Consider the following 121896-nt stretch of genomic DNA (forward strand, 5'->3'; position numbering starts at 1 on the left):
CAGGCTTTTGTCATCGTAGTCTACCCTAACTAACTACCATTTTTAACAGTGTTGCGTGGCATTTAAAAAATAAACCAGGTAGACAAGATTGCCTGTTTCAGAAAACAAAGCAAAACAAACATAAAAACACATGCTACCCCCTCCTATCAGCCAGCCCCAAATATGCCAACATTGATATTGGTTGGCTTTGAGTGGTTTGAATCCTACTGCCCAAAATATATATCTTCCCCTTCCTTCTCCATGTGCTAGAATCTGCAGTGACTTAATTAAACAGCCGCACAGCAGAAAGAAATCAATTTGCATTCAATACAGCATGATTTGTGGGAATTATTTCTCCCACTGAATTCACCACGCCCGTTAATAAAAACACACTTGGGGCTCCGCTGGTGTTTGGGGCTGGAGCTCACACCCCAGTTGGCACGGGGAATGACACCCTCTCCCCAAGAGGAGCCCCCATCCCTGGTCCCACCTCACTCTCTCCCTTGATCCTTCGCTGCTTCCTGGGCTCATTCAGTGAAGTGTGTCCAAGTGGCAGGGAGAAGGACCCTTGCTGGAGTGGCCCCCAAGCAGAGGACTGGTCAGCTTTAATTACTTGTATTAACTTGGAGCAACAGAGATGGCTGCTGAACGACAGAGCACGTAAAAGGCTGAGCCCGTAATTAATCTTTGCAGAGAATCAGATTCTTGACAAGCATGACGAGCGGATGCTCGCCCTGTATGTCCGTCCACACGGCCCTCTCCAGTCCCTCCACGTGTCAAGTACATGTATGAGGACCCGAGGTGGGGAAAAGCAGCGTAGTGTCCATAGCTCAGAACTGAGATCCTAGGCATGAGGACAGGACGTCCCCGGGGTCCCCTGAACAGGTGCGGAAACAGCAGGAAGGATGCTAGCTGAACAGGAAACGGTTCTATCTTCTTAATTGTGTGGCAGAGTCCTTCCCGGCCTGAAAACAGCAGCTGCCTAGGAGACGGTAGTTTTGCTTTAGCAAAACAGACTCTTTTTGCTCCCTGTCGTTTGCTTCTTTGTGCATAGTCCTGTAGGAGAGATCGTCCAGGTCACTATAGTCTACACTGGCTTCCTGAACTCTGCGTTCCTCCAAAACCCTGGAGATCAGAGAGCTGACAGGAAACAGAACATTTTCAAATCTTCACAGATGGTTGCCAAACCCCCAGGGATACAGGTAAAGAGGCTGCCTTTTGTGGTAGAAAAGGAAAGATGCATTTCCCTTCGTGACTCAACTGGTAAAGAATCTGCCTGCAATGTGGGAGACCTGGGTTCAATCCCTGGGCTAGGAAGATCCCCTGGAGAAGGGAACGGAGACCCACTCCAGTATTCTGGCCTGGAGAATTCCATGGACTGTATAGTCCATGGGATCGCAAAGAGTCGGACACGACTGAGCGACTTTCACTTTTCACTTTTTCTGAAAGTGCGGCTGAGCCCACCTTCCTGCTACAGGGAATGCATTGGTTCCCACCTGCAGGACCGAAGGTGAACTGAACGGGATCGATGGGGAGTTCAAGTTCCCGAGTCTGATGCCTCACACCACGCAGGCTCGCAGATGCGTGTGCCTCACGTTAGCAGGCGCCCCACAGACAGATCAATGTGACTGCCCTTGTGTGTGAAGGTGCCCCAGGAAAGCCATCTCCAGACTGGCCTCCGCGGGTCCTTAAAGCCTTCCTCTGCCCGGTTCATCTGAGCTGCCCTCATCCACCCGCCCTGCCTGCTTCTCCATCCTTCTCCATGCCTAGCCATCTGGCCACAATGCCAGGAAGCAGGAGGGGAGAACAGGGGCCTTTTAGCAGAACCTGTCTCACTGTTTAGTAAGAATCTCTCTCCCTTTGCATGTGCACGTGTAAACACGTAATCTGAACAGAGTCAGGGGTGGAGTCGGTTTCCTGCTCCCTGGTCTAGCACGGGAGTCCATCCCAAGCTCCACCAGGGCCAGGTGAGGAATCCAGCCGTGGTTAAGTGTCTCTGATGACGGTCAAGGTCATCCAAGATGACTTCAGAAGATCCTGAGATTCTTGTTGAGTCAAAATTACTTCCCTGTACCTTTTACCAATTGATATGTTCTTTGGAACATATTGAACTGGTCAATCTTTCCTCCACTTGAGGACAGCTCCTCAAGTACTAAAGCTAAGTATGAGTAACCCTCTGGAGCCTGTCTCCTCTGAATGACAATGTACTAGTTGTGCTGACAGCTCTTCCTAAAACCATCCTCCTTTTGGGTCCAATTCTACTAGACTGTAGGCCCTAAAAGGCCAGAGCCATTTGTTACTAACCTTTGATTACTATACCCAGTTCTAAGATATACTTGGTACTCATTCATTTATTCAACTACCATTATAGACCAAGGACTTCCCAGGCGGCTCAGGTTTAAAGAATCCGCCTGCCAAGCAGGAGGTGTGGGTCCAATCCCGGGGTCAGGAAGATGCCCTCGAGAAGGAAATGGCAACCTACTCCAGTATTCTTGCCTGGGAGATCCCATGGATAGAGGAGTCTGACGGGCTATAGTCCATGGGGTTGCAAAGAGTCGGACACAACTTAGCAACTAAACACCAACAACAAATTTATAGACCAGCCACTAAGTGCCAGACATTCTTCTAGGCTCAAGGGTACAAACAAAGCAAATTAAGTCCTTGACTTCATAAAACTTACTTTGTAGTCAAGAAGACAGACAAAGGGCAAATAAATAAGAATATATCCATATAATGGATAAGTGTTAAGAAGAGAAACTAGACAAGGTAAGGAGATAAGGAATAGAGGATACATTTCATAAAAAATGTGTTAATTTGAAATCCAAATAGACCTCCATCTCGGTCTGCATGTGGAAAAGGCACCAGATGAGTATCTGTGAATGTATTCTTCTTCTATCCTCAGGGAAGACACTGTTGAAGAAAACAATTCATATTCCAGCCAGTAGAGGGCAGCAAGACATATTTCTGTGAGCCGAGCACAGAATAAAGCGTCCCACACCAACTTGGAGACCACAGCAACTGGGAAACAACCCCAGTCATTGTCAAGCGAGTGAACTATCCCATCATCCCCAACCAGGAAAAACTTTTCCATAATTTCTTATTATTAAATTGTCACCAGGCTATAAGAATATGTCTACTACGCTGAGAATTTTCTTTCCTTACATGTGCAGAACCAGTAGTCCGGCCTAATAAAACAGACCAGTTTTGGAAGAAAAAATTATTCTTCCCTCTAGGACTTTTCTCAGGTTGAGTTCACGAGCTACACACACAGAAATAAGACTCTGGTTACTTCTCACAGCCTAAAGAGATTTTGTCTGCAGTGTTTGCTCAACGACCCCCTCAATTAACCAAGATTTGCTTCATGTAGGAGTCAGTTGTTCGGGCACCATTAATGTAGATCCTGACATAGTGGTCATTGAAAGAAAGGGGACTAGGAAAAATGGCTGTATCTTTGGAGAAAAGAATAGGAGATAAATAATAAATTATGTTCCTTATTTCCCTCAACCTACAAAGTGAACCCATGGCTAAAATATCCTGAAATTCATAGTAGGTACCCAGTCCTACCTGACACAGTAAGCATTAACAAGATTTCAATAAAATCCAGGACCTGCAAAATCAGCCCCTGTGAAAGTGTGTCCTACCTTTATCTGCCCCTCCCCACCAATGATGTCCAGCACACACAGGAAACACTCAAAACGTATTTTTACTGCAAGGCAGGGGGTGGGCATCTGATAAACATTCTCTTAACTGACATGCTCTTTTCCTGGAGACTGAGTTAATGGCTCAGTGGTTTGGCCTCTACAATCACCTCCCAGAGTGTTGCCTGCTGGTCTTACCTGACTGCAGGTGCAAGACAGAAAAAAAACCGCATCTAAACATTGAAGCATAATAATAACTTTAATAATCACCATCATTTATTGAGTACTTCTATATACTATGATAATCGCTCAGTTGAGTCTGACTCTCTGCGACCCCATGGACTGTAACCCACCAGGCTCCTCTGTCAACGGAATTCTCCAGGCAAGAATACTGGAGTGGGTTGTCATTTCCTTCTCCAGGGGATCTTCCCAATCCAGAGATCGAACCCGCCTCGCCTGCATTGTGGGCAGATTCTTTACCATCTGAGCTACCAGGGCTTCGTCTATGCTCTCTTGTTCACACATTACACTATTTACCACCTCCTCTACTGTATAATGACATGGACATTTTACTCATTTTACTATGATGGGAGGTTCAGAAAGTTCTAGTAAGTGGGTGAAATCTCAGGCTATCCATACAAGGCTGTAAAACCTAGACTGAAATCACTACTTAATTCTTACTGAATGGAATTTGGGGGATGAAATTGTTTTGAGATGCAAAGCTTCAAGAAAATGCGTCTGGAGAAACTTGTGTGGTTTTGTGCCGTGGAAATGATGCAATGGACTGGCTTGGAAATCTGGAGAAGATGAGAAAGAATAAATAAACATTTGTTTTCTTTTTAAAGCTTTTTTTTCCCATCTACGTAGCCTTCCCATTAGTGAAATTCATAGTTCATAAAAGTAATTGGAGATCCACGTCATGGTGAGGGATTTAATTTCATTCTTTTCCTTTCTGAACATAAAACACCTGTTTTTGATCTGTGTTTGTTCACAAGACATTCTGTTTCTCCAAAATAGGAAAACGTCACAAAAGTCGGCAGAAGATGTACAGTTAGTGAGCTAGGAGGTATGTGTTTACATCACAGAGCGTTGAAAGAGTCAACGTATCCCATCTCACCTTCCCAATGTCCTGCATCCCTTTGTTGCTACGTGCACTTGAGAAGCCTATTTTGGGCAAGTCACAGTAGAGAGAAGCTTCTTCAACCCCAGGGATATCTCCAGTTCAACTGGAGTGGGTATCTAGGAGACACTGGGACAGTGGTGCCCTGCTTTGGAAGGTAGGAGAAGGACCAGCTGACAACCTTCAGTTCAGTTCAGTCGCTCAGTCCTGTCCGACTCTTTGCGACCCCATGGACTGCAACACGCTAGCACCAACTTCTGGAGTTTACTCAAACTCATGCCCATCGAGTCGGGGATGCCATCCAACCATCTCATCCTCTGTCGTTCTCTTCTCCTCCTGCCCTCAATCTTTCCCAGCATCAGGGTCTTTTCAAATAAGTCAGTTCTTTTGCACCAGGTGGCCAAAGTATTGGAGTTTCAGCTTCAGCATTATTCCTTCCAATGAATATTCAGGACTGATTTCCTTTAGGATGGACTTGTTGGATCTCCTTGCAGTCCAAGGGACTCTCAAGAGTCTTCTCCAACACCACAGTTCAAAAGCATCAATTCTTCATTGCTCAGCTTTCTTTATAGTCCAACTCTCACATTCATACATGACTACTGGAAAAACCATATCTTTGACTAGACAGATCTTTGCTGGCAATTAATGTCTCTGCTTTTTAATATGCTGTCTAGGTTGCTCATAACTTTTCTTCCAAGGAGCAAGCACCTTTTATTTTCATGGCTGCAGTCACCATCTGCAGTGATTCTGGAGCCCCCCAAAAATAAAGTCTCAAATTGTTTCCATTGTTTCCCCATCTATTTGCCATGAAGTGATGGGACTGGATGCCATGATCTTAGTTTTCTGACGGCCCTGGTTTCCTTTAAAGTGATCGTCAGTAAACAGGGCAGAAATTTCCCCAACAAACACTTTGCTGTGCTCCCGTTCAAAGCCTTGTTAACGACAAAGAACAAGTTTCCTCCTACAGGAACCATGTCCCTCCCCGCAGTCTTATGAAGCCCTGCACTTTGGCAAACACCATCACACCCATAATCATCTCATTTAATTTAAACAAATGGACCCATTGAGCAAAAGCAAAATCATTCTGTTCTCAAAATAACTGCTAAAGGAGCCAGCTTGCTCTCCGTTCATTAGCGCTTTGCACTGTGCATCACACCCGTGCAATTAGTGACACCTCTGTCACCAGCCTCTTGGGGTCCCCAGGCTTCCTCGGGGAGATGGTGAGCCTTAGAGCACACCACGTGGGGAACGGGCCCTAGCGTCCCCAGCGCCGCTGTGACTCGGGGTCCTGGTGGGTAGACTTGTGTATCTGGGTCACCCAGATTGGGTCGGGGGCTGCTGGGAGGGTCTGCCCCTCAACAAGTGCCAGTCGTGAGGAGGACAGAGAACTTGCCTTCATTCCCTAAAGGAAAAGCCTCACTCCACAGTATTCAGAGGGACATATACTTCAGAAAATTTGATAATGAGAGGGTTTGGGGGGACTACCCTGGTGGTCCAGTGGTTAAGACTTCGCATTCCAATGCAGGGGGTGCAGGTTCGAACCCTGATAGAGGAAATAAGATCCCACATTTCGAAAAACAAAACAGAAGCAATATTGTTACAAATTCAATAAAGGCTTTTAAGAAAGAGAGGGTTCTGATGTCTGCAGGTGGCAAAGCTCAGTGAAATCCCGAACGGCATCTCTCTGACCCACGTGCCCAGGGAACCACCAGCTGCCTCATCGCCCGCCACCCCTCCCCACGTGGGGTCTCCTGGCCCCTGGCCTCTCCCTCCAGCTCTCTTTACATCTCATCCTTTCTTTTCAGGGCTTTGCACTTCTCTCCTGCCGCTCCAAACTTCTCTCCTCACAGCCACTCGTTCATTCATTCGTTCCCATCTACTGAGTAGCTTCGATGCATCAGAATTCTAGGCGCTAGAGGGACAGCAGGAAACAAAACAAGCCCATACCTTTATGTTCTTTACGTTCTTCTCAGAAAGGCTTAGAGCAAAGAATCCACATATAGTAAATACACTGCTACATGGTGAACGGTGCTGTGGAGAGAAATAAAATGGAAATAGGATAAGCCAAGATGAGAAGGAGAGGTTCAAGACCCGGCATTGGCTCTGGGTTGGGGCGATTGAGCCTCCCCGTGGGACATGTCCCAATGTCTGGAAACACTTTTTACCGTTACAACGGTCAGAGCGCTACCGGCAGGTGGTGGATGGGGGCCAGGGATGCTGCCAAACACCCTACAATTCACAGGAAAGCCCCACACAGCCAAGGATGCTGCACCCTCACACGTCACTAGCGCTGAGCGTGAGAAACCTGCAATCAGGCATCGCCCAGCAAGGGGACAAAAGCCACACCGTATCCTGGGCAAGGAAAGGTAAAGATAAAGACTTATTTACATGGGATCGACAGGCGGTAGGCACTGGCTGGGGAGAGTTAAAGAGAATTCTAAAGGAAACAGAAGCAGTTGCTTTAGGGAGCATACACGCCCCCGAGGGCTGAGGTGGACCACCTGAGGATGAGCCCAGCCCCAGAGCTGAGAGCTGGACGTCCTTGGAGAGGTCAGCGCTGCAGTTCACGGGCTGGTAGGGGAGTCGCTGCTGGACGAGCTGGACATCTGCCCCCTGGGAGGCCGAGGGAGCCCTGCTGGAAAGGGCACCGGAGCAGGAGGCTCTAGGATGCGCAGGGCTGGAGGAGTCAAGAGATGTAGAAAGTGAGCTGGCAGGAGCCCCACCCGGGGACACGGCGCTGCTGGACGCGTCCAAGGACGCGTACTACACGCATCCAGCCCTGGAGAGAGTGTGCTCGGCAGGAGCCCAGAGCTGAGGAAGGCCCCCCAGGCGTGAGGTCAGCAGGTGGGCATGCAGAGGGAGGTCCGGAGACTGCAGGGCCATCGGGGAGCAGTGCACCGCCCGGAGTGGACATTGTCTGTGCGGGGGTGTGGGGCACAGGAAAGTGACCGCCGGGCCAGACCTAAAGCTACCAGCTCCCCAATGTCTGCGCGCCCTGCACATGCATCGCTGGACACACACCGTGCGTGCAGTAGGAGCAAGAGAAAACAAAACCTCAGCAGCGCTGGGACCCGGGAGAGAAGCCCCCCAGCGCCCGCTCCTGACAGAACTTAGCATCAGACCGCTGCAAGGAGAAACGCTTTCAGAGTCCAGGCTATCATCCCAGAGCAGGTACTCCAGGGCGAATTTGGAGCTGACAGGGAATACACTGGGAGCTGTCACAGAGGTCCACACTGAAGACAGTGCAGTCAGTCCCCTGTATCCACAGGTTTGGCATCTGCCGGTCCAACCGACTGCAGATCAAAAATATTTTTTTAAAAGTCCAGAAAGTTCCAAAAAGCAAAACTTGTATTTGCTGTAAGTCGGCAACTATCAGCATAGCATTTACACTGTACTAGGTATTGTAAGTAATCTAGAGATGATTTAAAGCATGCCGGAGGATGTACAGAGGATATATGCAAACAGCCATTTTTTATAAGGACTTGAGCATCCTTGGATTTTTGGTAACCATGGGTGGGGGAGTTGTCCTGGAACCAAACCCTCAAGATACTCAAAGATGACTATATTTCAATATTTGCACTGAGGTCTCGATGGAGGGAGGGAGGAGCTGTGAAGACACCGAGAGACAGAAGGAACAGGTTCAAACGCCCCCAGGTGAGGTGTAAACAGAGATGTTGATTGTCTATCACCATCTATAGCAATAAAAGCTTCTCCTGACAAGGCAGCAGCCAGGGATATAAATCACTGTGTATTCCTGATTCTTCCAAATCTTAGTTTAGATTGGCGTTTGACTTATGTACACTTTTTTGGCTAAGGATTTACACAAATACAATAGATTGTACCAAAGGACTGCCTCAGGTGTCTACACTTGGACTTGATTCCAGCTCTGCCACTTACTGGGGGCCTCCCAGGTGATTCAGTGGTCAAGAATATGCCTGCCAATGCAGGGAACACAGGAGACGTGGGTTTGATCCCTGGGTAGAGAAGATCCTCTGGAGTATGTGTGTGGTTAGTCCCTCAATCACGTCCAGCTCTTTTGACCCCATGGACTGTAGCCTGCCAGGCTCCTCTATCCATAGAATTATAAAGGCAAGAATACTGGAGTGGGTTATGGTTTCCTTCTCCTGGGGATCTTCCCAACCCAAGGACTGAACCCATATCTTCAACATTGCAGGTAGATTTTTTTTACTGCTGAGCCACAGGGGGACGCCCCATCCCCTTAGGAGATGGCAACCCACTCCAGTATTCTTGCCTGGAAAGTCCCATGGACAGAGGAGCCTGGTGGGCTACAATCTATGGGGTCACAAAGAGTCGGACACGACTGAGCAACTGAGCCCACGCACACTGCCACTTTTTTAAAATGAGGATGAGGGATATATGGTCTCCGACTTGAAAAGTCTTAAACCTATCTGCACTTGTAATGCATTTTTCTACACATAGGAAGAAGGAAAAAATTTTCACCTTTGTCCCTGTCCCAGCCACCTTAGCTTCTTAGCCTCAAAACTGTAGAAGTAGGAAAGACCTTCACATTGGGAGTATAACCATCCATTTTATAAATGAAGATGAGGCCCAAGTGTTAGCAGAATAAGGAGGATCTGATGGGCTGAGACCTGACTATTTCTGTTGGGCGTAAGAAAGGCAAGGAGCTCACAGCTGGAGGGCTCCCTTGGGTGGGAGCTTCTAGAAGGGGGAAAATTAGAGACATAGGAGGTTCAATCAGTTCACCTTCAAAGGCCCAGGGAGATTCCCTGTGGTAGACACCTGAGAATCTCTTACTTAGGTACTTGCCTATTTCTCCCCATGAAAATAGATGGTCTATGATCTCGGGCTCTTTGTATATCTGGTTGTCTCCATAGCCATCACCCCTAAACCTGTCTAGGGGTTCAGAAAATGCTGAAGGAGGACTTGCCACCTCCATGAGCCAAATGCTCCCTCTGAGTTCAGGGGTCATGATGAAAACCCCATCTCTGCCTCTTGGCCTTGGTGGCCCTTGTTTAGGTAAAACTCCAAGGAACAGCTAAACACAAATACAGCTAAACATTGCAGCCACTTAATATTGCCTCAGTCAGTAACAACAGTATTTTTGAAAGTGCACAGAAGTCAAGAGTAAACAAGTGCTTCCATATACATTATTGGATTGTTTCCAATGCAATAGCAACTCTTTTTTTAATCGTGAACTTTCTATCACTAGTAGCCTTATTTGTTGGGTCTTTTGTCTCTTTCCAAAGGGTTGGGCTGAATCTGGTGGAATTACTGGGGACAGAACTGGATTGGGAAGATCTTGGGCTCAAATATAACCAGAACGATGTATGCATGAGTGACCTGAAGGTACAGCCAGCATAGAACCAAGATTGTTACCAAGAGAAGCCAAGTTTGCCCCCAGAGACCACACAGTGCTTCACATCAAATCATAAAAAAAGAGAAAGAAGAAAGGATGGAAATCAGAGAATGAGCAGCAATGTCTTGATTAGGAGGGTCCAGATAAGGTGCTGTGATTGAGAACAGAAGCAGGGTTCAGCATGAATTTATAATGATGAAAAAGCGACCTCTTCATTTGGTGCCTGTACCCAATGCGGGCAGAATGGGGATTTAAAGGAGATTTCAGATGGCCGCCAGCAGGTCACCTCACAGGCTTTGAGGTCAATGGAACGTGAAAGAGATGCATTTTCATACGGGATTAAGTCTGATAGATGCAGACAGCCTTTTCCTCTGTGGGTTTGTCATCACTTGCTTTGAATCCTACAAAGAGCTTTAATGCAGGATGAGAAGCCATGTAAACATTCAATAACCAGGTGTACTTGCCACTTTTAAACAATTATTTCCCTTGGACAGCAAGGACATCAAACCAGTCAATCCTAAAGGAAATCAACCCTGACTATTCATTGAAAGGACTGATGCTGAAGTTGAAGCTCCAATACTCGGGCCACCTAATGCGAAGAGTCGACTCTTTGGAAAAGACCCTGATGCTGGGAAAGATTGAAGGCAAGAGGAGGGGGCGACAGAGGATGAGGTGGTTGGATGGCATCACTGATTTGGTGGTTATGAGTTTCAGCAAACTCTAGGAGATAGTGAAGGACAGGAAAGCCTGGCATGCTGTAGTTCATGGGGTCACAAAGAGTCAGACACAACTTAGCTACTGAACAACAACCACAACTAAAGCAAAGCCTTTTTATGAGAAAATGGAAACTTTATATAAAGTGTGCAGTTTAGACAATGTCCTAAATCATTCAGAAAGAAACAAATAACCAGCCAAGGAGAAGGAAGGGTTTACTAACCTAAAGTGGATTGTCTGGCTTTGCACATCATTCTTTCATTCAGCAAGAATTGATGTCTCTAAACACCCGTCTTCACGAAGTAAGTCTCTCACTCTTCTTCACGCTGCTTGGGCGGAGACAACTCTTTCTCTCTCTGTAAGCAGAGAACTGGCCACTGCAAAGTTCAACTCCAGAGGTCTTAGGTCAGCTGTGCCTTCAGGAAGTCCCTCCTCACTCACTGTCGCCAGTTAATCTGGTTGAGAGTCTCCACTGCCTTGAGCTTCCCAAGTGGTACAGCGGTAAAGAACTCGGGTTCGATCCCCGGGTTGGGAAGATCCCCTGGAGGAGGAAATGGCAACCAGCTCTAGTACTCTTGCCTGGGAAATCCTGTGGATGGAGGAGCTTGACCGGCTACAGTTCACGAGGTCACAAAAGAGAAATCCCGTGGACAGAGGAGCCTGGTTGGCTACAGTCCACCAGGTCACAAAATTACCGAATGAGACTTAGTGACTAAACAGCAACAACCCCATTGCCTCATCAGTGCAGCTCAGGAGGCAAGAGGAGGTGACGTCATCAGGCCCGGAGAAGAATCACCAGCCAGGACAGTGTCAGAGCATCTCTTGAGATGCTTCATAATGAACGCTTCCGTGGGCAGTCCCACCCCCATTCTGACATGGAGAAGGATGACGAAATCAAGGCCCCCCTGCCAGTGACAGAATTTCCGCCCGTGACCCCAGTTATACTCAAGCAATTGACTTCTACACAACCCGTTTAAAAGAGGACACATGACAAATCTCTCAAAGGTCAGTGGAAACAGCCACAATCTGTTCTAAAATCTCAGTCAAGGGAAAAAAAAAAAAACCCCACATGGAGTAAGAGAACATACAGGATTAATGATCTCCCCACTCGGCAGGGAGAAATTAACACCAGCTGGGGGATGGATCCGTCAGAGGCAATGAACAACACGGGCAGAAACTGCTGATAAGTTCATTCATTGCAGAATTTGAAATACGATTTACTGTTATGTGCAGAACATGGAGGAGTATCATTCTTCGCAAAGGATAAATACCCCCCAAATACTCATGGCCCAGAGACAGAATTCAACTCTTTGGGGCTTCTAATTTTTTCCTGACACTATGCCCTTGTTGCCATACAATTCAATGGGGTATGAAGTAGGACAATTACAAATGTTAGTTTTTTTAAGCAGTAGTCACAAAGGCACAATGTGTTCATAATATGCATTTTCATGGTAAAACCATCTCAAAAGTCAGCTTATTTACAATGACACTTGTTTATTCAAATATTTCAGAGGTATAACTATACCAAATGTATATTATTTCCATGTAATGTGTATTATGTTCTATATATTAAAACTGAAGCTGTTTTTTAAGGGATTCCAGTTTAAATTTCCCTGATATGTTGGAGGGCACATGTTTCCAGCTGCCCAGCTCATAAAGGCCAAAATTTCTATAATGACAGCATGATTACCTGTAAGGAGAAAATAAATTCAAACTCCATTCATATGGTTTAATTCCTATGATGTCCTATGATGTCCTATGATATCAAACCAATGTAACTGATTCTAAAATATTTTTACCAGGCATGAGACTGGATTAATTTGAGGATTTAAATTCACAAATAATCTAATAAAGATGAGGCTTGAACCCGTAAGTCATCTCAGTGTAGACAGCATGTCACTTCCTTCCACAAACCTTTTACACTCAGTGCAACGAGCTTCCCCCTCTCTTCGAGGGGAGCTGAGCTTTCCCCTCTCTTCGAGCATCCTGACGATGATATCTACATGGAAAGTGAAAGAAAGCAAGAGAGCAAAGATGACCTACAAACTGGGGCGTCCCAGCTGGGGGTCGGTCAGGGTCCTAGAATCTTGGCCTGGGAGCAGTAGATCATCACTTGGAGATCAGGTGCAGAGCAGCAGAATTGAGGGGGCCAAGCCAGCAAGGGGAGTGGGAGATGAGTGTGAAATGGAGGATGAGGCAATCGAGGGGAGCGGCCCTCCAGGCTCTTCTCCCTGCTCCAGGCTTCCAGGCGAAAAGCCTTAAACTGGAGACACAAAAGCTTTGCTATTAGACTCGACTTTTTAAAAAACTTCAAAGTGAGACTGCTCATTAAGATGTAAAACTGGCCAGAAAAGCTGTGGGGTCAGACAGAGAGGTCAGAAAGTCGGGGAAGAAAAGACAAGAATGGAGACCAAGCATCAAATTTCTCCCGCTGACGCTGTGCCAAGTCCAGTCCGCTCAGGACCAGCCTCACCAGGGCAATGCTCCCAGCCACGCGAACCTTGGACCTTTGGTGGATAAGGGAACTTTCTTACCTGGACACTCGCTTGGGCTTCAAATAAGTTTAAATTGGGGCCAGCTGCTCCATAACCTTCACTAACCTTTCTTTAAGTTCGGCTATCCTGAGCCAAGGGGGTCCCCCTGGTCTGGACCCTCCTGTGGCCACTAGGGTATTCGGGTTCTGCCTGGTGAATATTCACCTGTTAGCACCCAGCCTGAGACACGGCACTGTCTCCAGGGGAGGGAGGGCATGCTGCATCCTGGCCGGCGAAGGAATCCTGCGCTGACTTCTTGGGGAGTCGTCAGCCTGCCGGCTGAGGGTTGTTGCAGGCGCAGACCCAAGAACTAGAAAATGTCAGGCTCTGCTCAGCAAGTCCCTTCTGTGACTGAGAGGAACGGATGAGCTTGGAGGGAATAAAAATGGGACAACGGCTTAAAGCAACCGCATGAATCCACCAGCCTCTCCCTGGCCCTTTTAGATGGAGCGAGAGAAGAGAGAAATAGAGGAGAAATCCCTCCCAGTCATCTCTCCCTCACGTAATGGAGACATTACCTTTCTGTGGACATGAATTTTTTATGTTCTAAATTTCAAGAACTGGTGAAGAGCTAAACATCAGTATTTCTCCCTACTTACAATTCCCTCTCTGCATTTTTTTGGTGTATGTGTGTGTGTGTGTGTGTTTGTGTGTGTATTGATGTACTGGATTAGCCAAAAAATTCATTCAGATTTTTTCATAAGATATTATGAGAAAACCTGAAGAAAATTTTTGGCCAACCCAAATTAGTTTCTTAGAACTGCCATAACAAATGATCACAAATATGCTAGCTTCAAACAACAGAAATTTATTCTCTCACCATTTTGTCCTCAGCTTCCAAAAGACCATGTCTTATTACAACTTGGAGCTCAGCAGGTCTTTCCTGAGGCTTCTATAGAAGAAAAAAAAATGCTGTTTCTAAAGGAAAATCATCTGAGACTTACAATTCTGCCCTCCAGTGAAGACATTTTAATTATGCAAAACATTTAGATTCTTGTTGTCTTAAATGTCTCTATTGCAGAAGATGACGTGGGATTTATGCGTTTCATAACCAAAAAGTCCATTAAAGTGTTATTCTGCGATTAATGAAAAAGTCTGTCCTCTGTCTCCAGAGGAAAACAAACATTATAGGCAGCTTCAAAAAGAGCAGTTTCTTCCTATATTGGTGTTTATTAGAAAAAAAGAAAAAGACGTCCAGGCAGTTCCCCAGAGCACCCTGCTGTGTGTAAAGAGTGAAGGGATGGAAAGAAGGAAGGAGGGAGAAAGAAGGGAGGGGAGGCTGCTTGATCAGTTTCAGAACTTGGTCACATGACAGGTTAATTCTTTGTTTCCTCGTTTGTCTTTCTCACTACAGTAAGCAACTGAAGAGCAGAAGCTGTGACCTAATCAGCAGTATGAAAGTGAAAGTGTCAGTTGTGTCCGACTCTCTGTGACCCCTTGGACTGTAGCCCGCCAGGCTCCTCTGTCCATGGGATTCTCCAGGCAAGAATACTGGACTGGGTAGCCATTCCCCTCTCCAGGGGATCTTCCCAACCCAGGGACGGAACCTGGGTCTCCCACATTGTAGGCAGATTCTTTACTGTCTGAGCCACAAGGGAAGGCCACATAATAGGGTCTAACAGGTGGTCAGTGAAAGTTGAACCCACAGATGCACGTATCGATGGATGGATGGATGCATGGGTGAGTGCATCAAAAGAAAGAAGGAAGGAGGAAGAAATAGCATAGATAAAATAATGGTAAGATATGCAATCATCTTTGCCCTCCCTTTATACCATTTGAAGTGAGACACAATTCTATCAGCCTTTGTATGTGTGTGTGCTCACTCAGTTGTGTCCAACTCTGTGTGACCCCACGGACTGTAGCCCGTCAGTCTCCTCTGTCCAGGGGATTTCCCAGGCAAGAATACTGGAATGGCTGCCCTTTCCTTCTCCAAGGGATCTTCCTGATCCAGGGATTGAACCTGCATCTCTTGCATCTCCTATGTTGGCAGGTAGATTGTTTACCACTGTGCCACCTGGGAAGGCCGTTCTATCAGCCTTAATGCTCTCGTTGGTAATGCTCAAGGAAATGACGTGTGGTAAGAGTATAAAAATCTCCAGGTTGCCCTCGGGGCCTTGTGTAGTCCACAACCTACATGTTCTCTTCGCCCGACGAGAGCTGCGAGCCTGCAGATCCGGAGGAGAAACGACGAAGAATGTGTTTTTAACCTTGGATGTCTGGCATCTGCCTGCTCGTTCAGAGAGAGCAGCTCTCTTGTCCTGACCGCCTTCTCACTCCCGGCGAGGACCTGACACAGTGTGTCTCCATCCTGCACCTGAAGACTCTGAGGATGACCGAGGGATGCGGAGCTTCCAAGGTCCAGCAGCTGGATCCTGAACCTAGGTTTCCTGATTCTCAGACCAGCACTTATTCCACTCCACAGGTAGAACTACAGTGTTCGTTGGCATCTTCACGTCATAGAAACCAAAGCTCTCTGTTAATGTTTAAAGTCTCAGGAGTCTGCATTGCTGAAACAGACATCAGTTAGTGGTGTGATGTGTCAGGAGTGAGAGAACCAGCCGTCTCCTGCTCCCGGGGCAGTAATTCCACTTAAGCCGTAGTTATAACACCCAACAGAGAGCTGCAAAGTGATCAGTTCAACCAGAAGAAAAAAGCAAAGTGTACTCATTCTGCCAACATTGGAGAGGCCCTTTGAGGACGCCCCTCTGAGCATTGGGCTGGTGGAAGGAAAGATGCCCGCTGGGACCCCTGCCAGGGCACAGTGACAAGCTCATGTGTTCTCGGGCGGGTCACTTGGTTAAGTGTGCACCAATGGAAGAAAGAGCAAGATGAAGGGCAATCCCTGAAGGTGGTGGGGGAGGGTGCATGAGCCGGGCTGCCAGGCTACCGTGCGGTGAGATCTCAGGCACCAGGAGAGGAAGGGCACGCGTGGCTACGCTGTGCCGAAAGGCACACACCGTGTCCAGGCAGGGCTGGGCCTGAGTGTAACGTCACCAGGCATCGGCCTAGGCAGCGACTCCTGCATGTAGAGGCAGGAGGCTGGGGGATGAATGGGGCTTTCCTGGTGGCTCAGATGGTAAAGAATCTGCCTGGAATGCAGGAGACGTGGGTTCAATCCCTGGGTCAAGAAGACACCCTGGAGAAGGGAAAGGCAACCCACTCCAATATTCTTGCCTGGAGAATTCCATGGACAGAGGAGCCTGGCAGGCTACATACAGTCTGTGGGGTCACAAGAGTTGGACACAACTAAAAGTGAATCAGGTCCATATTCTCTACCACCAGGCCACCCCACCCCCTGAGTATTTGTGAAAAAGAAGCAGGAAGCAGTTGATGTGGCTAAAAGAGAACAGGTTTCTGAGTCACATGAGCCAAGTGAGATGCTGGCTCTGCAAACTCCTGAACGACAACTGAGTCCAGGCCTTGCAGCCCCTCAGAGCCTCGGGTCCCCCATCTGCTCGGGGAAAGACAGACGGCTCCACCCCCTGAGAAGGCCAAGGCTTTCTGAGGCCCTGGAGGTAACTGCATAAGGTTAAAAGTGTCAAGTACTCATCTAGCGACTCCTTAATTCCTCCAAGACACGGGGGGCTCACTACACCAGGACGTGGAGCACAGGCTCCACAGTTTTGACTCTTCCTCAGCACGAGTAATAAAGAAAAGTAAGAAATGGACCCAGAGACTGTCATACAGAGTGAAGTAAGCCAGAGAGAGAGAAACAAAGATCGCACATCAACACATCTAAGTGGAGTTGAGATAAATGGTAGAGATGATCTTACTTCCAAAACAGACACAGAGACACAGAGGCAGAGAACAAACATGTGGATGCCAAGAGGGGAAACTGGGGCGGGGGATGAATTGGGAGACTGGGATTGACGTATATACACTATTGATATTATGTATAAAATTGGTAACTAGTGAGAACCTACTGTCTGGCACAGGGAACCCTATTCAATGCCCTTGTGGTGACCTAAAGGGAGGGAAATTCAAACCAGAGGGGATACAAGTCTGCTTAGAGATCATTCACTTTACCATGTACAGCAAAGAGTAACACAACATTGTAAAGCAGCTACAATCCCGTAAAATTCATTTAAAACATTTTTAAACTAAAAATAAATAAAAAACAAAAATAAAGTAAGAAATTAAGGTGTGTAATGAGGCCATAAGTCTTCCCCGGTCGCTCAGGAGATGTGGGGTCAGTCCCGGGGTGGGGAAGATCCCCTGGAGGAGCAAATGGCAACCCACTCCAGTATTCTTGCCTGGGACATCCCATGGACAGAGGAACCTGGCAGGCTGCTGTCCATGGGGTCACAAAAGTCAGACATGACTTAGAGACCAAACAACAACAAAAAATGACCCACCAGTGATTCTCTTCTCTGAAGAATGGCATCCCTTAAAAATGGTGCTACAAATTAGAAATCCAATTTGTGGCAAGATTTTAAAAAGTTGAACTCCTACACTCAAAGCTAGCATTGCCTTGCACAGAACCATCCACTGTGGCTCAGTTTAATCTTGGTTCTTTGGCTTACACGCTTCCTTTCCTAGTTCCCCAAATGCCAGATCTATCTTTTCTTAGTAGTACTATCATTTTGAGGCTCTATAGAGCTATGTGTTTAATAGAGAAAGAAAAGAGGAAAGGGAGGGGGGAAGGGGAGAAGGAAGGAAGAAGGAAGGAAGGAAAAAGAAAAGAGAAGCCTCTTGGTTTAGCAGGATGGCATGTTACTTCTGCTTTCAAGTTCCACCAATTAGCCCCAGCACATGGTTTCTCTTGGCAGCCTTCTGCTTCCCATCACAGATGGTATGGAAAAGTCTGACTGCTGACTTTCTGGCTCTCCTTTCCTATTTCCTCTCCCCACAGCTAATTTAAGAAAGTCTACGTGATACCAGGACAACTGTCAGCCCTGCCTCGTTTGCCCTGCCCTGGCCATCTCCAGCCCCCCACGGCCATGGCTCGTCCCCTCCCGCCCCTGAGCCTGACCTGACAGCGACAGGGAAGAGTCAGCCTCCTTCGCCAGTGGCATGGGATTAAGTGACGCCCCTAGAGGGGGGGACCCGAGACCCTGAACTTCAGGGCTCCTCCAAGATCCAACGGCCTCAGGTCTGAGCATCCGCGCCCTCGCAGGTTGGGTCCAGTCCGTGAGCCGGCTATTCCCTAGTGTGGCGGTGCCTCCCTCACCCTGGGCAGGGAAGTCCCAAAGTCTCCACACAGTTCATAAGCCAAATCCTGGGTCTCCCCATCACACCCTGCCGAGGCCACTCATTTCCAGATGCTTATCAGCAAGTAGACAGGATTCAACAAGCTCTCCCCATGTAGCCCCACCTGTGACAGAGCCTGCCCAGGCCAGCATCTCCACCGGGGGGCTTACCTAGTCCACACCCCCACCTCCTTCACTTAGCTCCCAGGATGCCGGAGCCAGCTCCCGGGGCAGGCAGAGCAGAGCAGAGCCTTCAGCTAGACGGGAAGGAGCATGAGGGACAAGGCAAGACACACTCCCAGCAGTTCCTGAGGACAAAGTCCAATCTGAGTCCGTGGCAATTGAAAGAAAGGAACGGCTTTCCAAGCATTGCAGATAAAGGGACAAAAACTCCTTACTCTTGGCTACGTGACAGAACCCCACTGCTGCCAGGGAGGGGCAGAGAGAGAGAGAGATTTATTCCAAGGAATTGGCTCACTGATTGGGAAGGCTGGCGAGTTCAAGATCTGCAGAGTAGGCCAGCAGGCTGGAGACCCAGAGAAGAACTGATGTTGAAGCTCAAGTTCCAAAGGCGATCTGCCAGCAGGACTCTCTCTTTTCCGAGGAAGGTCATTCTCTTTTCTATTAACACCTTCAACTAATTAGATGGGGCTCACCATCTCCGGGAGATAGTGAAGGACAGGGAAGCCTGGCGAGCTGCAGTCCATGGGGCTGCAAAGGGTCAGACATGACTTAGCAACTGAACAAACACCACCACCACCCACATTATGGGGGGTAACCTGCTTTACTCAATGTCCACTGATGTATATATTAGTCTCATCTAAAACAAGCCTTCACAGAAACATCTAAATAATATTTGATCAAATATCTGGGGGCTTTGGCTCAGCAAGCTGACACCTAAAATTAATCATCACAAACATTGCATCCCAGCTTCTATTCCCATCATGCTTCTATATGGGCTCCTCTCCCGGCCACTCAGAGACTAGTGATGGTTCCCTGGACACACAGGGAACTTGCAAAGCTCTGGGCCCTTGTCCATCCCTGGGTAATCCCAGAGCCGTGTTCCTGTGTCTCAGTATATGTCGTCACAACTAGTGTTCATCTGCCCGTCTGCTCAGCGGACTCAGACATCCTCAAAGATACATTCCATCTCTTACAATTCATGTTGCCAGCATCTAACATAGTAGTTGAAACTTGAAGACTTTCAATGGATGTCTGTGAAGCAAAAATTGGTCCAGAAAGATGAAGACTCACACCAAAGTTGAGGGCTTCTGGGATAACTAGGGACTGAGATGGAAAAGGAGGTGGAAATTCAGAAAGTTACAGTGAAGCCCAGAATCACTTCTGGCTTTGGAAATCCCAGAAGCCTTCATGAAGAAAATAAATAGTATTTGAATTGTGCTCCGCAGAATGGTGGGATTTCAACATGTAAGGATGGAGGAAGGGCATTTCAGTGGAGGCAAAGCCCTCAATAAAAGCCCTGAGGTGGGACGATGCAGAGAATGTTCAGGGAGGAATGGAGAGAGTTACACACTGGCCGGGAAGGAGGCTGGAAAGGCGGCAGGGGCCAGATGCTCGCAGGCAGCAATGCCAAGCTCGGCACGCTGGATGTATTCAGATGCGGCGGTATTCAGATCGGAGGCTGAGGCTGTCTACACCGGGCAGGGGTTGGGGAGTGACATGATGGTTCAGGACGGGCTGTCATTTCTGTCTCTGCCTGGAAAGTTATTCGAGCGAGGTCGCTGAGGTGCCAGTCCTGGGAGGTGAGCTCACTGATGCCTGAGTGAATTGAATAACAGGGGTGGGCGAGGGACACCACCTTCACTGTCATTCATTTGCAAACCGTAGGCAGGGCCAGAGATCTGATTGCTTCCTTTACATTTAGTGGTGTCATTTAGACACTGTCAGAAAGCAGGAAAGGAACACATTCCAAACGCTGAATGACCAAAACAACGGCTGGGCTTCAGTCCTGACTGTAAATGCAAGCAAACAAAAGGATGTGTGGAATGATGTCATTGTTCGGTTCAGTTCAGTCGCTCAGTCGTGTCTGACTCTTTGCAACCCCCATGAACCGCAGAACGCCAGGCCTCCCTGTCCATCACTAACTCCTGGAGTCCACCTAAACCCATGTCCATTGAGTTGGTGATGCTATCCAACCATCTCATCCTCTGTCATCCCCTTCTCCTCCTGCCCTCAATCTTTCCAAACATCAGGGTCTTTTCAATGAGTCAGTTCTTCCCATCAAGTGGCCAAAGTATTAGAGTTTCAGCTTTAGTCCTTCCAAGGAACACCCAGGACTCATCTCCTTTAGGATGGACTGGTTGGATCTCCTTGCAGTCCAAGGGACTCTCAAGAGTCTTCTCCAACACCACAGTTCAAAAGCATCAATTCTTCAGTGCTCAGCTTTCTTTAGAGTCCAACTCTCACATCCATACGTGACTACTGGAAAAACCATAGCCTTGACTAGACAGACCTTTGTTGACAAAGTAATGTCTCTGCTTTTTAATATGCTGTCTAGGTTGGTCATAACTTTCCTTCCAAGGAGTAAGCATCTTTTAATTTCATGGCTGCAGTCACCAAATGCAGTGGTTTTGGAGCCCCCCAAAATAAAGTCTGTCACTGTTTCCACTGTGTCCCCATCTATTTCCCATGAAGTGATGGGACTGGATGCCATGATCTTAGTTTTCTGAATGTTGAGCTTTAAGCCAACTTTTTCACTCTCCTCTTTCACTTTCACCAAGAGACTCTTTAGTTCTTCTTCACTTTCTGCCATAAGGGTGGTGTCATCTGCATATCTGAGGTTATTGAAATTTCTCCCAGCAATTTTGATTCCAGCTTGTGCTTCCTCCAGCCCAGCATTTCTCATGATGTACCCTGCATATAAGTTAAATAAGCAGGGTGACAATATACAGCCTTGACGTACTCCTTTTCCTATTTAGAACAAGTCTGTTGTTCCATGTCCAGTTCTAACTGTTGCTTCCTGACCTGCATACAGGTTTCTCAAGAGGGAGGTCAGGTGGTCTGATATTCCCATCTGCTTCAGAATTTTCCACAGTTTATTGTGATCCATACAGTCAAAGGCTTTGGCATAGTCATTGAGAGCATCTCTAACGTGGGTGGAAAGGTGGGGGTCAGGAGCTGGGGGCTGGTGTCCACACTTCAGCAAGGCCTGGGCGGGCTGGGCTTCACGGCCACTCCTCTGTAGCCTCGGGTTGACCATGGTCTGTCTGATGGCCCTGGGCTGCTGTCCTCGATACAGGGAGAAGCAGAGCCCGGCTCACTCCCTGGAGACCCGCCCGGGGGGCCAGGCAGGTGCAGATGGGCAGGCCGGCTGCTTGGTAGTACCAGGTCCCCCACTTCCACCCCCTCTGTTGTTTCCCATTTAGTTCAGTCTTAAACATGATTGTGAAGGAAGACTTTGTCAGAACATACTTTCTAAACGATTTCCCTGGAGCCTCAGCATCCAGAAAAGAGCAAGTCCCCAGCAAGACCCTCAGATGCATCACAGCTGTTGGAATGCCTTGCCCGGGGCCCTGGTTATCACCTCCCCTGTGGGACTGAAAGAGGCTCATGCCTGTTCTCTTGGTTCCCTCCACACCTGACAAGCCTGGCCGGCAGGTGCACCCCCAGCACCCCAGGTACAGAGCTCCAGTCTCCTGGGCAGAGCTGGACATGCACACAAGTGTTTTGAGAGTTGTCAGAAAGATCCATGCATGAAACACTCAATGCCAGTGTTCTGGGGTGCGGGGCAGAGCCTGCCCCACTGTGTGCAACCCCAGGCAGTGAGAAGAGGTGCTCCCTGGGAAGGTTGGGTGCTCCACTCCAGCCCTCTTTTATTTCTAACTGGGTTTTGGCTGCAGTGCTTGGGGTGATTAAAGCAGAGCTTTAAGAAGGAGGCAGAGGACCCAACATCCTGGAATATTTCTTCTACTGGGATCTTTCAGTGAGGAAAAATATAGACAAAATGATTTTTCCACTAAAAAAAAAAAAAGTAAAGAAAAAAATCCTAGCAGGAGATTAAGAAAAATTAATGAAAGGCTTATTAAGCACAGAAGTATTTTGTTTACTCTCTGCAGGCTGCATTTCACAACTATTACCTTTCTTTAACAAAAAACCCAGTCAAACAATAGGATAAATTGTCAGCCCAGAGCCTCATAAAGCTTTCCTGAGCAATCCTTCTCCAGAAAGACCCAGTGGCAGTCTTCGGAGCTCTGATTCTTCCAGTCAGACAGCAGGTGGCAGGTAATTCCAAGGACGGTATCAGGGGGTCCCCTGATTTCCTAAGACAAAGCCTGTGGAACGTTTAAAAACTCCTCCTCCTGGAAAGAAAAAAAGTCCCATTCAACAACAACACTGGATTCTGACCCTTAAGAGCCATGGAGGGAAGGGCACCCTTCCCTCTGGCAAAAGCCTGTGTAGGCAGTAAGGTCCTTCCGGCTCAGCCACCCTGTACCCCATTGCCCTGGGGCTATGAACGGTGACAATAATGGGGAGGATCCTACACTGGGCCCTGAAACAAGAAAAGTAGGTGCTCCAGGTGGATTCATTTGCTGAGATGGACAAGACTGGAAGAAAAGTTTAATGTGAATGATAATGTGGCTCTTAGGAGCAGAAACATATCTAATCTAGTTTAAGTGCAGATTAAAGAAACAAAGGATTTGTAAGGCTGCTACCCACCAATCTACCCATAATAAAGTCTGATATTAAACACACCAAAAATAGAAAAAAGTAGACCGATCCACTGCTCTGACTTGGTCCTCACTCTGGCCCCACAGGTTAAGGGGGTACTATGATTATCTCCATTGTCCACATAGAAAACAGAAGTCCAGAGCAGTTAAGTAACCAGCCCAAGCTCACACAGCTGGTAGAATTCGAACTGAGGACTGTCTGAGCCCAGCGCCTAAGACTCCAACATTTTTTTAATTAGCTGCCTCATGGGCTGGCCTGAGTGTTGCCATCAGCTCCTTCCTATCCAAGCCCTGCCACTTAGGATCAGGAAACAGGGAGAGGAACATGGTTGAGCAGACAGCCAGAGTCTAAGGACAGGGGGAAGTAGCAGAGACACAGACATGGGCAAACCATACCCCAGTCATTCCTCCAGCAAAGATGCCACACCTTACCCACACCTAACCCACAGGGGTGGCTGCCTTCTGTGACTCCAACTAGCCATAGATAACTTTTTGCCCAGATATTCTGGGTCTTACAAACGTAAAATAGAAACATCAAGCCTCGTGAGATGTAGCATAAGATGACAAATTCAATATATGTGACCTCCTCCTTCCTCTCCCTTCAGTCTGTGCTGGGACATGCCAGGGAACAGGAAGGATATTTGCAAATGATGTTGCTTTTTTCACCCTCTTGGCTCGCCTCTGTCCAGTTATCTGGAAAGAGAAAGGGGAATTGCCAGGGACAAAACAAACAGGGGAGCATTGAAAATGTTTAATCATTTTTGATGATTCACTATGAAGGCCAGTGCATTGCCATACTCCAAGGTCACTGCATTCCTGGAAGCTAACAGTTGTTAAGCGGCTAAGTCGTGTCCAACTCTTTGCAACTCCATGGACTGTAGCCTGCCAGGCCCCTCTGTTCATGGGATTTCCCAGGCGAGAATACTAGAGTAGATTGCCTTTTCCCTCTCCCAGGGATCTTCCTAACTCAGGGATCAAACCCACATCTCCTGCATTGGTAGGCAGATTCCTGCTTTGGCAGGCGGATTCTTTACCGGATAAGCCACCTGGGAAGCCCAAACCCTCCCAGAGACCTGACAAATATTGATCTCAGCCTAGCAACGCACCGAGCTGCCCCAAGTCACAAGCATCGTCAGTGTTGATGGGTGCCCAACATGACAACACAGGATTTATGTAAGATCCAGCTTAAGTAACACAAGCTTAGCATCTCTGTGTAGCCTCCCCCACGTAGCATTTCTGCCTTCATGAGTTGAGAGAGTGAGGGGATTCAGGGTCTCCATTTGTGCAATGAAGCCTAGCAAGACTTCTTTTTAGTCCTGAATAACTCATTTTCAACCTTGTTACGATTACTTTCCAAAAGCTTTGCAGGAAGACTCCAAGGACGCCAAATTTTCAATCTGCTCTCTGGGGTGCTGGCTATGTGATAGCCGGCAACCTCCTCACTGGCAGGGCGGTGGGAAGACAAATGGTGGTTTCTCGTTACTGGGAGCAGTGGGGTGTCAGGATGGCTCAGGGGCCTAGCGGTACTTCAACCAAAGTCTCAAAAACCCCCTTGCCTCTGTATGCCATTAATCCCTAATGAGAAAACAGCATTTACTTATCTCACACAGTCTCAGGGGAACACAAGTACAGAAAATCTATCCCGATGCACAGGATCAAAAGACCTGCTTTGGAAGGTGCGTGTGCATGCTAAGCCGCTTCAGTCGTGTCTGACTCTTTGCAACCCTACGGGCTGTAGCCCACCAGGCTCCTCTGTCCATGGAGATTCTCCAGACGAGAATACTGGAGAGGGTTGCCATGCCCTCCTCCAGGGGATCCTCCCGACCCAGAGATCGAACCTTCGTCTCTTGTGTCTTCTGCATTGGTAGGTGGGTTTCTTTACCACTGAGCCACCTGGGAAGCCCCCTCTAATCCTGTAGTGCATTCAGCTGCACCCCATTCCTGGGGCCGCTCCAGCCCCGCACCCTACCTCTCTCTAATGGAAACATACTAGGATATAGCTGATGCTTTCTCTCTGCTCTAAATCAAAAAAAAAAAAAAAAAAAAAGTCACAAGAGCACTGAAGAAAGGAGAGCTCTAGAGAGAAAGTAAGCAGCTGTCAGAGCAATTTATACAAGAGACACACACTCAAATATTGGGCTATTCCCAAGATCTACAAAAGCCTATTTATAAATCAGCAGTTGAATTGCTTGGGAGCACCTTTGCACAAATAAACGCTGACCGGGAACATCAGTCCGCAGTAGAAAAAGATCCTAAGGGGACGAATGATGATCTGCAGGCAGGAAGGAACGATTCATGGCACTGCTTGCAACTAGACCTTCCCCTGCCCTGCTTTGAGCGAGCGGGGAAACAAGAGAATTTAAATATTCATTCGTGGCAGACGTTCTCCTTTTTGTTTCCGCCCTATGACTTCCTTTTGGGAAATGGTCTTCCTCACCCCCTGTGACTTCCCAGAGCCGCCAGTCCTTATCTGTCCGGCCTTGATGCCTTCCGTGAACAGGAATGAACATGACCTGTGCCTGTGTGTGAGGAGGGGCGGCTGCCAAGATGACCCACCCCGATGATCTTTCCTCCTTGTGCAGCGCCACGCCTTCGTGTAGCTCCACCATCAGGGAACCAGAGCTGGGCCATGTGACCGACAGAAATCAGTGGAAATGATGCGATGGCACTTCCAAGACTAGGTTGTAAGACTGAGGCTCCTCTATTGGGTTTGTTCTCTCCCCCTCTCCTCTCCTCTTTCCCTCCTGGACCGGTTGCTCTGGGGAGCCAGCTGCCACGTGGAAAGGATGCTCAGGTGAGCTAGGGAGAGGCCATCTGGGGAAGCCCACAAACAACCTCACGGACGAGTGAGCTTGGAAGCGGCTGGTCCAGCCCCAGGTGAACCTTGACAACCTGACTGCCCCCTTGTGAGAGACCCTCAGTTAGAGCCACCCAGCAAAGCTGTTGGCAGATTCCTGCCCCAGAGAAATTATTTGAGATAATGAAGGTTTTAAGCTGCTAAATATGGGAGCAATTTGTGATGCAGCAACAGATAGCAAATAAGCCAATCAGACTCTGCCAAACTCCTGAACACATCGAACACCATCCTTCTTGGTCCAGGGGTGGAAACACAATGTAAGCAGAGCCAGCAGGTTTCCTTATAAGGACTGACATGGAGGCCAAAAGAACCAAATTTCCCTGATGGCTCAGTAGCAAAGAATCTGCCTGCCAGTGCAGGAGACACAGGGTCTGTCCTTGGGTGGGGAAGATCCCGTGGAGTAGGAAATGGTAAGCCACTTCAGTATGCTTGCCTAGAAAATCCCATGGACCGAGAAGCCTGGCAGGCTACAGTCCATGTGGTCACAAGCGTTGGACACCACTTAGCGACCAAAAACAAAAAACAAACAAAACCAACAGAATTGTGGCTGCTTCCTCCTTCAACTTATCCATTCATTCCAATAATAATGATTGAGCCTTTGCTGTGTGCAAGTTACAGATTTAGATCCCAGGAAATCTCTAGCTAAAGGTGGCACATTTCAGAAGGAAATGTAATCACTAATTACAATGCAGAGTGATAATGAGGTATTTATACACACACACACACACACACACACACTTCTTTTTAATGCTGAGGAAACAAAACAGGGGAACATCAGCTCAGTACAGGAGGACGGAGTCTGGAAAGAACTCGGGCAGGTACAAAAGGAAATTGATAACTTCTGAAGGACTGTCTGGAAATGCCAGCGAGAGGGCAGAGGAGCCTTGCTTGATAAACAACAAGTGACTCATTGCACAGGCCAAAGCTTTTAATCTATCCTAGTTCTGGTTGTGGAGGCTGAGATCAGAGTGATTCGAGAATCACTTATAGGTCATTTGGGAAAACACAGAGTAATAAGACAAAGCGGCCCTGATCCGATAAACTGTCTCTTATAAAGGCATCCAGGTCATTCTCCTTCTCCATTTCTTCATGATTTCTAGTATTTCATCTTGAGAAATAAGCCTCTATTACTAAAGCCACTCTGTTTTTAAAAAGTGATTTAAAAAAAAAGAATAAGATATTCTTTCCTAACCAGACTCAGGTCAGAGTGAGCAAAATTATTTTCATCATTCCTGACATTTTTGCATCTCCTTTGCCTGGCGTGCAGAATTAATGGAGGAAGTTACATGTTATTAATTGGTGCACTGCAATAACCCTACTTCCTATGAAGGGAAGTTCGGAGTGCCGCATGTTAAGGAAGCTCTCAATTTCTTGTGAACACCCAGGCTGAGTCTTGGGTATAAATGATGAAAGAAGTAGCCACTGGATTTTTTTCTAGAGACTTCTAAACATTCCCCCAAGTAACACCCCAACCCAGAACTCTCCAGGCCATCCATCAATCACATCATATTATCTACTGGGGGGACTATGAGGGCAAAGCAAAGTTCCAGGTCCCAGAGGAAAGCACAGGGAAAGAGAGTCTGTCCTGGTTCTCAAAAAACTTACAGTCTTATTAGGGACACCATCAGGAAACAACAGGAGCTTACGTCTCAGAACTGGCTGAACCACGGTGAGAGAACAGTCAGGAGGCAGTCCATGGATGCCTGCCAGGGTCTTGAGTGAAACGGGTAGAATTTGACCAAGAAGAGAGAAGGACGGACACTTTCCTTAAGTCCAGAGGATCGGAGGCTAGAGCAGAATCAGAGGAGCATGGTGAACCAGATGGGGAGCGGCTGCAGGCCAGGGTCCAGCTCTACGCCTACTGCCCATTGGCCTCAAATCCACACTTCTTCACCTGCTCTGTGATAAGAAAGCTTTAAGCACTTCTCCTGTGCAGCAAATGCAATATTAACCTTTGTCAGCAAAAAGCTCTGCAAGAGGCATGCGAGGGGAAGGGGCTTCTTTTCCTGGCTCTGGGGTGATGCTGTCTTCTCCCGCCTTGGGTTGCGTGGCACCCAGCAGCTGGTCACTGGTGTGCCCCAGTCTCATCATCCCCATCATCTAGCCCCTTGTGCACTCACAGTGACCACCTGGAGAAGATGATCAAAGCAAACTTGCGTCGACTGGCTGTGGGACTGGAGAGTCCAATGAAGAATACACAGGATCTGGTGGTGGACTGGGTCTAAACAAGAGAGGATTCTGGGGAAGGAGTTGGGGAGGGAAGCAGTAATTATTTCCAGGAAACCCCCCTCAAGGAAGAGGACACAAGGGACTTCCCTGGTGGTCCAGTGGTTAAGACTCCATGCCTCCAACGAGGGGGATGTGTTTCAATCCCTGCTTGGATAACTAGGATCCCACATGACGTGTGGTGTAGACAAAACAAAAAATACAAGCCACTCACCAAGAGATATTCTGGTGTATGCTGTTTAATGATTGATATCAAGAATATATGGAAATTATATATATTGGAATTTATATATATATATATGAGAAGGAAATAGCAACCCACTCCAGTATTCTTGCCTGGAGAATCCCATGGACAGAGGAGCCTGATGGGCTATACAGTCCATGGGGTTGCAAAGAGTCAGACACGACTGAGCATATATATATATATATACACCACAACATTGCTAATCAACTGTATTCTGCTATTCTGTGCAGGCTCAGTCGTGTCTGACTCTCTGTGACCCCATGGACTGTAACCCACCAGGCCCCTCTGTCCGTGGGAGTCTCCAGGCAAGACTACTGGAGTGGGTTGCCATGCCCTTCTCCAGGGGATCTTTCTAACCCAGGGATCAAACCTGCATCTCTTATGTCTCCTGCATTAGCAGGCAGGTTCTTTACCACTAGTGCCACTGGGAAGCTTGATCAACTATAGTCCAATATAAAAAAAATTTAAATGCAGTTGGAAGAAAAAAGAAGACACGAGGGAAGGGAAGGATTGGCCTCTCTCCCCCCAGCTTCCTTACTTATAGGGTGGACACACTAACACCCACCGCAGAGTGTGGGCTTAAGGGCTCAACGCAACACGCTTAGATGGTATATGGAATTTGGAAATGCTCGTCATGTGGGAAAGCGGAGTGCAGGGATGGGCACCCGTGGGGAGGCTTGGGCCTCAGTGGGAGGAGAGAGATGGATGGGGCTGGTTGCAAGGACAGGGCTCCTGGCACCCAGAAAAAGGGAGCAGCAGGAAGCACAGGCCCTTGGCAGGGAGGAGGGCCCAGTAGTGATGAGTGGACGTCAGCAAGGAGGGCATGGTACCACCCTCCCACGACTTCACCTGGGACTGGTGGGCTTTTGAAATTTCAGACCAATCATAACAATACATTTATTGGTTGTCCCTTGTCCTTTTCGGCAGGACAGGGTCATTGTATTGGGTCACTCAGAGTGACCTTTTTTAATGGTAACCTACTACCTTATACTGCTGGGTCAAAGGTCATCCCTGCTCTGGGGTCACGCCCAGAAGTCAGGAGAAAATGCCTGTGTTACCTTTGTCAGGGGACTTCCTGCCTCTATTTTGTTGTTTTTTTTTTAATCTGTGATCTTAGAAAATTCCCTGCAGGTTAATTAAAACCTTTACATTGCAGCCTCTGGTGTGTTGTGCTAAATATATTTGTTGGTTGGGATGTCAACAGCAGCTGATATTAGTGCAGATCTTAGCAACATCAAAGGGTTGGGGAAAAGAAGAGGGAAGAAGCCACAAACACCACACACCACAGCTGAATCACTGCCTCGCCTTCAGCGCTTATTAAAATCATCTAATTGTACACAGGAAGCACTTTATTAAAAGGCTTCAGGTAAATAAACATATTCAAACAGGGCACACTTTTAAATAAAGCACTCCAATCTTCACGTGTGTTTATGCGAATATGATCGCACATCGACTGTGTCGAGTCATTGACAAATATAATGTGACAAAAGTGATCATATGTTAAATTCTTTGGTAACCCTCCTCAACACACACACACACACATTCCAGGCAAGAGACTGAGCAGACTCATTCATCACCTTCTATTATAAAATTAAAAGAAAGAACCAGGATATTAGTCAAGAGTTTCAATCTCTTGAGCCAGAATTCTAAACTTTATTGAAATTCTAAATCTGATGATGATCATTTTTAAAAAGGTTCCAAAACAAAAAACAGGATTTTTCAGAATGATGCATTTTAAAGTGTTTTTTCCCCCCTTTGAAGGACAGCCCCATTCAGACTTACCTTACCACTAACACACAATCTCTCATGAAAGAGGTTTATGTTAATTAGAGCCAACTCCTTTGGTTCCCTTATTGGTTCAATAAGTAGCTACCATTAAAAACAAATTTCATTAAGTCCCTCTCCAAAGTTCTGAACTCTCTGTTTCTGTTAATTACCTAACGATTGTGCAGTGTGTTAGGGACCCATTTGGAAACACCAGAAGGAATGTTAGAGTCACTTAGCACTTGCTTACTTGGCTTCTACATGAGTCAACATGCAGGGAAATAGACCTTGATCGGTTGTGCGAGGGAATCCGAGCCTGGCTGTCCCCTGCAGGTAATTCTTGGAGGCTGCCACAATCCCATTGCCCTGTCCCATCTTCGGTCTCTGTCAGATACCTCCCCTCATCACCACATCTCAGGACCATGTCCCCTCGCTGTCCCATGCCCTCAGCCTACCCCCCGACCTGGGTTCAACCACAGGAAGCTGAGCACATGCCCAAGAAGCCAGCTATTTAGCTGGGTGACTGGATAGGCTAAACTCAGATGAGCCACTTCCTGGTCTCTGAGTAAACTGTCAGCCCTATGGAAAAAAAATCAAAAAGTGGACAGTGGAAACTCTGTGGAAAACCAGAGAGAGAGAAAAACAAGGAAAATCAACTGTAAGTGGTGAGCAAGTCAGCAGCACTGCACCTTGTCGCTCATGATTTAGAATCCTAGACTCAGGATTGGATGGAAATTTAAAGCGTGATGTATTAGGTAAGGTGACTGCTAGCTGCTAAAACAGACAAACCCAGCAATCTCAATGGCTTAAAATAAGTTTAAAACAGCAAAGAAAGTTGGAGAGTGTAGTCTTCAGGGGGGAGAGAAGAGATGTTAGTGAGCAACCCGCCCAGCTCTACCATAATTCCCTAGGACAATCTTTCAAACCTCCTCTTAAGCACCTACCTTAAGTAGGGTGCACCTGTCTTTGAGCTCCTCCAAGAGTGAGCATCTCATCCCCAAGTGGAAAGCATGTTGCATACTCAGGGCTTGACCAAACGAGCCAGCTTGACCAAACGAATAGCTGATGGTTGGGTAGGTCCTGCCCCTACATCCTGTATCAGAAGAGAGAGATGCAACTATGGGCTTAACAACTCCACTGGGGGTTAATTCTGAACTGACCCCAGTATGGTAGTAAATCCAGGCTCTACAAACATAAGGCCACTGGAAACTTTGAAAGTCAGCCCAGTTTGCTTCTGGAAGGGCTGTTGGTCAGTCAACATAAATAAAGACATAGAGCATCTTTTCACATCTAAGGCTTATGAGTCGCAGCAGGTCATTGTTAAAAAATCAATGCATAATTGGCTCTAGTCCCTTGGTTTATAGGAATGTTGGGGTGCTTTGTAAACTGCAAAACTCTATGTTGTTGTTTAGTTGCTCCTGCCCAACTCTTTAGGACTCCATGGACTGTAGCCCGCCAGGCTCCTCTGTCCATGGGATTTCCCAGGCAAGAATACTGGAGTGAGTTGCCATTTCCTCCTCCAGGGGATCTTCCCGACCCAGGGATCAAACCCGCATCTCCTGCATTGGCATGTGGATTCTTTACTGCTGAGCCATCAGGAAAGCCTGTAAAGCTCTGCACTCAGGTAAAGAAAAAAAGTGTGACTGCTGATTTTCAAAAACAAGCACTTCCCTTGTGGCTCAGCTGGTGAGGAATCTGCCTGCAATGTGGGAGTCCTGGGTTCAATCCCTGGGTTGGGAAGATCCCTGTATCTGGCCTGGAGAATTCCATGGACGGTATAGTCCATGGGGTCGCAAAGAGTCATACACAACTGAGCGGCTTTCACTTTGTCAAAAACAAATACATATTAATTTCAAGTCCATTGTGTAATAGGTTTATTAGTAAATCCATTCTTCCTTGGGAAGACTGAAGAAAATAAACATAACACAGATGAATACCATCAGCACAGTCTGCCTATTTATTACCATCTCTGTGGACATTACTTCCACCCCTCTAAGAGTTTCACACTCAGAGCATCAGTCCTAAGAACATGATCTGGAATCTGCACACAGGTTACTGCTCTAGCCAAGTGTGATCGTACTGGGAAGCCTGTCACCTTGTTGAGAGTCAGACTGTTTCTGACAACAACTGTAGCTGTGAATGCCAACAGTAAAATGCCGTGAAAGAGCAGGTGGAGAGATTTTAATCGTCAGAAATGAATTGTATCAGGAAATAAAAAGGCCTCAGGATTAAAGGGGAAGAAGAGTACAGTGGACAGGACCCACTCCACAGGATATTTCTTCTGTCCTAAATTAGAGGGAGGCTTTATCCCTCATTTCTCTGAGGACATTCATAGACAGACAGACAGACGCCATTTGTCAGGGAGCAACAACAATGCTGATGCTTGAATAGGGGACTCCCTACATGTTTCAAACATATGCATGAGCTTAACAGAGACAGACATGGGGAGCTCTTTGAAGTAAAGCTGATGATGTCTGCGCTGTGGACGCAGCACTGGGCTGGGAGGGAGGGCTGGGGATGACAGCAAGGACAGCGGGCGTGCAGCCATCCTGGGGGGATGTGGTCCTTGGGGGGTGAGGAGGATGGCCATGCTGCTGGCCTGAGGCTGTGTCTTCCAGAGGCGGCCAGTAGGAAAGAAAATAACTCTGATAGCAGATGCCGAAAAAGATCTGAGGCTGTTAGACTCAAAATTACCCTATCTCCTGTATTACCTGAATTCAGGTGCATTTTAGAGAAAAGTAATGGTCTTCACAGCAACTCCATTGAAGGAACTTACTTGTAATGATATGGACATGTCCATTTCCAGCACACTACTGAGAGATCCGCCCCCCCCCCCAAAAAAAAAACACACATTTTTTTTTTAAGAAAAAGCTCTTCATCTCCAAATTTTTCTCTCTAGCATGAAATGTGGTAAATTCTACTCAATCAGGAGTGTATTTTGCTATTTGAGGCCGACAGCTTCTTCAAAGATCTTGATAATGCCAGTGTTTACAGGATTACTGTCAAATACACATGTTTAAGGGGATGCATTTGGTTTTCACCAAGCCCACAAAAGCTTGTACAACAGGAAACAGGGGGGTGGGGGGAAGTCTTCTTTTCTAATGAACTCAGAGCATTTTAACATATTCCCAGGTAAGAGCAGCTTTATGAGACAGATGAGGTGGAAAGCAGCGTGTCCGTTTCATAAATGGATGCAGAGGAACCCAGCAATTACTTTCCCAAAGCTTCATGGCACATTGCACAGTGAAATAGGGTCACAGGTCACCCAAGACCCACTGCAGATAAGCCCCCAAGAGACGTTTCCTGGTGATACTAGGACATTAAGGCCCCTGACCCAAGGACTAGAAACCTGTCGATGCCCTAACTTTCTTTCCTGACTCCCTAGACTTTATCTCAGAAAGATGCCTGAAAGTGCAAGAAGGGACTTGCTGTTCGGTAAATGCTGGGCACAGACAAACATCTACTTAGAAAGGGATCTGTGTGATTGTTTTACAGACGGAGAGACTGAGGCCGAGAAGGCAGATAAATGGCAGGGAGTAAGTGCAGGGCCGGGCAAGAACTCAGACTTCCAGATCCCTTCTCCCCACAGGTGGAGAGACTGGAGGCCAAACCCCTCTTTTAAGTCCCCCTTCAACAGCAAACAGCCAGGCCAGACTAATGACAGTTTTGGTAAAGCCTGTGTTATATCTGATCAAACTCTGCTGAGAGTTCATCTCACTGACATTTCGATTTCTAAAATGTCAAAACATGTAAAGGATCGTGAAGTTAAAATTAAATCTCAGGTGAGCTGGAGAAAATTGTCAGGCTTGAAAAAAGAAGACAAAGAGAAAGAGAAAGAACCCCACTTAGTCTCTCTCACAGACAGCAGGCATCACAGTCCACAGTGCCCTGGCTTCACTAATGAGATTAAGGCAGCCACCCTACAGAGGACTCCGCTTTCTTTCCTGCTCCCTCCAAAACGTTCAGTGGAGAAATTCAACCATGACAGGACTGGAAAGTGTTGGTAGAGGATGCTGAAACAGGGAGAGTCCTTGAGATGAAATCCATATATTGGGAAGAGTGAAATAAGCATGTAGGATAAAATAAGAATAATTGTGAAGTGAGTGAAAGCTTTAGTCACTCAGTCGTGTCCAACTCTTTGTGACCCCGTAGACTGTAGCCCGCCAGGCTCCTCTGTCCATGGGATCATCCCAGCAAGAATACTAGAGTGGGTTGCCATGCCCTCCTCCAGGGGATTTTCCCAACCCAGGGATTGAACATGGGTCTCCTGCATGGCAGGCAGTTTCTTCACCATCTGAGCCATCAGAGAAGCCCAAGAATAATTGTACTTAATAGAACTTCATCCCAAGGACTTCCCTGGAGGTCCAGTAGTTAAGACATCACCTTCCAACACAGGGGTTCTGATTCAATCCCTGGTCAGAGAGCTAAGATCCCATATGCCCTGGAGCCAAAACCCAAAACATAAAACAGAAGCAATATTGTAACAAATTCAATAAAAACGTTTGAAAAATGGCCCACATCTAAAAAAAGAAAAAGAGACTCATTCCCTTCACCCTAAGGGAGCCATGAATCTAAGAAGCATGTTTTCCTTGGGAAAAATAGAGTGTATTAGGGAGGGAGGGAAAGGAAGAAGGTATAGAAATCCTCATCACTTACATCCAGAAAAAGAAGAATAAAGAGGGAAGAGGAGGGAATGAACTCACCCTAAACTTTAAAGATACTCCTTCCACTCTGAGCTTCTAGAACATTCCAAGGTCCCTGCTTCCCCTATTTCGCCTGCCAGGCATGGGTTAAACACAGAGAAAATGTAAGAATCCCAAACAGCAAATCAAGAAATCTTTTCATATGATAAGAAAAACCATAGATGAGCAGTACAAAGTCTGACAAACTGTCATCAGGGAGTGAGTCTCAAGCGCTGTTTCTCCAGGGAGCATGACATTCTCGCTTTGTAAAAACCAGGAAAGGCAGATCTGGATGTGGAACTGCTGATGGCAAGCTGACAGCAGGACAAGTCTGGTAAGTGACAAATGGGGTGCACCAGCAAAGGAGCGGGCAGGCACGGGGTGGGGGGGGGGAGGTTTCTTCTAAAACAGCGCTGGTCGTGACTTCCACTCACCTTGAAATTCAGGTCAGTTTGAAGATAAAAAGAGATATTTTTCTTTCTGAAAAAGAAAATGCTTTTTTTTTTTTTTTTTTTGAGCAAAATCTAAAACCTAAGCGTAGAAAGTCAGGTACAAACAGTCTCAACTCCAAGATACACATTTCCTCCTCTGCTCTGGGCTGTCATTTGTCACCCGTGGAGTTGCAGTGGGATTCACCTCTTATTTGGGACAAAGAGGCCCTCCTGAGACACAGTGTTAAAGAAGCCTTGAAATGCCATGGTGAATCCTTCTTGGAGCAGTGGAAAAGAAGAACCCAGCTTTCTACTGGACATGCCTCCCTCAAATGAGGCGAAGTAGATGTTTGTGTTCCTGACTTTTATGCCGCGTAAAAGGAAGCATAGAGAAGGCAGAGAAGGGCACATAGCTGTGTGCACAACCAAGGGCACAACCATGAATGGAGATACCTGAGCCACAGTCTTAGCGCTGCCCTGAGAATTTACCACTAGCAGACTCTGAGCTGTTCACCTGTGCATATTTAAGTAGCCTGGAGTCCTCTGTTTAGGTCATAAAGTAAGAATTTAATAAAAGGATTTTCCTGGACTTCCCTGGCAATCCAGTGGTTAGGACTGTGTAGGTCCATTGCACGGGTATGGGTTGGATCTCTGCTAAGGGAACCAAACTCCCAAAGCTGTGTGTCATGACCAAAAAAAAAGAAAAGAAACTACAAACTCTGTAAAAAAAACAAAAAAACAAAAAACCAGGGGGTTTTCATTTTACGCATTCAGAAGGGTTTTCCATGGAGTTAGCCATGACGGGGCAAGAAGAGCAGATTATGCTGAGGTCATGGCAGCTTTCTTACAACTGTCAATGGCTCCTCATCATTCATATCTGGGAGGCCCATCTATTTCTATTGCTATGGAGATTTGCAGTGTGTTGAGGAAGTGCATGGACCTTCCCTTTCGCCCCACAGTTTGAACAAGAACATGTATGCCGATCTAAGCCTCAGCTCTCACACATCTCTATATCAGTGAAGAGATCTACTCAGGTAGACATATGAATCTTAAACCTCTTTCCATTCATGCTCCCCCAGCTCATCGATTTCCAGCAGCAAAATAACACACTTCTTTTATCAATATAAATTAAAGACAAAAGTCTGCAGAACAGGTCTCCATCACTTGCAGCTGATGGGATCATTTCTGACCGTCGATCTAAACTCTCATTTTCATCTACACTTGGTCTCCTGGGCATGACTTCACTATGTCTGTAGCATATGATATGCACTGGAAGTGTAATGGGAGAAGAAAAATTGAGAAGTGGCCACTCAGCACTATGTCTCATACAGAGCTCCACAACCCAAACCATCTTTCTCAACCAACACGGAGTGAACTTTTTCAGCCGGCCAAGAACTAAGTCCAGTAGGTTATATGACATCTGCAGAACACAGCCTTGGAGGTTCAGGGACTTAGATCCTTGTGTCTACAGAAAGCGGAACGTGGGATGAAGAAAAAGATAAAGGATAAAACAGGGACTGTTTTAAAGACATACGGAAAATACTGGCAACTATAAAGAAAAAAATTTTATCACCCGCACTCTATGAACTGCCAGTAATGACAATTAGCAGGTTGCCTCAATTCACTCCAGCTCTTTTTCTAAAGTTTTCCTCTCCCCATAGTTGAAATTGTACTGAAAATATAAATTTATTTCCTGATTATTTTTCTTTTGACGTTATAAGAAGACTATTCCCACATTACCAGAGAAACCCCGCGGACAAGATTTTTTCCTAATTAGCTGTTTTGCACTTGCCCTCCTGTGATACAATCATTCATCACATTTTAAATGCCTTTGCTTCAAGGTTTCATTAGGTTCTCATTAAGCAGGGATTGCAAAGTGATGTTCCAATGTGATCGAGTTTTGTGGGTGGGTGTTCTAAATCTTGAGTGTGATAAGGTGCTACTGGACTGTCTTTCCACACATACACACCCAAGTTCAAAGCACAAAGAGTTAGCATTGATGGGAACAGCCCACTCTTCAGATCACAAAAGTCAGTGCCAGGATTTCAGGCTGACAAATGCAGGGACAGAGAGCAGGGGGATTATTGGAAAAGTCAAATTAACCGCTGATCCAAAGCCCAGATTATGCATCTATTAAGTACAATCAGGTCCAAGAATCTCTTGTTAGAGGTTGGCAAAGGCAGTAGGCAGCTGGTCCTCCATGGAGCTAAAGAAACATGGAGAAGTAGTAAAAGAACTTCAGGGTTTAAATAAAGATGTGTTTTTAAGCCTTCTTTAAGCCCAGACATGGGCGACACCAGGATTAGATGAGCAATAACCAAAAAAGGTTTAGAAACAGCATCAGCTGGGACTCATCTGGTGGTTCAGTGGTTAAGACTCCATGCTTCCAGTGCAGGGTCCCAGGTTCGGTCCCTAGTCAGGGAACTAGATCCCTCACGCTGCAACTAAGAGCATGCATGCCGTGACTAAAGATGCTGCAGCAAAGATGCCAAGTGCCCAGTGCAGCCAATTTTTTTTAAAGTGTCAATCACTATTATTAATAGTTTTAATCAGATTTTTATATTTCTTGAATCAAAGCCAATCGAAGAGTTGCATTATGTCCCCCCTCAAATTCATATATTGATGTCCTATCCCCACTCTAGAATGGGACTCTATTTGGAAATAGTATTGCTATAGATGTAATTATTAGGTTGAGGTTATGTTGTTATTGTTCAGTCCCTAAGTCATGTCCAACTCTGTGACCCACTGAACTGCAGCACTCCAGGCCTCCCTGTCCTTCACTATCTCCCGGAGATTGCTCAGACTCATGTCCATTGAGTCAGTGACGCTGTCTAACCATCTCATCCTCTGCTGCTCCCTTCTCCTCCTGCCCTCAATCCTTCCCAGCATCAGGGTCTTTTCCTGATGATTCAGAAAAGTCGACTCTTTGCATCGGGTAGCCAAAGTATTGGAGCTTCAGCTTCAGCATCAGTCCTTCCAATGAATATTCAGGGCTGATTTCCTTTAGGATGGACTGGTTGGATCTCCTTGCAGCCCAAGGGACTCTCAAGAGGCTTCACCAGCACCACAATTTGAAAGCATCAATTCTTTGGCACTCAGCCTTCTTTATGGCCCCACTCTCACATCCGTACACGGCTACTGGAAAACCCATAGCTTTGATCATATGGACCTTTGTCAGCAAAGGGAGGTATACTGTTACATTAATACCTACCCTACCCAAAATGATCAGTGACCTTATGAAAAGGGGAAATTTGGACCCAGAGACTGAAATCTGGGGCGAACACCAAGGAACTACCATCAGCAACAGCTCCTCCCCTGCTGGCTTCCAAAGAAGGGTGGCCCTGCTGACACCTCGACCTTGGCCTTCCAGCTCCCAGGACTGCGAGACAACTTCCTGTTGTTTAAGCCAGCCCGTCTGCGGTACTTTGTTCCAGCAGCCCCAGAAAACGAATATAGAAGGAATCCTACAAGCAATTTCCTCCAACTTCCTATTTCACACAGATCTCCTTCTTGATGTGGATCAATATTTACTTCAGCCTCCATAGAACACTTCCAGGGATGGGACCACTGCCCATGGGACCATGCATCCAATTACTGAATAACTCCGATTATTTCATTGTATGGGTATCATACTTTTGCAATGTAATTGTTAGTAATGCTAGCTACTGTTAAGCCTTGCTATTTATTTTACATAAAGGTCTATTTGATGTTCAATAAAAGCGTGCTGCATAAAAAATATGTGGGTATTTACAGCTTAGCCCATAACCAAGGCACCAGAACTCATTCAGAGGCACTGAAATTATTTGGAAGGAAAGTATTTGGATGGAAATAAACAGCTTGGGAGTCAGACAGAGAAGGAACTATATCTTATGACATCCTTTATATGTGGAATCTAAAAAGAAAGGATACAAATAAACTTACTTGCAAAACAGAAAGAGACTCACAGACTTAGAAAATGAACTTACGTTGCAGCGGGGGAAGGGGTAGTTAGGGAGTCTGGGAAGGTCATATAAACCCCGCTGTCTTTAAAATGGATAACCAGTCAGGACCTACTCAATGTCATGTGGCAGCCGGGATGGGAAGGGGGAGAATGGGTACATGTATATGTGTGGCTGAGTCCCCTTTGCTGTTCATCTGAAACTATCACATCATTGTTAATCGGCTATACCCCAATACAAAATAAAAAGTTCAAAGTGCGGGCAAAAAAGAAAAAGAAATAAACAGCTTCAGGGTTCTGGCCCTGCCAATGCAAACTAAAAGGCAAGAACACACTCACACCCTCCTCTGGGACTTGTAGAGCTTCCCCCGCCACCCCTGACAAAGAGCAAATCGATGCTAACCGGTTGACCGACTGAGTCATAAGCAGCACAGTTCATGAGCCAGAACAAAGAGTTTTGCTTTCCTGCTACCAAAGGGCAGGGAAGGGAACAGAGTCGCACATCACAAGGACCACTGGCAAAGGGGAAAACCCCTCCAGAGTAGTCAAGGGCATGGGAGAAACATCTTTGACCTGTTCCATTGCATTCTTTTGTTTCCCAACCAGCCATACATCAGGACAGATTGAGGCCTCAATTGCTGCCATCTCCCTTCAGTCTGATTCAATAAGCATGTGTTGTAGGTACGCTGACCATTTGCCCCAGGGAGAAACGACCCAGTGATGGGAGCAGATTAATCCCTGTGAGTCAACTGCAAGGAGGCGCCTGGGGGCTGAGTGACTCATGATCAGAGATCAATGCCTTGGGAATAGATGGCAAACATTTCATTTCCAGAAAGCCTGGCTCTGGATGCTGATGAGAAATTCTGTCCCTACTCCGTAAGGTGGCCTTCCTCCAACATCCAGTGATGAGATCTAGCCGTCTCCTGTAGGAGCAGATTCTGTATTTTCACCCTCCAGGTCTATGAACGATGTTCTGATCCCTTTTCCCCTGGCGGCGCCAAGGGGACTCACACATTCACATTCAGCGTAAGGCACACACATAAACAGTCACTGGGGCGTGCTAGTTCTGGACCAGCCCATGCTCCGTGCTGCAAGACTCAATGCCTCGAAGGAGCCTGGGGAGAAAGCAAGCCAAACATACTCTCTTCACCTGCTGGCACCAGCGCCTAAGCTGACATTTCAATGTGTTTTTCACATGGGGATCGGAGAGACTGAAGTCCCTACTCTGGCACTAGGTATTTGCTTGCTGGGGAACACTAGGCAAAAAATTCTGGAGGAATTTCATAAAATCTGACAAACTGAGAAATGCATTTGTTGTTGTCGTTCAGTCGCTAAGCCGCGTAGGACTCTTTTCGACCTTATGAACTGCGGAAACCATTTTAAAGGCGATAGCTAAGGTTAGGGGTCCTTCACTGCAAGAAATGAGATCAAGAGGTGTTTGGAGCTGTTGTGATTAAAACAATGTGGTATCATGGAACAACGGGGTCCAAGAGAAAGCCAGAAATAAACACACCAATGTGCAAAAGCGATGTAGGACAGAGATTTGTTCTTACAAATTCTGTACTGACAAAATCAATCAAGAAAGAGATTTGTTCTTACAAATCAATCAAGAAAGCATGGGCTCTTCCCAAATGGTGTTGAGAGAATTGATTATTTCAATAAAATGTTAATTTCATTGGGACTTCCCTGGCAGTCCAGGGGTTAAGACTCTGCTTCTACGGCATGGGGCCCAGGTTTCATATCTGGTTGGGGAACTAAGATCCTACATGCCACATGGCATGACAAATAATAATAATAGTAATAATTTTATTGATCAAATGCTCTGATTCTGTCCTCCTTCTGGATCCAGGATTTGGCTGCACTTTCCATCCCTTCTGAAGTTAGACACATGGTCACGTGACTCTACGGCCACTGAAATGTGACTGGAAGACAAGCATTACCTTCAAGCACAGCCCTCGGCGGCCAGCGTGTGGCCTGCCACATCCCCTCCCTGCTTCCGGGGTTCTGGATGTCCCTGTCTAGACAAGCCTCCATCAGCCTGGGTTCCTGCACACTCAACGTGGACAACAGCGTCATGAGACATAAACTGGGGCTTAAACCTCTGAGATTTGGGGCGTTTGTTTCTTCAGTATAATCTAGCCTCCTCCCAACTAACACAAAAATAAGCCCCCAAATTAATGACCTAGATGTGAAAACTATACAATTTTTAGAAAAAGATACAGGCAAATATTTCTCCGACCTCAGACTACAGAAAGACTTCTTTTAAAGGTTTTTAAAAATTATAAACCATAAAGGAAAAGATCAATGTATTTGACTGAATCTAATTTAAACTCATCTGTTCGCCAATACACACCATAAACTGAAGAGATAACTACAAACTGTTAAAGATACTTGCAGTCTGTATAACCAGCAAAAGATCAGTTGTAGAACATACATAAAAATACTCCAGAGATCACCACAGAAAAGACAAACAAGCAAAAAGAAAAATAGGCAAAATATCTGAAAAGACAATAAACATATGTAGTAACTGGGAAAACGTCCATTAAAGTGACTTAAACCACATCACGCTGATACTTTTGGTAAAAATTTAAAATATGATAATATCTATGATTGCCAGGAGTATAAAGAAAAAACTGCACTGAGGAGCAACTGAGCCAAGTCTAGAGATGCTGAAAACATGCATACCTTTCAATCCAATAATAATGCTTCTTCTGACTCTATTTCCCAGGAACTCTTGCACATTTGCACAAGGAGACGTTTAATCAGAAACATTCAGGGAATTTCCTGGGGGTCCAGTGGTTAGGATTCCCTGCTCTCACTGTCGAGGGGCCAGGTTCAATCCCTGGTTGGGAAACTAAGATCCCACAGGCCACGTGGGGCAGGCTTGTGTTTAATGGCAAATAGCCAGAAACAATTCAAATATCCATCACCAGCAGAGTAGAGTAGTAATTTGCTATACATGCAAAGGAATACTACACATCCGCTTGTGTCAGTGTGGGTAAATCTCAAAAACACAACATTAAACAACAACGAAAACAATGACGTTGCACAAAGTCATGTGGTATGTGTGCCATTTATACACAGTTTGGGAGAAGGCAATGGCACCCCACTCCAGGACTCTCGCCTGGAAAATCCCATGGATGGAGGAGCCTGGTGGGCTGCAGTCCATGGGGTCTCGAAGACTCGGACACGACTGAGCGACTTCACTCTCACTTTTCACCTTCATGCATTGGAGAAGGAAATGGCAACCCACTCCAGTGTTCTTGCCTGGAGAATCCCAGGGATGGGGGAGCCCTGTGGGCTGCCATCTATGGGGTCACACAGAGTCGGTCACGACTGAAGTGACCTAGCAGCAGCAGCATACACAGTTTGAAAATACACTTTAATAATCAAATACATACATTGTATGTGGACAGTAAGAGCTCTAAAGGGGGCATGCAAATAAACCCAGTTAGAGAGGTACTGGGGTCAGGAACATAGGGGGATTCTAACGCATCTGTAGAATTTTAATTGTTAAGAAAAAATGAAACGAGTACAGCCCAACTTTAGACTGAGTTGAAATTGGACGGAGCTGGAGGTGGTTCACACATGTTCATTATGCTATTCTCTGTACTTTTCCACTAATGAAATTTTTTTCATTTATGACTTCCTAAGGCTTCATAACGAGCAAATGGTAGGATGAACTGCAGATCAGTGTTTTATTTACCTCCCCACACTTATGTTAACAAATGTTAAAATCAGTTATCCCGAATTCTAACATTTCCGTACCTCTCTCACTTACTGGCGTACTGGTTCTCAAATGTGGCCCCACATTGGCATCAGCGAGGCCCCTGGGTTCCAACCCCAGGAAGTCTGATTAAACCTGTCAAGGATGTGGCCTGGGCTGTAAGAGATTTTAAGGCTTGCAGGTGATTTTAATGTGCAGCCAAAGTGTAGAATAACTGCTTTCAGGGAAAAAAAAAAAAAAAAATGGAGAAGAAAACTCCAAGTTTAGAATCTGTGAGGGAGAACGGATATGTGTATATGTATAGCTGAGTCCCTTCACTGTTCCCCTGAAACTACGACAGCATTGTTTATCGGCTATAGCCCAATACAAAATAAAAAGTTTAAAAAAAAAATCTGTGGGGAAGAACCTCAGATCTATGACTGCTTTAGAGCCCTGGGCAACTGCACTATCCATTTCTCCATCGGTATGAAGGGGATAATATCATCTATTTTGGTGGGGGGTGGGGCGGTGTTGCTGGAAGGGCTTCCGAGGAGATACAAGTGGTAAAGAATCCACCTGCCAATGCAGGAAGCACAGGAAACGTGGGTCCATTCCTGGGTTGGAAAGATCCCCTGGAAGAGGAAATGGCAACCCACCCCAGTATTCTTGCCTGGAAAATTCCATGGACAGAGGAGTCTGGCGGGCTACAGTCCATGGGGTCGCAAAGAGTCAGACATGACTGAGCACACACACACGTATACACACACATTCACACACACACACACACACACACACACACACAAGAAGAACTAAATAAGAATGACATGTATAAATGACCCAATACAGTATCAGAGTAATAGCAGTAATAAGCGATTTTTCTCTGGAGGACTGAGAAATGAAATTCTAATCTATTTTATGGAGGTAGAAATTATTACCATCCCAGATGATCTTATAAGAAATGAACACCAAGCGGATCACTCAGATCCTGGGAGAAGACGGAGCATCGTAGCACCAGCCTCTGCCCCCAGCTCCAGTCTTCCCTCTTCTTCAAACCTGGGCCTATGCTATGAAAAAGCCTGATGTCCTGTTGCTTTCTCAGCTTTTCTCATTTAAATGAGTGCTTGGAATTTTGAAAAGCCACAATTGCATGTTTAGGCCCAAAATACAGCCCTTCAGCCAACTACTTGGTCTGTTGATGCCTCAACATTTCTTCTTAACTTGTATCAAATTGAGCACAGGGTATATCTACAGTTGTCTAAGTTTTTCTTTTAAAAAAAAAAAAAGGTTATTTAAGAAATAATTAATGCTACTCAGAAGCTTGGCATGAAACCTTTCTCAGAGTCTCCAACCCAAATCAAAAAAAAGCTGAGATCTCAGAGTGTAGGGAAAAAGGAAAAGCAGCCAGTCATGGGGAAATAAGCCTGGGTGTTAAAATATATTAAGGTATAAACATCATCAGTAGAAAGATTACAAATGGCATAACTAAAAAAACTGGAGAGAAGAGCAAGTAGGGGGTTGTTGTTGTCTAGTCCCTAAGCCGTGTCCAACTCTTTGCAACCGCATGGACTATAGCTCGCCAGGCTCCTCTGTCAATGGGATTTCTCAGGCAAGAATACTTAAGTGAGTTGCCATTTCCATCTCCAGGGGATCTTCTTGATCATCTTGGGATGATCTTCTTGGGATCATCTCCCAAGTCTCCTGGATTGCAGGTGGATTCTTTACCACTGAGCCAACTGGGAAGCTCAAGTAGCAGGTAAAGGTAATACAAGCTAAATAATTCCCCTCTTATGGGAATCAATAAGTACTGTGTAAAGGAGATTTTAAAAAAAATTTTTTTAATAGTTAAAACAGAATGCCTCTAGGAAGTGCAGGTGAATTTGGGAGAAGAAAGCTTTTATATTTTACGTGGTAGCATCCTGAATTTAACTGCTAAATAAAGATATTAAGATAATTGCTGTGGGGACTTTCCTGGGGGTCCAGTGGTTAAAAATTCACCTTTCGATGAAGGGACACGGGTTCAATCCCTGGTCTGGGAAGAGCCCACATGGTGTGGAACAGCTAAGCCCGAGTACCACAACTACTGAGCATGTGCTCTAGAGCCCAGGAGCTGCAACTGCGGAAGCCCCTGAACCCAGAGTTTGTGCTCAGCAACAAGAGAAGCCACCGCAGTGAGAAGCCCAGGCCCCGCAACTGGAGAGTAGCCGGAACCAGAGAAAATCCAAGCAGCAACAAAGATGCAGCAACAAAGATCCAGCACAGCCAAAAATAAATGTAATAAATTAATTTTAAAAACAAGTCACAAGAAAATAAAATTACACACTGTAATATAATATATATATATTATATGCACAATGCAACTTTCAAAGTGCAGGAAATTACTTAATTGCTCAACAGAAGATCTCACCTCTGCTTTAGTACTGCTTAGTATATAGCATGTTATCATTTTGCAACCCAATGTTAAGCAGTAATTGGCTGATGTACCAATGTGTCAAATGCTTTTATAGGCAACAGACTCCAGCCTCACATTTACCTGCATAATTGAAAACAAATGATGCCTGGCAAATGCTTAATTATTCCTGAATTTCATATGAGAACAATGTCAGCAGCTTGCAAAATAGAGTTTGATGAATAGCCTAGCTGCAGTAAACCTTTTAAAAGAAAAATACTGACTTTGATGGTCTGAGATTTTCAGTTTATGAGGTCATTAATCATGGGAAGTGTTATGTCTCATTTCTGCTAGAGAGTTATTTTCTACCCTTAGGGCGATAGAATGTTTATTAGACTTAAATAAGAAAATGGTTTCCGCTCATGGCTATTTAAATTCTATTAAAAATAATTTCTAAACCAGCAACCATTTTCCCTATCTCTCTGTTAGACATAGAAAAGAGCAAGCTTTTAAAAAAATCTACCAGGCTGCCCTGTATAATTTTTCACCCCCTAATGTAGTGAGATGATAATAACACCCATTGATTTGGAAAAAAAAAAAAAAAAAAACCTTCCCTTTGATGAGACGGCTACAAGGGTGGGTGTCTCTTGCAGTTCTGAACTCCAAGAGGACCCACCCATGTTTCAGGGGGAATCAGTACACGACAGGGCATGTGCTTTTTGAAAATGCTTTACTTTCATTGTGTGGTGTACCTACTTCAACCACATGATAAGAAAAAAGTTCTAAGATTTCCAGAACCCACGGAAGTTCATTTGGAATCACCACAGCTAATAAACACGGTGAGCAAACACTTTACTGGAAGCTTCCCCTAAGCCTGCAGTAGGAGCGAACAGCAGAGGCATTGAGGAGAAGGATGCCAAAGAAAAGAAGCGAGTTCACGCATGGAACAGAACCTTGGAAGAGCTCAGGAACAGAGGCACCGTCTCTGAGGATGGAGTCAGAGAGCTGTCGAGAGTTAGCCCAGTGGAAATTGGCCTCCTAGGTCCTCTTGTCTCCTCGTCCTGTTGGCTCCTCCCTGGTCTGCTGAAGACCGAAGACCGAGGCTTTCTTTCTAGAGGAGTTGCATCAGCATTAAGTCTGTCTCTAGAGGTGCCGGGAGTGCCTGAGGGTGGAGGTAAGGAATCCTACAGAGAACAGAAGTATTAAATGACAGGCTACATATTGAAAGGGGTGTCTGACACCCTCCTCCCCTCGCTCAGCTTCCCAAACACTGGCAGTCAGCATTTACTCTGGAGAAACTCATCAACTTAAAAGAAAGACCTAGATGGAGTGAGAACTGAGCGTCCGCCAATGAAATAGGAGGACCATCCCCCAGAGGCCCATCAGTTGACAAGCCCCAGCCATGCCTACCGTTTCCAACCTGCGTATTTAGCTTCTTGCTAAACTGAAAAGACAGCCGAGGATCAGACAGATGAGGGATGGTTCTCCACGCAAGTCTGAGACCAAAGGAAACAGACAAAATTAACTTGGAAGAAACAGACAATGGGGGGAACAAAAGAACACATAGAAACTCTAGGATGGAATATTCTCTCTAAGGGAAAAAGATGCTGTGTTCATGAAATGAGAAGAGAATGCCATTTAAACAGAGAAAAGAGACATTCAGAGACCAAGAAAGCATTCTAAGAAATTTTAAATGATGGCAAACAGAAATTAGAGAAAGGTTGATACACAAAACTGAGAAAATTCTAGGGAATTAGATCAAAGATGAAAGATGTGAAAAGTAGGAGAGACAAGATAAGCAAACCAGAAGATCGATCAGGGAGGTTCAAAAGCCGGCAAACATGAGTTATAGAAACTAGAAGGGGAAAAAAATAGAAGGAGAGAGATTTTGTAAAGACGAATACAAAAGCATTTCTAGAACTAGGAGAATAAACTTTCATACTGAAGAGGTCTACTGAATACCTAGCACAATATATGAGGGAGAAAAAGCATGTAGAACAGATTTCTCACTGTGAAACTTCAGAACAACACGAACACACACACACACAAGATGCTAACGGTTTCCACAATGGAAACAGAAAATATCACATACAAAGCCTCCAAGATTAGAATTCATGGAACTTCTCCATAGCAAACTGGGGTTGCAAGGCACACAAGCAGCCAGAGAGAATGATTTCAAAGCAAAGCATCAATTCAGACTATGAGGACTTTAAAAGTTATATCTTTTGCCTTTTTTGCCCCTGCAACCTGCTGGAGAAGGTGCTTCATCAAAAAATGAATAAACCTGTGATGACCTAAATGGGAAGGAAACCAAGAAAAAGGAGGGATTCACGTGTACGAATAGCCAACTCACTTCACTGTGCAGTAGAAACTAACGTGACATCATAAAGCAACAACACTCCAATAAAAATTAATGAAAAAGGAATAAACCAGGAGAAAGATCTCAGGCGATTCAAGAAAAGAGGGTTCCCAGGATGAAAGGAAGTCCTTGGATGACAGCTGTGGAGAAAGCAACTAATCTAGATGGGATCAAGATGCTAAAGGGCTTCAGGAGGGTCAGCAGGCAGATCATCTATCCTGTTTGACAGGAAGGAAGAGAAAGTGAAATCGCTCAGTCGTGTCCGACCCGTTGCGACCCCATGGACTGTAGCCTATCAGGCTCCTCCATCCATGGGATTTTCCAGGCAAGAGTACTGGAGTGGGTTGCCATTTCCTTCTCCAATCCTGTTAGACAGGAAAGAAAGATTTTTCAGTCTTCAGAGACTCTGGGGACGACTCAGAGAAAGTACAAGTACAGAGAAAACGATGTAAATTTTTTTAATGAGGCAGTTAATTCCAGGGAAAACTAAAAATTGAACAAGAGAGGAAATTGCTGGTGGTTGCCAGGGACTGAGGGGTTGGGGAAACAGGGACATATTGGTCTATGTCCAAGATGAATAAGAGCTAGAGACCTACCCTACCACGTGGCGCTTACAGTTAACAAGTTGGTATAATCAAGAGTAGAGCTCATGTTAAGTGTTTCTATCACACAGAAAAAGAGGTGGGACAAAAGGGAACTTTTGGAAGTGATGTTATTTAGTCGTTAAATGGTGTCCAATTCTTTTGCAACCCCATGGACAGTAGCCTGCCAGGCTACTCTGTCCATGCGATTTTCCAGGCAAGAATACTGGAGTGGGTTGCCATTTCCTTCTCTGAAGTGATGGACATGTTTATTACCTTGAATGTGGTAATGGTTTCACATAATATTTTTCTTTGCCAGTATGGAAAGAAGAGACGGACGTGAGGGTCTCCGTGCATGCATGCTGCGTGGTAAGTCGTCGCTTCAGTCGTGTCTGACTCTGTGCGACCCCCTGGACTGCAGTCCACCAGGCTCCTCTGTCATGGGATTTTCCAGGCAAGAATACTGGAGTGGGTTGCCATACCCTCCTCTAGGATATCTTCCCGACCCAGGGACGGAACCCGTGTCCCTTACATCTCCTGCATTGGCAGGAGGATTCTTTACCTCTAGTGCCAGCTGGGAAGCCCCATAAGGGTCTCCAGATCCTGCTAATTTGTCACACGTGTACTAACCTTTCACCTCAATACTCTTTTCTTTCTCCTAATGACCACAACTATCTGCTTGCTTGTGTGTGATAAAGCTCTCCATATCTACTTTATGGATAAGGTTTTGGTACTCAGAATGCTTTGATCTTACTCCTCCAGGACAAAGAAGGAGGTTGAATAATTCCGATGACTATTTCTTGTCTTCATTACATATTTTTTACAACTAGATATGGCTTCTAGGAAAAAGATAATGTCTGTCCAGCTGCACATTTGTTGCCCATAATATGATAATCCATGTGGAAAACAGTAGTTGGCTGATGCTGACTCCACAGCAGGGACATGTAGGGTAAAAAGCAGACGAACTTCAAAGGCCTTGGTTAGAACTTGGCTCCAATGCTTGTCATGTGACTCCTTAGACCTTTTCTCAAGAGTTTTACAATCTGTGAAATGAAGCAGTTGGACTGTAATCTTGGAAATCTTTCCAGCTCTAACATTCAATGATCAAAACTTCAAATCTGGTGCATGTTTTTCAAAATTTGGAACCTTGGTTTCCACTCTTTGAGAATTAACTGGGGAAGTTTCATAGGCTCAAAAAAATAACCAGTAGTTAACTATTCCTCTTGTGCTCTCCTTCTACAGGTATTTAGCTGCTTCCCTACATGTAGTGTGCAGACTGATGCTGGGTTAGAGGCATAGTTTGAATGTGTCATTTTTATAAAACTTTGGTAAGAATGTAAATTGTCTAATTTGTAAACAAGTTGAAAGTGTGGACATTTTACTGCCCCTGCTACAGCCAGCCTGTTCGTGTCCTCCGATGCATTTCACCGTTCAGCTTGGACCTACAGCTTAATTATGACTCTCTTCTTGACTGTTTTTATCATTCATGTCCTGGCTCCATGATTTACAGCTTTAGTCAGATTCCATATTATAACTGTTTTATCAATTTCCTAGTAAAAATTTCGCAATACAAGCACCCATTCCACTCAGTATCAGTAGATGTTTGGAGAAAAAAACTTTGATGGTTTCATAAGTTTGAGAAAACATTGGATCATTAAGCAGGTTTCTTTATCTGAGTGTCTAAGACGCTTTACTGGGCTGATGCTCAGCGAGCATCTCTGAGAGGAAGATACAGGGTGTGCAGGTGCATACTCCAATGTGCGCAACCAGGCAGTCCTCTCTTCTTGGACCACCTACCTGGATATGATCCATGTCATATATTTTGGAACAACTGTTTTTATAAGATACTCTTTTTAAAAACCATGATTGTAGTAATTTTTTTTCCCCATAAATTGTGACATGTGTGGATGGCACATCAAAGAATCAAGGAATATTTGTACATCCTGCAGAACAGAGAGTTAATAGTATAAGCTAAATAATGAATCTTTTGGCTTCCCTTGTGGCTCAGCTGGTAAAGAATCTGCTTGCAATGTGGGAGACTTGAGTTTGATCCCGGGTTAGGAAGATCCGCTGGAGAAGGGAACGGTTACCCACTCCAGTATTCTCGCCTGGAGAACTCCATAGACTACAGTCTATGGGGTCACAAAGAGTCAGACACAACTGAGTGACTTTTACTTTCACTAATGAATCTTCAGGTCATTTTATCAAGAAATTCTGACAAGGTTTCCACTTGGGATATAAAGCTACAGTATGGAAGAGGATTGGGCTTCCCCAGTGGCTTAGACGGTGAAGAATCTGCCTGCAGCGCAGGAGACCCGGCTTCAGTCCCTGGGTTGGGAAGATCCCCTGGAGAAGGAAATGGCACCCCACTCCAGTGTTCTTGCCTGGAGAATGCCATGGACAGAGGAGCCTGGCAGGCTACAGTCCATAGGGTCGCAGAGAGTTGGACACAACTGAGCGACTAATGCTTTCACACTTTCCCGCATGGAAGAGGATTAAGTAACCAGCAGATCAAGGTCTCCTGATGCCATGTCACTCCATCCTCCACTGTGAGAAAAGAAAAACCCCACGAAGTTGTGGTGCATGTTGCTCCCTTTCACCTAGTGATTACAGCTCGTCAAATTACAAGCTGTGAATCACTTCATAATTTTTAAAACCCTAACTAAAAGTAATATGTGTGATGACAATATATTTAGCTATGGGAAGACACAGTCCTAGCTAGAGTACCTTGAAAAAATCGCATCAGATGGAAGCAGTGTCACCAACTGGTCCATCATACAGCTCAGGATAATCTCCACTGCTGAGTAATGGCAAATACTGGAGGAAATAATCACCCGAGATAGCTGAATCCATTATTCTTTGAGAAGTCATAAATATAGTTGTCAGAGGTCACAAAAATATTTTTTAATGGTACTTAAATGGACAATTACCTACTGGTGGGAGACTAATGTGGTTCTCTTTCAAATCTTTTTCAAATTTCATAAAATGTAAAGACTTGGTATGCATGTATGTGTATGTGTGTGTGTGTGTGTGTGTGTGTGTGTGCACATGCATGTGCAGAAGACATGGCAAGGGGGGCCAGTGGCAGTGAAGAACAGTATGTTCTTCCATAAATGGCATTACAGAGATCAGAGGAAATGGGAAAAAAGGAAAAGTGCGGGAGGTTTTGGCTCAGCATGTTACAAAAACAGATGTCCATTTATTGACTAATAACGTTATTTAGTATTAAAAATAACATTTCATAGCAGAAGAGTTACTTTAATTCACTTCAAATTCCACATTAGGCACTAAGCTTTCTTATCTATAGATATAGAACACCAAAGAGCTTAATTTATTCTAAACTACTCAGAAGGAATTTGAAACGTTAAGCCAACTCTCAGAATGACCTGACCCTAGTGCAGCACAAATTTACTACCCAAGAGATAATTTATGCTTGGCTCAACCAAATTAGATCTGTATTGGCCAGAGTCAGGGGAAGATACTACGTTTAGGATTATACAGCATGCATTTTACCTACAAATCATACTTAATAAACATTTAGAAACATTATCTATAGACTATAGAATCTATTATGTGAACTGATAATAGCTCTGCAAGCATTTCATCTACCACTCAAGGGGTTGAAAAATCTAAAGCCAAGAGTGCCAAAGTGCCAGAACAGTATCAAGGCTGGGAGCACACAGTGAACTTTATGAATGAACCCACCACCTACAGGGGTTTGAGGAGGGGAATGGCCAGATAAAAAACAAGGGGTCATGCGAACCAAACAAGATCATTTTGAGAAATAAACTGAGGAGTGAAACGGATGACTAGAATAACAAGAAAATGAGCTGTCTGAAATGAAGAGTTCAAGAAGAAGACCTGGTGAAGACTGAGGGACGGGACTCAAGGAAAATCACAGGCATCACTCAGCCAAGATGGATTCCAGCAAGGAGGATTCTGGGAGAAGTTTCCCCCAGTAACCCAACCGCCATGCGTGGCACTGCCGTTTTGAGAGCGGGAAGCTGGCTAAAACCCAGAGATTCGCCCAAGGTCACACGGAGCTGGTCAGGGAACTGTTATCCTATTCTTTCTCACATCCTGGTTCTAGGCTGTTTGTGGCAGCCAGTTACTTCTCATGGCACTGGGAACATCAGGTGAGATCAAAGGATATTTGGGAAAGGATTCCCAAAGTCTGCAGCCCTGTCAGCTCCCATTTCTTAGAACCTCAGGCAAGTCTGCACATGAAATTTCCCACCCTTTTTCTTCCTCCCACTTACACAGTGTTGAGAAGCTACTATGAGTCTAGCACTGGGAATACGGAGATGAATAAAACAGAATTCCCCCCCACAAGTCCTCAAGAAGAGACAGAGAGGCACATGGAGCAAACACCATATGAAGGCAGAGATTTGAGACTGGGGTGATGTGGCTACTAGCTAAGGAACCCCAACATTACCAGCAGCCCCCAGAAGCCAGAAGAGAGGCATGGGGCCAATCCTCCTCGCGCTTCCAAAAGGGAACAACTGTGACAACATCTTGATTTCGTATTTCTTGCCTACAGCACCAGGAGAGAATGAACTTCTGTTGTTTAAAGCCAAAAAAAAAAGAAAAATCACACAAAGACCAAACATGATTTGAAAGATAACTAGACAGCTGGTTAAGCAACTTAAGTAGAAAGTAAAGACATGTTTCAGATGGGTGGTTAAGAAACCCAAGTGGTATCATACATTGAAAGTCTGAGGTTAGAGTCAAGTGCGTGATTTACAAGTTTAAAAAAATGTTGTTTCACGGACGATTTGGGTTTCTTCTTCTATGAGCTCATAGAAGACACCTTGGGAAATAAAAGATTATTATACACTTCTGGGAAAACTGGTCAACCACTTGTAAAAGAATGAAACTAGAACACTTTCTAACACCATACACAAAAATAAACTCAAAATGGATTAAAGATCTAAATGTAAGACCAGAAACTATAAAACTCCTAGAGGAGAACATAGGCAAAACACTCTCCAACATAAATCACAGCAAGATCCTCTATGACCCACCTCCCAGAATATTGTAAATAAAAGCAAAACTAAACAAATGGGACCTAATGAAACTTAAAAGCTTTTGCACAACAAAGGAAACTATAAGTAAGGTGAAAAGACAGCCCTCAGATTGGGAGAAAATAATAGCAAATGAAGAAACAGACAAAGGATTAATCTCAAAAATATACAAGCAACTCCTGCAGCTCAATTCCAGAAAAATAAATGACCCAATCAAAAAATGGGCCAAAGAACTAAACAGACATTTCTCCAAAGAAGACATACAGATGGCTAACAAACACATGAAAAGATGCTCAACATCACTCATTATTAGAGAAATGCAAATCAAAACCACAATGAGGTACCATTACACGCCAGTCAGGATGGCTGCTATCCAAAAGTCTACAAGCAATAAATGCTGGAGAGGGTGTGGAGAAAAGGGAACCCTCTTACACTGTTGGTGGGAATGCAAACTAGTACAGCCGCTATGGAAAACAGTGTGGAGATTTCTTAAAAAACTGGAAATAGAACTGCCATATGACCCAGCAATCCCACTTCTGGGCATACACACTGAGGAAACCAGATCTGAAAGAGACACGTGCACCCCAATGTTCATTGCAGCACTGTTTATAATAGCCAGGACATGGAAGCAACCTAGATGCCCATCAGCAGATGAATGGATAAGGAAGCTGTGGTACATATACACCATGGAATATTACTCAGCCATTAAAAAGAATTCATTTGAACCAGTCCTAATGAGATGGATGAAGCTGGAGCCCCTTATACAGAGTGAAGTAAGCCAGAAAGACAAAGAACATTACAGCATACTAACACATATATATGGAATTTAGAAAGATGGTAACGATAACCCTATATGCAAAACAGAAAAAGAGACACAGCAATACAGAACAGACTTTTGAACTCTGTGGGAGAAGGCGAGGGTGGGATGTTTCGAGAGGAATCGGGTGGAGAGGGAGGTGGGAGCGGGGATTGGGATGGGGAAGACGTGTAAATCCATGGCTGATTCATATCAATGTATGACAAAACCCACTGAAATGTTGTGAAGTAATTAGCCTCCAACTAATAAAAAAATTAAAAAAAAAATAATTAAAAAAAAAAAGATTATTATACACTTCTGTTTCTTTCTTCAATAATCGGATGACTGTAAAGACACATTCCAACCTTAAGATTTACCAAAGCTTTAGACAGGCTTCCATGATTCTCTCTCCTCCACCAGACACCTGTCAAGAAGCACTGGACCAGCTTCTCTTGAAGACCTCCAAAGAAAGAGAAGTCAGTTCTCACTGGATTAGATTAGTGAGAAAAGTGAAATAACTGATTCAGGCAAGGATCCTCGCTGGATGCTAAGACCATCAGGTAAAATTTTTTAGGGAAAATGCTATCTACATAGTACCAAACAGATTATGTTGTGTTAACTGCACACAGGAAATGCTGAGACCTGGAGGTTACCCCCTTAACCGAGTGATGAGTCAGCATATTGAACGATGGGGCAAACTTCCACTCATGTCTCCTGACGGGATGCAACTCCAAGTACATGCCATCATCCTCAGAAAAACTCTTGCCCCAAATCTGAATCCAATCACACTTCCAAGCCTAACTTTTAGTTTACAGGAAATACAAGTGACAGGAGAAGTTAAATATCACCATTTGTCTGAAAGTCAGTCCAATCTAGAATGTGGGGGCACTGTCCAAGGTAACTGGCCTGCTTTTTTGAGTCAATGTCACAGGGAAAACAAGGTGGGGGACTGTTCCAGAATAAAAGAGAATAAGATACACAACAACCAAATGCAACGTGTGACGCTTGATGGGATTCTGGTTTGTAATTTGTGTTTCAAATGATGAAAGGTATTTTGGGAACAAATAGAAAAATTTGAGTAGGCCACATATTAAATGATATTAGAAAAGTATTTTAAGTGTTTTAGATACAATAATGATATTTTAGTCAAATTAAAGTATGTCCCTTATTCTTGGGGCTTCCCTGATAGCTCAGCTGGTAAACAATCCGCCTGCAATGCAGGAGACCCTGGTTTGATCCCTGGGTTGGGAAGATCCTCTGGAGAAGGGATGGGCTACCCACTCCAGTATTCTTGGGCTTCCGTTGTGGCTCAACTGATAAAGAATCCGCCCACAATGCAAGAGACCTGGGTTCGATCCCTGGGTTGGGAAGATCCCCTGGAGAAGGGAAAGGCTACCCACCCCAGTATTCTGGCCTGGAGAATCCCACTGACTTTATTCTCAGGGGAGAGAGAGCAAAAACAAATGTAACAAAAGGTTGACTGCTGATTACTCTCAGTGAGTCTCTCAGCAGATGAGCATAAATTCACATCCTTAAGCTATGACAAGCACAGGTAACTGTTTCCCTTAATCTGATTCTTTCCTCATTTACATAGATTTCGGAAATGAATGAAGCCATGACTCTAGATTAACATATAGTGCCAATTTACTAAGCATCATAGGCATAAAACTGCTACATATTCCCAAATTACTGCAACCTTGCCTAACACTGGTCATATTTAAATATCAAGTAAACTTTTTAAACTCGTACTGATCACACAAGGTTAGTGAATTCCCAACCAAAATGGATTCCGTTTTGCTCAGCAGCTAGGCAGTCTGGAAAACAAATCAAGCAAATTAAAACCAAAAATTTTTATTATGAAGACAAGTTTTGATTTCATCTTTCCTACTTTTGTCCTTTTCTTTAAAAAAGAAAAAAACATGAAGGTCTTTTATGATGAAGTAGATCAGCTTTGTCAGAAAGTTCTAGAATCTTTATTTGTATAATAAAGGCATTAGCTTAACCAATGTCTTTGAAAGCTCAAGTGTACAATTATCTAATGTTAAACGAAGTCCAAAATGATTGAATTTCAACCATCAGTCAGAAAAATCAGACTTCTAGCTTGGAAATAACAACAATTTAATGGACAAATAAAACATCACCACAATAAATAAAAGACTGAAGCACTGTCCTTTTTTCATTCAACATCATGAAGGGTTTTTTGTTATCATACATTTAAAACTGGTTAACACCAAATTAACTTACTGGCAACTGGGAAGAAAAAAAAAAAAAGACTACCGCAATACAGAGACACAAACTGAGCACTGCGGACCTTACACAAATAAGCAAAATACATAGTGCCCACATCCAGAGCCTTCTAGAAATCTCGCCCTCTGACAACTCACCAATTCATCTGACGTTACATTTCAGGCAAAATGAACGCTTTTTAAAAAACCTTATAAATATATAAACCCAAGCCACAAAACACCTCCTAAACATTACACTTACTCTAAGTACAAATGGATATTTGGAAATTGCATTCACAATGCCATCTAAACTAGATTTCAGGAAATTATAAGTGTATTGGGCTATATCGGGGCTTAAATTCATTGGGCCACATCCCACATATACTTTCCCATCATATCTACCCGGGGCATACATAGTCTCCAAGTTAACAGTTACAGAATTAAAATCAAACTACTGGTCTAGAAAAGTATCAATTTTTCCTGAACAGAGAGATTGGAAAGGTCCACTGTCTTTCACCCACCAAATGTTTCATCACAAATAAGTAAAGTAGCCTTAGTAATGCCCTTTTCTAAGAGCTATGAATATTTAAATGTTTATCATCAGTAATGCGTTTTAAGCTAAAAAAGTTTTTTTTTCGGGGGGGGGGGGGCTACTTTCTGTGGGCATTCTGTTCCCTCAAACCTAAAATCTGCTAACCAATTTCTTCTCATAAATATATACATTCAATGTCCCCCATCTCACGAAAAGAAGTTCATTAACTCAAGTCACATAAGCTTATGCTTTTATTTGAAATAAATTGCATGAGAACTTGAATCCATTCTAAAAGGGACTTAACAGGGATGGCAGAATGGTAGATTGCACTCTGCCCTTCCATTTTGTTATGGACTCCCTTGAAGGGCATCAGCTTGACATCTCTCTTGCCCATCCTTTTGCCTGAGCTACTGCACATAAACCTAAGCCATTATATTTTGGTACAGCTCATTAGAACACAGCAAAATACTCCAGTTCTCAGCACATCAAACCATGAGCTGGAACAGCTCCTGAACTGTTCCTGGGTTTCCGCTGCCACAATTTACGCCAAATTGTTACAGGATTAAGTTAAGTGAGTCCATACTAGAATTTAAAATGAAATGGGAAAAAATAATTGAAATCCACATACAGTTATAGCAACTAATTTAAATGGAACCCCATCCAGGATAAAGGGTGGTGCTGAATGAACAACGTGGTTTTAAAAAAAAGAAGAAGAAACTAAGCTAAAATGCTTTAAGGAAAAGCTCCAATTGGGTCTCCGTGAACAATAACTGCTCTGAGAGAATTTCAGAGAAAGCTGGAGAGCGGAAAATAAACATGGAGAAAAAAAGGGTGTGTGTCCAAAATGAGTGGCCACACTCTGCCTTGAGGTTTACTGATGCAGATTCCTCGGCGTTTTAAACTCTCTATAGTACTGTGACAAAACATGCTTATAACTGAAACCACGCAAGAGGCCGGGTTCCTCTTGGCAAGTACCTCGCACGGAGGGACCAGCATCTGAACTGGAAAGGATCCAGGGAAGTGCCAACCGTGGGCCGGGGGCAGGGGTGTGCACTGTGCAAATGGGTGTGCCCTGGGGCTGCCCCCCTTCTTGGGTCTACCCTCCATCCCAGGCTAAGATGATAAGAGGAACCAGTTCATGCCTAACCGTCCACAAAGACTCCGGCTGCAGCGGCACAACACGTCAGGCCCCGGGGTCCGACTAGCAGCTCTGAGCGGCAGCTGCCCTGTCTCTGGGAAGACTCAGGAGGAAAGCCCTAGAAGGCTGAGCTGATCCCTGTCTCTTTGCTAACACGTAAGTAGAAACGCACGTGTTACTTCCAGCATACGGGAAAACCCACCCAGTCAACATTTGGATGGAAAACGGACCATAGACATATGCCCACGGGCTCTGTTCACGCCACGGGCGCCGATCACAGAGACTGTGATAGAAAACAAAGGCTAAGTGACCTAACTGGACACGTGGCAAGGGGTGTCGGACTTCTTGGCACCAGTCTCGCTTAAGAGGACGGTGCCAGACAGTCTAGGAACTCGTGGCAGACGCACTGGCAGAAGCCGTACACCATCAGGATGACGAGGCTGGAGGGGACCAGGCTGACGAAGACGACCCCCAGCGTGACCTTCTTGGAGACCAGTAAGTAGATGCCCAAGGGCAAGGAGCTGAAGTAGAGCAAGCCCAGCAACCACACCAGCACCCGGACGGACGTCTGAAAGACCAGGGACGTGCAGTTCCACACGGTCCAGTTGTGCGACACGGCGGTGGTCACCGAGTCGAAGCTGGAGGGCCGGTAGAACTCGACCACGGGCGTGGAGCTGAGCGAGGGCGAGCTCTCCCGCTGCACCTCCATGATGGTGATGACCAGGCAGTTGGAGGACGCGTGCGAGGGGCTGACCAGCGAGGCCAGCCGCTTGGGGGTCAGCAACAGCTCGGTGGGGTTCTCCGGCAGGCACTTCTTGCCTTTGCCGCCGCCGCAGGTCAGGTTCAGCAGGATGTTGTTGTCGTCGGGCAGGCTGCTGACTTCGTCGTCAGGCAGGCACGTCTCGAACCTGCAGAAAGGGCAGACGATGACGCCGTGCGGGGAGTCCCCGAAGTCGATGATCTTGCACAGGCATTTGGCACACACCCGGTGGCAGCACTCCAGCACCTTGGGCTTCCTCTGTTTGAGGTTGTACCGGTTGTAGCAGATCTTACACTCCAGCTCGTCCGAGACCTGAGACTCGGCCGCCTCCTCTGGCGGCTGACTGGCCATCCCGGGCTCTGTGCCTCCCGTCCTGGGCCGGACGGGTCTCGCAGAAGGCAGGCTCGGACGGCGCCGTCTCTCTGAGTTATCACATCACCCGAATCAGGCGGAGGCGCACACAGGCAGGAAAAGGAGGGACAGAAATCGGCCGGGTGTTTTCAGCTTCTGCGTATCGCTCTCCGTCTCAAATAGCATATTGACAAAGGCCACGTGAGGGGTCTGCAAGGGAAAAGAGATTCTAATATGGTGAACGGTTCGCTGAAATGCGCTTTACAGAATTTTCTGAGCTTCCAGCGATTAGTAGTGGCAGACTTGAAAGGTTAAATCCCCGGCATCTTTTCACGCGTTTCTGCCTCCAGGATATAGGAAAGCGTTATCCCCACGCTTAGCTTTTTTCAGTCCACAGATATGATAGTAAAGAAGGCATTAAGAATCTTAGCGGTGTGAAGTACACTGCAGAGCACTGTGGGTTCAGCTCAATAGAGAGAGTTTTCTCTCTGAAATTGTACAAATTCTGGCCTCTTTGAAGACAGACTGGGACACTTACCAGAAATAGATACATTTGCAGTTAAACTCCAGTATAAATTAACTCTTTTAGAGGCTCATTGGTAATAAACTCTGATTGTCTAAATAACCTCAGCAGTGCTTCAGAACACACAAAAGAAGGGAAAACTTAAGGATAAATGTTTAAAATGTGTTTTCAGAAAGTAATTTATACAGATGAGAGTGTATTTAAATACAGCAGACTATTCTTACCTTCCCAGTGAAAAGAAATCTGTTACAAGTGTCTTCCTTATTCGACTATTCAATGTCAAACTTTCTGTTTCAATACTAGTCTTGCAAACCATCGCTGTACACATACATTCACTCAAAGAAGAGTGAAGCATGTGACACCTAAAATTAAGCATTATATCCAAGTCCAGTCTAACTGCCAAGACAGAGAAGAAAAGAGAACACACATGCAGTTGTCTCAAAACATGAAGAATCGTGCACGCATGGCTATCAAAAAGCACTCAAACTCCAGCCACTGGCCGACTTTAGCTCATGTAAACTCTCTCTGTGGTGAACAGAAAGCATGATGCTTGCTATTCCTGCTGGCTTTGGACAAATGGCTGAAGACTGATGTCACATAAACAGTTCATTCTCAACTGTTAGGACTAAGAGAAGGGAGCAGCAATATGGGAAATGTCCAAATAATTTTTATTTTGCTCTAATATATGTGATTGGGGGGTAGTAGATTTGTCTTGGGCTTCCCAGGTGGCACTAGGGGAAAAGAATCTGCCTGCCAGTGCAGGAGACTTGAGAGACACGGGTTCAATCCCTCGGTCAGGAAGATCCCCTGGAGGAGGGCATGGCAACCCACTCCAGTGTTCTTGCCTGGAGAATCCCATGGACAGAGGAGACTGGTGGGCTATGATCCATAGGATCGCTAAGAGCTGGACACGACTTAGGTATGTGCAAAGATTTGTCTTAAATTATATTTTGCTTGGAAAAATATCAGAATGTATTTGAATTTCTGAGCAGACCCCCAAGGAAATAACAGCAGAAGGCTGTCATAAGAGTTCTGAGAAGTAGAAAGCAACTATGCCAGCATTTTAAATTTGCTATGGACCCTACTGCCTTAACGGAGAAAAGCCAGTGCGCAGGTAAACTTGGATGATTTTTGGAATCATGATTAATTGGTTTGTGAATATGTATTATCTTCCTTTTAAATTATGACCTTAGTTAAAATTTAAATTGACTCAATATAGTACAAGAATGTATAGTGTAATGGCTAGCATGGTAAGATGTACTCTCGGTGGGAAAAGGAAGTCAATCAAGAAGTTAGGCTCTTCCCTCTGGCATCAGCCAAAAAGTATACGTAGTTTTTTTTTTAATAGAGTTTACTATGGCAACCCACTCCAGTATTCTTGCCTGGAGAATTCCATGGACAGAGGAGCCTGGTGGGCTACAGTCCACAGGGTCACAAAGAGTCGGACACAACTGAGCGACTTTCACGTCACTTCACTTCACACTGTATATGAATGCATGTATTTCAAAACTGCTATGAGAGCTAATTTCTCTGTACCCACACTTACATGCAAAAAAGAATATATAGAACTTATTGTGATCATTTCACAATATATATGTAAGTGACATCATTATGCTGTACACCTAAAAGTTACAACACGCTTAGTCACTCAGTCGTGTCTGACTCCATTGCAACCCCATGGACTGTAGCCCACCAGGCTCCTCTGTCCATGGGGTTCTCCAGGCAAGAATACTGGAGTGCGTTGCCATGTCCTCCTCCAGGGGATCTTCCCAACCCAGGGATCAAACCCAGGTCTCCCACATTGCAAGCAGATTCTTTACCAGCCGAGCTACCAGGGAAGCCCCTATAATGCTGTATGTAAATTGAATCTCAGTAAAACTGAGGGAAATGAAAGAAATTTTAAAGGCTATGTGTGTGTGAGAATACATTACACTGTCAACATCTGACAGTCAGCTGGTTACGTTAATACTTTCTATACCCAAGCTTCCTATCAGCAGAGGAGTAGCAGGAGAGTTCTATTAATATGTTGAGCCAATTTAGTTCCTAATTCTGGGAACATAAGTTATTCACTGAGCCAATGTGTCTGTGAAAGTCGCTCAACTGGGTCTGACTCTTTGTGACCCCATGGAGTATACAGTCCATGGAATTCTCCAGGCCAGAATACTAGAGTGGGTAGCCATTCCCTTCTCCAGGGGATCTTCCCAACCCAGGGATCAAACCCAGGTCTCCCACATTGCAGGCAGATTCTTTACCAGCTGAGCCACAAGGGAAGCCCAAGAATACTGGAGTGGGTAGCCTATCCCTTCTCCAGCAGATCTTCCTGACCCAGGAATCAGACCGGGGTCTCCTGCATTGCAGGCAGATTCTTTACCAAGTGAGCTATGAGGGAAGCCTCACTGAGCCAATACTGAGCTATTATTTTAAATAAAGCTTACCTTTTTCACAGAACCACTCTCCATTCCTACGAACATGTTTAAAGTGTTATGACCATAACATTCTAAAAACTCATATGGGGACTTCTTGGTAATGTGCAAAAAAAAAATATTAAATGCTTAAATATCCAATTAAAAGGGTACCAACTTTATCTCTAAGGAGTTTTCTAGAAAACCCACTCCAATATCTTGAAATACTTCATCAACTCCAGACTCTGAAAGTGGCACTTCTGGGTAGGACTGGCTGACAGCCTTGAGCTAGGGTCACATCCCAGGAAATGCAGCCAGCACAAGTGTTTTCTTTCTGGAATGGCATAAACAGGGCAGTGACTGTTCCTTTTGGGAGGATGGGGTACCAAGCACTAGGATTCTTAAATACTTCATGTGTCTCATTATAATTCTAAGGTGCCCCTAAGAACTCAAGTAATAACCTAAAATCTGTAACTTTATAGGGTTACGATTAGTGGGAGTTGTTCATTTGATCGTCTAAAAAATGGACATTGCAGCTCATTCCCACCCTGCATTCACTCCATAATTGTGGGCCACAATTCAAATGCTGAATGAAAGAAACTAGACCCCAGAGAGCATATACTGTATGACTCCATTTCTAGAAAGCTCAAAAAACAGACAAAGGTAAGCCGTGGTAGGGATGCAAGTGGTAAAACCAAGAAGACAAGCCAGGAAGTGATTAGCATAAAAGTCAGGACAGCAGAAACATCTGGGCGTGAGCTGAGCGGCTTGACTTGGGCGGTACCTATGAGCGTCCGTGTCGTCCTACACCATCTCGCAGCACGTTTGTCCGTACTGGCCTTACTTTCACAGTAAAACGTGTTTTAAGTCCATGGCTAAATACATTTGCTACTCTGATAGCCCAGATTCTTCTGTCTATGGATACTTTGGATCAACTGTTTTCCTCTGTGATCTCATTCATTTTTTCCCCACAAAATTGAGATGCCAATCATTTATTTATCACCTAAATATCCAAGCATCGCTATAAATCAATATTACAAAGGATGGAGTCTTTAAAGTGAGCAAATCTGGAGCATTGCTTGATGAGAACAACTCCTAAAAGTATGTCTCACCAGACACAGGGCAAAGAATCTGACATGCTAAAACTGCCTTAAAAATAAATACATGTGGTTATGTGAGGTGAGGGATGTGGTACTTCATCATGTTAATCACTTTGCAGTACATTCGAGTACCAAATCATCACACTGTGAACGTTGAACCTACATAATATTGTGTATCAGTTACATCTCAGTAAAGCTGGGGGGGAATAAATACAAAATGTAGACTTTCTTTTCCTAGAAAAATATCTATTCAAATATCTGAAGCTGATATTCCTCATTAGCCATTTAAGTCTTTAAGCCTTTTATAGATTATCTGGGGTAAGTATATACAAAGAGATAATCACCTACTATAATTCTTATAAATTAATTTGAGCTTTTGGACAAAGGACTAAATATTTTCACTGCCCTAAATGTGTTAAGGTCCATATAGTTAAAGCTGCGGTTTTTCCAGTAGTTATGTATGGATGTGAAAGTTGGACCATAAAGAAGGCTGAGAGCCGAAGAATTGATGCTTTCGAACTATGGTGTTGGAGAAGACTCTTGAGACTCCCGTGCACAGCCCGGAGATCAAACCAGTCCATCCTAAAGGAAATCAATCCTGAATATTCACTGGAAGGACCAATACTGAAGCTGAAGCTCCAATGCTTTGGCCACCTGCTGCAAAGAGCCGACTCACTGGGAAAGACCCGGATGCTGGGAAAGCTTGAAGGCGGGAAGAGAAAGGGATGACAGGATAAGATGGTTGGATGGCATCATCGATTTAGTGGACATGAGTTTGAGCAAACTCTGGGACATCGTGAAAGACAAGGAGGCATGGTGTGCTGCAGTCGGTGGGGTCGCAAAGAGTCTGACACGATGGAGTGACTGAACAAAAAATGTGCTGTGGTTCCTACTTGACTCAAATCCACTTTCCCCATTACTCAAGTCCTCTGCTATTAGAGATGCAAGCTTGGTTTGTATTTCAAACCAAAGTCCCTCCGGTGGACATCTGTTGTCCACCCATCCAGGATCTTTTTTTTTTTTCCCCCTTAGACCACACTGCTCCTTCCCACCTGCCACGGACTCTTTGCGGAAGCCTTCCCCTCACTCAGATTCTGCGATGGTGACTACGCCACCCTGCCTCCCTTCCCTCCCAAGGTGGGATCCGTGACCCCGGCCTGCCTCAGCCCAGGACTCCACACACCCCCTGCTCACAGGGACCACAGTCTAGGTGGGCACGTGACTCAAACCAGCCCTGTCACTGCGCCTTCTGAGGCTTTGCCAATGAAAAGCCTGGAGCAAAGAAGAAACATGCTGAAGGCCAGGGGAAGGAGCACAGACCAGAAATAAATGCATCAAGGAACTGTCATGCCATCAAGACGGAGAGAAACAAGATAGGCAAAAAAAAAAAAAAAAGACAGAGGGAGAAGTAAAGGCAGGCAGAAGGCAGAGATGCAGATAAAGGCAAAAGACTTTTGATGAGAGCTGAACTGAGCTTCTGAACCTAATCTTGTGTGAGGCTCGCGTGAGTCAGTAAATCCCCGTTTTTGCTCATGTTAGTTTTTTTGGTAGGATTTCTGCTACTCACAACACAAAGAGCCAGGATATAATTACCACGCTGCATTTAACTTTGAGAATTTACTGTGTATTTATATCTAGGTTTCTGCTTAGTACTACAGAAATTATAAATAATTGAGTGAAACAACCCGAGCCAATGGGAATTCTTTAAAAGTTTCATTTGCACAGGCGTGTGCATGTGCATGCATGCATGCACACACAAATTTATATACAAAAACGTATAAAAATTATCGCTTGTGTGTGTGTGTGCTCAGTAGTGTCCGATTCCTTGTGACCCTATGGACTGTAGCCTGCCAGGTTCCTCTGTCCATGGGATTCTCCAGGCAAGAATACTAGAGTGGGTTGCCATTTCCTCCTCCAGGGGATCTTCCCACCCAGGGATCGAACCCATGTCTCCTGCGTCTCCTGCATTGGCAGGAAGGCTCTTTAATGACTGAGCCACTTGGGAAGCCCTCAAAAGTCATCATACATACTGTTTATTTATTAGTGGTCTCTCTGTGTGTTCCCTTTTCATTTGGTTAATTTCTCCTCTTCACTTCCCTTCACTGGTATCAGCCTGAAAGGCACTCCCTTCCCTTCAGTAACCCATATTAACTACCTGCTATGTTTTCTTCCATACATATTTCAACGTGCACATTATCTATCCACATACATATAATTGGAAAGACACTATAAGCACAGTTTTTTCCATTATTTTTGCTAACTATTATACTATATCCAGTTTTCTGCAACTTGTTTTTCCCACTCAATAAAGACTCAGAAAATCTCTCAATTCAACCAAGACAGCCCCAAATTCCTTTTTAACAGCTGTATAACACTTCACCATTGGGATGGATGTAATATAGCCCACCATTCCTCCCCTGATAAGCATTCATGTATCTCCATTTTATCCTCCACACTGACATTACTGTAGAACATGATCTTGGAATGCACACCCACGCATACAGCATTTCATTTTTTTACGAGAACAAGGAGTGGAATTCCTGGGTCAAACAGGTATTACTCCACACACATGCTGATGGATTGTCTTCCAAAAAGACTGTCACACAGACGTCAAAACTCAGTAATGTGAGAGCTCTTCTCCCCTAACAGCAACAGATGATATTGATGTAATTTTTGCCAATCTGAGGGGTGATATGTCATGATTCGAGTGTGGCTGTCTCATCATTTGTTGGCCTTCAGGATTTGTTCTTCTCTGAATTCTGTCTTCACGTTGTTGTTGTTGTTTAGTCACAAAGTCAGGTCCAACTCTTTTGAATCCCCATGGGCTGAAGCCCATCAGGCTCCTCTGTCCGCAGGATTTCCAGGTAAGAATACTGGAGTGGGTTGTCATTTCCTTCTCCAGGGAATCTTCCTGACCCAGGGATGGAACTGGTGTCTCCTGCATTCTGGGCAGATTCTTTTCTGCTGAGTCAAGTCTAATTTGTTGGCCTTCTGCATCTGCTTGACATATATTAAAATCTCATGCATTCCAAGATCTATTTCTGATGGTCTACTGTACTGCATTGATCTATGTGTTTAGCAATCTGTCTCGACCATGGTAATTTGAATATCATGGCTTTCTTAGTATGTTCTGATACCTGGTAAGTTATGTCTCCTTGAGGAAGTCTCCTTTATTAATTCATTCAACTATTTATTAAGTGTCTCGTATGTTCCACACACAATTATAGGTGCTGGCAATTCAACCGTGAGCAAAATCCCTTCTTTCCTGAGCTTACATTTCAGTGGTCTGGAGGGAGGCAACGGAGGAATTATTTTCTTGGCTATTGGTGGCACTTAACCTTCTGTTATAAATTTTCAGATTTTATCAAATTGGAAAAAAAAAACTGTTGGGATTGGAATTGCATCAAATGTATAAATATTAAGACTTCCAAGCAATTATCCTCCAATAAAAAAATATACTAAGACTTCCAATCCAAGAACATGGTCTCTCACTTGTTCACAATCTTGATCTGTGTTCTTCAATATATTTTCATTTTCACCATGTTTCATGCCTTTTAAAATTATTCTTTTAAAATTACTCTTCATTTCTAAGGGACTGTTGCTATTATGGGGCAAGAAGGAGGCTTTGATTTTATTTATTTTAAATTTAGCCACTTACCAAATTCTCTTATGTTTACAGGATTTACTGGGGGTGCCTTGGATTTGCAAGGTATACAATGATATCATTAGGGGGAAAAGATAGTTTTAGCTTGTCTTTTCTAGTATTTATTCCAGTTATTTCATTTTTCTTGTTTTAATGAACTTACCACAAATTCTAAGACAAAGTTAATAATTCCCACTAGAATGTAAGCTCCATGAATCACAGCCTTTTCTCTATTCTATTCATCCCTGAGAACACAGACCAATATCCTGACCCAAAGAAGATGCTAGAAAAGACATTTGTTAAATAAACAAGTGATAGCAAGGTTGTTTAGTTCCTAATAATAACTAAGTTTTTTGTGTTTTGCTATTGAGGATGATACCATTTGTTTTGGTAAATGGTACACCAGGGCTTCCCTGGTGGCTCAGATGGTGAAGAACACACGTGCAGTGAGGGAGACCTGGGTTCGATCCCTGGGTTGGGAAGATCCCCTGGAGGAGGGCATGGCAACCCACTCCAGTACTCTTGCCTGGAGAATCCCCAGGGACAAAGGAGCCTGGCGGGCTGCAGTCCATGGGGTTGCAAAGAGTCGGACACGACTGAGCAACTAAGCACTACTATACTAACGTCGTTTCTTTCCATTCTTCCTGTTTTTGATTTATATATTTTTATTAGTTGTGTCTATACATTTCATTAAACACTTTTCAGCATCTCCTGATGTGACCATATGGTTTTCTAGCCCTAATTTGATCTGGTGAGGGATTTCACTGACAAGATTCCCATTCTTCTGTTCTTGGAATAAACCCTACTCAAATGGTAAAGAATCCACCTGCAATGCAGCAGACCTGGGTTCGATTCCTGGGTTGGGAAGATCCCCTAGAGGAGGGCATGGCAACCCGATCCAGTATTCTTGCCTGGAGAATTCCATGGACAGAGGAGCCTGGTGGGCTATAATCCATGGGGTCTCAAGTAGCTGGACATGACTGAGCGACTAAACATACACACACATAAAACTCATCTATAACTTTATATGATCCCATTGCCTTTTTTAAAATAATTTTTATTTATTTTTTATTTTTGATCACACTGGGTATTCGTTGCTGCCAGCAGGCTTTCTAGAGTTACAGAGCACAGACTTCTCATTGTGGTGGCTTCTCTGGTTGTGGAGCAAGGCGTTGGGCACTCCGGCTTCAGCAGTTGCAGCACAGGGGCTCACTGGTGGCAGTTCGCAGGCTCGAGGGGGCACAGGCTTCAGTAGTTGTGGCGCACAGGTTCAGTTGCCCATGGCATGTAGGATCCTCCCCAATCAGGGACCGAATCCGTGTCCTCCGCCTTAGCAGGCTGACTCTCATCCACTATACCACGAGGGAAGTCCCACCACGGCCTTTTTAAATGGAAGATCTTTAACGACTTTTCCAATGTCTTCTATGGTATTCATTGTCTTACTCAAATTTTCTACTTTTTCCTGAGTCAAATTTAAGCATTTATATTTGGCAAGGAAATAATCCATTTCAGGTTTCTGAAATTTTATTGTCCTGGAGCTGAATGCAGTTATCTTTTTTAATATTTGTTTTTATTTATGTCTTGGTTTGGCTGCACTGGGTCTTAGGTGCAGCATGCCGGATCCTTTATTTCTGTTGTGGCATGCAGCGGGATTCTTGCCTGCAGCATGGGGGATCTCGTTCCCTGACCAGGGATGAAACCTGGGCCCCTGGCATTGGGAGCACAGAGTCTCAGCCACTGGACCATCAGGGAAGTCTCAAATGCAGTCATCTTTGTTATCTTCTTTGAATTGCTCCTGTAGCTCTGATTATACATCCTTTTTCTGATTTCTAGTCTGTAAATTTTTTACTCTCTATTCATTTCCAAATCAGACACAAATCTTTATGTCTTATCTTACTGCTTCAAAGAACCAGCTGTTTACAGCTGGATCCCAGGGACAGAGGCTCTACAGTCCATAGTGTAGCAAAGAGTTGGACACGACTGAGGCAATTTAGCATGCATGAATATGTATTTATCCTATTATATTTTATTTCATTAACGTCAGCTTTTATCTTTGTTATTGCCTCTTTCTGATTATTTTAGTTTGTTTTGTCATTCTTCTTTCTCATTTCATGATGAGGTACACTTTGTCCTTATTCTTAAATAATGAACACCTCCCAAGGTTGTAAACTTCCACTGCCTATAGCTTTCATTCTGCCTCATAGCTTTTAGAATAAATCATGCCCTCTTTATTGATTTCTAGATATCTTGTAAATTGATTTTTGCCTCTTCCTTTGATACAAAGGCCATAAAGAGTGATTCTAAATTTCCAAGTAAAGTTTCTTTTTTATTACCTTCTCTTGTTCATTTCTAATCTTACTGGATTATGATCAGAGAACAAGATCTGTAAAAATCTCTTTTCCTTTGACTTTGTTAAGGTCTTCTTTGTAGTCAAGTATATAATCAAGGTTTGTAAGTAAACCAGAAAAGAATATTCTGTATTCAAAGGATGTAAGGTTCTTGCATATCTATTAAATCTAACTTTTTTATTTATTCAATTTCCCCATCTTAGAGGTCTGCATGAAGTTAAGATGGGTTGAGACAAATGGGAAAGGCTTACTAAAGTGTCTCACGGTAACTGCATTTCTAATACTCTGCCTTACAGGTTTAATGGTTATGTTCTTTATATACACAGGTTTATGTATCTTCTTCATAAACTGTGCTTTTTAAGAATCATTATATAATCTCTTTCCTTATCCTAATTATGCCTTTAACTTAAATATAAATTAAATACTAAACCTAATATCGCTAGTTCTTCTGACTCTCTGGGATCTTTGACCTGGGATCTTTGTCTACCGTTTTTGTTTTTTATTTTCAATTTCCATCACTTTGTTTCAAATGTTTCTTAAAAATATCATATAGCTGGGTTTTGCTTTTGAATTTAGTCTAACAGTATCAAATTTTTAATGGGAAAATTCATTTAATGTAAAGACTATGTGAACTTACTCTTTCCTTTCCACTTGAATTAAATGGTTAATTTAGAAATTTTCAAAAAAAAAAAAAGAAAGAAAAATTTCCTCTGCTATTATCTCTGCTCACCTTGAAGTGTCTCTGATTAACTTTTGTTTGGATGCTTTTCATTTGATACTCTTGAGTGCTTTTGTTAGAAAATGAGAGATGACATCTCTGAATTCTTCTGTAACAGTAAATTCCTTTTACCCTAACAGAGAGATGGTAGCTTGGCTGCGTATGTGTTTTTCAGGCTGCTGGCCTTTGGTCTCCATGGTCTAAGGCAGTTACTCCATGATCTACAGCTTCTGGTGTCATCGATGAGAAATGTGTTGCTAGTCTGATACTCCCTAAATGGTAGGTAATTCATTCTCTCTTTCTGGAAGCTTTTAAGATTTTGCTTTGTATTCTTAAGAGTTCAAGAACTTTTCCAGTATATACAGAGAATTTAGAAATCTTGCCTGGAACTTGATGAGCTATTTAAATGTACAGATACAAGTCTTGATTTTCAAGCTCAGAAAATTTATTTCTTATATTTATTTAATTATTGCCTTTCCTCCATCTGTCCTTTTCATCCTTCTGGCTCTCCTGTTACTTACATAGTATATTTCCTAGATCCATTTTCTCTTGTGATTTCGATCCCTTTCTTTATATTTTTGTCCTATGCTTTCAGCTTCTTCCACTTGAGAGACCTGGCTCTTCATTCAAGTCTCCAGGAAGATTGTCATCTCCTTCGATGCATTTACTGAAATGTTTGATTGGGAAAATCGTGCTTTTCATCTCTAGGAAGTCTTCTTAGGCTGCATTTAAATCTCCTTATGTGCTCTTACTATATTTTGTCAGGTCGGCGTCTGTCTCCAGCTGCCACTCTTATCGCACTAACCGTGTGTTCAGGGAACCATTATTTCTCCCTGTTATAATCCTGGGGTTCCGGCCGGGGAGCTGGAGGACCCACAGGGCTATCCTTCCATGAGAGGACACAGTGGTCTCTGCTCTGTGACCTCGCAGAGTGCCAGCAGGCAGGCACCATTTATCCATAGCGATCATCATCCTACCTAAAAGCCTTCCTCGCACACTTTGAAGCTGCCTAAGAGATCCCTGCAATTTTTGTATGTATTAGAAAGTTCTTGGTCAAAAGAAAGTCCCTGTATCTTCTTCTACACATAAACTTTATAATTTTTAATGTAATTACTTCTGTTAATTAAGAGACTTTCTCTTAAGAAACTCAAAAATTTTAGAAACATAATAACCTCCATAATAATGAAGGGCGCCATCATTCCTATTTAATAGATATATGCTGTGCCGTGCTAAGATGCTCCTGTCATGTCCGACTCTTTGCGACCCCATGGACTGTGGCCCCCCCCCCCCCCCAGGCTCCTCTGTCCACGGGGCTTCTCCAGGCAAGAATACTCAAGTGGATTGCCATGCCCTTCTCCAGGGGATCTTCCCAACCCAGGGATCAAACCCTCATCTCCTGTGTCTCCTGCTTTGGCAGGCAGGATCTTTACCACTAGCACCACCTGGGGAGCCCCAAAGGATATGTAAATGGACACAAAAGATTAGCATTTTTTCCAAGATCACATAAGAAATAAGAACAAAGGGAGCTCAAAAAATAAGCCATCAAATGTGATACTATTTTGTTGACTCTCCAGGGCTCTATCCTCTGTCTCACTCCACTGTCCATATAAATTATATTTATATGTCTCAGGGTGAATTTAGTTTCTTTCAATATTTCTCATACTGGTTTCATTTAGCCTGAATCATGCTCACGGAGTCCATCAACCATTTTAATTTGGCATTAACAGGACAGGTTATATTTTTTCCCCTTACGAAACAGCAACACTGCCAAGTTTCAATTCTCATTTCCTGGATCCTCCTCCAATCCTGGAAAATAAACAGTATTAACACTGTTTCCTACATGGGTAGACAGTATATTTTAAGGGGTTCTCTAACCAAAAAACTGATACAGATTGAGCAGCTGTTATTTTCATTACCTATGGTTCCTGTTTTTAGAGATGGTGCTAAAGACTTGCTTCTATCTTTAATTTCTTTTTGTGCAAAACGGAACATCATTGTTCAAACATTTTCAGTGTTTGATCATCAGTTTTTATGACATCTTAAATTCTTGACTAACAGCTCTAACTCATCCCCCACCCAAAAAGTAAAAAATATGAGAGATCCTGGCACTTGCAGCACCATCCTTCTTTGTGAATAACCAAGGCAGGACACTGATTTTAAGCTCAGCTACTAACAAATGACACATGCTTGCCATATAATGCTCAATCTCATTCACAAATCCCTACACTCCAAATATTAGTATTTACGGCTCTTGAGTCTCAAAGTAAACTTACACCATACATGTGGCATCTACCTTCAAGAAAGTCCAGTCTTTCCATCCAGAGATTCAATAAGTTAGCTTCCAGTTAGAGTCTGAAAAACTCACATTACTGTTAATAATTACAAATTGCCAATAATATGCTGGTTTCAGTCCAGTGATCATAGCACCTGCTTAGGGAACATTAACAATATTTAAACTTTTGTATCGCATGATAAGCTCAGATTGGTGGGGGGGGGGGGGGTTGCTATGCCTTTTCATTAAGAACAATCCTTCTTGTTATTAAAAAAGGCTCTAACTTAGAAAACCCTGGAAGAAGAGGCTCAGTAGATGCCAAATGCTCATTCTTGAAGGATCACCAGCTGACTCTAAATGAATTTAACCTCCAACGCCAATAACCCTTAGTGCTTGCTTGGCAGCCTTCTGAGCACTTCCAGAAAACTTCCGTCAAAGACTGAAACTCTTACTTTACCCCTCCCTCCACGACCAGGCAATTTAATTTGATGGGGAATCATAATCTATTTATTAGAATACAGCAGAATTAATGACGTAGCGCTCCAGGCTTTACTTCTGGATGAGAGGCCACTGTTTATACAGATGGAGAAGGGATTTAACAATTCATCATTTGCCAACTCTCTTAAACCAGTGTGTATGTCCAGCGATGAGGAAGAATAGTCAGGCTCTCCTCACCTTACGTATATCCACACCTGCAATCTCAGGACACGTGAGGAGCCAGAGGCATGGCCATCACGTACAGGTGGTCTGAAATGACTCAGAAGACCCAGATGTGGGGCTTGGCTCTGACACTGACAGGCTATCTGATCTTGGACTAAGAAGGAACACCCGCCTCACTGATTGTTGTAAGGATGCAATGAAATCGTACGGGTAGAAATATTGTACATAAGTAAACACCATACGGATACTGTGAGAAATTCATAAATAATGTATCCATTGATATTTTTAAGTACTTCGGCATTCTAAACCGGTAGCAGTTTTACAAGACTATGCACTGAACACTGTTTCACAAGGTACCCAGGTTTTCTATCTGTAGATAGAACACACAGCAGGTGAAACGAAATCTACCAAATTTACAGGATTCTAATAATCTCCACAACCTGATGAGCTGAAAGGGAAGTTTTATTATTATTTTTTTTCATGAGTATTCTGTCTGTATAGGACATGAACAGATAATGTATAAGTCTTATTAAGTTTGGTCTTCCCTGGTGGCTCAGATGATAAAGAAACTGCCTGCAATGTGTGAGACCCAGGCTTGAACCCTGAGTCAGGAAGATCCCCTGGAGAAGGGAATGGCAATCACTCTAGTATTCTTGCCTGGAGAATTCCATGGACAGAGGAGCCTGGTGGGCTACAGTCCATAGGATCACAAAGAGTCAGACATGACTAAGCGACTGCACTTTCTTTCATTCTTTCTTTTATAAGTTTAGATTGCTTGCCTGGTACCTTACTTTACCTGGAAGAGACAAAGGTAGAATGTAAGAAGATCAAGCATTAATAGGAATATAGGCTGCAAATTACATTGTTAAAAGTAACTGAATCCTTTCCTGTTAGACAAATCTCTTTTGCTATTAATCCTTCCCCCATAATTGCCCTTGGCCAAATTTAATAAAAATCTCTAACCATATCAAGAAAGAATAAGATGATCAGAGACTAATGTAGGTACTTTGCAACATTTCTACAACTTCAAACTTAGGTAGAAGTAAGTTAATTATTTTAATGCTGGTTTCAAATAAAACTAATACCACACATACACACACACTCAAATGCTCCTTCTTCTTCCAAACCAATGTAACTGCCTTTATTGTGGAAAACAGAGGAAACTGGTCAAAAAACTACACAATCATACTCCTGAAATCATAGCTGAAAACCAAAGACTTTCAAAACATTTTAATCAATATATTAGTAATTGATAGGAAAGTCATTTTCAACTCCTACAGAAATTACTTGAGAGAGCAGTAGCTGGATTTTAATTCCAATAGACTCATGAGGTAGCCCTCTTTTCATACCACCTCTTTCATTTAATTATTCAACAAAGCATTTACCCAATGCCTATTATGTGTCAAGCAATGTGCGAGACATTGAGGATACAAAAGCAAATGAGATGAGATTTCTGAAGGCAGAAGTCGACTATAAAGGTAACAAACGGATCCTTTTCTGCCTTCATCTCATTTCACCTCTCTAGCGTTTTCCACCCACTGCCCATCTCCTTCCTGCCCAAACCCTCTCTTCCCATCCCTGCCAGGAGGCCACACTCCCCCAGTCCTCTCCGGGAGCATTTGTTCCCAGTGTTCTCTGCCCGCGCCTCGTCTACCAAGTCTCTGAAGCCTGGGGCACCCGAGCGCTTGGTCCGGAGCCGCTGTTCCTTGCTCTGTGCCTCAGATCATCCCATCTGCTCCCACAGCTTTGAATGCCACCTGACTGCTCCCCCCGATTCTGTGTCTACAGCTCACACCTTTCCCCCGAGCTTCAGACCTACTAGACCTCACCCCGTGTCTTCTTACTAACACTTCAGACCTGAATTAAATCCAAGACGAGTTTTGATCTTCACTTCTAACCACACCCAGTACAGTTTCTCCATCACAATGAATGGCACCACCATTCTCTGTTTAACTGATTATTAGTTACTTTGTAAATTGGGGTAAAACTGCTTTACAATGTGTGCTAGTTTCTCATTCTCTATTTCAGGCCACAACCCAACAGTCACGCTTCATCCTACCCTGCATCTCACTCGTCACATCCAACCCACTGGGGAGAAGAGTCAATTCTGCCCACAAAGTGTCTCTCCAGTCTTTCAACTGCACCTCCGGGTGACCCTGTCCATTACAAATGTTGTGTTCGACTCTTTGCAACCCCATGGTGGGACCCCAAGGGTGACCTACATGGTCACCCCATGTAGCCTGCCAGGCTTCTCTGTGTCCATAGAATTTTCCCCACAAGAATACCGGAGTGGGGTGCCATGCCCTACTCCAGGGGATCTTCCCGAGCCAGGGATCGCACCCACATTTCCTGCGTGTCCTGCACTGGTAGGCAGATTCTTTGCCACCAGCACCACCTAGAAAGCCTGTCCATTAGGATATTGTCTCCTAAATGATCTTCCTGTTTCTATCTTGCCCCACTACAAACTATCTTCTTTGCAGCTCAAAGATGAACTTCTAGAAATGTAAATTAGATTATATTTTTATAGACATCAACCTAAGGAGGTATACTTTGTCATTAAGGTTTCTATATTTTCTCTAAATATTTTTTTATATATGAGTACTAATACTAGGCAAAACAGTCACCATCATTGAATAGTTTTCCATTACGTAGAGATTAGAATCCAGACTCCCTACGCAGGGTGCTCACTGCACAGTCTGGCCTCTACATTCCCTTCGGTCTGGTCTGTATTCACCACTCGTATCACCTTCCTGTCACATTCCCCTTTGCTAAGCTCTAGGAATAGTCCAAACTCATTCCTGCTTTAGGTTGATATGAGATGTCCTTAAATCATACCATCTAGAAAGCCCTCAATAAACGTTGAACAAATGAATGAATTCTTTTATCTTCATCAGTGAAAATCCCGTTTTCATAAATATTTATCCACAGTCAGCTTCAGGTTTAGCCTCCTAGATACTCATTAACAAAAATCAGAGATTATAAATTCTGTAGGATTGTTGGTCTGTAAATATCAGGACATCAGTCTGAAGAGGTATGCTGCTGCTGCTGCTGCTAAGTCACTCAACCCCATAGACGGCAGCCCACCAGGCTTCTCTGTCCCTTGGATTCTCCAGGCAAGAACACTGGAGTGGGTTACCATTTCCTTCTCCATGAAGAGGCATGCTTTGCCCTTAAAGCGTTTAAAATTTTCTCTAAATGTTTCCTTATACACCAAGTAAAAGTGATCACTGCTATTTCTTGAAACTCACAACTTTCTCAAAATTATAAATATAGTAAAAGCTAGACTATACTTGCTATACTATTATTCTAAACTAAAAACAAAGTCACAAATGAAAATATTTTTCCTTTCCATCTCTCCCAAAAGTGTTTTGCTCACTTCCCATAATTCTAATATCCTCTCTCCTCCATCCTCAATAGAAATGCCTACATATCCTGAACGTTTGTACTTACCAAAGCCCACCTGTGCTCTGACTCAGTAAAATGTGATCAATCCGATGAACAAAATACTTCAATTAATAGTGGGCAAAGATTTTTAAAGGAAAAAAAAATCACTTTCTAAATTCTACCACATTTACTATTTGCCTTAATACAAGCTTGGTAAGCAGAAACAGAAATATTAGATTAAATGTTATTGAATTTATTTGCCCTGAAGGGCTTTTCTCAAAAGGCCTTTCAGCCTCAATCTTAATGAATGTGTCACTCTGCAACACAGTTACATAAAGTGGCTTTATTGATCGACACATACTCAACTGTGAAGATTAGGATAAAGCAAAGAGCTTTGATGTTTTTAAAACGAGATAAAAATGACGTTTGTATAGGAAAATGAGCATGCTGTTAGGAAATAAAGTTTTACATTTATTACACATTAGGGTTTAATGATTTTGTTGTGTGTCAGACATACTAAATACTCACATCTTCAAAAGGTAAAAAATAAAACATTGCTTCCCTTCTTATCGGTGCAGAAAATAATGGGTTTGGGGAAGTTTTCAAGTCATGAAAAAAAAAATTCCTCCTAATTTTGTGGTGGTGTTGTTTAGTCATTTAAAGCATGTCAGACTCTTCTGCAACCCCATGGACTGTAGCCTGCCAGGCTACTCCGTCCGTGAGATGTTCCAGGCAAGAATAGTGGAGTGGGTTGCCATTTCCCGCTCCAGGGGGATCTTCCCGACTCAGGGATAGAACCCATATCTCCTGCATTGGTAGGCAGGTTCTTTACCCCTGAGCCACCTACTCAAGCTCCCCAGGTGGCTCAGTGGTAAAGAATTGCACGTCAGTGCAGGAGACCCAAGAAACTCAAGTTCGATCCCTGGGTTGGGAAGATCCCCTGGAGCAGGAAATGGCAACCCACTGCAGTATTCCTGCCTGAGAAGTCCCATGGGCAGAGCAGCCTGGCGGGCAACAGTCCGTGGGGTTGCCAAAAGCGTGCGCGTGCACACACACACCAGCTTTATGGTTGAGAGAAAAGAAGCTCAACTGCTGGTTTCTGATGATGGTCAGAATTCGTTTGGAAAATCTCTCCAGAAAGAAGGGAAACTTGTGGTGCGACAAGACACATTAAATAGAGAAATATTATAAGGTAGTCTAAAGCAAGGACAGCCAGCAGATATACGGCCAAAGCAGAGACAGGGTACAGCCGAAGATGGAAGCAGAGAGGGATGGGTAGACAACTTTCAGAAGGCTTTAAACCCATCTTCAGGAAGGTTTCATTGATCAACCAGCCACCGGGAACTTCAAGAGGGACAGGACTACATTTAAAGGAACCTCAGGAACATAGAATACTCTCTTCTCTTGGATTTTGTTTTCAGTTGTTAAAAAAAAAAAAAAATTAGTCAATGTTTAAACATCTCATCCTTGACAATAAATATAGAAATAGAAACAGTGGATCTCAGCATTGGAGACAGGGCTCTAGAATAATGTGCAGAGCAGGGATAACTAAAATCATGATAGCAAGACTGGCAAACCATGAGCTTCCCAAGCAAGTCAGAGAGGCTTAGAGAGAAAGACAGAGATGAGAGAGAAACACTGAGATGAGATCAAACACGATTCGGGCATGTTGCTGGTGGGTTGGGAAAAGAGAAGAAAGGAAAGCAAGCAAGAAGAGGACGAGAAGAGAAAATAAAGGTCACCCCTAATCCAAGGAAAGAGGGGTGACAAGGAGGTGTCAAAAGCAGCAGCAGAACAGCGATACCAGGACCTAAAAGAGACCTCACGGCACCTCAAACAGCAGAGGGGAAGACAGACCCTGTGGGTTTAGGGTGGAAGTTTGGGCACAACAGAGAAAATGCAGAGTGAACTCAGCGCTAAAACAAGAGAGAGAGGACGCGAGAAGGAGCACCAGAACAGTCCACTGATTGAAACGAAATCTGGATGATACACCAGGAGACAGCATTTCAATATTTACAACAATGTTAAATTTCAGCTCTTTAAATGTGCCCGTTTTTTCCCCCACTTGGCACTAATGAAAAACCAGAAGGTATTAAATCAAATTTCAGATTGCAGGCTAACTAAATAACATTGCATGATGAACACTTAAATGTCAATCTCACTTAATAGCAGTGACCTAGCCATGATTAATTTTTGGGCTCCAACATCACCGCAGATGGTGATTGAAGCCATGAAATTAAAAGATGCTTACTCCTTGGAAGGAAAGTTATGACCAACCTAGACAGCATATTAAAAAGCAGAGACATTACTTTGTCAACAAAGGTCCGTCTAGTCAAGGCTATGGTTTTTCCAGTGGTCATGTATGGATGTGAGAGTTGGACTGTGAAGAAAGCTGAGCGCCGAAAAACTGATGCTTTTGAACTGTGGTGTTGGAGAAGACTCTTGAGAGTCCCTTGGACTGCAAGGAGATCCAAGCAGTCCATTCTAAAGGAGATAAGTCCTGGGTGTTCATTGGAAGGACTGATGCTGAAGCTGAAACTCCAGTACTTTGGCCACCTCATGTGAAGAGTTGACTCATTGGAAAAAACCCTGATGCTAGGACAGACTGGGGGCATGAGGAGAAGGGGACGACAGAAGATGAGATGGCTGGTTGGCATCACCGACTCTATGGACATGAGTTTGAGTAAACTCCAGGAGTTTGTGATGGACAGGGAGGCCTGGCATGTTGCGATTCATGGGGTCACAAGGAGTCGGACACGACTGACCAACTGAACTGAACTGAGCCATGATTAAAAACAAATGTTTTAACATAGATTAAAAACTATGGAAATCTATGTGAAAGAATCTCACTGTTGAATTTGAAAAATATGTCTTTCTTACCTAACAAAACTGAAAACCAGATCATCATGGATTCTACAGCTGCAGAAGGAGACCACTTATTTTATAACAACTGTACATCAGAGACCTTCTGCCGGGGAGCTAAAAATGCCTGGGAGGAAAGGATCCAGGACTGGGTTTGACACAGAAGGGGCACTCATTTAACACCTGCCAAAGGAAAATATTTGAGGACATCTGTCCTTGAGATTTGGGATTTAGATTCACTCAAAGACAAAAAAATAATAATAACAATAAAATAAAGACATCTGGGAAGTGCCACACAGCTGCAGTTTGACCATTAAGACAACAGCCACAGGGCCCAAGTCTAGGAGGCCTGAAACATCGACTGTGTCAAAGCTCTGGAATTTCATGATGGTACTTAAAAAACAAAATGATCACCTCTGGAAGACGCTAAGAAACCAACACCTTATTATCCATTCTGAAGATGGATAATAAACAAAGAGAAAGACTCAAGTATTGACCCTGCTTTTCCATTACAAACAGTTGCTTAGAGAAGCCAAATAACTGATGAAGTCAAATTCTTTATAGAAGCCTTTCAGTGAATAAACAAAGGAAGAATGATAGAATCATGTTATCTTGCAACCCCTTATGAAATAATTGATATAGATCAGGAGTCAGCAAAAAAAAAAGCGGCCAATAGGCCAGAACTAATCTGGTAAGTAAAGTTTTATAGGAACACAGTTATGCCCAGTTATTTACACGTTACCGAAGGCTGCTGTCTGCAATGATGGAGATCACATGGCTCTCAAAGTCCGAAATATTCACTATCCGGCCCTTCACAGAAAGAGTCTGCCAGCCCCTGATCTAGACAATAATTGCCAATGATTGCTCAAACCACCAGGCACAAAGCAGATGCGGGAGTTTATAATGGATGTGTCAGGCTGATGACGCTTGTTCACAGGTCAAACTTAACCCTACAAACAAGAAGGCCAGGCAGCATGCCCCCTGATGTCCTGCAGGAGAAAGTACACGTGTGTGTGTGTGTGTGTGCTCCGTCAGTCGTGTCCAACTCTTTGCGACCCCAAGGACTGTAGCCCACCAGGCTCCTCTCTCCATGGGACTCTCCAGGCAAGAATGCTGGAGTGGGTTGCCATTTACTCCTCCAGAGGATGTTCCTGACCCAGGGATCGAACCCGCATCTCCGGCATTGCAGGCGGATTCTTTATCGCTGAGCCACCGGGGAAGGTAACTAGAAAGTATCTACCCCCTACCCCGAAATGGTGCCAAAAAATGGAAAATCCGTCAAAGTTCTGGTTCTAATTACCAGTTTATGGGAAAATATAGGGGACAGAAAAATTAAGCTACACCAGGGCGATATAATTAGCAAAAATTCATACTGTAGGAAGGTCTACAGGTGAAGAATTTGGTTTCTGCAATAAATCACAAGAGGAGGGAGAAAAGAGTGAACCTATAGATTAAAAGAGTCCTGAGACATTTATGGTTCTTATTTGGATCTGATTCTAACACACCAACAGAGAAAAAATTTACAAGACAATCAGGGAAATCTGAATACTCATCAGATATTTGATGACTGCAAAGAATGCTGTTTTCTGGTGTGCTAATAGCCTTGTGGTTATATTTCTTTTTTACAAAGGCAAGTCTCTTTATTGTTTTAAAGATACACTCTGGCATAGTCACAGATGAAATAATGCGACATCTGGGCTTTGTTTAAAATAATCCAGTGGGGAGGGGCAGATAAAAGAAGCTAGATTGGCCATATGATGACCATTGTTAAGGCTTCATGATTAGTAAAAGAGGGATTCATTCTACCATTTTCTCTACTTTTGAATACATTTAAAGTTTTTCCATAATAAAAAGACAAAAATAAAAACCACTAGCAAAGCTTTCTGTCCCTACTTGCCAATGTTTGTGTTCAGGGATGCTTAGTTTCTCCTGCTGCCCAGCCACCACGGATGTGGGCTTAATCGCTCAGTCGTGTCCGACACTTTGCGACTCCACGGACAGTAGCCCGCCAGGTTTCTCTGTCCACGGGGATTCTCCAGGCTAGAAAACTGGAGTGGGTTGCCACTTCCTTTTCCAGGAGATCTTCCCAACCCAGTAATTGAACCTGCATCTCCTACACTGTAGATGGATTCTTTACCACTGAGCCACCAGGGAAGCCTGATTAACCCCTAAGACAGCATAAGTGAAAAGATTTGACGTAAGTAACAAAAACGGCGCATTTTAATCTTTGAAATTTCTAAAATGCTCTAATGGTCACATGTAGGCCAAAAAAAAAAAATTTAAAGGTTTAGGTTTTCTTGTTTTTGTTTTTTAGATGTGTGTTGGTTGTTTTGGACTTCCCCGGTGGCGCTGGTGGTAAAGAACCCACCTGCCAATGCAGGAGACATCAAAGACGTGGATTCAATCCCCTGGGTTGGGAAGATGCCCTGGAGGAGGGCCTGGCAACCCCCTCCAGTATTCCTGCCTGGAGAAGCCCATGGACAGACAGAGCCTAGCTGGCTACAGTCCACAGGGTCACAAAGAGTCAGACAGGAGTGAAGCAACTTAGCACGCACGCAGGTTGCCTGTCTTGTTGTTATTGTCATGCTGCTGTTCCTTTATTTCTGCCGAAGCTATAGTACTGGGGCTCGGGTGGAGGGGGAGGGTCACTAAGAGCGATCTGGCAGATGGAGGCAGAAGTGTCTACACAGAGAGCTCCGCTAAGTCACCAACGGGCTCAAGGACACTGCTGAGTCACTGTTATCTCCACCCACGACAACTTCACCTTTTAAGGTTATTTTTCTAAAGGAATGCAGTGGAGACGCTGTGGCAGTTTGACATTTGATAAATATGTTCTGTGATAAGGACATCTTAGGGTAAATTTCCAAATTGGGCCACAATAATTTGTCTATTCCAATCCCAGCTCTGTCTAATGAGCAGGCTCTGGGATCTTGGAGTAAATCACTTGGGGAAATCACTTACCCTTTCTGGGTCATGACGTTTTCATCTGAGAAATTAAGATTCTGGACTTGATGGCTAAAGACCTCCCTGTTCCAACATTACAAGGATCTAGGATTAGGGCCGGCCTTTCCATAGGTACTAGGGTGTCAGCAGTCATTCACATGACAGCCGAGAGCATTTACATCTGGACAAAGCAAAGCACTCTTTCTCGCTATTCAGAGTTTATTAGACCTTACTAAATTTTCCCCTTAGGATCTGACACCGAGTAAGCAGCTTATCGATATTAACTGCTACTAATGTAAATTACTTCTAAGAAAAGTAGATTGCTGTATAACAATATAACACTGGTATATCAGAGTAGGTGAATGTTAATTTCTGTGTATCTAACAATTTTTTGAAGACTTTAATTTTTTTTTAGAGCAGTTTAAGATTCACAACAAAATTGAGAGTAAGGTACAAAGATTTCCCACATACCCTTTCCCCCCACACCTGCACAGCCCCCCACATAATCCATATCATTCATCTGAGCAGCATATGTGTTACAACTGATGAATTTTACCTAATAATTTTTAAAAGCTATTTTCAAAATTGATTTTTACTTTCTATAATATAATGAAAAGTATTAGATCCAAAATAAGCTAGCTCTAAAAATTAAGCATTCTGTGTCGTTTCACTTAAAAAAATAAACAAAAAAACCTAAAAAATAATTTGACACTATAAGTTAAATGTTTGTGTTTTCCAAATAGTAAACTCAAACAATATGATTCTTTGCTATTGTTCAGACACTCAATCAAGTCCAACTCTTTGTGACCCCCTGGACATGCCGGGCCTCCCTGTCCTTCACTATGGCCTGGAGTTTTCTCAAACTCGTCCATTGAGCCAATGATGCCACCTACTCATCTCATCCTCTGTTGCCCACTTTTCCTCCTGCCTTCAATCTTTCCCAGCATCAGGGTCTTTTCCCATGAGTCAGCTCTCCGCATTAGGTGGCCAAAGTATTGGAGCTTTAGCCTCAACAATAGTTTTACCAATGAATATTCAGGGTTGATTTCCTTTAGGAATGACTGGTTTAATCCTCTTGCAGTCCAAGGGACTCTCAAGAGTCTTCTCCAACACCACAGTTGGAAAGCAGCAATTCTTTGGCCCTCAGCCTTCTTTATGGTCCAACTTGCACAAGCATACATGACTACTGGAAAAACCACAGCTTCGACTGTACAGACTTTTGTCGGCAAAGTGATGTCTCTGCTTTTTAATACAGTGTCTAGGTTGGTCATAGCTTTTCTTTCAAGAAGCAAGCGTTTTTTAATTTCATGGCAGCAGTCACCAAATGCAGTGATTTTGGAGCCCAAGAAAATAAAGTCTGTCACTGTTTCCATTGTTTCCCCATCTATTTGCCATGAAGTGATGCATATTAAAAAGCAGAGACATTACTTTGTCAACAAAGGTCCGTCTAGTCGAGGCTATGGTTTTTCCAGTGGTCGTGTATGGATGTGAGAGTTGGACTGTGAAGAAAGCTGAGTGCCGAAGAATTGATGCTCTTGAACTGTGGTGTTGGAGAAGACTCTTGAGAGTCCCTTGGACTGTGAGGAGAACCAAGCAGTCCATCCTAAAGGAGATCAGTCCTGGGTGTTCATTAGAAGGACTGATGTTGAAGCTGAAACTCCAATACTTTGGCCACCTGATGCGAAGAGCTGACTCACTGGAAAAGACCCTGATGCTGGGAAAGATTGAGGGCAGGAGGAGAAGGGGACGACAGAGGATAAGATGGTTGGATGGCATCACCGACTCAGTGGACATGGGTTTGGGTGGACTCCGGGAGTTAGTGATGGACAGGGAGGCCTGGCGTGCTGCGGTTCATGGGGTCGCAAAGTGTTGGACACGACTGAGCGACTGAACTGAACTGAACTGAACTGATGGGACTGGATGCCATGATCTTCGTTTTTTGAATGCTGAGTTTTAAGCCAGCTTTTTCACTCTCCTCTTTCACCTTCGTCAAGAGGCTCTTTACTTCTTCTTTGCTTTCTGCCATTAGGGTGGTGTCACCTGCATATTTGAGGTTATTGATATTTCTCCTGGCAATCTTGATTCCAACTTGGGATTCAGCCAGCCTGGCATTTCACATGATGTACTCTGTATATAAGTTAAATAAGCAGGGTTACAATATATAGTCTTGATGTTCTCCTTTCCCAATTTGGAACCATGTCCAATTCTAACCGTTTTTCCATGTCTGCTGTTCCATGTCCGATTCTAACTGCTGCTTCTTGACCCGCAAACAGGTTTCTCAAGAGGTAGGTAAAGTCGTCTGGTATTCTCATCTCTTTCAGAATTTTCCATAGTTTGTTGTGACCCACACACTAGAAGTCATTATCAGATTTTTGTAAAATTTCCTTATATAGTTATGATTGATTTTACTGTAAGACATAATTCAAAATAAAGCATTCATAAGACCAAAATTATAATAACACTGCTGGTCAGTTTATGCAAAACAGTTTTGTCTCTTAGCTACTGATATATTTGAGTAAAATTTCCCTAGTTCAAATTTTGCAAGATGATTTTTCAATCTTCCCAGTCTAGTTATTGTATCTTCAAGAGACTCCTTGATTATTCCAAGATTTTAATCTAGAGAAAAAAAATTGCATGATCATACATCTCCTTGTCAACTTAGATCAAATAAAGTAATGACACTAACAGTACTTTTGTGGAGTTCCACTTCCATAAAGAGTGAAGTGGTTGCTATCAGGCTAGTAATCTCATGAAGAAAGACGGGATAAAATTTACAAAAGCAAAAAAGCTGTCTGAGTCCTTAAGCAGCAACCAAAGCATGCAGGACTTGAGAGACAAGCGGCTGGAGAGAAGGGACAAGCACTAACGTGGGTAACTTGCCATTATCTGCCACGCTGATGGTCACGTGCACACAATTTCTGTGTACACTTGGGGGCCAGGAGACCATGAAGAAAGCGACGGTTCCAATATTTTGGTTCAGCGGTATGTGCTCAAGAATTAGAGTTCAGGTTTACCAAAGTGAGTAGGGCTGGATGAGCCAAGACTCCAGAGAAAAGACATGTGCAGAGAGCAAGACTAACATTCCACAAAGCATTTCCCTTCAAGATTCCTAAGCTGCACACGATGAGAAGCCAGAAGACCAGAGAAAGTGGCATACATGAGGTTAAAACACTAAGCAGAGATTTTGGTAGATTTGTAGGACTGAAGAAAAGCAAAGTGGGGCTCAGGCTCACCAAGGAGGAAGCCCCCAGTAAACACCTTAGGTTTCAACTGGGATGTCTAAAAGCTTGTGTCCCAGGAATAAAAGAATATCAAAGTAAGATATTCCTCAAAAAGAATAAAACTCTGGCGCGATGGACAGGAATCTGCCTGCCAATGCAGGAGACATGGGTTCAATCCCTGGTAGGGGAAGATTCCACATGCCTCAGGGCAAATAAGCCCAAGTGCTACAACTACGGAAGCCTGCACCCCTAGAGCCCATGCTTCCCAAGAAGAAAAGCCACCACAATGAGCCCCGAGCACCACAAGAAGAAAAGCCTCCATTTGCCCCAACTAGAGAAAGCCTGCACAAAAGCAGTGAAGACTCGGTGCGGCCAGAAAAAAAAACAAATGAAACTCAGCACCAAATCTTCTCAATTCTTGACCGAATCAAGACAAGCAGCCCCCTAACTCCGTCTTCCAGAAGAAAACTTACTGCACTCTGAAGAAAGATAGCATCATTCAGAGCTTCTTACAATTTTTACAAATACATGCTCTGACATTCTAGCAAAAATATCGTGCAAGGGGACAAGACCAAATGTCTAAAATCAGGGCAGAGGAGTGGGGTGGGGAGACAGGAGCTAAAGCGACCCACTGGTGATCCAAATACTGGAAGTTATCCGACACGGGCATTAAAAGAACTATGATTAATATGTCCAAAAAGAAAAAATAAAATGACAAGTGAAGAATTACACCAGAGAACTGGGACCTGTTTTAAAGAGAAAAGGGAAAGGTAAAAATCAAATAAAGATTGTAAATCTCAAAAACACAATAGCTAGAACAGATTCACTTTGGCATGATGAAGAGGTTGATAAATCGTCTCCCCACAAAGCAACTATAAAGCCAGTCAGAACCGTCAAATACAATCATTTCAGCACTCTGAAAATTCCAGCATACAACAAACAGAAGGAGAAGTCTGGTGAGATGAACCTAAGTATTGTAGTACTCTTGCCTGGGGCCCTTCCCACCACCCCCACCCCCAGCATGCTGCTTCATCCAGCTCGCTTGATATGAAACAGTGCTGTTCAAGGTGGTGATCTCAGTTTGAGCCAAGCCATAGATAGGGTGTTCTGGAAGTTAAGACGGGAAAGAAAGGCTTGAAAAATTTTCCACGTAGCCTGGGGTCAACCAGAGGCTGAGCACATGCATCGCAGAGACTAATGTGTAACACACGAACACATTCACAGCAAACAGAGTCTGAATATGTGCATAGAGAAGACATGAGTGCCCACGGAAGTAAAAACAACAGCAGACTTGAAAATGCCCTGAACTCAGAATGGACTTCCCAGGCCACACGCAGCTCTCTCCATAGAGAGGGGAAGCCTTCCTGGCTTGAGAAAATTGTGAACAACCTCTGTCTTTGGCTGAACCTACAGCTATGGAGACACAGAAAAGATCCCCGGGAAGCCAAGCTTTAAAAATAAAAGACGAGGAAAAAAATCTCAGCAGAGACATCAGTGCATAGACTCAACATGGGGAGACAGACTTCACAGTAAGTGTCCAAATTACCTAAAGGTCAAAAGAAAAAACTACAATGACCATTTTAAAATATCTTGAGCAGAAAAATTAAAATACAACATCAAAACTTCTAGGATGCTATTAAAACCATGGTTTAAAGGAAAATGTAGACTTTTGAATGCATGCATTAGAAATGCAGACTGAAAATCAATAATTAGTATCTTTCTCAAAAAAGGTCAAAAGCACCTAATTATAGTCCAAAAAAAGTTAAACTGGACACAAGAAATGGTATATAGAAATACGTCTAAGCCTTAATATAATTATATCCATAATATAAAACTTTACTACAAAGGAAACTCCAGTCTCAGATGCCTTCACTAATAAATTTTCTATCAAACCCTGAAGACAGAAGCAACACCAATCTCTTCCAGAGAATTGAACAAAAAAGGGAAACACTTCCCCACTGATTTTATAAGACCAGCATATTCTTGATGCCGAAACAAGGCAAGTTCGTTACACAAAAGGAAAACTACAAACTAACCTCTCCCTCTAAACAAAGAAACAAAACTCTTCAAATATTAGCAAACTGAATCCAATAAAACACAAAAATGATAGCACATCTGTTGGATTAATGACAGGAACACAAGATTGTTTTAACGTTTTTTAATATGATTACCACATTGACAAAATAAAGGAGAAACAAATTATATGATAATCTCAATAGCTGCAGAAAAAGCATTTGATAAAAGTCAACACATGTTCATAGTTAAATGCCTATCAAATTAGAAATTAGAGAGTTTTCTTTAAGAAAAAGTTTTCAACCACACTCCTAAGTTAATGCCATGCTGTAAATATTGAAAGCTCTCCTTCCTGAAATTGGGAACCAGAAACACATGCTATCATCACTAATATTCAAAATTACAACTGAGGCCCCTAGTGCAACAAGGCAATAAAAAAATAAATAAATGGAAAGTATAAGAACTGGACAATAAAAAATAAAACTCTTCACTACATAAAATGATCATACACAAAGAAAATCCAAATGAATCTATGGATAAACTAGTAAGACTAAGAAGTGAATGGAGCAAATCCTTGGAAATGAGGTCAATACAACAAAATCTATCACATTGCAACAGATTTGTACAGGCAACAAAAATTAGATGAAATGGTGAAAGATGTCATTTGCAATAACAACAAAAGAATATAACTTAATGAAAGATATATAAGAATGCTACCAGTAGAACTTGAAAACATTGTTAAAGACAACCTGTAACATTAATTGATTAGAAGTCTCAATATCGTAAAGACGGTAAACTCTCCCAAACTGACCTACAGATTCAATGCAATCCCAACCCAAACCTCAGCCAGGTTTTGTGTGCTTGGGAAGTGACAGAGTGATTCTAGAATTTTTATGTAAATGCTAAACACCAAGGAAAAGGTCAAAAAAAAAAAGAAAAAGAAAAATGAAAGATTTACTCAACCTGATATCAGAACTACAATAATTCAAGGCATTTTATTAAACAAATAGCCCAACAGAACAGAATACAGAGTCCAGAAACAGATTCACAAACATTACATGATTACTTGATTGATGAAAGAGGTGCCACTGCAATTTAGATGGGAAAGGATGATCTTTATAATAAATAATGCTGAGTCCAACAGGATATTTACACAGATATAAATAACCTCCACCCCTACCTCACACCATATACAAAACTCAATTCCAAGAGGATTATAGATCTAAATGTGAAAGGTAAAACAGATGATTACACAGGTGGTAATGCTCACTTAGTGAAAATGCATAGGGCTATAACGTTATGACTTGTATACCTTCCTGTCTGCATGTTAACTATCAATGACAAAAGTTTACTTAAAGATAAAAGCAATGCTTCCTTAAGTCTCTACATGATACATAAAACACAAAACAGATAAAAGAAAGTAATTCTGAAAAGTCCACACATAGCAACCAGAGAGATTTTCTAGAACTCAAATACGATCATTTATACCCCTGCTGAAAATACTGTGTTGTTGTTTAGTCACTAAGTCATGTCCAACTCTTGCAACTCCAGGAACTGTAGCATACTAGGATCCTCTTTCCTCATATTCCTGTCCACCGAGTTCAGTGATGCTACCTAAGTATCTCATTTTCTGCCACCTCCTCCTCCTGCCGAACTTCACTCTTTCACATCAGGGTCTTTTCCAAAGGGTCACCTTTTCACATCAGGTGGCCAAATATTAGAGCTTCAGCTTTAGTCTTTTCAATGAATGTTCAGGGTTGATTTCCTTTAGGACTGACTGGTTTGCTGTCTTTGCACTCCAAGGGACTCACAAGAAGTTTTCTCCTACACTACAATTCGAAATCATAAATTCTTTGGTGCTCAGCCTCCTTTATGGTCTAACTTTCACAACTGTAAAGAATTCACCTGCCAGTGCAGGAGATATGGGTTCGATCCCTGGGTTGGGAAGATCCTCTGGAGAAGGAAATGGCAACCCATTCCAGTGTTCTTGCCTGGGAAATTCCATGGACAGAGGAGCCTTGTGGGCTACAGTCCATGGGGTCACAAAGACTCGGACACTGCTAAGTACGCACACATGCACTCATATCCATGTGACTACTGGAAAAACCATAGCTTTGACTATACAGACCTTTGTCAGCAAAGTGATGTCTCTGCCTTTTAATACACTGTCTAGACTTGTCATAGCTTTCCTTCCAAGGAGCAAGCGTCTTTTAATTTCATGGCTGCAGCAACCATCTGCAGAGATTTTGGAGGCCAAAAAACAAAATCTGTCACTGCTTCCCCTTTTGCCCCTTCTATTGGCCATGAAGAGATGGGACTGGATGCCATGATCATTGTTTTTTGAATGCTGAATTTCAAGTCAGCTTTTTTCACTCTCCTATTTCACCCTCATCAAGATGCTCTTTAGTTCCTCTTCACTTTCTGCCATTAGAGTGCTATCATCTGTATATCTGAGGTTGTTGATCTTTCTCCCGGAAATCTTGATTCCAGCTTGAAAATATTTTAATGTCCCCCTAATCTAACTTCTGCTTCCTCACTAGCCACTCCCTCATCCGCCCCCCAACTTCACTCCATCCCCTCCCCAACTCCACCTATTCAAGAAGCCATATTCTCCCGAGAATAGACTCTAGGATTTCAATATTCAAAGTTCCCTCCTTTTAGCTCTGGCCTACTCTCACCAATCTGGCCAGTTTTTTTTTCTATGTTTGTGTTTCTGTTTTGTAAAAAAGTTTACTTGTATCATATTTTAGATTCCACATGTGATATCATATGATATTTCTCTTTGCCTGACTTACTTCACTTAGTATAAACCGTTGATCAGTCCATGTTGTTGCAAATGGCATTATTTCAATCTTTTTTAGGACTGAGCAGTTTCCCATTGTGTGTGTGTATATATATATATATATATATATATATATATATGTGTGTGTATATATATATATACACACACATATACCACATCTTTATCCATTCATCTGTCAATGGATATTTAGGTTGCTTCCATATCTCGGCTATGTAAATAGTGCGTCTATGAACATTGGGATGCATGTATCTTTTCAATCTTAAGAGTTTTCTCCAGATGCACGCCCAGGAGTAGGACTGCTGGATCATATGGTAGCTCTATCTTAAGGAACCTTCAGTAAAACTTTTTAAAAAGGCACTACCACAATATATTTAACCGAAATCCCACAATTTAACCACAGTTATTTTTATTTTTCTATCCTGATTTCAATAGATGGCTCCATCTAAAAAAAATTAACTGCTACATGAAATATGTCTTATAAAACATATCAACTGATGAAAATGTATTTGTAGAATCAGTTTAATGAGAAACTCCAATTCTATTCATGGAAATATCACGGATGCTGCACTGAGTATGTCTGACATTTTAATATGTTAAACTATTAATAAATATATGCCATTTATTTTACCTATGTAAATGAATATATTCTCTTATAAAACCAAAAAAATTCATGAGCTAAATATAGCATTGACACCTTCAAAAGTAAAAATATGCCTACCTGAAACTTAAAATTACATGCTGGACAGCATCAGTCTAAAGATTAAAATGCCAGTACTATATCTGAAGAACATGGTTTGGAATCACCGGTTGTCAAGGTGACTATAAAAAAATGGGGGAAGCCTGTGCATGAAGGTCACAGGAAGTGTTACTCAGGATGTACGTAGCCCAGGTGCAGTATCTAAAGCCTTAAATCTGTGATCAATAAGGAGCCGTATTTTAATGAAAAACAGTCAAACAGTAACTTGAAATCAATGTGGAATGGGATGATAGCAAAAGTTCACCTAAAATGGTACCTCCAGCATACCCGGAAATAATAAACTTCTTTCTAATGGGTAAGTGCCTTTCCAATCTAGAGAAGGTTTAGAATTAAACAGAGACTCTCAGGTAGCACAGGGTAAAGAACCGACCTGCCAAGACAGGAGATACAAGAGACTCAAGTTGAATCCCTGCGTCAGGAAGAACCCTTGAAGTAGGAAATGGCAACCCACTCCAGTATTCTTGCCTGGAAAATTCCATGGACAGAGGAACGTGGTGGGCTCCAGTCCACGGATTTCAAAGAGTCAGACACGACTGAGCAGGTACAGTAGCATAGAGATGATAAGGAAAATGAGACTCACGTGAATACTTTTTAGAATATTTTAGAAATATGTTTTTTATTAACTGGAACAGTTTGTGCATAATTATTATGTTTTTAATGTTTAAAAGAATCTGACATAAACTGACACATGATTCTCCTTAAAATGTGAGATATATTTAGACATATGATTTATTTAGATTGAAGTGTTTAAGAGGATTTGGCTATGTCTATAAAATATTAATTTTGTAAGTGACAGAATAGTCAAAGGAAATTGAGTTAAGTATTTGGAAAGACTTCACTCATTTGAATCATACATTTGCCCACTGAGCATCTGATTTGTTTAAAAAGAAAATCAAATATATTAAATAAATATACACAATTGAAAATATTTTAAGGTTTAAATTTAACTAAGTTTACAAATGAGACTGATAGTTTAAGGAATTCAATCTGTTCAATTTGAACTAAAGTTTCATCAAAAGGAAAGGGATGGTGATTGCTCACATTTAGCAGATTTGTAAGCAGACTAAGAAGATATGTAACTTAAATGCCTAAAGGCAACTCGGTATTTATTTTTACCTGTAAAAACATCAAATACTACCAAAATTGTCCTTTCTGCAGACAAAATTTACTCTTAATAGCTAATAACTTTACAAATATAAATTCACTTAACCTCCACAACCTCAACGAAGTAAGTAATATTCTCCCCATTTTATAAGTCAAGAAATGAAGGCACAGTACAATTAAGCCCCAAGGTCATAGAGCTAGATGGTAGCACAGCCAAAATTCAAACACAAGCTGTCTGGCATCAAAATTCATGCTCTTAACCACTGTGCTTTGCTGACTCGCAGACTGCCCTTGAACATGAAAGAAAAAGCTCACCCTGACAAAAATAACTAGTTGTTCAAAAAGGTGAGCTTTCACATGCTGTTAAGATGTTAACGAAAAGTCTCTTGTTTCTCTTTTTTCCCCAGTAACTATCAAGAAAGGTTTGCACTAGGAATTCCAGGAAAAACCCATGATGCACAAGAGAGTGACCCAAATGAGAACAGTTTGCAAGGCTTCTAACTTCATCCTGACCCTGTGACTCCAGGCCGCTGGCGTTCTAAGACAAGGAACTCTCCCGCAGCGACAGAGAACATGTTGCTTTGACCCTCAAAGAAGTCCAGCCTGAGGGAAATGACACTTATTGAGTTACTTTTCATTGCATTTCTTTTCATCCTATAACATCTCATCTGGCCCCTTTTTGGGTGTGGGGCAGGGGGGCAGTGCTGGGTGTTAATTCTGAATCCAGGGCACAGTACAAAATAAAACAAAATAAATTCAGAAAAGAGAAGATCATTCCTCTTAATTTTGTTTTTAATTCTAGAAATAGATGGGGGGGGGGGGTACTTTGCCCCTCCTTCTACACCAAAACCCCATCTGGGAGTCTGCAGCAATGAGCATAAAGAAGTACTATGGTTTTGATTACCTCCTGAGAACCATCTCCCGCTTCAACATTGACCACACCTACCATCCTGAATCTTCCCCACCAGGCAGCCACTCTTTCTAAAGCAAAAGTAATTAAAATGCATGTTCACTGCAGCAGGAAGGCATTCTTTGTTGACTGGCAATTAACAAAGCAAGCACAGTCAATTTCAGATTGTGATTTATCACACAGATGATGGTTTTAAATTTACCAACCCTGTGCCATCTTGGATAAGCTATTTATTAGCATTTTGTAGATGCCGAAAGAAGAGTGATTGTGAAGATCAAAAGAGATAGTTTGTGTAACATACTAAATAGACTACACTACCTGGGTGCCAGGTAAGTGATCAATAAACGATAGCTATCACAATATTTATTATTAAAAGAACCCACAGCACTGTGTCTCCTTACTTGCTTTTATGGACACCTGTCTCTTATTCAATTTTGCTTTTCATATAGCTTAAATAAGAAAAGCCCCCCGAAATTAAAACACTTGATCACTCTTCTATGGAGACAGTGGGAACATGTGTTTATAAGCGGGTGGTGTGGATAGAAGATAAAATAGTAAAGCATTGTAAAGACTATAATGTAAATGATTTTTTAAAGATCCATTTTTTGCTCTCTTTGACTTGAATATTCAAAAGTTTATGCATAACTGCGAGTATAAAATTAAGCTCAGTTCAGTTCAGTCACTCAGCCGTGTCCAACTCTTTGCGACCCCATGGACTGCAGTACACCAAGCTTCCCTGTCCATCACCAACTCCCGGAACTTGCTCAAACTCATGTCCATCCAGTTGGTGATGCCATCCAACCATTTCATCTTCTGTCGTCCCTTTCTCCTCTTGCCTTCAATCTTTCCCAGCATCAGGGTCTTTTCTAATGAGTCAGTTCTTCACATCAGGTGGCCAAAGTATTGGAGTTTCAGCTTCAGCATCGGTCCTTCCAATGAATATTCAGGAACTGATTTCCTTTAGGATGGACTGGATGGATCTCCTTGCAGTCCAAGGGACTCTCAAGAGTCTTCTCTAACACCACAGTTCAAAAGCATCAATTCTTCGGCACTCAGCTTTCTTTATAGTCCAACTCTCACATCTATACATGACTACTGGAAAAACCATAGCTTTGAATAGACAGATCTTTGTCGGCAAAGTAATGTCTCTGCTTTTCAATATGCCGACTGGGTTGGTCATAGCTTTTCTTCCAAGAAGCAAGAGTCTTTTAATTTCATGGCTGCAGTCACCATCTGCAGCGATTTTGGAGCCCCCCAAAATAAAGTCTGCCACTGTTTCCACTGTTTCCCCATCTATTTGCCATGAAGTGATGGGACCGGATGCCATGACCTTAGTTTTTTGAATGTTGAGTTTTAAGCCAGCTTTTTCACTCTCCTCTTTCACTTTCATCAAGAGGCTCTTCAGTTCTTCTTCGCTTTCTGCCATAAGGGTGGTGAGATCTGCATATCGGAGGTTATTGATATTTCTCCCAGCAATCTTGATTCCAGCTTGTGCTTCAAAATTAAGCTAGCTAGTGTTTTTTATGATTTATATATATACACACACACACATATATAACCTTTTAAGATATGACCATTAGTAATCCAAATAAACTGAATATGAAATTGTGATCTTTGATTTCTTATGTTGTATTTCAAATAAGTAAAAGTTCAATGTAATTCTACAGTGCCCTGATGATACATTTTGGAACTCAGATAACTGAAGTAATACCACTCTGTTTCCCAGGTGCTGTTAGCAGTTTCTCTGCCAGTGCCAGAGACTTAAGAGAGGCGGGCTCCCCCCCTGCGTGGGGAAGATTCCCTGGAGGAGGGCGTGGCAACCCACTCCACTATTCTTGCCTGGAGAATCCCATGGACAGAGGAGCCTGGCGGCCTACAGTCCATGGGGTCGCACAGACTAGAACATGACTGAAACGACTTAGGATGCATGCATGCAGGAAACCTGAGTCACTTTCCTAAGACCCTAAAATAGACACTTTTACGGTCCTCAGTCCTGACTTTGGAACTAGGTTTTAAAATAATCATTTTATATCACATAAAAAATCTTTTAGGCATTCATTTAAGGAAAGCTACATTTGTATTTATCTTATCTTTGGAAATGAGTAAGACATAGTTCTTGTTTACAGTTTGGCAGATATTTGGTAAAGAATCCACCTGCAATGCAGGAGACCCTGGTTCGATTCCTGGGTTGGGAAGATCCGCTGGAGAAGGGATAGCCTACCCACTTTAGTATTCCTCGGCTTCCCTTGTGGCTCAGCTGGTAAAGAATCTGCCTGCAATGTGGGAGACCTGGGTTCAATCCCTGGGTTGAGAAGATCCCCTGGAGAAGGGAAAGGCAGCCCACTCCAATATTCTGGCCTGGAGAATTCCATGGACTGTATAGTCCACAGGGTTGCAAAGAGCCAGACAGGACTGAGCCACTTTTACTTTCACTTCACACACATTAAAAAAAAGACATATGTGTTTTCAAACAACATGCTAAATTGTTTTTTGGTTCTGTTTCATTTTTTAAATAGGTATAGACAGAGTTCTCCTGGAAGAAAATGAGTGAGAAGGGAATATTACCTGGTCCTCAGGACATGACAGAGCTACTGAGAAAAGACCAGACGAGTCTATAGCACAGGGGATTACAGCCATTATCTTGTAGTAACTTACAACGATTATGCTGCTGCTGCTGAGTCGCTTCAGTCGTGTCTGACTCTGTGTGACCCCATAGACGACAGCCCACCAGGCTCCTCTGTCCACAGGATTCTCTAGGCAAGAACACTGGAGTGGGTTGCCATTTCCTTCTCCACACAATGATTATAACCTGCAAAAATACTGAATCACTGTGCTGTCCACATGAAAACTAATATAATACTACAAATCAACTACACTTCATTCTGTTTAAAAAGTTGAGCCTAGACTGATGATACTCCACATATGGCAATCCCAAATAGACAAATGTGAAAGATACCTTTACATGTATATAGCAAAGCTAACACCACAGAAAATATACATTCTTTTAATATATGAATACAAATAAGTGAAAGAACAACTATCTTTGGAAGTATCTTTTCCATAAATTAGTCTGTTATAGTTTTTAAGTAAAGAAAATACTGACATATGTCACAAAATGCTATGAAGAAATAATTCTTCCTTTATTCTTGAAGAAATAATTCTGGCTTTGGGCTTTGTTCCTTTTTATTAAAATAAGGGGGAAAAAATGAAGTACCATTACAACTAGCACCTTTATTTGATATCAGTTAATTAAAAAGCAAAGTTTGCTGCATTCCTTGACATAGAGAAGCCAGTATTCTGGTACATTTTGCCTGCGTGCTTGTGAGTGCTCAGTCATGTCCGACTCTTATGACCCCATAGACTGTAGCCCACCAGGCTCCTCTGTCCATGGAATTCTCTAGGCAAGAATAATGGAGTAGGTTGCCACTTCCTCCTCCAGGGGATCTTCCCAACCCAGGGGTCGAACCCCTGTCTCCTGCATCTCCTGCATTGGCAGGTAGATTCTGTACTGTTGAGCCACCTGGGAAGCCTCTGTACTTTTAGATTAATATAACAGAAAGATCACATCAGTTTCCTCCTTCTTAAAATGGGGATCATAGTAGTACCTACTTCACAGAGTTCTTAAGAAGGATTAAATAGATTAATATTTGTGAAGTATTCAGAACAGCGCCTGGCCATTAAGAAGCACTTGCAAGGGTTTGACTGATAGAAAAAAGATGGAACTGCAGTCATGCTAACCAGGGTCTGAGGAAACCATATGAAACAAGACAAAATGCCAGATGAGACCACACAGAAATCTTTCATTAGAGATTTATAATTCAAGAGTTTGAGTAATCATCTGTTCTTCAATTCAACTATGCCTGACACATCACACAGTAATAAAATTGTGTAAAATGCCATGTCTTCCTTGAACAGCTACAATTGTAATAGAGGGAAGATGGTTCACAATAGACTGATACTCAGAGAAACAATTTCTCATTTAAACGCCCCAAATATGTGGGACAAACCCATAGTTTTCTTTTATAGCTCCATTACTGTCTTGGCTATTTAACTGGTCTCCCTGACCAATTATGGGCTTCCCTGGTGGCTCAGATGGTAAAGCGTCTGCCTGCAATGCAGGAGACCTGAGTTTGATCCCTGAGTCGAAAGATCCCCTGGAGAAGGAAATGGCAATCCACTCCAGTACTCTCGCCTGGAAGATTCCATGGACGGAGGAGCCTGGTGGGCTACAGTCCATGGGGTCACAAAGAATTGGACACAACTGAGCAACTTCACTTTTCCTGACCAATTATAAAATATAACCATGTGGAAAATCTTTATTCTTATGTCCTAACTTGTGGTTTATAATATTCAAAGTGCACTTACATCCCAGTTCAGGGGAGTCACTTTTTACTCAGTTGGGAGGAAAAGTGGAGGTAAGCGACCAGAACAGCCTCTCTGCTGTAGGAGTGACCAGTCTCTGGAAACCATGTAAATACTCGCTGGGGAATTGCTTTAGGATTCTGGACCACAAGGTGCTGAAGAGATGATCTGTGCCATCCATCTTTTTCCTCCCCTTCACCACAAGCCCTGAAAGGTCTCAGTATATATTAATCTCAAGTCCCTTGGACAGCAAGGAGATCAAACAACTCAATCCTAAAGGAAATCAATCCTGAATATTCACTGGAAGGATTAATGCTGAAGCTGAAGCTCCCATATTTTGACACATTGGAAAAGACCCTGATGCTGGGAAAGATAAGAGAGCAGGAAGAGAAGGGGGCAACAAAGGATGAGATGGTTAGATTGGACATGAGTTTGAGCAAACTCCAGGAGATAGGGACAGACAGGGAAGCCTGGTGGGCAGCAGTCCATGAGGCTGCAGAGAGTCAGACACGACTTAGCGACCGAACAACAACAATACTTTTTAATTCATTGAACCCTCCACCTTGAGATCTTTGACTTTCACTTCAACTGGTTATGAGGTAAAGAAGCAGAGATCTAGATCCAGGTAGTTCGGGAAAAGAGCACTTGATCACCTAACAGGATTCCAGATTTTTCTATCCACCACTTGACCTCTGTACTTGTCCAAAATGTGAAATAAGGATTATAACACGGCCTGGATGGGAGGGGAGTTTGGAAGAGAACAGATGCATGTATATGTATGGCTGAGTCCCTCTGCTATCTACCTGAAACTCTCACGACACTGCTAATCAGCTATACTCCAATGTAAAACAAAAAAGCTCAAAAAGAAAAAAAAGATTATAACCTGAATTACGAGTTTTTTAATACACACCATTATAAACTAAGTTTTCTAATATTCTGGTTGAAAAACAAATTAACCAACTTATATTTTCTAAAAGCCCTGGGGGATATAAAATTACTTACAAAGCATTAAAGAATTAACTGGCAACTTCTCCCCATAAGAAAAGGAAGGCTAACATAGAATATTTGGGTATTAGGTATCATAAATAGTTACACATATAAGAATAATCTTAATAGTTGGAAAACAATTCCTCAACTATAAGATCTCAGATGACTTTATCAAGCAATATGGAATAAAAAAAAGGAATCAGCTGATAAACATTTGCTGACTGATGTCCAAAACTATTCTATATAATTGCTACAAAGAACTGGCACATATGGAAATCAAGCGTTGATCTCAAACTATGTTTATAACACTCCAATTCTGTGCCAGACTGAATAAATATATGCATTTCCCATTTTGTAAAGTGGTTTATTAAATGGCTTAAGAGATCTTATCCTCATTTTAACTGAGAGCAGGAAAAAAATGAAATACACGCCCACAAAAGTTTCTCAGCCTCCGTCAATCTCTACTAATTGTCCACAGCACAAAACGCCCCTTCCTATCACCACCAGCATGGGTTTCCCACGCCTTTTCTCAGCACGGCGGTTACAATCAATACTCAGCACACCCAGCAGGTCAGCTGACAATACCTTACATTTACAGCATTTTTTCCTTGAAGTCTCCGGGCTAACATTATTCTCCCCAGCCACAAATCCAAATCCAAGTGTTTTGGCAATGAAGAAATCATGTTTTAAAAAACTATCATCTTTTTCACAAATACACTTTTACAAATGCTACAGCACATTGTTCGAGAGGCTAAATTACCAACCAGTCATCACGTTATCACAGAGCTAGAAATTGCTAGAGAACACTGACCCAGAAACAGCCAACAAAGCCTTCAATGGCCTATTGCTGCCCATGCAGGCTCATATGGCTAAAAATATGACTTTCAGTGGCACAAGAACAATGTTAATCTGACTTAAATGAGAACATTTCTTGACCCCTTTTATCTCTTTGGATATGCTCGCTAAGTCAAGTTACAGAATTCTTCAGGCTGTGTTTATAATTATCAGACCAAATTTTGCAACGTGTACCAAAAATTAGGACCAGAGTTTTATTTTAATTATTAAATTAAGACTATAAAATTATGATGTTACAAAATTATAAGATAATTTTACAAAATTAAGACTTTTCTCATTTTAAGGCTCTGAAGCTTAGAAATGCAAAAGATTTCTACTACGGTGAATGAGCCAGAGTGACAACTGATATATTACACCTAAGGATGCTCTGTGCTATTCCCTACTTCCACCAGGTGGCCAATCTCAACCATGGACCTACAGCACACTCCCATCTGCATTTCCTAAGGGAGTTCTATAGATATCACAGCAATTTTTTTTTTTTTTTTTGCTTTCATTATTTGGTTATGCACATACCTCGTGATGCTAGTAACATATATAAATATGCCAAATTATTGTTTTTCACTTCACTAACAAAAGCTTCATTTCTTGCTTCAGGGCTTGTGTAAATAAACCACTAGGACAAGGCTGTGCTTGTAATACATGCCTGTTTATTTCTGATGTTTACTGACTTTATTTTCTTGGCAGAAAGTGATCCAGCTTTAAAGATGCCAAACTATATTGAATCCTGTGCCTTGGGTGAGCTAGTAGCAAAGGCAAAACACGAGTTATCAGTGTGCTGAATTACCATTGGCTATCTCCAATCTGCAGAAGCCAAACTAAGGACCACAGACTAGAAGTCACAGTGAGGGGCCCGTGTAGCTGAAAAGCAGATCCAGAATCCTTGCACTTGAAAGTTGAATTTGCTAACAGAGATGTGAATAACGCTGTACTGTTGCTGCCTCAGAAAGAACACAAAACTAATTATTTTTAGTACAAAACATGAAACGATATTCTGTCTATAGAACAGGACAAGGCCTCAATGTTCATCCTAGTTGCCTTTCATGCTTAAATGAAAAAATGCTTATTTTTCCTCTCCTGGTTGTCTTCTGAAAACAGATCAACTTCATTTTAATCAATGTACCACTTCACTACCATCATTGCAGAGTGTCTGTGAATCACTCTACAGGTTAAGATTCAGTTTAATAACAAAACCAATTGTGAAATAATCTGCAAATTTTTGCTGCAACTCAATTCTTAATAGTTTCCAATACAATCTTCTAATGAAGTGACATCACCTAAAATTACTAGCAAATATGAACAGACTCAGAAACCTAGTAATCAGCCAGCTAACAGGTGTTGAAATCCCAAAGGAGAGAAGTATCAGATAATCACTTTATGTCTGACACCTCAAGTAGCTTTAATATCCATAATTCTAACCAACTTAACTGCAATTCAAAATGATCAGTGCCAATGGTTTCTTCTCATTAACTACCTGTAAGCAAAAATACAATTTCTTTCCATAAAATTTTCTCTGACCTCTTCCAACTTAAGGATTATTTTGCTAAGTTGGGTATACAATTCAATAAGTTGAATTATCTTCCAGTTATCCCCTATTTCAAAAAAATTAACAAATACCTATTTCCTTCTGCACTGATCAGCTTATTTCTAAAAATGAAAACTGTCTTCTTTCACATGAGTACACCTAAAGATGATATCTAAGTCTTCACAATTCTATTTTTAATCTACTCTGTGTCTGCTACAAACTAAATATCATAAAATGATGGCAAGGTTGGGGCCCGTTGAGAAAGGAGAAGACTACCCATAACTTGGGCAGGTCTCCATCCAGTAACAATATGCCCATGGCAACGGGATCGAAACCCTCTCACCACACTCATAAACAGACGCAAACACCGCCCAGACACCTGCCCTCAGAGGTGCTGTGGTTTGCTTCCTCACATATAGAAACCAAAAAAAAAAAAAAAAAAAAAGGAATTTCCAGTTCCCTCAAGCACGAACACATTACCTTCCAGAAACAACAGCGCTGACATGGGTGCCAAGCATCTTAATCTACGAAAGTACTGGTCCTGTTAACTCTGGTATTGCCGGAGGGAATCCCAGGCTACCTCTCCCATTTAGTTACAGGTGCCAGCACCCATTCCAAAGATAAAGGTGCTTATGTTCAAAAGCCCAAGGAACTTCAAAAGCGCCTCAAAATGCTCCCGTCCCAGGCATGGAAACCTGGGCTCACTTTTCAGAGATTGTTAAAAAAAAAAAAAAAAAAAAGTCTCATTTGTTCCCTTGGCGACCCATAGCATCATCCCTCCCTCAAAGAGGATCAACTCGGCAACATCAAAGTCCCAGAGGGAAATATTTTCATATCTTTTTGTCTCCCCCCCCCCCGCCCCACCCCCGCCAAAAAAGCCTGGATAAGACTCCAAAAGAGACAGAGAAGGACGGATAACGTAGACAGGTACCACCCCCGCCTCTCCGCACCGCCTCACCCCGCGCACTCCGCCGGCTCCGGGCACCCGAGCGCCCCGCACTCGGTCGAGCGGAACCCAGACGGGCCGGGGCCGTCGGGCGCGCCCGCCGCGAAGTTTGCCGCCCGCCGCCGCGCCCCGGGGCGCCGTCCGGGATTGCAGGGCGGCCCGGCGGAGAGACCGTGTCCGGCGGGGACGCACCCCTCCCCGGAGACCCGCTCCCCGCGGCGAGGGGACGCCCCCCGTCCCCACCCCCCGGCGCCCGGCCCGAGTCCCCCCACCCCCCAGCCCCCGGGCGGCGGGCGCGCTCGCCTCACCTGACCCGCCGGCGGCCGCGGCAGCGGGTGTGTGAGCGGCGGTGGCGGCGGGCGGCGCGGGCCCGGGAGCCGCTCCGGCGGCGGCGGCGGCGGCGCCCGGGAGGGGAGGGAGGCGCCGGCGGAGGAGGAGCTCGGGCTAGGAGCGGGCGGACGGCTTTGTTTCCACGGCGCGGAGCCGCCGACCCTGCGTCACCATGGCAACCGCCGGGGGGGGGGGCGGGCCCCCTTCCCAGGCCCAGCGAGGACCACGGGGCATACGGGGTCCGGGACCCCCGCCCTTCCCCTTCCCAGTCTGGCTGCTCCGAGGGAACAAGGACCACCCCCACCCCCACCCCCCAAGGAGCCGCCACCACCGCACACGCCCCTCTCTCAAGGGCCCAAAGCGTTCGTCTGGCCCCAGCAAGAGGGGAAGCGGGAGCGAGAGGAGCCCACCCCGGGCCCGATGCCTACTGGCATCCCCGTAGGCACCCTCTAAGGCTTCGCGCACTGGACATTCCCAAAGCCCACCACCACCACCAACCACCACCACCCCACCTTTCTCCTCTCTGGCGCGGTGCCCTCAACATGGAAATTCACTGAAGAGGGGAGAAAGCGGTGCAAACTGCGAAAGTGTGGAGCAACTGGTCCCGGTGCATCTGTTGCGAGCTGCCGCAGAAGCCCGGCGCTGCCAAGAGGCTCCGGCGCCCCGCCGCCTCCCGCCCTGACCGAGCTGCGCCTCGACGGGTCTGGGCTCGCTCCGCCCAAATCCGTATGTCTCGTGGGGGTCTCCAGTAAGAGAGAAAGAAGGGGGCTTCGTGTTTTGGGTTTGTTTTTTTTTTTATTGTAAACACTGAATACACTTGTAACCTCACGCTAAAACACAACTTGGAGGCTGCCCTTGTGAATCTCTGCTGCTGCTACTGTTCGGCTACTGGCAGTGACCGCTAAGCGCCTACCTTGAGCGCGGGCTGGCTCTCTGTGCCAAGCCCCGGAGCGTGCACTGCAGGTCGTGGTGCTCCGGACAAGATTAAAGGGTGAGGCTGACCTTGGCACATGGTAGGCATCCTCTCCTAAGGAAATTCTTGGAGAGGGAGGGAAAAGTACCAGCACAGTCACAGTAATACTTCCTCTGAAGGGCAGGGCTGGAGGACAGCTACCACCGGGGTGAGTCATCACCCCATTCTATGTTTTCTTGAAAGATCAGTGATTGAACCCAGGACCTACAATGTCTTCATTTAGACCCCGGAGAACGTGGCATTTATTTTCTGGCACTTGTGAATCACCAAAGGAATGTCAATAACGTAATAAAACCCCAGGGTAGCTGATGTTTTCTGGATTTGCTCCCTGTCCGAGAAGTCATAAAGCAAAACAAGGTTATTACCAATGGAAGCCACGCATTTTAATTAATGAAAACAGAAGATTCATTTTAGGGTGAATAGAAACAGCCTGTTCCTGAGAACAACTGGCCGCTTTCCTGTACTGGGAACATTGGTGCTTCCAGACGAAGTCCAGAGACAAGGTCTTCTCACAGGCTGTTAAGCAGTCTGACAGTATTTGTCAAAATTTTAAATGTACATCTCTTTCTCCGGACTAGCTCAATTCTCAGAAATTTGTCATGCGGAAATAAACAAGTGTACAATGATACATGTACAAGGATGTGCATTCCCGCAGTTATTTATTAGCAAAAAATTGAAACTACTTGTCTGTCCATCAGGAAAATAAGTTTGGCACACTCATACCATGTAATACTATGCAGTCCAAATGACATGTTCAGTAAGCGCAAAATGCTCACCAGATTCCAAACACTTGGAACAATAACCCCCAAAAAGTATAATATCTCATTAATAATCCTTATATTGATCACATGGTGAAATCATGTTTTTAATATATGGGGTCAAATAAAATATATTAATAAAATTAGTACAGTTTCTTTTCACTTTAACACGCTTACTAAAAATTTTTAAATTATGTAAGTGGCATATTGGACTGCTCTGTTTTAGAGCTAGTGTTTACGCTAAAAATCAGCAGGAAATCCAAAGTTAACTTTTAGTTAAAATAAGAGATAATTATCACATTAGTGTTTTCATACATGCGTCATAATACAGCAATTTATGTTAAATATTTTTTACTTATTGAAAATGTTAAACATAGACAAATGTTAGAGATTAAAGTAGCTCATTTGTTTATATTTTAGAAAGATTTTACCACAAGCACCAAAGTTCAGTTACCTGGGCCTGAATCCCAGCTCTGCTATGTATCAGCTACATGACCCAGGCAAGCGGTTTAATACATCTGGTCCTCAGTTTCCACATTTGTTAAATGGGTCCCCTAATAGTACTTACCTCATTGAGTTATTTTGAGAATGAGATAAATGAATGTGTGAAACACTCTAATTACGCTGTCTAATCATATACAATGCTGAATAAATTTTAACTATTATTTTTATTATACTTTGTCAGATCTGTCACTTATACTATTAATCTTCAATTCTGGTTAGTCTAAATTTCTCTAGTTAGTCATAACAAATCTTTTCATCTTCCTTTACGTAAGCTGATTGGCACTGTGACTGAGACATGAAATTTAACTCTCCTCACCCCTGAAATGGTTATAAAATTACTGTCAAAATCAAGGAGATATTTCAATCCATTTAAAAAAAAACAAAAATTTTCAGTTACATTATCAGTCATATGTTTCAGAGTCTCCAAAAGATGCTCAATTAACATTCTCAATTCCTTTTTCAGAGTGAATCTCTTGGAGAAAGAAAGATCCAGCCAGATGACAAGAATGTCACCTAACTTGAAATGAGCTCTGTGCATCAATTCCTTCATCATTGTGAATCTTTTGGAGACATAAAAAAAAATCCAGCAAGCAACAGGAATGTCACCCAGCTTGAAATGAGCGTATTGTGTAAAGTGTTGGTTGACAAAAGACTATGCATCTCCAAATGGCTCTAGTCAGCTTTCCTACAAATGCCAAAGTCAAAGTATTAGTCACTTAGTCATATCCAACTCTTTACGACCCATGAACTGTAGCTCGACAGGCTCCTGTGTCCATGGAATTCTCCAGGCAAGAATACTGGAGAGGGAGAAGATTCCCTTCTCCAGGGGATCTTCCTAACCCAGGGATTGAACTCGGGTGTCCCACACTACAGGCAGATTCTTTATCATCTGAGCCGCCAGGGAAGTCCATCAAATGCCAAACAGATCCATAACTGCTTATAGGGCTGATGGAGGACTAATTTTTCATTGCAATCCATTCCACAAAGATAAGATGAATTTTGAAATTACCTCGCTCTTTATTCAGATATTGAGAAAAATATTGTCAGTAATTGAAAGTAGCAATGTATTTACTGAGCTATCTGACATATCAACCTCAGTGTGAGAAATTGGCTGCCACTTAGAGGAATGTATCCTATAAAAATCTTGGAGGATACAGGCAAAAGTAGATAGGATTGAGAGGTGCTGTCCATTTTATCATTTCTTAGCTGCTGGTGTGTAGTGTGCAGCCCAATTAAAAATATATACATATTATGTGCCAGTGGGGAAAATGGCAGGGAAACAGAGTTAAACAAACAGATACATTGCAGTTCTTTGCCAAGAGCTCACTATGGAGAGATTCCACATGATATCTCAGCCTAAAGTGTAATTTGATATCGACCAGAACCCATTAAAGTTAACTTTTGATGTGCTTTAATCTGGTTTAAATAAGTTTTGTTTTAAATCAATTAATTTGGGGCTGTGTTCAAAAATGTCATTTTCAAACAATAAAAAGATGTTGCTTCCTTTCCTTGAGTCATTAATAGAGCCTCACACCTCTTTTCAGGGTTCCCCGGTGTCAGACTTTCCCAACACTCATAGCTTATCTCATTCCAGTGGCAAAAAGTGTGTCAGAATATTAACCAGTTCAACATGATGTTTTAAATTCATAGGTCATTTACTTATTGATCCCTGACATAGCTCTCAGCAGACTGGAAATGATTTGTTTCCCGTTTTCTCACCTATAAAACGAGGGTACTGAAGGCTGCTCTTGTTGCCAGCAAAGGATTTCCTAAGTCTGAATTAGATCGTTCAGTAAAGCTCATTGATCAAAGGTTCTGCACAACTCTAGTGCTGTGACACTTTTGAAGTGAAAGACTAGAATTGGTGTCAAAAGGAAACCACGTGCTGTACACATCATTATAATAGTAAAACGGTTTGAAAGGCCTTCTTTGTGACTAGGTCTTTTGAACATTATAAACGAAGAACTCTGTGCCATCAAAGCCGTGGATATTGTGACCAGACGGGCTCTCCGTGGATGAGACACACAGCACAGGGAAGGAAAGATGGCCCAGGACCCTTCCACTGCTCCTCACCATCACTCTGAGAGCTTACCTTGCTCTGCTAGACGGGCACAGATGACCGGAAGTACCCACATGTAGACTTGTTTACCGTGGCCAGATGGGGCAGCTCAAGCAGAGGGGAGAGAGACAAACCCTGCTCAGTATGGTGGGAGGACTCCAGGCAAAGGGCAGGACAGAGTGACCAGCTAAAGTACAGGACACGAAATTTGGGGGACGTACCAATACTTTACTCCTTGGAAGGAAAGTTATGACCAGCCTAGACAGCATATTAAAAAGCAGAGACATTACTTTGCCAACGAAGGTCCGTCTAGTCAAGGCTATGGTTTTTCCACTAGTCATGTATGGATGTGAGAGTTGGACTATAAAGAAAGCTGAGCACCGAAGAATTGATGCTTTTGAACTGTGGTGTTGGAGAAGACTCTTGAGAGTCCCTTGGACAAACAAGGACATCCAACCAGTCCATCCTAAAGGAAATCAGCCCTGAATATTCATTGGAAGGACTGATGTTGAAGCTGAAGCTCCAATACTTTGGCCATCCGATGTGAAGAACTGACTCATTTGAAAAGACCCTGATGCTGGGAAGGATTGAAGGCAGGAGGAGAAGAGGACAACAGAGGATAAGATGGTTGGATGGCATCACCGACTCAATGGACTTGAGTTTGGGTAAACTCCAGGAGTTAGTGATGGACAGGGAGGCCTGGCGTGCTACAGTCCATGGGGTCGCAAAGAGTCAGACACGACTGAGCAACTGAACTGAACTGAACAGATACTAAAACATTTTGATGTGTTTATCTGAAGTTCAAATATAACTGGGTGTCCTCTATCTTTATTGCTAAATCAGGAAACATCAGGTACAGGAGCAGCTCTGGGAAAGAATCTATTCTAGTGGGCAAAGCAAGATCTCCCAGTGACACCATGGTCAGTGAATACTAATGGTGGTGCCCGTGAGTCGTCCACGAAGGAAGTGAGGGCTGATGTGATGGCACTCATGGAGAGGAAGAAGGCAGTTATTAGAACAGGGAACAAGATCAAGGCTACACTAACAAGAGTGAGCTGACTGAGAGTTCCAAAATAGTGGCGGCAAGTGTGGTTCTCCATGTTTCTGCCTCCATACCATTCCCAGAACCAGACAGTCCAAAGAACCCGGAAGTGTATCAAATTTCCCAACAGGAGATAGAGTCTTAAAAAAGCCACCCTTCAGCTTCTAACTGTGAATGAGGCTATCTCCCCAACTAGCAGTTTTTTGAAAATCACTCTGGTTGATGGGGAATGGATTTGTGGTGAGCAAGATGAAAACAGGAAAACTCACATGTGTATCAATTTAGTAGGTCAAGTGGCAGATGATTTTGAGTTGGACTGGGTGGGTGGTGGCAGATGAAATGGAGAAAAGTAAAAAGATTAAAGAGGCATTTTGGAGGAAGAACAGAAACCTCTTCAGAAGGTTTCCTCCAGGTCGTGGAGGAGAGGACTGTGCCAAGAATGCCTTCTAGGTTTCTGGCCTGCCATGAAGAGTTCTGTGCTGAGGGAAGTCACCTGAGCCAGTTAGATTCTCTCTCTTGAAAGAAGAGAGGGGGACAAGTGGGTGGAAGTGGACAAAGATGGGACATATGATGCACGGCCAATGTGGACGCCATGTTCATCCCAGGGCCAGAGGAGGACAAGCAACTGCAAACAGAGAAACAGACACCAGATCCGTGTGACCCGCTAAGAGACCTAAAGCCTCATGGGCTTGCTTTCTGTTGTCTGAATACATCAAGTATATTCCTGTCTGAGTCCCCCTCCCAGATCTCCCTCTCTCGTGTCTTTCAGCCACCCACTAAAATGTCACCCACTCAAAGACGCCTTTCCCGACCAATCTGCAAGAACACCCAGTTTCTCATTATCATATCAGCATCCTCTTTTAATATTTTCAAAACGCCATCTTCTAAAATTGTCATTCATTCGTATGTGTGTCGCCCACCACCTCTGCCTCTACAATGCAAGCTCCCAGACCACGGGGACTTGCCTGGCCCTTTCAGGCTGACCACCCTCCACCCTCAGAACAGCACCCGGCATGGTCGGACAGTCAGAAAACACCTGGTGAGTCGGTTCTGATCTGGCCGGCTTCCCGGTTCCAGGTTCTAGTTCACAGAGATCCAGCCAGAAGTTGCTTTCTACCCTTGGCTGCTATAAAATCGCCACGTCCTCATGATAATCTTTTCTTTTCCTTGATCTTATTTGAGTGACTTCTTGACCTTACCAACAAAAGGGCTGTACCAGAATACACATAGAAATCTAAATCAGTAGAGGGGCTGGACAAAGACCAGGAAAGGTGCCAAAAAGAACAACCTCTAATAAAAAGAAAAGCCACAGCTTTTTTTGAAAAAAAAAAAAAAAAAAATTAGGACAGATACATCAAGGGAAGAATACTCCACTAAGTAAGACACTAGCTTGTCTTACTGCTGATGAATATTAGCTAATTCAAAGGTTGTATTCCTTCCATGTGCAGTCTCTGAGCAAGGCCAGGGATCCAGAGATGAAGAAGGGGCAGCCCAGCTGTGAGGGAAGGCAGTGTGCAGAGGGCAGATAGGAGTCTCAGTAATGGTAGCATGGGAGGTTCCCAGGTGGCCCTAGTGGTAAAGATCGTGCCTGCCAATGCGGGAGACACAAGAGACTCGATTTCCATCCCTGGGTTGGGAAGATCCCCTGGAGTAGGAAATAGCAACCCACCATAGCAACCCGCTCCAGTCTCCCTGCCTGGGAAAATCCCATGGACAGAGGAGCCTGGCAGGCTACAGTGCATGGGGTCCCAAAGAGTCAGACACAACTGAGCACAATGGTAGAACAGGTGGTGAGCCTTCTGTAGCAGTCTGCAGATCAGGCTTCAGGTACTGACAGACACCATGGAGGTAAGTTTCCCACTATCTTGAGATAATGAAGGAAGGAGGTCATTCCAGGGAGAGGAAACAGCAGATGTGAGGCGCTAAAGATGCTGAGCCGGGGTATCAAGTTCTGAGCCCTTGATTCAGTGTGACCAGAATTCAGGGTGTTTAAGGGTCAGTGACAGAAATGATCCTGAGACAGTAGCACAGACCAGACTGGATGGACTTTTGTAAGGAAAAATCATTTTCTTTAGTAAATAAAACCCAAGACAGTAAAATCTAGTTCTGGAAAAAAGTCTTGCCTGGTAAACAGGAACTCACAAAGCCTCTGTTCCCTCCTGGATCTTTCCCACCTCCTGGCGACTCTCAATACTAACAAGCCTCAGGGGGACCCTTGTTCTTCCAAGCTGGAGAGCTGGGACTTTATTTTCTAGGTGACCACACACACATACACACATACACATCCTTTCTTGAATGCTGTTTGACATTCTCCATGAGACTGCCTTCAAAAGCGCTGAGCAAATATTAAAGCCGCGTGTGATTAATAATGAAGTGCATTGGAAGTTAAGAGGCCGGCTGGTCCCAGTCCAGGTTCCCATGGACGGATATCCAGTGTCGCCAAGACCGGCGCCATTATCACCCTCCTCAATGACAGCCTGCCAGAGGAAGGCGGCGAGCCAGGAATCCTAAGCTGCCTGTTGTGGAGGCTGACGGGGATCACAGCATCACAAGGGGCTTCAGTTCACTCGTTTAACTGGAAAGACATTCATTAGAACAGTTTGATTTTCATGAAAACAAAACCTGTTGCCTGAGAGGTACTCTGTACTCTCAGAAACATTAGGGAGGAAACCTGGGGTAAACTTTTTCCTCTGCTTTCTGGCGATTTGCCACACTCTGTCAATTCCATCTTTTTATTTAAATTTCAAACCCATCCTCCTGCTCACTTTCATTCTCATAATTGTAGTAAGGACTTTAGTATATTTTTATCTGAAATATCATAATAGCTTTTTAACTGGTCACGTAACCGTCAGTCTCCCCTGACCATCACTCATCATCGGACTCATTGTTTCTGGCTCCATCTTTCTAAAGCCGAGCTTTGAACATGCCATGTTCTGCCCCTGAACACCCTGTAACTCCCCGTTGTCTACAGAAAGACATCCGTGCCCAACTCTTTCACTTTCTGTGCTCTGGCAGTAACTCACCTTTCCCACTGTAATGCCTACTACTCTGTCTTCATGCAGCAGCTGAAATAAAACATACTGTCCTTCTGTAGTGACAGGTTTATTCAACTTAAAGTGCCCTTTTCTCCAACTTTCCCCTCCCTTCACTGCTGACTTCAGATGCCCACAGTTCCCTGAAGCAATCTCTCATCCTTTTGGTGGGATGGACTCACCTGGTAGCTCCCATAGCCCATGACTTCACATCTCTCTTATAGAGCTAATCACCTTGCATTTTGTGCCAGAGTGGTATCTGCGTGAGTACTTGTGTGTGTGTGTGTGGGTGCGTGAGCGTGCTCAGTCACTAAGGCGTGTCCTACTCATTTGCAACCCCATAGACTCTAGCCCACCAGGCTCCTCTGTCCATGGGATTTCCCAGGCAAGAGTACTGGAGTGGGTTGCCATTTCCTTCTCCAGAGAATCTTCCCAATCTAGGGATCAAACCCACATTCCCTGCATTGGCAGGAGGATTCTGTACCGCTAAGCCACAAGGGAAGCCCAGTATTTGCATATGTCAGGAATAAAAACTCCCAAACCACAAAGTGTGTGTCTTTTCTTTGAATCCCTCATAGCCCCTAGCATCGCGTCTCTCTCCCTTGCCTAGTGTCTTGCCCTCACTGGCAGTGTGTCTGTTGACTTAAGGACGTAAGTATTTGATCCCACATAGAACTCCCAGCCCAGGCGTAGCTTCGTGTGGCGTTGTGTTTAGTTGTCAGATAAGAGTGTCCATCCAGGATTTGTTTCATTTTTCTGTTTTGTGCAGGAGGTGGTAGTTGGCTGTTGGGGGTTTGGGACGAAGGCAAACTGAAGAGGTGCCCATTTGTTAAACGAGGCCTGGAAATCAACTAAACCCCTGCCCTGAAGGGGCTCTTACTGGTGCAGAAGCCCAGCTTTGGCACTGCAATCTGAGCTTCCTTTCCTGCGTCCCTAATTACTCATGTGGGCTCCTTTGTTGGAGGTTTTTTCCATCTTGGACCTTTGCCCTGTTTAACAGCCCAGAACACCCTAGCGCTAGCAACACATTTGTTTTGTCAGCTTTTACTCCAAAAGGATTTTATAGGATCAATTTGCTTAGGCAAACTTTTAATTTGGTTTTGTTTTCTCTTCAGGGACTTTATTTGTAAAAAATGAAACGTGTGTGTGCAAAATTGGATGATTAAAGTGCTTGAAATGCCAGAGAGCAGAAAGACAGCTCAGTCTCAGGGGACACTGAGACGAACGAGCGGCATACAGATGTTCATCTTGACTGTTTGCACGTTTGCGGCGGCAAAACATTCAATGATTACAGTACCTGTATCTAAGTCCTTTCAGGCTGCTATAACAAAAATACCACATACTGAGTGGCTTCAACAACAAACATTTGTTTCTTGTAGTTCTGGAAGCTGAAAAGTTCAAGATCAAGGTGCCAGCAGATTGCTCTTGGCGAGGGCCCACTCCCCAGTTCATAGACAACCATCTGTTTGCACTAACCTCACATGGCAGAAGGAGAAGGGCTATCTCTGGGGTCTCTTTTATAAGAGCACCAATTCCATTCATGAAGGGTTCACCCTCATGATCTCAGCATCTCCTGAAGGCCCCACCTCCTAATACCATCACATGGGGGCAGAAGGTTTCAATGTAAGAATTTGGCGGGGGAGGGGGAGGGCACAAGCATTCAGATCACAGCAACTTAGAGCAGGTAAGACACCTCCAGCTAACAGGAGGGAAATAACTGATTAAAAGTCGTTCTGGGACTACTCTGGCGGTCCAGTGGCTAAGAATCCGTGCTTCCAATGCAAGGGACACAGGTTCAATCCCTGGTCGGGGAGCCAAGATCCCACATGCCATGGTGGGGCATGGTCAAAAAAACATTTTTTTTAATAAAAGTAGTCCAAATAATTGTGTTTATTTCATCAAACAAGACATCTAAAGGAAGGCAGTCCTACAGGAAGGTAGTTGTAACATCAGCAAAGGATAGGGCTCTTGCTATCTCCTTGCTCTCCTCTCCCAGTAATTAGCAGGGTCCCCAAATGACTGGCATGACTGCAAGTACCACATCTTCACACAACCACATCCAAATAGGAAGAAATGGGGTGTGACAAAAGGCCTTTCTCATCCTGCTGCTGCTTTTCATCAGAGAGGAACATTTTTCCCAGAATTCTTCAGTAACTTGTCTTGCTGGATTGAATTGGGTCACATGTTCATCCCTGGACCAATCACTGTTAAAGGGAAATCCTGAAGTCGTGATTGGTGTAGGCCAATAACATCATTCGCAGGAGCTGGGCACCTTGTCAGATAAAAAAGAAATGGGCTCTGAGAGCAAGAAAAACAGGGCATGGTTATTGAGTAGGCAGTCCCCATTTTACCTGCCAAGTGCTGTACATGGCTCTTCATCTTGTTCAAAATCAAGAAGGTATTTTTTGTGGATAATCAATCAGTACTAATAAGAGTGAAAGGACTTCCCATTACTCCAAATCAAATATTAATAATAACCCACTGTTATTTTCATTGTTATAATTATCAGCATCATCAAACAGGATGATGATAAAGAAGAGAATTTAAAAGACCAAGACTGTCTTCCCGATTTAAGCTATAGTTTGTTTTATTGTCCTGGGTATTTTTATACAGGGTTACTGAAAACATTTATCTTATGTTTACTTGAATTAAGCTGAAAGGCTATCACTATTTATTCTTTTCACATCAATTGCTAAATTAAATAGTGGCTTATGTATAATTACTGGGCCTGGAGGCTTATCCCAACCCGTGGGAAAATTCTTCTCCATCTGTGTGTCACTGTGAGCTTTCATTCAAACTGAGTCACCCAAACTTTGACACTTCCTGCTGGTCCAAACTACAGCTGTCATTTACCTTTTATCACTGCTTCCCGGGACACTTCCTGCTAGCCTTTCTTCCTCCCTGGTTCTCACCTCAAATTTATTTCCTTTATTTTTGCGTGGGTGGCTCTTCCTTTGTGTCCTGCATTCACTGCCACGTTCTTCTGAACACATTGCAATCTAACGTTGCCCACAGACACAGACATTCCCCCAAGGGAAGCCGTCAGGGCTACAATTCCAATGTAAGACTACGAAAATCAGAGTCTTATTTGAAGCTGTGCTCCACTTTGAACCTTTCAAGAAACAACGATGGAACAGACAGAGCAGTTGAACAATTCAAGGAGGATGAAAATGCCAGGGAACAGAAAGATAGTTCAGGCTCAGCGGAAACTCAGAAGACCTTGGACCAGATGACTGCCCTTACTGTAAAGAAGACAGGGTAAACTAAGAGCTGTTGGAGGTCTGTTCTAGGAGGCTGGGCTAGTAAATAAGAGAAAGATAGCTAGCAGGAGGAATAGTGATGGCGAATTTGACCATACGCTAATTCTGAAGGCTTTTACTGGTCCTCTGCCTTTAAATCAGGCTTCCTAGGTGGTGCTATGGTAAAGAATCCACCTGCCAATGGAGGAGATGTAAGAGACATGGGTTCAATTTCTGGGTCTGGAAGATCCCCTGGAGGAGGGCATGGCAACCCACTCCAGTATTCTTGCCTGGAGAGTCCCATGGACAGAGGAGCCTGGAGGGCTGCAGTCCATGGGGTTACAAAGAGTCGAACATGACTGAAGCAACTGAGTGTGCTCACATGCCTGTAAGTCACTTAATAGGATATTAAGGTTTATCCCCGCTCTCCCATCTTTCTCCATAGCCTGCTGCTACCCACCCTCTTCCTAACTAGATTTAACAGTGAAGCAGAAGTGGCATGTGGAATACCTGAGTTTCTCCTATAAAAAAGAATCCCTCTAACTTCAGGCAAAAATCTCTCTGCAAATTTAGTTGCCTTGAAATCCTCTGATAATACATAATGAAGAATGAGACAGGCACTATTTCATGGACATGCTTGCATATTATTTCACTTTCTCTCTCATAAATTCCCAAATCCCCAACCAATTTTATTGCCTACTCCATCATTTTCTTCTATTTAATACTGCTCCAACACCATCTATGCAGTCTGACCTACCTCTCCCCCTAGACTCAAAAGTAATAAATATAGAATTTAAGAAAAAACTGTCTTCCTGTGTATGCAGATGGCTCAGACTTTGTCCTTGCTAGGCCTTCTGTGGCTGAGTGACGGGATTCAGTGGAGAGCCCCAGCTGGGGTGTATGTGGCAGCTGCACCCTAAGTGTGCCTTTTTTTCCTGTATATTAGCTCAGCTGGTAAAGAATCCACCCGTAATGCAGGAGACCCAGATTCAATTCCTGGGTCAGGAAGATCCCCTGGAGAAGGGATAGGCTACCCTCTCCAGTATTCATGGGCTTCTCTCATGGCCCAGATGGGAAAGAATCCCCCTGCAATGCGGAAGACCTGGGTTCGATCCCTGGGTTGGGGGAGATCCCCTGGAGGAGGGCATGGCAACCCACTCCAGTATTCTTGCCTGGAGAATCCCCATAGACAGAGGAGCCTGGAAGGCTACAGGCCACAGGGTCACAAAGAATTGGACAGGACTGAGCAACTAACCACACACAGCACGTGAAAGGGTTTAACCCCGCCAGGTGATCACACCCAAAGACTTCCCTTTCACAGACAGTGAGACCTACCGTGAAGAGCGACAATTCAGAGCCTCCCATTCTACCCACGTGTCTCTAACTCAGCCTCTCAAAAGCTGAGTAACCTTGGTCAGTATCCTTCCTCCTTCTGTGTCTACAGTTAAGCTTAGACAGTAAAGAATCTGCCTACAAAGCTGGAGACCTGGGTTTGACCCCTGGGTTGGAAAGATCCCCTGGAGGAAGAAATGGCAACCAACTCTAGTATTCTTGTCTGGAAAATCCCATGAACAGGAGTCTGGGGGCTACAGTCCACGGACTCAAAAACAGTCAGACATGACTGAGCAACTAACACACACCTGTAAGGAAGATTAAAAGTTTCCACCTCATGAGGTTGTTGAGAAGATCACAGAAATTAACATATGAAAATGATTTAAAGTTTTACATAAGTAACCATAGGAGACTATGGATTCTTTTTTTTTTTTCCCTCTTTAACAGCTTTATTAAGGTGTAATTCACATATACACAATTCACCCAGTTCACCCATTGTATCAATCAGTGTATTTACAGAGTTATTCAACTATCATGACACTCAATTTTAGAACATTTTTATCACCCAGAAACACCATGCTCTTTAGCTATCACCCTGTCCCCACACATCCCACCCCCAGCCCAGGGCAATCACTAATCTGCTTCTGTCCATATAGATCTACCTGTTCTGCACATCTCATATAAATGGAACCACACAATATGTGGTCTTTTATGACTGGCTTCTTTCACATGCAGCAAAGTGTTTTCAAGGTGCATCTATGTTGTAATATATGTCAGTGCCTCATTCCTTGTCATTGCTAAACAATATCCCTTTTATGGATATCTTCATTTGTCAATTAATGAACATTTGTGTTATTTCCACATTTTCACTATTATGAAAAAATGCTGGTATAAATATGCATGTACAAGTTTTTGTGTGGATGTACATTTTCATTTCCTTTGGGTATAAACCCAGGAGTGGAATTGTTAGGACATTTTGTAGCTCTAAATTTAATCAAACTGCCAGACGGTTTTCCAAAGTGGTGGCACCATTTTTCATTCCCATTTGTAATGCGTAAGCATTCCAATTTCTCCACATCTCTACCAACATTTGCTGTTTTCTGACTTTTGGTCTCTAGCCATTCTTAATGGGTGGGAAATGGTATCTCTTTGATTTGCATTTCCAGATGGTTGGATGTCATCACCGACTCAATGGACATGAGTTTGAGTAAACTCCAGGAGCTGGTGATGGACAGGGAGGCCTTGCGTGCTGCATTCCATGGGGTCGCAAACAGTCAGACATGATTGAGCGATTGAACTGAACTGAATTGAATAACTAATGATGTTGAGCATTTTTGCATGTGCTTATTGGCCACTGGTAAGCTATGAGTCCTTACAAAATATCTCTTGTTGATGCTTCAGAAAACTTACATCACAAGAGATATTCTGAGAGCAGATCCAGCTCCTGCATTCTCTTGAGAGTTTGAAATGATCCACATTACTCATACAACTTGGCCCTTGCCAGGTGAGAATACTAGCCATGTTTTTAAGCGTTATACCAATCAAAAGAAACTGAAAGAATAGGACAAGTTCATCTTGTGTTCAATATGTCTCCTAGTAAGCTTACATTTCTACCCAGGCCTCTTCTGTTTCTATGAAAACTCTTTTATTCCAGTATCTCCCAAAGACTCCACTTACTATAATTTGGGTTTTCTCAAATTCTGCTGCCTTGATGTCTTTCTAATGTGTGTAAGCCTACCCACTGTAAAGTCTTCAAGGATACGGAACATTTACACATTTCATGATGCACATGGAAGTAATCTGTACGTACTGAATGAGAAGGTTAAAGTCTTCCCACATCTCAAGAAAGGGCTTCCTTAAACCAGCCAAAGAAGTTTAAACCAGATTTATAAACTTCAACAAGTTAATTCACGTCCATTTCCACACTGGTCAAATGAGATTAATTTCTAATTTATAGAGCTCTTGTGGATAGTAAGAAGTTGTATATATAGTATTTGGCACAGTGCTAGTTAAATAATAAGCACAGAATAAAAGGAATATACCTACAAATCCATTTATGCCGACTTTAAATTATTCTGTCTAAAATCATGTGCATGCTGGCTGTCCAGTCTCTGGGGACCTGTGATACACATCGGGACTCAAGTCAGGGGCTGCCCAAGAATACAATTTGCTGAGAGGCTGAGAAAAAAGAGAGAGAGACTCCAGACCCCAGGGGCCAATAGATGATGCTGAATTGTCAGAGGCACTTCCAATTCATAAGCCTTGACCGGAATGAGTCAAGGCAGGAGGCAGAGGCCCTGGGCAATCCAAGGAAGGCCTCAACCACATGCACTCCCTGGATGACCTTGGCCCTCCCCATCCAGTCTGATCCTCCCTATTTGACCTTGATGGCTACTTCAGTGCTACTGGGGTTCTTCTCCAAAGCCACAGAAGAAGAATCAAAACAGAACAGAATTCTCCAGCTCTGAAGACAAGGGCCACATCTCAGAAAACAAAATGAAGCATCCGTCAGAGATATAATCTGTCATCTTCCCTGTTCTTTCCTTTAACAGAGTTTTACAACACGGGGCTGATAGGAAGCGACTAGAAGGCCCTGCAGACAGTGAGTGCAGCCATGAAATTAAAAGACGCTTTCTCCTTGAAAGGAAAGCTATGACAAACCTAGGCAGCATATTTAAAAACAGAGACATCACTTTGCCAACAAAGGTCCACATAGTCAAAGCTATGGTTTTTCCAGTAGTCATGTATGGATGTGAGAGTTGGACCACAAAGAAGGCTGAGAGCCAAAGAATTGATGCTTTTGAACTGTGGTGTTGGAGAAGACTCTTGAGAGTCCCTTGGACTGCAAGGAGATCAAGCCAGTCAATCCTAAAGGAAATCAACCCTGAATAGTCATTGAAAGGACTAATGGTGAAGCTGAAGCTTCAATACCTTGGCCAATTGATGCAAGGAGCTGCCTCATTAGAAAAGACCCTGATGCTGGAAAAGATTGAAGGCAAAAGGAAAAGGGGGCGGCAGAGGATGAAGTAGATAGATAGCATCACCAAGTTAGACAGCATCACCATCTCAGTGGAGCAAACGACGGGAGATAGTGAAGGACTGAGGAGCTTGGTGTGCTGCATGCAGTCCATGGGGCTGCAAAGAGTCAGACACAATTCAGCTTCTGAACAACAAAGGCCCAGTGGTCTAGCAGAGTAGGCACTTGCTGCCACCTATGGGTAGGACATTAAAAGTGACCCAAGGGGAAATGAAAATTTTTCTCATCCCTTACTGTGCATTTAAATGTAATTCTACAGAAAGTACCAAGGAAGATTTTTTGCTTATTTGTTGATTTTTATATTATGCAGAAACAAAAGAAAAAAGATTAAAGATAGCTACCAACTCTACAACAAATATCACCAAATCTTCCTGAGAGCAGTGACTCACAGATTATGCTATTGGTTTAAAAAATAGATTGATGCTGACTTGTCTAGCCCACCACAGCCTTTAAGTGAGAGCAAGATGAAAAACACAGATCAAATTAGGTTAAAAAACTGTCATTGTTCTGATTTAAAATAAGCTCATCAAAACCTATTATAGCAAAAGTCCGTTTGTCACGGTTACCATGGAATTAGGCTCTTCACAATTATTTGAAAATAGTACTTACACTCCACAGCTAGAGACTTCTGCATACAGAAAGGGAAGAATGGGCTTTAATGAGAAAAGCTCAATTGTGTCCTGAAATATTTATACCAGCTTTTCAAATAAGTATAAAACATTTAAGAGTTCTGCCTCCAAAGATATCCTTGAAAAAGATGGGAAATGTAACCTCTGATTCACCAAAAACAGAAACAAAAATATGTTTTGGCTTATCTGGTCTGAGATTTTAGGCAAATTAAAAAATATAGGGTAGGTGAATAGAACAAGAAGTCGGGAAATGGTGACTTTAATTGGGGCGATGGAGGAAGACACCGCACACAATCTTAAAGCATCCATATTTCTGGTTAATGTGCCTATCTCCTAAGCAGATATGAGATATTTGAAAGCAGAAGTAGTATTTTATACTTATATCCACCAAAGGTATTCTGAGCGCTTAAAGTTTAGACAATAAATATTTTTAGATATCTAGCCTCCCAAAATTTATTTCCCACCTACTATGTACCAGAGGTACAAGCTTGATTTAGAAAAGGCAGAGGAAGGAGAGATCAAACTGCCAACATCTGCTGGATCATGGAAAAAGCAAGGGAATTCCAGAAAACATCTGCTTCACTGACTACACTGAAGTCTTTGACTCTATGGGTCACACAACAAATTGTGGGAAATACTCAAAGAGATGGGAATACCAGACCACCTTATCTGTCTCCTGAGAAACCTGTATGCAGTTCAAGAAACAACAGTTAGAACCAAACATGGAACAAGGGACTGGTTCAAAACTGGGAAAGGAGTACATCAAGGCTGTATATTGTCACCCTGCTAATTTAACAGGGGACGTATGAAAAGTACATCATGCAAAATGCTGGGCCAGATGAATCACAAGCTAGAATCAAGGTTGCCAGGAGAAATAGCAACAACCTCAGAAAGGCAGATACCATTCTAATGGCAGAACTAAAGAGCTTCTTGATGAGGGTGAACGGGGAAGAGAGTAAAGGCTGGCTTGAAACTCAACATGCAAAAAACTGAGATCATGGATCCGGTCCCACGGAAGGCGGGAAAGTGTAAACAATGACAGGTTTTATTTTCTTGAGCTCCAAAATCGCTGTGGATGGTGACTGCAGCCATGAAACGAAGAGACACTTGCTCTTTGAAGAATCGCTATGACAAACCTAGACAGTGTATTTAAAAGCAGAGGCATCCCTTTGCAACAAAGGTCCGCATAGTCAAAGCTATGGCTTTTCCAGTAGTCATGTATGGATGTGAGAGTTGGACCATAGAAGGCTGAGCGCCGAAGAATTGATGTTTTCCATCTGCGGGCACGGCTAGGCCTGAGGGTGCGACGAAGCCTATGCACCACAGCTACTGAAGCTCATATGCCCGGAACCGTGTTCCACAGCAAGAGAGTAACCCTCACCCGCTGCCACTAGAGAAAGCCCATGTGCAGCAAAAAAGACCGATCGCAGCCATAAATAAATAAATCTGCTTTTTTAAAGAAAGGAAGAGTGCTGACTTCAGCAATGCAGGCATGATGCAAGGCAGGAGAAATAGCATCTTGTTGAACGGATGCGTTCAGACAAGTTCTTTTGATTTGGCTAATAAGTTTCCCGCAGTTTAGCCTGCCTTGCGGCTTCCCCGGTGGCTCAGGTGGTAAAGAATCTGCCTGCATTGCAGGAGACTTGGGTTGGATCCCCTCCCAGTTCAGGAAGATCCCCGGGAAAAGGGAATGGCTACCCACTCCAGTCTTCTTGCCTGGAGAATACCATGGACAGAGGAGCCTGGAGGGTTACAGTCCATGCGGTCACAGAGAGTCGGACATGACTGAGCAGCTAACACTTTCACCATCAACCTACAATACAAAGAAGAGGTAACGCGTGAAGGCTAAACTTCAGTGGGTATGTCAACAAAATTCAAGCAGATTAGCTGATTACTTCCAGGTGAGGAAGGCAACAACCTCCCCTTTAGGGGAAAAAGAAAATAGATTATCTCTTTTGTTTACGACTGCATCTCTAGCTCTTAGAAGCCTTACAACTGAATAAATACCTATCGGTTCAGTTCAGTCGCTCAGTTGGGTCCAACTCTTTGTGATCCCATGGACTGCAGCACACCAGGCCTCCCTGTCCATCACCAACTCCCAGAACTTACTCAAACTCATATTCATCGAGTTGGTGATGCCATCCAACCATCTCATCTTCTGTCGTCCACTTCTCCTCCTGCCTTCAATCTTTTCCTAGCAAGGGTCTTTTCCAACTTAAATTGTATCCAAATGGGAGATTTCTGAGGTCCCAACATTTGTCATTCGACCAGACTGTGTTATACTGCTCAGATCTCAGACCCCAGTCTTACTGACACTAGCAAATAAACACACAGAAAGAAACTAGTGACTCCAGCCTCTTCACCTGCCTCTGCCCCGAGCCTAACTCAGTCCACCTGCTGTCTGAGGCTCTCCGAAGGCTTTCATGAGAATCACTGAGTTACATAACCATCCAGATGAGATTGTCCTTCCATCTGTTAAGGGCCATCAGAGCCCCCATGCACTGAATTTCAATTTAAGCAGTTTTATGTCCCATCTGGAGCAAGAGGATTCATTCGTACATAAGAGAAAGAGATCGCTGTGATTTTAACCTGGTTTTAATGGAAATGACTCAATTCTAGTTTTAAAATTTAAATGACGTTTACATATTGTATGTTCCACACAAAATGAGAATTATCTTGCCAACCATTGTTTTCAAAGTCACATTAGCACAGCAGTAAATGCTCTTTAAAAATAAACCATATAGACAAGAACTCTCATGGCAGCTTTGTTTGCCAGAGGAGAAAACTTGAAGTTAACCCACAAGTCTATCAAAGGAAATGAGTTATTTTCCAACCACGAAGCTATTAAAAAGGTCTACATGTGCCAAGGTGACAATATTTAACATCTACCGATAAATGAAAAAAATGAAATGCAAAACACTATGCACATCTCTAATACTAATGATAACAGCAATAAAGGTTAGTATGTGCAGATCACAAAATCTGGAAGAATATGCAACGAACTATAGAGAGTAGTGACTCTAGGAAATGACATTATGGGATAATTTCATTTTTGACCTTATTCATCTCTGTATCTTGTAAACTTTTATAAGCATTACCTATTGCTTATGTAGTTTTTTAATGCTTCTGTCTCATTTTAAATATAAATAGGTATAATAAATTTAAAATTAATAAACTGGAAGTTTTCAATGACAGTTTAAATGTCAACAGAGCATGATCCTTCTACAGTTACCTTGTGCCGCAAGCATTGTTCATGCTCTTTGGTCCAGTAATCTTTAATACAGAAAACCTTCATCTATATAGATGTCTATTACAGTTCTGTTGTATTAGCAGAAAGCTGCAAACAACTCAAGCGGTTACCAGAAAAAAAACAGTGAAATAAAATGCCATTCTCAAAGTATTGTGCAACCTTTTAATAAGAAGTATT

General features: G+C 43.6%; 1 protein-coding gene across 1 annotated transcript; it reads right to left on the reverse strand.

The window, feature by feature from the left end:
- Window positions 1-56154: 56154 nt before the first annotated feature.
- On the reverse strand, window positions 56155-101853 carry RNF182 (ring finger protein 182). The gene is made up of 2 exons (XM_061146217.1): window positions 101843-101853; window positions 56155-59409 (listed from the first exon to the last, which is right to left on the reverse strand). The coding sequence occupies exon 2, from the start codon at window positions 59197-59199 to the stop codon at window positions 58450-58452; it is 750 nt and encodes a 249-aa protein (XP_061002200.1). The 5' UTR covers window positions 59200-59409; window positions 101843-101853; the 3' UTR covers window positions 56155-58449.
- Between the last annotated feature and the right edge of the window lie 20043 nt (window positions 101854-121896).

Source organism: Dama dama, chromosome 7 (assembly GCF_033118175.1).
Source record: "Dama dama isolate Ldn47 chromosome 7, ASM3311817v1, whole genome shotgun sequence".
NCBI lineage: Eukaryota > Metazoa > Chordata > Mammalia > Artiodactyla > Cervidae > Dama > Dama dama.

Coding starts and splice junctions, on each gene's coding strand:
- RNF182 (XM_061146217.1), bottom strand. CDS start 59,199: ATGGCCAGTCAGCCGCCAGAGGAGGCGGCCGAGTCTCAGGTCTCGGAC.